At 39.8% G+C, this 144179-nt stretch overlaps 6 protein-coding genes across 9 annotated transcripts; all 6 read right to left on the bottom strand.

Moving 5' to 3' along the window:
* Positions 1-21491: 21491 nt before the first annotated feature.
* nudt12 (nudix (nucleoside diphosphate linked moiety X)-type motif 12) lies at positions 21492-35624 on the bottom strand. Of its 2 annotated transcripts, none has more exons than XM_059336236.1 (8): positions 35380-35624; positions 34251-34468; positions 33135-33438; positions 29647-29908; positions 29403-29570; positions 25513-25626; positions 24147-24346; positions 21492-22073 (listed from the first exon to the last, which is right to left on the bottom strand). In XM_059336236.1, exons 1-8 carry the CDS (start codon positions 35590-35592, stop codon positions 21966-21968), a joined length of 1587 nt encoding a protein of 528 aa, XP_059192219.1. In that variant the 5' UTR covers positions 35593-35624; the 3' UTR covers positions 21492-21965. The 2 variants fall into 2 exon arrangements, with proteins under 2 accessions (XP_059192219.1, XP_059192220.1); XM_059336237.1 differs by having other exon boundaries at positions 34251-34457; positions 35380-35417.
* Positions 35625-43378: 7754 nt separating this feature from the next.
* Positions 43379-49592, bottom strand: neff1 (neuronal intermediate filament family member 1). The gene is made up of 4 exons (XM_059337854.1): positions 48804-49592; positions 46629-46946; positions 46137-46261; positions 43379-45352 (listed from the first exon to the last, which is right to left on the bottom strand). The coding sequence occupies exons 1-4, from the start codon at positions 49536-49538 to the stop codon at positions 44989-44991; spliced, it is 1542 nt and encodes a 513-aa protein (XP_059193837.1). The 5' UTR covers positions 49539-49592; the 3' UTR covers positions 43379-44988.
* Positions 49593-61121: 11529 nt separating this feature from the next.
* mxd1 (MAX dimerization protein 1) lies at positions 61122-82676 on the bottom strand. Its single transcript, XM_059336887.1, has 6 exons — positions 81799-82676; positions 81044-81143; positions 71611-71640; positions 65169-65283; positions 64394-64553; positions 61122-62906 (listed from the first exon to the last, which is right to left on the bottom strand). Exons 1-6 carry the CDS (start codon positions 81863-81865, stop codon positions 62710-62712), a joined length of 669 nt encoding a protein of 222 aa, XP_059192870.1. The 5' UTR covers positions 81866-82676; the 3' UTR covers positions 61122-62709.
* An 845-nt stretch (positions 82677-83521) lies between these two features.
* snrnp27 (small nuclear ribonucleoprotein 27 (U4/U6.U5)) lies at positions 83522-90477 on the bottom strand. The gene is made up of 6 exons (XM_059338235.1): positions 90289-90477; positions 86031-86163; positions 85421-85509; positions 85225-85304; positions 84240-84304; positions 83522-83895 (listed from the first exon to the last, which is right to left on the bottom strand). The coding sequence occupies exons 1-6, from the start codon at positions 90323-90325 to the stop codon at positions 83841-83843; spliced, it is 459 nt and encodes a 152-aa protein (XP_059194218.1). The 5' UTR covers positions 90326-90477; the 3' UTR covers positions 83522-83840.
* A 1698-nt stretch (positions 90478-92175) lies between these two features.
* On the bottom strand, positions 92176-118537 carry add2 (adducin 2 (beta)). Of its 3 annotated transcripts, XM_059336768.1 has the most exons (15): positions 118327-118537; positions 109414-109607; positions 108483-108624; positions 107477-107628; positions 103741-103821; positions 103397-103546; positions 102914-103057; positions 102573-102671; positions 101357-101533; positions 99475-99723; positions 97905-98021; positions 97729-97815; positions 97490-97616; positions 95438-95521; positions 92176-93534 (listed from the first exon to the last, which is right to left on the bottom strand). In XM_059336768.1, exons 2-15 carry the CDS (start codon positions 109558-109560, stop codon positions 93278-93280), a joined length of 2013 nt encoding a protein of 670 aa, XP_059192751.1. In that variant the 5' UTR covers positions 109561-109607; positions 118327-118537; the 3' UTR covers positions 92176-93277. The 3 variants fall into 3 exon arrangements, with proteins under 3 accessions (XP_059192751.1, XP_059192749.1, XP_059192750.1); XM_059336766.1 differs by lacking the exon at positions 92176-93534 and having other exon boundaries at positions 94233-95521; XM_059336767.1 differs by lacking the exons at positions 92176-93534; positions 118327-118537 and adding an exon at positions 112942-113101 and having other exon boundaries at positions 94233-95521.
* Positions 118538-119871: 1334 nt separating this feature from the next.
* figla (folliculogenesis specific bHLH transcription factor) lies at positions 119872-143280 on the bottom strand. Its single transcript, XM_059336769.1, has 6 exons — positions 142956-143280; positions 141113-141259; positions 140907-140996; positions 138813-138965; positions 128928-128975; positions 119872-120058 (listed from the first exon to the last, which is right to left on the bottom strand). Exons 1-5 carry the CDS (start codon positions 143139-143141, stop codon positions 128961-128963), a joined length of 591 nt encoding a protein of 196 aa, XP_059192752.1. The 5' UTR covers positions 143142-143280; the 3' UTR covers positions 119872-120058; positions 128928-128960.
* Between the last annotated feature and the right edge of the window lie 899 nt (positions 143281-144179).

Here is a 144179-nt window from a genome sequence, read left to right as displayed (position 1 = left end):
ATTTATTGATTCATCATCATTAGTTTGAATGATTGACTTGAATTGTTCTTCTCTCGCCGAAATAAGGCTGTTTTTGCCAGAAGCAGTCATGTTTTATCACTGTAAGACCCAAATATCATTTTCACTCTTTTCTTGTGATTTCATCTAAGTTCAAGCAGGAAACATGCATTTTGAATGATATTCAATCCCTGTAGTGATTTATTGATTCATCATCATTAGGATGAATGATTGGCTTGAATTGTTCTTCTCTCTCCGAAATAAGGCTGTTTTTGCCACAAGCAGTCATGTTTTAACACTGTAAGACCCAAATATCATTTTCACTCTTTTCTTGTGATTTCAACTCATTAAAAGCAGGAAACATGCATTTTGACTGATATTCAATCCCTGTAGTGATTTATTGATTCATCATCATTAGTTTGAATGATTGACTTGAATTGTTCTTCTCTCGTCGAAATAAGGCTGTTTTTGCCAGAAGCAGTCATGTTTTAACACTGTAAGACCCAAATATCATTTTCACTCTTTTCTTGTGATTTCATCTAAGTTCAAGCAGGAAACATGCATTTTGAATGATATTCAATCCCTGTAGTGATTTATTGATTCATCATCATTAGTTTGAATGATTGACTTGAATTGTTCTTCTCTCGCCGAAATAAGGCTGTTTTTGCCAGAAGCAGTCATGTTTTAACACTGTAAGACCCAAATATCATTTTGACTCTTTTCTTGTGATTTCAACTCATCAAAAGCAGGAAACATGCATTTTGACTGATATTCAATCCCTGTAGTGATTTATTGATTCATCATCATTAGTTTGAATGATTGACTTGAATTGTTCTTCTCTCGCCGAAATGAGCCTGTTTTTGCCAGAAGCAGTCATGTTTTAACACTGTAAGACCCAAATATCATTTTCACTCTTTTCTTGTAATTTCAACTCATTAAAAGCAGGAAACATGCATTTTGACTGATATTCAATCCCTTTAGTGATTTATTGATTCATCATCATTAGTTTGAATGATTGACTTGAATTTCTCTTCTCTCGCCGAAATAAGGCTGTTTTTGCCAGAAGCAGTCATGTTTTAATACTGTAAGACCCAAATATCATTTTCACTCTTTTCTTGTGATTTCATCTAAGTTCAAGCAGGAAACATGCATTTTGAATGATATTCAATCCCTGTAGTGATTTATTGATTCATCATCATTAGTTTGAATGATTGACTTGAATTGTTCTTCTCTCGCCGAATAAGGCTGTTTTTGCCAGAAGCAGTCATGTTTTAACACTGTAAGACCCAAATATCATTTTCACTCTTTTCTTGTGATTTCATCTAGTTTCAAGCAGGAAACATGGATTTTGACTGATATTCAATCCCTGTAGTGATTTATTGATTCATCATCATTAGTATGAATGATTGGCTTGAATTGTTCTTCTCTCGCCGAAATAAGGCTGTTTTTGCCACAAGCAGTCATGTTTTAACACTGTAAGACCCAAATATCATTTTCACTCTTTTCTTGTGATTTCATCTAAGTTCAAGCAGGAAACATGCATTTTGAATGATATTCAATCCCTGTAGTGATTTATTGATTCATCATCATTAGTTTGAATGATTGACTTGAATTGTTCTTCTCTCGCCGAAATAAGGCTGTTTTTGCCAGAAGCAGTCATGTTTTAATACTGTAAGACCCAAATATCATTTTCACTCTTTTCTTGTGATTTCAACTCATTAAAAGCAGGAAACATGCATTTTGACTGATATTCAATCCCTGTAGTGATTTATTGATTCATCATCATTAGTTTGAATGATTGACTTGAATTGTTCTTCTCTCGCCGAAATAAGGCTGTTTTTGCCAGAAGCAGTCATGTTTTATCACTGTAAGACCCAAATATCATTTTCACTCTTTTCTTGTGATTTCATCTAGTTTCAAGCAGGAAACATGGATTTTGACTGATATTCAATTCCTGTAGTGATTTATTGATTCATCATCATTAGTATGAATGATTGGCTTGAATTGTTCTTCTCTCTCCGAAATAAGGCTGTTTTTGCCACAAGCAGTCATGTTTTAACACTGTAAGACCCAAATATCATTTTCACTCTTTTCTTGTGATTTCAACTCATTAAAAGCAGGAAACATGCATTTTGACTGATATTCAATCCCTGTAGTGATTTATTGATTCATCATCATTAGTTTGAATGATTGACTTGAATTGTTCTTCTCTCGTCGAAATAAGGCTGTTTTTGCCAGAAGCAGTCATGTTTTAACACTGTAAGACCCAAATATCATTTTCACTCTTTTCTTGTGATTTCATCTAAGTTCAAGCAGGAAACATGCATTTTGAATGATATTCAATCCCTGTAGTGATTTATTGATTCATCATCATTAGTTTGAATGATTGACTTGAATTGTTCTTCTCTCGCCGAAATAAGGCTGTTTTTGCCAGAAGCAGTCATGTTTTAACACTGTAAGACCCAAATATCATTTTCACTCTTTTCTTGTGATTTCAACTCATTAAAAGCAGGAAACATGCATTTTGAATGATATTCAATCCCTGTAGTGATTTATTGATTCATCATCATTAGTATGAATGATTGGCTTGAATTGTTCTTCTCTCGCCGAAATAAGGCTGTTTTTGCCACAAGCAGTCATGTTTTAACACTGTAAGACCCAAATATCATTTTGACTCTTTTCTTGTGATTTCAACTCATTAAAAGTAGGAAACATGCATTTTGACTGATATTCAATCCCTGTAGTGATTTATTGATTCATCATCATTAGTTTGAATGATTGACTTGAATTGTTCTTCTCTCGTCGAAATAAGGCTGTTTTTGCCAGAAGCAGTCATGTTTTAACACTGTAAGACCCAAATATCATTTTCACTCTTTTCTTGTGATTTCATCTAAGTTCAAGCAGGAAACATGCATTTTGAATGATATTCAATCCCTGTAGTGATTTATTGATTCATCATCATTAGTTTGAATGATTGACTTGAATTGTTCTTCTCTCGCCGAAATAAGGCTGTTTTTGCCAGAAGCAGTCATGTTTTAACACTGTAAGACCCAAATATCATTTTCACTCTTTTCTTGTGATTTCAACTCATTAAAAGCAGGAAACATGCATTTTGACTGATATTCAATCCCTGTAGTGATTTATTGATTCATCATCATTAGTATGAATGATTGACTTGAATTTCTCTTCTCTCGCCGAAATAAGGCTGTTTTTGTCAGAAGCAGTCATGTTTTAATACTGTAAGACCCAAATATCATTTTCACTCTTTTCTTGTGATTTCAACTCATTAAAAGCAGGAAACATGCATTTTGACTGATATTCAATCCCTGTAGTGATTTATTGATTCATCATCATTAGTATGAATGATTGGCTTGAATTGTTCTTCTCTCGCCGAAATAAGGCTGTTTTTGCCACAAGTAGTCATGTTTTAACACTGTAAGACCCAAATATCATTTTGACTTTTTCTTGTGATTTCAACTCATTAAAATCAGGAAACATGCATTTTGACTGATATTCAATCCCTGTAGTGATTTATTGATTCATCATCATTAGTTTGAATGATTGACTTGAATTGTTCTTCTCTCGTCGAAATAAGGCTGTTTTTGCCAGAAGCAGTCATGTTTTAACACTGTAAGACCCAAATATCATTTTCACTCCTTTCTTGTGATTTCAACTCATTAAAAGCAGGAAACATGCATTTTGACTGATATTCAATCCCTGTAGTGATTTATTGATTCATCATCATTAGTTTGAATGATTGACTTGAATTGTTCTTCTCTCGTCGAAATAAGGCTGTTTTTGCCAGAAGCAGTCATGTTTTAACACTGTAAGACCCAAATATCATTTTCCCTCTTTTCTTGTGATTTCATCTAAGTTCAAGCAGGAAACATGCATTTTGAATGATATTCAATCCCTGTAGTGATTTATTGATTCATCATCATTAGTTTGAATGTTTGACTTGAATTGTTCTTCTCTCGCCGAAATAAGGCTGTTTTTGCCAGAAGCAGTCATGTTTTAATACTGTAAGACCCAAATATCATTTTCACTCTTTTCTTGTGATTTCAACTCATTAAAAGCAGGAAACATGCATTTTGACTGATATTCAATCCCTGTAGTGATTTATTGATTCATCATCATTAGTTTGAATGATTGACTTGAATTGTTCTTCTCTCGCTGAAATAAGGCTGTTTTTGCCAGAAGCAGTCATGTTTTATCACTTTAAGACCCAAATATCATTTTCACTCTTTTCTTGTGATTTCATCTAAGTTCAAGCAGGAAACATGCATTTTGAATGATATTCAATCCCTGTAGTGATTTATTGATTCATCATCATTAGTTTGAATGATTGACTTGAATTGTTCTTCTCTCGCCGAAATAAGGCTGTTTTTGCCAGAAGCAGTCATGTTTTAACACTGTAAGACCCAAATATCATTTTGTCTCTTTTCTTGTGATTTCATCTAGTTTCAAGCAGGAAACATGGATTTTGACTGATATTCAATTCCTGTAGTGATTTATTGATTCATCATCATTAGTATGAATGATTGGCTTGAATTGTTCTTCTCTCTCCGAAATAAGGCTGTTTTTGCCACAAGCAGTCATTTTTAACACTGTAAGACCCAAATATCATTTTCACTCTTTTCTTGTGATTTCAACTCATTAAAAGCAGGAAACATGCATTTTGACTGATATTCAATCCCTGTAGTGATTTATTGATTCATCATCATTAGTTTGAATGATTGACTTGAATTTTTCTTCTCTCGTCGAAATAAGGCTGTTTTTGCCAGAAGCAGTCATGTTTTAACACTGTAAGACCCAAATATCATTTTCACTCTTTTCTTGTGATTTCATCTAAGTTCAAGCAGGAAACATGCATTTTGAATGATATTCAATCCCTGTAGTGATTTATTGATTCATCATCATTAGTTTGAATGATTGACTTGAATTGTTCTTCTCTCGCCGAAATAAGGCTGTTTTTGCCAGAAGCAGTCATGTTTTAACACTGTAAGACCCAAATATCATTTTCACTCTTTTCTTGTGATTTCAACTCATTAAAAGCAGGAAACATGCATTTTGACTGATATTCAATCCCTGTAGTGATTTATTGATTCATCATCATTAGTATGAATGATTGGCTTGAATTGTTCTTCTCTCGCCGAAATAAGGCTGTTTTTGCCAGAAGCAGTCATGTTTTAACACTGTAAGACCCAAATATCATTTTCACTCTTTTCTTGTGATTTCATCTAGTTTCAAGCAGGAAACATGGATTTTGACTGATATTCAATCCCTGTAGTGATTTATTGATTCATCATCATTAGTATGAATGATTGGCTTGAATTATTCTTCTCTCGCCGAAATAAGGCTGTTTTTGCCACAAGCAGTCATGTTTTAACACTGTAAGACCCAAATATCATTTTCACTCTTTTCTTGTGATTTCAACTCATTAAAAGCAGGAAACATGCATTTTGACTGATATTCAATCCCTTTAGTGATTTATTGATTCATCATCATTAGTTTGAATGATTGACTTGAATTTCTCTTCTCTCGCCGAAATAAGGCTGTTTTTGCCAGAAGCAGTCATGTTTTAATACTGTAAGACCCAAATATCATTTTCACTCTTTTCTTGTGATTTCAACTCATTAAAAGCAGGAAACATGCATTTTGACTGATATTCAATCCCTTTAGTGATTTATTGATTCATCATCATTAGTTTGAATGATTGACTTGAATTGTTCTTCTCTCGCCGAAATAAGGCTGTTTTTGCCAGAAGCAGTCATGTTTTATCACTGTAAGACCCAAATATCATTTTCACTCTTTTCTTGTGATTTCATCTAAGTTCAAGCAGGAAACATGCATTTTGAATGATATTCAATCCCTGTAGTGATTTATTGATTCATCATCATTAGTATGAATGATTGGCTTGAATTGTTCTTCTCTCTCCGAAATAAGGCTTTTTTTGCCACAAGCAGTCATGTTTTAACACTGTAAGACCCAAATATCATTTTGACTCTTTTCTTGTGATTTCAACTCATTAAAAGCAGGAAACATGGATTTTGACTGATATTCAATCCCTGTAGTGATTTATTGATTCATCATCATTAGTTTGAATGATTGACTTGAATTGTTCTTCTCTCGTCGAAATAAAGCTGTTTTTGCCAGAAGCAGTCATGTTTTAACACTGTAAGACCCAAATATCATTTTCACTCTTTTCTTGTGATTTCATCTAAGTTCAAGCAGGAAACATGGATTTTGAATGATATTCAATCCCTGTAGTGATTTATTGATTCATCATCATTAGTTTGAATGATTGACTTGAATTGTTCTTCTCTCGCCGAAATAAGGCTGTTTTTGCCACAAGCAGTCATGTTTTAACACTGTGAGACCCAAATATCATTTTGACTCTTTTCTTGTGATTTCAACTCATCAAAAGCAGGAAACTTGCATTTTGACTGATATTCAATCCCTGTAGTGATTTATTGATACATCATCATTAGTTTGAATGATTGACTTGAATTGTTCTTCTCTCGCCGAAATAAGGCTGTTTTTGCCAGAAGCAGTCATGTTTTAAAACTGTAAGACCCAAATATCATTTTCACTCTTTTCTTGTGATCTCATCTAAGTTCAAGCAGGAAACATGCATTTTGAATGATATTCAATCCCTGTAGTGATTTATTGATTCATCATCATTAGTTTGAATGACTGACTTGAATTGTTCTTCTCTCGCCGAAATAAGGCTGTTTTTGCCAGAAGCAGTCATGTTTTAACACTGTAAGACCCAAATATCATTTTCACTCTTTTCTTGTGATTTCAACTCATTAAAAGCAGGAAACATGCATTTTGACTGATATTCAATCCCTGTAGTGATTTATTGATTCATCATCATTAGTTTGAATGATTGACTTGAATTGTTCTTCTCTCGTCGAAATAAGGCTGTTTTTGCCAGAAGCAGTCATGTTTTAACACTGTAAGACCCAAATATCATTTTCACTCTTTTCTTGTGATTTCAACTCATTAAAAGCAGGAAACATGCATTTTGACTGATATTCAATCCCTGTAGTGATTTATTGATTCATCATCATTAGTTTGAATGATTGACTTGAATTTCTCTTCTCTCGCCGAAATAAGGCTGTTTTTGCCAGAAGCAGTCATGTTTTAACACTGTAAGACCCAAATATCATTTTCACTCTTTTCTTGTGATTTCAACTCATTAAAAGCAGGAAACATGCATTTTGACTGATATTCAATCCCTGTAGTGATGTATTGATTCATCATCATTAGTATGAATGATTGGCTTGAATTGTTCTTCTCTCGCCGAAATAAGGCTGTTTTTGCCACAAGCAGTCATGTTTTAACACTGTAAGACCCAAATATCATTTTGACTCTTTTCTTGTGATTTCAACTCATTAAAAGCAGGAAACATGCATTTTGACTGATATTCAATCCCTGTAGTGATTTATTGATTCATCATCATTAGTTTGAATGATTGACTTGAATTGTTCTTCTCTTGCCGAAATAAGGCTGTTTTTGCCAGAAGCAGTCATGTTTTAATACTGTAAGACCCAAATATCATTTTCACTCTTTTCTTGTGATTTCAACTCATTAAAAGCAGGAAACATGCATTTTGACTGATATTCAATCCCTGTAGTGATTTATTGATACATCATCATTAGTTTGAATGATTGACTTGAATTGTTCTTCTCTCGCCGAAATAAGGCTGTTTTTGCCAGAAGCAGTCATGTTTTATCACTGTAAGACCCAAATATCATTTTCACTCTTTTCTTGTGATTTCATCTAAGTTCAAGCAGGAAACATGCATTTTGAATGATATTCAATCCCTGTATTGATTTATTGATTCATCATCATTAGTTTGAATGATTGACTTGAATTGTTCTTCTCTCGCCGAAATAAGGCTGTTTTTGCCAGAAGCAGTCATGTTTTATCACTGTAAGACCCAAATATCATTTTCACTCTTTTCTTGTGATTTCATCTAAGTTCAAGCAGGAAACATGCATTTTGACTGATATTCAATCCCTGTAGTGATTTATTGATTCATCATCATTAGTTTGAATGATTGACTTGAATTGTTCTTCTCTCGCCGAAATAAGGCTGTTTTTGCCAGAAGCAGTCATGTTTTAATACTGTAAGACCCAAATATCATTTTCACTCTTTTCTTGTGATTTCAACTCATTAAAAGCAGGAAACATGCATTTTGACTGATATTCAATCCCTGTAGTGATTTATTGATTCATCATCATTAGTTTGAATGATTGACTTGAATTGTTCTTCTCTCGCCGAAATAAGGCTGTTTTTGCCAGAAGCAGTCATGTTTTATCACTGTAAGACCCAAATATCATTTTCACTCTTTTCTTGTGATTTCATCTAAGTTCAAGCAGGAAACATGCATTTTGAATGATATTCAATCCCTGTAGTGATTTATTGATTCATCATCATTAGTTTGAATGATTGACTTGAATTGTTCTTCTCTCGTCGAAATAAGGCTGTTTTTGCCAGAAACAGTCATGTTTTAACACTGTAAGACCCAAATATCATTTTCACTCTTTTCTTGTGATTTCAACTCATTAAAAGCAGGAAACATGCATTTTGACTGATATTCAATCCCTGTAGTGATTTATTGATTCATCATCATTAGTTTGAATGATTGACTTGAATTGTTCTTCTCTCGCCGAAATAAGGCTGTTTTTGCCAGAAGCAGTCATGTTTTAACACTGTAAGACCCAAATATCATTTTCACTCTTTTCTTGTGATTTCATCTAATTTCAAGCAGGAAACATGCATTTTGACTGATATTCAATCCCTGTAGTGATTTATTGATTCATCATCATTAGTTTGAATGATTGACTTGAATTTCTCTTCTCTCGCCGAAATAAGGCTGTTTTTGCCAGAAGCAGTCATGTTTTAATACTGTAAGACCCAAATATCATTTTGACTCTTTTCTTGTGATTTCATCTAGTTTCAAGCAGGAAACATGGATTTTGACTGATATTCAATTCCTGTAGTGATTTATTGATTCATCATCATTAGTATGAATGATTGGCTTGAATTGTTCTTCTCTCTCCGAAAAAAGGCTGTTTTTGCCACAAGCAGTCATTTTTTAACACTGTAAGACCCAAATATCATTTTCACTCTTTTCTTGTGATTTCAACTCATTAAAAGCAGGAAACATGCATTTTGACTGATATTCAATCCCTGTAGTGATTTATTGATTCATCATCATTAGTTTGAATGATTGACTTGAATTGTTCTTCTCTCGTCGAAATAAGGCTGTTTTTGCCAGAAGCAGTCATGTTTTAACACTGTAAGACCCAAATATCATTTTCACTCTTTTCTTGTAATTTCATCTAAGTTCAAGCAGGAAACATGCATTTTGAATGATATTCAATCCCTGTAGTGATTTATTGATTCATCATCATTAGTTTGAATGATTGACTTGAATTGTTCTTCTCTCGCCGAAATAAGGCTGTTTTTGCCAGAAGCAGTCATGTTTTAACACTGTAAGACCCAAATATCATTTTCACTCTTTTCTTGTGATTTCAACTCATTAAAAGCAGGAAACATGCATTTTGACTGATATTCAATCCCTGTAGTGATTTATTGATTCATCATCATTAGTATGAATGATTGGCTTGAATTGTTCTTCTCTCGCCGAAATAAGGCTGTTTTTGCCAGAAGCAGTCATGTTTTAACACTGTAAGACCCAAATATCATTTTCACTCTTTTCTTGTGATTTCAACTCATTAAAAGCAGGAAACATGCATTTTGAATGATATTCAATCCCTGTAGTGATTTATTGATTCATCATCATTAGTTTGAATGATTGACTTGAATTGTTCTTCTCTCGTCGAAATAAGGCTGTTTTTGCCAGAAACAGTCATGTTTTAACACTGTAAGACCCAAATATCATTTTCACTCTTTTCTTGTGATTTCAACTCATTAAAAGCAGGAAACATGCATTTTGACTGATATTCAATCCCTGTAGTGATTTATTGATTCATCATCATTAGTTTGAATGATTGACTTGAATTGTTCTTCTCTCGCCGAAATAAGGCTGTTTTTGCCAGAAGCAGTCATGTTTTAACACTGTAAGACCCAAATATCATTTTCACTCTTTTCTTGTGATTTCATCTAATTTCAAGCAGGAAACATGCATTTTGACTGATATTCAATCCCTGTAGTGATTTATTGATTCATCATCATTAGTTTGAATGATTGACTTGAATTTCTCTTCTCTCGCCGAAATAAGGCTGTTTTTGCCAGAAGCAGTCATGTTTTAATACTGTAAGACCCAAATATCATTTTGACTCTTTTCTTGTGATTTCATCTAGTTTCAAGCAGGAAACATGGATTTTGACTGATATTCAATTCCTGTAGTGATTTATTGATTCATCATCATTAGTATGAATGATTGGCTTGAATTGTTCTTCTCTCTCCGAAAAAAGGCTGTTTTTGCCACAAGCAGTCATTTTTTAACACTGTAAGACCCAAATATCATTTTCACTCTTTTCTTGTGATTTCAACTCATTAAAAGCAGGAAACATGCATTTTGACTGATATTCAATCCCTGTAGTGATTTATTGATTCATCATCATTAGTTTGAATGATTGACTTGAATTGTTCTTCTCTCGTCGAAATAAGGCTGTTTTTGCCAGAAGCAGTCATGTTTTAACACTGTAAGACCCAAATATCATTTTCACTCTTTTCTTGTGATTTCATCTAAGTTCAAGCAGGAAACATGCATTTTGAATGATATTCAATCCCTGTAGTGATTTATTGATTCATCATCATTAGTATGAATGATTGGCTTGAATTGTTCTTCTCTCGCCGAAATAAGGCTGTTTTTGCCAGAAGCAGTCATGTTTTAACACTGTAAGACCCAAATATCATTTTCACTCTTTTCTTGTGATTTCATCTAAGTTCAAGCAGGAAACATGCATTTTGAATGATATTCAATCCCTGTAGTGATTTATTGATTCATCATCATTATAATGAATGATTGGCTTGAATTGTTCTTCTCTCTCCAAAATAAGGCTGTTTTTGCCACAAGCAGTCATGTTTTAACACTGTAAGACCCAAATATCATTTTGACTCTTTTCTTGTGATTTCAACTCATCAAAAGCAGGAAACTTGCATTTTGACTGATATTCAATCCCTGTAGTGATTTATTGATACATCATCATTAGTTTGAATGATTGACTTGAATTGTTCTTCTCTCGCCGAAATAAGGCTGTTTTTGCCAGAAGCAGTCATGTTTTAACACTGTGAGACCCAAATATCATTTTGACTCTTTTCTTGTGATTTCAACTCATCAAAAGCAGGAAACTTGCATTTTGACTGATATTCAATCCCTGTAGTGATTTATTGATACATCATCATTAGTTTGAATGATTGACTTGAATTGTTCTTCTCTCGCCGAAATAAGGCTGTTTTTGCCAGAAGCAGTCATGTTTTAAAACTGTAAGACCCAAATATCATTTTCACTCTTTTCTTGTGATCTCATCTAAGTTCAAGCAGGAAACATGCATTTTGAATGATATTCAATCCCTGTAGTGATTTATTGATTCATCATCATTAGTTTGAATGACTGACTTGAATTGTTCTTCTCTCGCCGAAATAAGGCTGTTTTTGCCAGAAGCAGTCATGTTTTAACACTGTAAGACCCAAATATCATTTTCACTCTTTTCTTGTGATTTCAACTCATTAAAAGCAGGAAACATGCATTTTGACTGATATTCAATCCCTGTAGTGATTTATTGATTCATCATCATTAGTTTGAATGATTGACTTGAATTGTTCTTCTCTCGTCGAAATAAGGCTGTTTTTGCCAGAAGCAGTCATGTTTTAACACTGTAAGACCCAAATATCATTTTCACTCTTTTCTTGTGATTTCAACTCATTAAAAGCAGGAAACATGCATTTTGACTGATATTCAATCCCTGTAGTGATTTATTGATTCATCATCATTAGTTTGAATGATTGACTTGAATTTCTCTTCTCTCGCCGAAATAAGGCTGTTTTTGCCAGAAGCAGTCATGTTTTAACACTGTAAGACCCAAATATCATTTTCACTCTTTTCTTGTGATTTCAACTCATTAAAAGCAGGAAACATGCATTTTGACTGATATTCAATCCCTGTAGTGATGTATTGATTCATCATCATTAGTATGAATGATTGGCTTGAATTGTTCTTCTCTCGCCGAAATAAGGCTGTTTTTGCCACAAGCAGTCATGTTTTAACACTGTAAGACCCAAATATAATTTTGACTCTTTTCTTGTGATTTCAACTCATTAAAAGCAGGAAACATGCATTTTGACTGATATTCAATCCCTGTAGTGATTTATTGATTCATCATCATTAGTTTGAATGATTGACTTGAATTGTTCTTCTCTCGCCGAAATAAGGCTGTTTTTGCCAGAAGCAGTCATGTTTTAATACTGTAAGACCCAAATATCATTTTCACTCTTTTCTTGTGATTTCAACTCATTAAAAGCAGGAAACATGCATTTTGACTGATATTCAATCCCTGTAGTGATTTATTGATACATCATCATTAGTTTGAATGATTGACTTGAATTGTTCTTCTCTCGCCGAAATAAGGCTGTTTTTGCCACAAGCAGTCATGTTTTATCACTGTAAGACCCAAATATCATTTTCACTCTTTTCTTGTGATTTCATCTAAGTTCAAGCAGGAAACATGCATTTTGAATGATATTCAATCCCTGTATTGATTTATTGATTCATCATCATTAGTTTGAATGATTGACTTGAATTGTTCTTCTCTCGCCGAAATAAGGCTGTTTTTGCCAGAAGCAGTCATGTTTTATCACTGTAAGACCCAAATATCATTTTCACTCTTTTCTTGTGATTTCATCTAAGTTCAAGCAGGAAACATGCATTTTGAATGATATTCAATCCCTGTAGTGATTTATTGATTCATCATCATTAGTTTGAATGATTGACTTGAATTGTTCTTCTCTCGCCGAAATAAGGCTGTTTTTGCCAGAAGCAGTCATGTTTTAATACTGTAAGACCCAAATATCATTTTCACTCTTTTCTTGTGATTTCAACTCATTAAAAGCAGGAAACATGCATTTTGACTGATATTCAATCCCTGTAGTGATTTATTGATACATCATCATTAGTTTGAATGACTGACTTGAATTGTTCTTCTCTCGCCGAAATAAGGCTGTTTTTGCCAGAAGCAGTCATGTTTTATCACTGTAAGACCCAAATATCATTTTCACTCTTTTCTTGTGATTTCATCTAAGTTCAAGCAGGAAACATGCATTTTGAATGATATTCAATCCCTGTAGTGATTTATTGATTCATCATCATTAGTTTGAATGATTGACTTGAATTGTTCTTCTCTCGTCGAAATAAGGCTGTTTTTGCCAGAAGCAGTCATGTTTTAACACTGTAAGACCCAAATATCATTTTCACTCTTTTCTTGTGATTTCAACTCATTAAAAGCAGGAAACATGCATTTTGACTGATATTCAATCCCTGTAGTGATTTATTGATTCATCATCATTAGTTTGAATGATTGACTTGAATTGTTCTTCTCTCGCCGAAATAAGGCTGTTTTTGCCAGAAGCAGTCATGTTTTATCACTGTAAGACCCAAATATCATTTTCACTCTTTTCTTGTGATTTCATCTAATTTCAAGCAGGAAACATGCATTTTGACTGATATTCAATCCCTGTAGTGATTTATTGATTCATCATCATTAGTTTGAATGATTGACTTGAATTGTTCTTCTCTCGCCGAAATAAGGCTGTTTTTGCCAGAAGCAGTCATGTTTTAACACTGTAAGACCCAAATATCATTTTCACTCTTTTCTTGTGATTTCAACTCATTAAAAGCAGGAAACATGCATTTTGACTGATATTCAATCCCTGTAGTGATTTATTGATTCATCATCATTAGTTTGAATGATTGACTTGAATTGTTCTTCTCTCGCCGAAATAAGGCTGTTTTTGCCAGAAGCAGTCATGTTTTAACACTGTAAGACCCAAATATCATTTTCACTCTTTTCTTGTGATTTCAACTCATTAAAAGCAGGAAACATGCATTTTGACTGATATTCAATCCCTTTAGTGATTTATTGATTCATCATCATTAGTTTGAATGATTGACTTGAATTTCTCTTCTCTCACCGAAATAAGGCTGTTTTTGCCACAAGCAGTCATGTTTTAACACTGTAAGACCCAAATATCATTTTGACTCTTTTCTTGTGATTTCATCTAGTTTCAAGCAGGAAACATGGATTTTGACTGATATTCAATCCCTGTAGTGATTTATTGATTCATCATCATTAGTATGAATGATTGGCTTGAATTGTTCTTCTCTCGCCGAAATAAGGCTGTTTTTGCCAGAAGCAGTCATGTTTTAATACTGTAAGACCCAAATATCATTTTCACTCTTTTCTTGTGATTTCAACTCATTAAAAGCAGGAAACATGCATTTTGACTGATATTCAATCCCTTTAGTGATTTATTGATTCATCATCATTAGTTTGAATGATTGACTTGAATTTCTCTTCTCTCGCCGAAATAAGGCTGTTTTTGCCAGAAGCAGTCATGTTTTAACACTGTAAGACCCAAATATCATTTTCACTCTTTTCTTGTGATTTCAACTCATTAAAAGCAGGAAACATGCATTTTGACTGATATTCAATCCCTTTAGTGATTTATTGATTCATCATCATTAGTTTGAATGATTGACTTGAATTTCTCTTCTCTCGCCGAAATAAGGCTGTTTTTGCCAGAAGCAGTCATGTTTTAACACTGTAAGACCCAAATATCATTTTGACTCTTTTCTTGTGATTTCAACTCATTAAAAGCAGGAAACATGCATTTTGACTGATATTCAATCCCTGTAGTGATTTATTGATTCATCATCATTAGTTAGAATGATTGACTTGAATTGTTCTTCTCTCGCCGAAATAAGGCTGTTTTTGCCACAAGCAGTCATGTTTTAACACTGTGAGACCCAAATATCATTTTGACTCTTATCTTGTGATTTCATCTAATTTCAAGCAGGAAACATGCATTTTGACTGATATTCAATCCCTGTAGTGATTTATTGATTCATCATCATTAGTATGAATGATTCGCTTGAATTGGTCTTCTCTCACCGAAATAAGGCTGTTTTTGCCACAAGCAGTCATGTTTTAACACTGTAAGACCCAAATATCATTTTGACTCTTTTCTTGTGATTTCATCTAATTTCAAGCAGGAAACATGCATTTTGACTGATATTCAATTCCTGTAGTGATTTATTGATTCATCATCATTAGTTTGAATGATTGACTTGAATTGTTCTTCCCTCGCCGAAATAAGGCTGTTTTTGCCAGAAGCAGTCATGTTTTAACACTGTAAGACCCAAATATCATTTTGACTCTTTTCTTTTGATTTCAACTCATTAAAAGCAGGAAACATGCATTTTGACTGATATTCAATCCCTGTAGTGATTTATTGATTCATCATCATTAGTATGAAGGATTGGCTTGAATTGTTCCTCTCTCGCCGAAATAAGGCTGTTTTTGCCACAAGCAGTCATGTTTTAACACTGTAAGACCCAAATATCATTTTGACTCTTTTCTTGTGATTTCAACTCATTAAAAGCAGGAAACATGCATTTTGACTGATATTCAATCCCTGTAGTGATTTATTGATTCATCATCATTAGTATGAATGATTGGCTTGAATTGTTCTTCTCTCGCCGAAATAAGGCTGTTTTTGCCACAAGCAGTCATGTTTTAACACTGTAAGACCCAAATATCATTTTCACTCTTTTCTTGTGATTTCAACTCATTAAAAGCAGGAAACATGCATTTTGACTGATATTCAATCCCTGTAGTGATTTATTGATTCATCATCATTAGTATGAATGATTGGCTTGAATTGTTCTTCTCTCGCCGAAATAAGGCTGTTTTTGCCACAAGCAGTCATGTTTTAACACTGTAAGACCCAAATATCATTTTGACTCTTTTCTTGTGATTTCAACTCATTAAAAGCAGGAAACATGCATTTTGACTGATATTCAATCCCTGTAGTGATTTATTGATTCATCATCATTAGTATGAATGATTGGCTTGAATTGTTCTTCTCTCGCCGAAATAAGGCTGTTTTTGCCACAAGCAGTCATGTTTTAACACTGTAAGACCCAAATATCATTTTGACTCTTTTCTTGTGATTTCAACTCATTAAAAGCAGGAAACATGCATTTTGACTGATATTCAATCCCTGTAGTGATTTATTGATTCATCATCATTAGTATGAATGATTGGCTTGAATTGGTCTTCTCTCGCCGAAATAAGGCTGTTTTTGCCACAAGCAGTCATGTTTTAACACTGTAAGACCCAAATATCATTTTGACTCTTTTCTTGTGATTTCATCTAATTTCAAGCAGGAAACATGCATTTTGACTGATATTCAATCCCTGTAGTGATTTATTGATTCATCATCATTAGTATGAATGATTGGCTTGAATTGTTCTTCTCTCGCCGAAATAAGGCTGTTTTTGCCAGAAGCAGTCATGTTTTAACACTGTAAGACCCAAATATTATTTTGACTCTTTTCTTTTTATTTCAACTCATTAAAAGCAGGAAACATGTATTTTGACTGATATTCAATCCCTGTAGTGATTTATTGATTCATCATCATTAGTATGAATGATTGACTTGAATTGTTCTTCTCTCGCCGAAATAAGGCTGTTTACCTTTACACTACAGACTGCGCTCATTCACCCTTTCACACACACATTCATACTGGTGGCAGAGGCTACCCTAAACGGTCCCACCTGCCACTTCATTCATACGCCGATGAACACAGCATCGGGAGCAATTTGGGGTTCAGTATCTTGCTCAAGGATACTTCGACATGACTGGACAAAACTGGAGAAGGCGTTTGGTGTTGTAGGGGCTGTTAGAAAAATTGCACAAGAAAAACTTGAAAATTGAATAATCTGACACCAACAGGAAAATATCTCACCAATTATTTCCGCGCAGTCTTTGATGGGGAAATGATGAGCTGGAGACGTCCGAGTTCTCAGTTTAACATAGTTTTATTACAATACGTCAAGAAATGTGAATTACAGAGCTCTGGGATTCACTTTAGGAATCAGATACACACAGACAGGTTTCAGGTCATGAAGTCTGAAAACCTCGTCTCTCCCCCTGCAAAAAACCCCAGTTCCACACTAACATTGTTTAATTATATCATGAAGGTAGATTTCTTCCAGGAAGTCCCACCTTCCCCCTCCGCTGATTCGCCAGTCTTCTTTCATACCGTCACACGTCAGGCCACCTGGGCAACACAATCAATGCTGCCCAGGACAAGATCATGTGATCTGCTAACAAACTTGTTATGACAAACATACTGCCTTGTTATGTTCTACAGAAATATAACAAGAGCCCAACTATTTTTCAATGTCTACATGTTCTTTTAAAGTTTAAAAAATATAAGACAGACAATACTATTTTTTGTGATTATTGAATCTTAATTAGTTTAAGCAAATGGAATATATGTAATCAAACTAATCATAGTTTTCTACATCAACATTAACACACAAACACAATCATTGTATCAAAATCATATTGCCTGATTAATATAAATGCATAGAGATAGACATTATCAAGGTTTAGTGAATTACGCATGCATAGTGACCTGTGATGACTGTTGGAGAAAAATCACAAAGAGAAACGAGTGGAGCCGTCGGGGGAGGCGATGTCAGCGGAGGCCACGTCGGGCGCGGCGCTGTAGGCTCAGTCCCTATGTGTACCAAATAGTGTGTCTTCTACCACTGTGGCCAGGGCAGGTGTAAAACATGTTACTTGCTGTTGCCAGCAGGGGGCGCTATGACTGTGTGTCACTATTGACACGTGGGTGTGTCCCGGGCTGGACCCTCATCACGTGTGTGACATTTGGGACAGATTGGACAATCCATTGTCAAGTTATGCAGTCTTGTGTTAGATGGCGAGACGCCATATTTTGCTGCCATGCCACGCCCAAATGGTGTGAGCGGCGGTGAAGCTTTCAATAACTTTTGATCCCAAAGGCCTTCTGATGCTACTGACCAAGTGTGAAGTCAATGGGGTGAAATCTGTAGGAGGAGTTCGTTAAAGTATGCAGCATGGAAATGGGTAAAAACAAGGAATTGTGCAATATTCAAACCAAGATGGCGGACTTCCTGTTGGGTTTGAGGTATGGGTCCAAGAGGCTTTTTGGTGCGTCTTAACATGATTCATGTGTGTGCCAAATTTTGTGTCTCTACGTGAAGCCTACTGCTAGGGCAAAGTATAAAACATGTGACTTCCTGTTGCCAGCGGGGGGCGCTATGACTGTATGTCAATATTGACTTGTGGGTGTGTTCACAGCTGGACCCTCATCACTTGCAAGCAGTGTGGGACAGATGAGACAATGTATGGTGGAGTTATATAGGCTCGTGTTTTCATATTTTGCCGCCATGCCACACCCATATAGTGTGACGGGCAGTAAAGCTTTTGAGTACATTCCATCCCAAAGGCCTCATGATGACACTGACCAAGTAAGAAGTGGATAGGGTTTAATCAGTAGGAGTAATGCGTTCACGGCAGAAAAGTTTGTAGGGGGCGCTGGTGAGCCATTGTGCCACGCCCATCTCCGGGACCACTAGAATATGTAAATTTCACGAGAGATGTATGTATATTCCAAATATCAGGAGTTTTTGAATATGAGAAAGGCCCCAAAAAGGCGATTAGAAAATCACAAGAAGAAGAATAATAATAAACGGACCAATTACAATAGGGTCCTCGCACCTTCGGTGCTCGGTCCCTAAAAAGAGAGGAAGACAGTAACATTTCATTTTAAACAACGTATAATATTCAAATTATTCTAACAGGGCCAATTTGACGTTTATGCAGGAGCACACCATTGTTAGATATTGCTGCACACGTGGTGATGTTGGCTCCTCTCTGGCTTGGCACAGCAACCGTGACTCTTTTACCAATGATGTTTCTGCCCCACCTACGTTTTTTAGCCAAGTTGAAGTTGAAGCCAGCCTCATCAATGTATATTATGTCATGTGGGACTTGATTGGTCTCCAACTCCATGACTCTCTGTATGTAAATGATACTTTACGTATATAGGGTCATAGTAGTTTACTGCAAAACACACAATTAGTACAGTGTATTTTGTATTTAGAGTAATAACCTTACCTGGACATATTGGTGACGGAGTTCCTTGATGCGAACACTGTTCTTTTCAAAAGGGACTTTATAAAGTTGCTTCATCAGGACTCTGTTTAGCCAGAGTCCGAGAAATAGATGTAAGACTGATTGCTCTGATGTTTTCAAAGACAAGGTTGTCTTGTAAAATATTGGCCTGAATTTCTTTCAGTTTTATTTCATTATTAGCAATCACCATGTTGACAATGGCAAGCTCCTGTTCTTCATTTAGAAGCCTGCCCCTGCCCCCTGAAGGACGTAAACGTTGAACCCTTAGAGGAACAAAGTTATATATTACTATAGGGGCCAGAAGAATACAGTTACTGTTATTCATGTTACACTGTTCAGTAGGAAAGGCCCTTATACAATACAGTGAATACTGTAATCTCTTCAGTTAGTCCAAAATGCTGCGGCTCGTGTACTAACAAGAACCAAGAAAAGAGATCATATTTCTCCTGTTCTAGCTTCGCTGCACTGGCTCCCTGTAAAATCCAGAATTGAGTTCAAAATCCTTCTTCTTACTTACAAAGCTCTAAATGGTCAGGCACCATCATATCTTAAAGACCTCATAATGCCATATTACCCTTCTAGAGCACTACGCTCCCAAAATTCTATGTTACTTGTGGTTCCTAAAGTCCTTAAAACTAGATTGGGAGCCAGAGCCTTCAGTTATCAAGCTCCTCTCTTGTGGAATCATCTCCCAGTGTCAGTTCGAGAGGCAGACACCCTCTCTTTATTCAAGAGTAAACTTAAAACTTTCCTCTTTGACAAAGCCTATAGTTAGGGCTGGCCGAGGCCTGCCTTGGACCAGCCCCTAGTTATGCCGCTATAGGCCCAATGTGTCGGGGGACACGATACACCGGGGCCCTCTTTCTCTCTGTCCCAATAATACATGACACAAGCTTTTATTTTCCCAGAATACTCGCACTTTTCTCTGCTCTCTCTTCACAGGGTGTGGAGCTGTGGTCCTGTTCCATCACTCCTGCTGGTGTCACTGCTGTGGATCTGGTCCGGCCCCAGATGGGAATGTTCCTCTCCTGGTCCACTCACCATCACTACTGGCCAATGGTGGCGCATCATCACCTGCTGCTGTGCCCCCCAACCCCCCCCCCGCCCAAGAACTCCTGCTCCTCTCTCTCTCTCTCTCTCTCTCTCTCTCCCTCTCTCTCTCTATTGCCCCCCCCCCCCCCCAACCTCTATCTACTCTACTCTGTTGACCTGCCCTGTACAACGACATCTATTGCACGTCTGTCCGTCCTGGGAGATGGATCCCTCCTCTGTCGCTCTCCCTGAGGTTTCTTCTTATTTTTTCCCCTGCTAAAAGGGTTTTTTAAAGGAGTTTTTCCCTGGCCGATGTGAGGGTCTAAGGACAGAGGGTGTCGTACCATGTACAGTCTGTGAAGCCCTTTGAGGCAAATCTGTGATTTGTGATTTTGGGCTATATAAATAAAATTGATTTGATTTGATTTGATTTAATCTACAGTTGCCCGAGAAATCCCGCTGAGATTAGGCTGCACACGTTCTCCAGCCTCTCTATGTGACAACCCATGGTTGATGACATGGTTGATGATGGTAGCTTGTATTTCATCCGTCAATCTATCTCTGGCCCTTCTTTGAGTCCCACCACACATTCTAACTCTCCCTCTACCTCTACCTCTAGGCATTTTGTTCTGTACAAAATCCGCCTATAAATATAGGTGATGTGATTGGTGATGTGAGTGAAAAAAGCCCAGCACTCAGCTGTGATCAATGTAATCTTCAATCCATTGGTTTTGAACATGAGGTTTTCTGTTTTGACAAACTATTAACATCTACTGTTTTGGTCTTGATTGAGCTTGTGTGTAAAAGAGCTAAAACTAATTTTAAACCTGTAAAATGTCAATCTGTCAATATGTGCTGTGTGTGAGTCTGAGTGTGTGTTTGTGTGCATGCGTGTCTATGTGTGTGTATACAAACAGATGTGTATGTGGGGGTGGGAGGGGTGGGTTTTGTCATTTTTATTGTCTGTTTTTATTCTTATTTTTGTAAAGCACTTTGTGTTACATTTCTATGTATGAAAAGTGCTATATAAATAAAGTTTGATGATGATGATGATGTATTTTGTGTCAAAAGAAGAATTGTGTTAATTATATAGCCCACACAGGCTGATGTTGTGGTAACTGTGTGAAGAGTTTTGAAAAAGTGTTAAAAGTATTGAACAACAGGTCATAGCGGTTGTAACAAACTGTAAAAACAGAAACATGTTTTACAAAATGTTGCCACAGACAATGAATATTTGTTATGTTCAGCAGTTTATTTACATTTTTAGAAATGTATTGTGCATCATGTATCAGAATTAGATTGCGTTACAGTCGTGGTAGTTTAATATCAGAGCAAAACTGTTTGTGTCTAACTTCGCACATTGTACATTTTCTGCATTTCTTCCTGATGTTTGCACCTTTTCACTTGATCCATTGTCACAGTGCAGGTGAGGGTTCAAACCTGAGATCTGGAGTGGCTGTTTCAAGTCAGAGAGAATACAGGTGTGTCTCTGTCTTTACCTGCAGGCTGCACCACTCCACTTCATTTGAATGATTTGAATTGAACCATAGAGACAATCCACAGTGAAGCACCGTGTCCTGAGCAATCTGATAATCTGGAAACTCTGTGGAACTGGCAGCTGGTTTGTCGAAACAAAACAGCAACTGTTTAGACGGCTGCTGGTTTTCCGTCGGTTTGACGACACTGGCTGGGAGGTTCTGTCGGAGGTTAGAGGTTCGAGTTCATGCCGATCCAGTGTCTGATCAGCTGGTGGGCGATAGTCTGTCTGGGAGGGAAGGTGAAGGCTGGACGGGTTCCTCTGAACGAATCAATCACCTGAAGAACAAAAAACGGAAACGTCAGATTTAAGATCTCTGCTCACACTTATTGTTCTCTATTGGTTAGAAAACAGCAAAACTCATTAACAGGATCAACATAATTCCAGCCTTGTTCTGGATGGACAGTCCACAATTTTATTTGAAATTACCATGACTTCTTATCAATGAATTCTGTGCTTGTGGGACATTTACTATATGTATATGTGTATATATGTATAAATACATTTAATGTAACTTTATACTTTTTATTCCACTACATTTAGCTGCCGGCTTTAGTTACTTTTCAAATCGAGAATAAACATAAAAAACATGATCAACTTAAAGTGATTACACTTTTTTTTTTAAATCTCATATATGAAGTGTTTTTGCTTACACAAATGACCAATAAATATAATCCAATAATATATTAAAAATATTCACAACAATCTGAGTGAGTCAATTCTGCATATAGAGTACATTTAATTTGATACTTTAAGTACATTTTCTAATACTTTTGTACTTTTACTTCAGTAAGTTTTGAATGCAGGACTTTTACTTGTAGTGGAGTAATATTACAGTGTGGTGTTAGTACTTTTACTAAAGTAAGGTACCGGAATACTTCTTCCACCACTGAGCGTATGTAATAATAATTGTTGAAATATTAACGTAAAAACAAAAGTCAACATTGACTTATTTGAACTTTGTGTGTATAATTTACTTACTTTAACCAGTTAAGTAACAAGTGTACTTTCCCAATGATATTTGTCTCAGCCTAAACAATTAGTATTGGCTGCTGACCGAAACAAACTTATTCTGATTTCGAACAATAACCACACATTTAAAACTGCAACTGTAATGCCTGAGATCACAGCTTTGTTGTCAGAAATGGGTTTTTGGGGGGGTTTTTTGAGGCAGAATGGTTTCAGATAAACATTTTTTCAATCTTCATACATTTGGCAGTGCTTGATTTATTATTTGATTTCTTTATATCATTGCAGTCATTATTAATTGTTTTGATTATATCATAGTTTTAGCTTTCAATTTGCCTGACACATTATTTTTGTATTTAACAGTATCATTATGAGTTATATTTTTAATTTTGCATTTAAAATAATACAATATACTATATTATGTATTACACCAAAATCTATATGAGCTTATATTATTGTAGTATATTTACTTGATAGAATATTATAGACATAAATACAGTTTTACATATCCTGTAAATGCAATCATATCTATTTTTGATTCAGTGACAATAATTTTATTTTTTTATATTTTCACTTTTTAGCATTATTACCATTATTATCTAGCCTGGCTAACACCAGACCAAATCTCATTGGAGATTAGGTCTGGACACCTTCAATGCTTTTCTCCGTAGAGGAGGTGTGGTTTACGATCCTCCGGAGCCGTTTATTGGGAGCTTAGAATGTCTATCAAAAGCGTCTGTAGGTAGCTCTTAGCCAATCAGATCAGTTATACCAGATGACGTAGTAGAGCAACTGAGATGGATGTTTGTTGTGTGTGTGTCTGTGAGAGAGTGTTGTTTGCTGCTTTGCTCCTCCAGTTCTCGCTTTCTGCAAGATTATTTATTTTCACGCTTTATTCCCCCTCATGTCATTCTGCCACACACATCCACTGATTTTATGGGCAACAAACAAGTTGTTGCGGGTCTCTCGGCAGCTCCGCTGTCCCCTGGCTCGGAGCCAGATCACCTGCTCGGCGCAACGAGCCACCGAGACCGCAGGTGCGGCGCTAATAGCCCCGCTACCGGTGATCTGGCTACCAGCCGGGGGACAGCGGAGCCGCCGAGAGACCTTTCGCCTTCCAACTTTCGCTCTAAACTATTTAAAACACCGTCTTCAGCTAAAGAGAGTTTTGCGTCTGCAGCAGCCATGTTGGATCCGGAAAGCTTCCAAGTGCCGAGTAGTACGCGTCATCATCTTGCCGTCCCTCCCCGCTCTGTGATTGGATCCCTAAAACAGGGCTAAGATCTCCCTCTAGTTTCCAGACCCCCTGGCAGTTCGAAATTAAATTCGAGCGCGCAAGGCAGTCTGGGTATACCCAGGCTAATTATTATCACTAATTGTACCTGTTGCCGTGAGAACCACCGAGCTTCCTCAATCTCGTTTTCATCCACTTTAATGTCGGTGGAAATGGCGACTGCGACGCAGCCGATCATGAGGTTGGAGGGCATCGGCCACGGCTGGCAGGAGACGTACTGAACGGGTCCGACCTTCACGCCGCTCTCCTCCTCCGTCTCCCTCCTCACCGCCTCCTCCATTGTCTCTCCTGAAGGGGAGCAGGTCAACAGAAGTCAATGTGAGTCAAAGATTTGCATGTGTGTGTGTGTGTGTGTATGTGTGTGTGTGTGTGTGTGTGTGTCTATGGCATGTGTGTCCAGCATGGCTAACTGTGCACAATGTCAGCCGCTGATCATAAACAAACCAGTATGGCTAATTATGCACAGAGTAGCTGCTGATCATAAACAAACCAGCATGGCTAATTATGCACAGGGTCGCCGCTGATCATAAACAAACAGGCATGCTTACTGTACACAAAGTGACCGCGGCATCCCTAACTGTGCAGAGTGTTCAGTGCTTGATGTAAACAGAGGTCGAAGTGAACACCTCCTGCAGCAGCAGCACATACACACTGTACTGCTACAGAGCTAAGTGTTAGCCTATTAGCACTGTGCTAATGTGCATCTCGTTCCGTCATGCCGGACTGCACTATGAAAAGACAGAATATCACTTTGCCTTCACGCATCACTATGAACACCCTAAGATGAAGAGCGGGCACAGATTTGCGGGACCACACTATGAAAGGGGCTTATGTTTATTGTCGCTTGTGACTACTTGCTACTTCTCCGGCTTTTACAAATGGCGCCTGTTGTTGTGCCGTTGAGTACTACGTCACATCCTGCCTAGCGTTCTATCCAATCAGCAACCAGGCTTTTTTCAGGGGAGAAAAACGGCCCTGTCGAAAAAAGTCTGGGCAAAAGACCGCTCAGGACGGCTCATATTCAAATTAGGGGCGTTTCGGCGAGTGAGACCCGCCTCATTTCGGGTATTCGACTGTAAAAGAATCACAACCTATGTGCGTGTGTACATGTGTCTATGTGCATGCGTATCTATGTATGTGCATATGTGTGTGTGTGTGTGTGTGTGTCTATGTGCATGTGTGTCTATGTATGTAGGTGTATGTGTCTATGTGTGCATGTGTCTATGTATGTCTGTCTATGTATGTCTGTATGTGTGTGTGTGTGTGTGTGTGTGTGTGTGTGTGTGTATGTGCATGTGTGTGTGTGTGTGTGTGTGTGTGTGTGTGTGTGTCTACATTTGTGTTTGTGTGTATGTGTGTGCATGTGTCTATGCGCCTATGTACATGTGTGTGTTTCTATGTGCATGTGTGTCTATGTTTGTGCATGTGTGTGTATGTGCATGTGTGTTAATTACCAGGCTCTATGAATCCAGCCAGACAGGAGAACATGCGAGCTGGAAAGATTTTCTTTCTTCCCAGTAAACACTGGTTTCCATCAGGGTGGATCACCAGCATGATGACCACTGGGTCTAAAAACACATAAAACAAAACAGAGGAGCTGTATCTACATCCCATAATATGTTAAGTTTAGTCTGTTCTAGCAATAGTCAAATTTGAACCATTTATATTTGAATCATATCTAACTCTCTGAACCCCAAGAAGCTGTTTCAGGGTGTTTTTTTAGTCTTTTTACATTACACAATCAGCATAATAATGGCTAGAAGTGGGAACAACTCAAACATGTCTTTGTGTAGAATAACACAGTTAGAATGACAGAAATCAGAAAAAAAATAAATTAAAATTAAACTTCTTTAAACAAAATTGAAATAAAATGGAATTCATATATAAACACAAACAAAGTGCCATATTTCATGAATATTGGCTGAAAAAAATCAACATATTATACATATTGAAGTATTGTCATGTTTCCAACCTCTCCTGTCCTCTCCTCTCTGCTCTGTGTTAACAGCCTCTCCTGTCCTCTCCTCTCTGCTGTGTAAACAGCCTCTCCTGTCCTCTCCTCTCTGCTCTGTGTAAACAACCTCTCCTGTTCTCTCCTCTCTGCTCTGTGTAAACAGCCTCTCCTGTATGGAAGAATTATCCTATCTTTATTCAAGAGCGTAGATTTTCAGTTTGAGAGCATAATTTGTCTTTCTCATGCTCAGATTTGTTCTCCTCATGCTCACATTTTGCGCTCGCACTCAGATTTCTGCTGCTTTCTTTCAAAATGTGTGCGTGCACTTAAAAATCACATGCTTGTGCTCACATTTCTTCTTCTTGGACACAAACATTTTGCTCACACTCAAATATGTCCTGTGCGCACTCAAATCTAAAGTCTACGCGCTCAGATCTCAACTCTGTGCTCTCAAAACTTTTGTGCTCGCACCCAGAACACGCACGTCCTCTCAGGTTGAGGTGTCTGCTCAGACTGAACGTGATCCCGCCCTGCGCTTAAACTAGTGTGTTTCACCAGCCAATAGGGAGACAGCTAGATTGTGGGCCGATCTTAGGTGCGTTCCCTCGCCTTTTTGAGCGCTCCGGAGGGGCGGGTATATGGTCTGTTTGTAAAACTGCTTCTCTCTTAAAATACACCAATTTACCATATTAGCCAGCTATTTGAATCGTCACCTATTTAAAACGCAGCATATTTATGTAGAATTAATCTTAAGTAGTCCTAAAAAGATTTATGGTAGTTTAGATTATATATATTTTTTTTTTTCTATTATTATTTATATATATATATATATATTTTTTTTTTCATTTGCACAGTGGTGTCATGATAGTCCAGTGGTGAAGTACACCACCATCTGTTGCATTTTAAACCATGGGACGCCGGTTCGCATCCCATCCGCCGCACTCTTGCTGCATGTCTTATTATGATTTAAAATTTTAATTGATAAATTAATGTAACAGTAATACAATCCGTGTAACCAGCTGATTCTCTTATTGCAACGTGTATCACCGTCCTATTTACGCGGTCAAAGCCAGGGGGCGCATAATTAGGCTAATGTTGGTAATACTTTCACTTTCACAAGAAGAAGACTTTGAGCAGGATTCGGAGCGCGGCAGCGAATGAATGGGAGACAGATGGATGGCCAAAGACCTCAAGTAAGTTCATTGCTAAATGTTGCTACAACTCAAAACACATCGATCATATACAGTAGTTTCAATAACAGTACAGTAATCATTTTGACACTCGTACTTATCAACATATATAGCGGGCCTTCATTGTAACATGTACAACGAAAGTACAATAATTGGCAACGTATGATCGTACCAGCGGCAGGTAGGCATACATAATGATGCGCGAGCTGAAGGGAATCCCCGCTGACGTCACTTCATTCATAATGAGTTTCTGTCCCTAGTGCCGACAAAGGCCCGCTATATATGTTGATAAGTACAAGTGTTTTGAGTTGTAGCAGCATTTAGCAATGAACTTACTTGAGGTCTTTGGCCATCCATCTGTCTCCCATTCATTCGCTGCCGCGCTCCAAATCCTGCTCAAAGTCTTCTTCTTGTGAAAGTGAAAGTATTACCAACATTAGCCTAATTATGCGCCCCCTGGCTTTGACCGTGTAAATAGGACGGTGATACACGTTGCAATAAGAGAATCAGCTGGTTACACGGATTGTATTACTGTTACATTAATTTATCAATTAAAATTTTAAATCATAATAAGACATGCAGCAAGAGTGCGGCGGACGGGATGCAAACCGGCGTCCCATGGTTTAAAATGCAACAGTTGGTAGCGTACTTCACCACTGGACTATCATGACACCACTGTACAGATGAAAAAAAAAAAAAAATATATATATATACAAATAATAATAGAAAAAAAATATTTAAACTACCATAACTCTTTTTAGAACTACTTAAGATTAATTCTACATAAATATGCTGCGTTTTAAATAGGTGACGATTCAAATAGCTGGCTAATATGGTAAATTGGTGTATTTTAAGAGAGAAGCAGTTTTACAAACAGACCATATACCCGCCCCTCCGGAGCGCTCAAAAAGGCGAGGGAACGCACCTAAGATCGGCCCACAATCTAGCTGTCTCCCTATTGGCTGGTGAAACACACTATTTTAAGCGCAGGGCGGGACATCGTTCAGTCTGAGCAGACACCTCAACCTGAGAGGACGTGCGTGTTCTGGGTGCGAGCACAAAAGTTTTGAGAGCACAGAGTTGAGATCTGAGCGCGTAGACTTTAGATTTGAGTGCGCACAGGACATATTTGAGTGCGAGCAAAATGTTTGTGTCCAAGAAGAAGAAATGTGAGCACAAGCATGTGATTTTTAAGTGCACGCACACATTTTGAAAGAAAGCAGCAGAAATGTGAGTGTGAGCGCAAAATGTGAGCATGAGGAGAACAAATCTGAGCACGAGAAAGACAAATTATGCTCTCAAACTGAAAATCTACGCTCTTGAATAAAGATAGGATAATTCTTCCATACTCCTGTCCTCTCCTCTCTGCTCTGTGTAAACAGTCTCCCCTGTCCTCTCCTCTCTGCTCTGTGTAAACAGTCTCCCCTGTCCTCTCCTCTCTGCTCTGTGTAAGCAGCCTCTCCTGTCCTCTCCTCTCTGCTCTGTGTAAGCAACCTCTCCTGTCCTGTCCTCTCTGCTCTGTGCAAACAGCCTCTCCTGTCCTGTCCTGTCCTCTCTGCTCTGTGTAAACAGCCTCTCCTGTCCTCTCCTCTCTGCACTGTGTAAACAGATTTTCAGTGAATATTTGTCATGTGACCATTGGTCTCAGCAGAATCAATCATGTCTTCACAGTGTCTCCGAGGAGCAGAATTTAATGTTTTTAACAGGATCTGGTTAGTACAAACGCTTTATTTTAAATGACACATGTAGAATAAAGAGATTCTGACACAAATATCAACATTTTAAGACAACTTTTGGTCACTTTTTACTACTGCAAGCACTGGTGTCAGGAGATTATGCTGCTTATAGTCCTACTTCATTTAACAGTGAGCGATAATTTGAACTGCGTTGTTTGCACTATTGCACTTGTGTTTAAGCTGTACTTGTATTTTATGTCTTTTGTCTTATACTACTGTATGTAAATCAAATTGCCCCTCAGGGACATTAAAGTTTTACCTGACCTAACCTTACTGAAACTTTTGTAAACCTATGATCTGTTCAAGGACTGTCGGAAAGTTAAAATTCGAACAATGATGCCTGTTTGTTTTGTTTTTTTAACAGTTTCTGCGCAAGTGAAGTGCAGATTATGGCATAATCAGTGGCCACAGGGCATTTTTGTGCATGTGCCCTTCAGTAATGACAGAATGGATCAGCTCCGTACCGACTCGTGGGTAGCAGGTGTTGTGAACCCCCTTCAGGCTCCTGCAGTCAGAGTTCAGGCAGCTCCTCTTGTATCCTCCCTCCTCCAGCTTGGTCCTGCTGCCACACGTCGGACAGAAGCTGTAGCGGCTGTGCCAGGCCAACACCGACCGGCCCTGAGCCACAACTCCTGCAGGAACAAAGATTATTCAGTAGGAATATTGAATCAAACGTGTTTTAATCAAGACCGGACACAGATTCCTCACCAGCCTCCTCCTCGCTGAGTTTCAGCAGGTCTCTGTTGGGACTCTTTACGAAGCTACAGTTCTTTTCTCCGCAGCGTTTAAGAAGTTTGGCAGCGTCTTCATCTGCGTTGATGGCGAACCAAGCAGGAGGCTCCTGGACACCATCCACTGTCTGAGAGGGTTGTTTCCTCTTCTCTACTCCCAGAAAGACAAGCACAGTCTCAGGCTTCTGCAGAAGGTCTTTAAGCGCCTCATATCTGAACCGACACAGCCTGGTCTCACCCTGTGAAGAGTAAGAATCACAATCATAAAATAACAACTTAAATCTTAAATCTTAAAATTAAGGTTTTGAATTTGGACTAATCCAGACATCTCAAAGCACCTGAGCCAATGGATTTGACCGTTTTGTTTCTAAATGACATTTCCTCATTAACAATGACTACAAAGATACTCCTTTACGCAGATGATGTGGCATTTTAGTTTCAATGAATAGAGAACAATCTCTATTCATTGAAACTATCTCTCCACTCTGTTACATGTTTCGTATGTACGGGGTAGCTGGAGAGATAGTCTCTTCACTCAGAGAACCAAGGTTACAACATTACCATAAATTCTCTCTCGTCTATTCACTCAGAGAACCAAGGTTACAACGTAACCATAAATTCTCTATCGTCTCTGCTGAGTTGGGTTTGGCTGGTGAAAAATTTGACCATTACACTGCATTTTATCCACCAGAAGCTCCTGAGTGGAACATAATGGACTGATCCCATGATTGAGTGTAGTGACTCCTCACTTCTTTTTTTTACTTCAAATTCAAATGTTTTAATTTATTTCCTTTCATCACTCCCAAAAAGTCATTGGCCGCGTTTCCCAGATTCGCTCGTTCTTAAGGACTTAAGAAGGCTCTTAAGAAGGGTTCGGCTAAGAAGGAGCGCAAAGATAGGGGTGTTTCACAGATGCGTTCTTAACTGCCTTCTTAAGATCCCGCCAAAGAAGCTTCTTAAGAAGCTCTTAGTGGGAGCTGTCCACCGCCATGGTGCTGAAATATAAATCAATCGATGCCAGGCAAATCGATCACCCACCACTTTATCAGCGCTTAAGTCACCCCACACACCTGTGCAATAAGGCTACGTGTGTGTGTGTGTGTGTGTGTGTGATCACAGCTAACAGGTGTATCCGAGTAGTAATCAAGCCATTAACGCATATATACCCCACTGGCGGACCTCGTCCCGCGTGGTGGGCATCCTGATGTGTCTCCGGGCATGGCGCAGGAGGATCGGTGTCACGGCTGCCACACTCCGTGAAACCGGTGCCTTGCTGAGGCCGGTGCCGTCCCCCACCACCTCCAGGAAGCTCCCCACTGCGTAAAAACGCAGCGCGGCCAGGAGTTGCACCTCCGGGGTGAGGGCAAAATTGCAGCGGGTTGCCCTCTGGATGTGTGGTGACACGAGCGTGACGAGGCGGTGGATCTCCTCACGAGGAAGCCGGTACTTGGACTGGACAGCCCGGTCCGACAGCACGTCGAGTGGGGAGAAGTGCTGACGCACATAAGCGTTTATATAAACCGTCTGGCTTCGCGCACGGCGACGCTGTTGGTTCGCAGCGAGAATATGCTGTATTGCAGCCATGGTGTCTCACACGCGTGGACTTCGGCAACGCCTTTATATAGACTTGCAGGTGGAGACCCTCTTGATGAGGTTCCAGCTGAGTTCAATTACACCTGTCAGTTTCCCTCATATCTGTGAAATACCACAGGGTTGTTGATGTTTTTATAGCTACTGTAAACTCATATGCAGATGCCGGATGTGTGTGAAAACGTAAAGAGTGATAGTAATGATGATTTATTTTATTTATGTAGCTACAGGAACACATGGGCAATTCTTTATTTTTATATCGTTATTTTTCTTCTTATGCTATTATTTTTCTTGCGTCAGTGTTCTGCAGCTATGAGCGCACATTCATCATTACGCAGGGTTTTAGTATTCCTTTGTGTCCGATATAACTTTCCCTGATGCGGCTGCACTGAGCGTTTGGTCGCTAAGAAGGCTGTTAAGAGTGGGTCAGGGCGATCTTACACTTCCTTCTTAGTGAAAGATCTTCTTAAGCTAAGAACGACTCTGGGAAACACTTCCTTCTTTCACAGCGCTCTTAAGAGCGTCCCTAAGACGCTCCTAGCGCTTAAGAGCTTCTTAAGCGCTAAGAGCGAATCTGGGAAACGCGGCCATTAACTTTCCACACATTTTCCTTCCTCCTCCCATGTTGCCAGTGTTCGGTTCGGTGTTTAGTCTGTCACACCCTCGTGGCTCCATTAGTCTTTTAATAAACAAACATATTGTGCTAAACATGTTATATTGATTTTTTTTTTTTTTTTAAACTAGAGGTCTTCTGCAGAGCGTGTGTGATGGAGCGAGGGATGGCATCATTCTGTCGGACTGATAAAGATAAAAGCTGCTGTAAAGTCTCTGTGTTATGCAACACAACCAGGGCTGCAACTAACTATAATTTTCATTATCATTCATGTTTATTTCTATAAAATGTCAGAAAAAAGGGACGAATGTCAACCCCCCTCTCAAATGTTTAACAGATTATCCAAATAGGTGTCGATTATTTTTCTGTGAATCGAGGAATTGATTGATTGCTGCAGCTTCAAATGCAAGAAGGATTTATTCCTGCAATGGTTGTGGCACAGGTTGCTGATTATGGTCACTTTTCAATTCATCAGAACGTCACGATGACAATGCACATTGTAAAAAAAAACAAAATATTTAAAAAAAATGGTAAAAGTTGCCAAACACTTACTGTAACACTAACAGTAAACAGTAAAGTTTTTTTACAGGCAATTTATTTGAAAAGAAGGAAAATATACAGTAAATATCTGTTTTTAAGAAATATATATATCTCCACAATAACTCGATTTTTTTGTGTTTGACAACTTTTACTGCAAGACTTTTTACAGTTTTTTACTGATTTCTATTGATATTTTTTTTATATATATATACAATTTGTTTAAAAAAAAAGTTGCCTTAATTTTACATTCAGCCATATGATGTGTGTTTGTTGTATATTTTACATTACATAGAATTCACTGTAATTTAACATTCAAGAACATTAAGCTATAATACTAAGTATATTTTCTAGTAAAAAATACTGTGAAAAAATCCATAAAATCCCAATATATTAATTCACAGATTTCAACGTCCATTTAGTGGTTAATATTTGTAATTAAAGTAATTAATTTTTTATGCGATTTGCACTTAATTTAGAAGAAACCCTTAATATTAAGGAGTACATTTTTATATATATTTTTTTTTCAGTGCAGTTTTGCCAGTTGAAGTTCGTACAGCAGACTGGAAATGGACCCAACCTCATAACTAAGAGTCAACTTTACTGTGGATAATCTTCTGTGCTGCAGACACTTGAAGCTTAACGACAAACTAAATGTTTTCAGATGCGAGCAGCTGAAATCTGAACTAATATAGAAAGGTAGATTTACTGTAGCAGCCACGCACCCCTGCGCAGTTGTCCTCCGGGGCGCCGCTGACCATGGGGCAGATGTTGGAGAACAGCAGGTAGACGGTTCGTGGCTCAGCCTGTTTCTGCTGCAACCACGCCTCGTCCGTCCTCTTGGTGCTCAGCCGGTCCAGCATCTCTCTGCTGAAGTAGTTCTCGGGCTGCTGGAGGTCGAGGCCTGGCAGCACGCGCTGGCAGCCACCGCCCGGCTGGCCCAGCAGGTCCCAGATGTGTCTGTGGCCCCAGAACTTGGCGACGTCGAGGGCGGTCTGAGACGAGCTGTTCACCGAGAACTTATCACAGCTGAAAGATCAGAAACAGATCAGAGAGTTTAGGAGACGCAACGAGTCTGAAACCGCTATTTATTTAAATATATTTAGATTAATATGGAAAATTCTAAATATAAATATGTACATATATATGTATATATATATATATATATATATATATATATATATATATATATAATTTTTTTGTTATTTAATTATTACATGATTATTCTTATTATTTTATTTTTTATTATTTAAATACATTTATGTGGACCTGGCAAAAAAAAAAATTTTTAATGTATTATTCCATTATTTACTATTAAGAGTCAAGTAAAGTCAATTTTATTTATGTAGCCCAAAATCAAAAATCAAATAAATCATATTTAAATTAAATTATATGAGCCTGGTAAATAAAATGTTATGATTATTTTTTTCTTAGTTTTTAGTTTCTATTTATTGGGGTTTTAATTATTTAAATATTTTCATATTAACCTGGCAAAAAGTAAACATAAATAAGAACACACTACTAGTTATAAAGATTTAGACACACTTTAAAAACAGAAAAAGAGGAAGAAGAAAGCAACCCTAACCTTAAAAATATAATGTATGTATGTATGTGTAATAAATTACATATAATAAATACATTATATCATAAATCTAACAATAAAAATATATAGTAAAAAATATAAAAATGTAATGAATTTGAAAACTGCCATCTAGAGGCCAGAAATCTATTAAAGCAGCTCTGAAGTGATAAATCTGTTTTTCTTTTTTCTGTTTTTTGAAACACTTTGGCTCCTCTGACAGTTCGTGTTTCATCCCCTGAGCCTTTAAGCCTCTCTGTACCCGTGTGCCAGCAGCGTCTCCACCACGCCGTAGTGTCCGTTGCGAGCGGCGAGCATCAGCGCCGTCCAGCCGCTGTACCCCGTCCGGTTGATGAGTGAGGGGACGTTGGACAGCAGCGTGGACACCTGGGACACGTCTCCTCTGGCTGCAGCGTCCAGAAACCTCTCCACCACCTCGTCCTCCGCGCCCAGCTGCAGGCTCGTCATCCTGCAACAAGACTTAATGCAAATATGGACAAACGAGCATTTTTATAGGATAAGATATTCCAGATTATGGGTGTTATATATGGACAGTACCCGCCAAAATAAAATATAAATACATTCATTAATAAATGACTTAATAGATAAATTAGGATGATATTAAATGCACCAAAAATATATCAAAATCAAATGTAGGCATCAATGAATTGATAAAATGCAACATTAAGAAAAAATGTATAAAGAAAATAATACATAGATAAATAAATTGAGGGAAATTAATAGGGAGGAAAAATCTAAACAAAATAATATATATGTATATATTTTTCTTTTTGTTTTGAATGCAGAACCGTTAATAACTAAGTAACAGACTATTTCTTACTTCAGTGCAATCTCTGAGGAATAATATCAATTTATCAATTAAGTTATGATGACATTTATTTTGATTATTATTTTGGTACGTTAATTAGCCATGATTTATTTATCCAGTTATACATTCATTTTTTTTTTTTTTATTATTTTATTTATTTATGTTCTTTGCAGCTCACATCCTGCTTATTATTGGAGCAAACAGCTGTCAATCATTCGATGGGTTACGCCCCTCACATTACACTGTTACAAAACGCAGAATACATGTAACAGTCTGTAAAACGCGTGTAAAAATGACACAATGATTATCAAGTGTTATAATAAATAAATATGGTGAATGTGTTCACTGTGACTGTGAGTTCTGTAAATAAAGCCGGTGGACTGCTGTTTTATTCTGTATGGATCAGAAACAGCTGGATGTTATAATTGATCTGGAAGTTAAAGAGGCTGATCTCGCTCTCCGGCTCCGTCTACTTCCTGGAGACTTCAGTGTTTATTCGTAAACAAAGCGGAACATTTCAAGTCTAAATAACAATAAAAACCATATAAAAGTGTCGCTTTACCTTTAGCTCGGAGCTCTTCTCTCCCGTCAGGAAGCAGTTGGTCTGTTGTGTTGAATAAATATGTGACAAGTTGCGTTCAAAAACAGCAGCGACGACCTCTGCTGCTGTGATGCCTTCAGGTGCAACGTAAACTGTCGTATTTCTGAATTTTACAGCGACATAATGCAACTTTTTCTGTAATTTGTGGCAAAAATGCAAATCTGTCAGCTCCATGCGTGAATATTGTTATTTTAATAGAAACAAAAGTAAAATAACACTTAGTTGGAATATTTTACACCAAATGCAACAAAAGCTTGGATTTTAAAAAATGTTTTTTTTCCCCCAGAAAGCATATTTAATCAAAAACAAAAGCTCATGCTGTAACTGTGAAATAAAGCTGGAATTAAATCATGCAGAAGAATTGCATAAAAATGTATAAAGGAAATAATACATGAATAAATAAGTTTGGGGAAATACATAGGTAGATAAAAGCAAAGCGTAATAATATTTAAATAAGTTAAAACTGAAAAATGAATACATAAATGGGAAAATAATATAAGAAATTTAATAATTAGGTTAATATATTCAAAGCTAAATAAATAAAACAAAATGCATGAATAAAACAATTTAAAAAGGTTACAGATAAATACAAAATTAAATGAATAAATAAAAAGAGGGAAAAATATAGGAAAATAATTGACGTAATATATAGAAAGGTTAATAAATGAAACAAAATGTATAAATAAATAAATACATGAATAAAAACTACAGATTAATTAATTAATTAATTATTAAAAGGGAAAATAATATAACAAATTAAATAATTAGGGTAATATATTGAAAGGTAAATTAACTAACCAAAATTTATAAATTGATATATTTCTGAAAAATACAAATACAAAATAATTATTAAAAGGGAAAATAATATACGAGGTGAAATATATATATATATATATATAATATATATAATATTATATATATATATATATATATATATATATATATATATATATATATATATATATATATATATATATATATATATATATATATATATATATATATGTGGTGGATTTCCCGAGGAGCCATGAACGCAGCACATTCTACACTTTGCACCGGTTTTGCCAGGTGTGGGCTACATTCAAGAAAAATACTGTGGAATGTGTTTGGAGTGTTCATTTTAGATAATCAAACCCTCTTTACAACATTATGCTAGCTATAACTATCTGTAGCTTATTTCTTCGTTAACAGTTACTTGGACCTATAGTACATTTACTCACTCACTCACTCAGTCAGTCACTCACAGTAAATATGAAGATGCCAGTGTATACCAGTGCCCATTTCACTTTTCCATTAACTTCACCAACTACAATACAAGTTACACTTTTTACATCTTCAAACAACAAAAATATTCTCTCCTCTCCAGGGCATTAAAAATATAGTCTGTGTCCTTTCAGTAAAAAAAGGAAATTGCATTTAAATATCTAAGGGGTCCATTATTAGACAAGCCCATGGCATCACCAATTCAATGTAGGTCAATATCTGCTAATCAGGACTCTTTAAAGACTGGATTGTTGTGGCACTGGATAATTGAGGCGCTCTCGCTTGTAAAAAAATATTACAATAATATATTATTACTACAGATATATATATATATATATATATATATATATTATATATATATATATATATATATATATATATATATATATATATATATATATATATATATATATATATATCTGTAGTTTGCACCTTGAACACCAAGTGGCAGCAAAAGCTCACTATAATTGTGTGTGTGTGTGTCAGCTTTGTGGCCTGACAGTAGCCAGCAGTTATAAATACTTAATGCCCTACCGCTGTTGCAGCAGAAGTGAAAGGGGGTGAGCATTGCAGCCCAAATACAACAGTTCAATAAGACCTGACATCATACTGTGATGGTGTTAACTGTTTCTACACAGCCAGTGATGAATGGTATTATCAGGGCTGGATCCCTGGAACAAGCACCAATACAAAATATGTTTATTTACGGACTACAAGCTACAAAATCTGAGACCTGGCTCAGGGTTACATTTTCAGGTTAAAGAAATATTTTTATTACACTGCACCACTGTCTGACTTTCTGTTTTCCTGAATATTTTTCCCCCAAAATGCATTGCCAATTATACTGGTGCAGACTGACTCATGACTCAGCAGGTCTTAAGAGCATATTGGAGAAGACATTCAAAACTACAGAACTACTAACACGACAGAGTAAATAGAGGTGTCGTCACACTTCCTTGATATATCCCTATCTTGTTTTAATCTGCTGTTTTAGTTTAATCTTTTCAAATCATATAAAATGTATTTTTATATTGTCTTTTTTTCTCTCCATTTTTATGCCTTATGTGTCAGTGTAAAGCACTTTGAATTTCAGTATTTTCCATGCCATTCCTATCTTTAATGTAAAGTTGAAAGTCACATTTCACTACAGAGAATATGACATTATTGTTGTTAGAAATAATGTTTCACTTAAACCTTTTAACCTCTATTTTTCCTACGTTGAGCCTGTAATTTGAGTGCTTTTTTTCTTATAAATTACCAGAAAACATGAAAGAATGTTTGTCAGTTTTTTGTCAGAATATTGTTTCAGGTAATTAATTAATACTGAAGCTTGATGTTTATGTCTAAAAGGCTCTCATGTTTTTTTCCTCCAATTCAATCAGGATTATATTCTTTAATAACTAGCTTTGGTCTAATTGTGCTACAGCACCAACTATATTATTAAGTTATCAGCTCCTGTCTGACGTCTGAATGATTTATTAAAATCACTTTCCCTTACATAATAAATAGATAAAAACATGTGTACTGGAATAAACAATGAGTATGATTAATGCTGATATTGAAGGTGTGTTTATTCTCCATCCAACCTTAGCATTTAATTAGAAAATAGAGCCATTACTCAGCATAAAACATGGGAAAATTGTTCAGAAACATTAACATGACAACAAGGATACACTCACATACCCACCCACCCAAAGATTATGACTGCAGTGCTTTTGGCTCGATTCTGTGGGGGCACTTCATCCTTGCTGCAGTGTGATGCCGCGGACGTTGCAACACAGCACGCAGCACATGTACGGTGCTACTGTGTCGAGTCCTGTCATGCTGGAAGTGTCCCATCCTGTGGTGCACAGTTATTCTGCTCGTCTGGGCTGTGTGTGTGTGTGTGTGTGTGTGTGTGTGTGTGTGTGTGTGTGTCAGGCAGCCCAAATTTTGGCTGGGACTCCTCAGCAGCTCCTCCAGAACTGCAGGGCTCTGGGACATCTGCAATGCAGAAGTCTATATATAGCCATGGAGTTACAGGGAGAGAGAGAGGGAGAGAGAGGGAGACAGAGAGACATAGACAGACAGAAGGATGAAGGGAGACAGAGAGGAAGGACAAGACAGAGACAGACAATGAATGAAATGAGTGATCCTTGAACTGAAAACAAGCTGTAGACTCATATAGGGCAGACAGAACACAATGCTGAATGCAAACTTTCACTTATGCAAAGTAAATTTCCAGTTTGTGCATATTGAAAGCTGTAAAACATTAATTTTATAGAAAACCTGAGGTTGACCAAGTGTCCACTCATGATGTCAGCACTTACAAGGTCACAGTTAAGAGAGTTTGCCAGTATTTCTGTTTAACTCACTTAAAAGAGGAAATGTAATTACACGCGTATATACTCCCAGCAACAGGAACATGGCTAGGGTGGTATTAAATGCTGAGGTTGAGTATTTATTGCTTTATCTCTAAGGGTCTCGGGAGGGCAGTGGAGAAGGAGACCGGTTCAATTATGTATGCACCTCCACAACAACAGAATCTGCTGACAGCAGAGCTCAGCACGCACACAGCAGCAGCACGGCCAAATCAAGGACGAGTCCACGGTCCAGCCAGTGGTGGGCCATGGGCCGCAGAGCGGTGGGATTGATTGGACTTTTGAATTTTCAATAAATCTGCCCTCTGACACACTCCCTGTCTGACTCTCCATCTCAGAGGTCCATGCCAAGTCATAACTCCACTTGTGTCACGGCCGAAGGATAGAGCATCAATCATAGAGTCCAGCAGGCAAAGAGGAAGCTCCAGCACTAGGGACTTTTACACAGGATACTTTCAAGCAACATTTAATGTATTGATTTACAATTATGGATAAATTATGAGTACTTTAAAGAGGCATATTATGTCTAATTCAGGTTCATACTTGTGGTTTCTACTAGAACATGTTTAATTATTTAATATTAAAAAAAAAACACTATTTTTCTTATACAGTCTGCTCTGATTGGCTTGCAAGAAAATATGGTGCACCTTTGCAAAGGTGGGTCTCACACTGTGTTTGGGTTATGGCTAGTAACAATCCATCTTATGTAAGTTTGATATCACTTGTGGTATGACCCAGCCTACTCTATGGTTGGCAGTGTATTATCATGAGCCTGTATGACAGTATAGGAAGAGGAGGCAAAATTGTATGGCTTTTTGAATCCCATGTTTTTCTCTTGGCAGAACACTAAAAACTATGCAGGAGCATTGAAAAAGTAAGTAATTTATGACATGTCCCCTTTAAGATCATAGTAAAAGTTGAAAATTTCAGTGGAAAGTTTGGCATTAAGGAAATACATATAAATATGAAGCTAGTGCCAGTTAGGTTAGCTTAGCTAAGCGCAAAGACTGGAAACAGGGAGATATAGCACCTTCTCTGTCCTTAGGTAACAAAATCCACGTACAGGCCATGAAGTATGTCTTGTTTGTTTAATCCATTCAAAAAGCAAAATGTGAAAATTACATGTTTTGGTGTTACAGGTTGTTACATGCTGGACTATTTCTTGTTCAGCTAAAACTTGCTTGGAAACCTAAAGGTGACGATGGTTAAATGTTTTGTATTACTCTTGAAAAATGCCAGACTCCCTCTTCTGCTGGCTGCAGCTTCATATCTAACAAACAGATAAGATAAAAGAGTAGCATAAATCTGCAAAGTTTCAGCAAGATCTGATCTGATCGTTAGATACTAAAATATGCAGATCCGCAGTAAACAATAGCAATACTCAGACAGTACATATCCATATCCTTATCTCTAACGCAATATTATAGTCAGTCACAAATAGCATCTGATTTCTTATTGATTGTCCCAAGCATGTCAAAAAATGTATTCCTTTTTTTTCCCTGAAACTCAAGTGTGTTCCTTTTCATCTAATACTTTTGTTAAAGATGTCCTTGCTACTTCCCCTGCTTCCCTGACATTTTATTGATTGACTGTTAGTGCTGATAATGTTTTTGCCACTGTGCTAATTCTCCCTCCCACGTGCGCGCGCGCACACACACACACACACACACACACACACACACACACACACACACACACACATGCAGCACTACAGTGTGTGATCAAGGAAACAAACAGTCTCAGGCAGTGATAAACTTCTTGCTGTTGACAGCTGTGCTGGTGGGCTGCATGGCGTTGGCAACTGCCATCCATCTTAACCGGCCTCATCTTTCACCTCTGGGTGCAGGCAGGCAGAAGCTGAGACACACATTATAGCGCTCCGCCCATTAACGAAAAGATATCTGCTTCAGCCTGAAGGCTAAGAAGGCAGGCAGGCTTGTGAATGAAAGTAGACAGGTTGTATTACTTCTGTGTGAGTAAAAGTAAATAAACTAACACTTCTGCCAATAATTAATGTTTTAAGACAAGCACATAACTTTTCCAGACCGTACGTTGGTGGGAATTGATACATCAGTAGGCATTTTCCACAGAAGCCATTTGAGGTGTCATGGTTAAAAGTAACAGGTGCAAATTATAAAAGTAACAAAGGGCGAATTTCATTTAGCCTTTTCAGTTTCAGGGTATTGTGCATGCTTTGAACAGATGATAAGACTTTCGTCGTGACTGGCAGACGCAACCAAAGGCGCCTATGAATTACTCTTCAGTAGTCTTACTAGCTCAACGCATAAAACAACCGTCTTTCATAAATGAGAAAATCGTACCATAGAAAAAAGAAAAACTCAAACTTATTCATTTAAACGTGTTACATAAGTTTTGACATATATAACAAAAAAAATAAAATCATATACAACACACAAAATTGTTAGCTAGGAGGAACACTCTTTTTGTATGGCAGCAACCTCGAATAGTCATAATTATGATGCAAGGAAAAGCAGGAAGTGAGGAAGTTAGGCGATGTAGTATAACAACCGATAAAGTCTGTCATGGGTGGGTGGGCCAAAGGACCACAGGATTTTACCCCAGCTGGCCAGTGTTTGTGTCCCCTGTGAAACTAAAAATCAACATAGTTATTTAGAGTTAACCTGCAAATTAAAGGCGACTATTTGCTTTGTAAAGATATAGTGGAGTAATCCATCCTGACCAGAGAATGTCGAGTCACTGTCCAATTTAAAAGTGATAGGGTCATGACCAAGTGATGAGTCGAGAACTATGGTCGAGAATGAGAACGAGAGCTGTGTAGAGAAAGAAAGACTTCTGGACCATCGAGATGCTCAGAATGTTGTGTATACATCAGCATTTATGTCACCTTCATAACTCTAGTTACATACAGAAGAAGTTATTTTAACCCAAACCTTGTATTTTTTCCTGACCTTAACCAAGTGCCTTTGTTACTTAAAACTTTGCAAGTTGTTATGTTTCAACATTTCAAGTTTTCGTAAAATATCATAAGAATCGTTCATGAGAATATTTTGAACTTCAATCCAAAATTTTACGTTAAATAAATAGATACATTTCATAAAATTCATCCAGTTAATGTTTCGAAAATCACATTGAAGAAGATTTTTTGTTGTTGTTTTAGGTGACCATGACCTTATGTACCTTAACCGAGGTATTGTTGGAAGGGGTAGGTCTTCAGTGTGAAAATTTGGGAAGATTGAAGACCAACCGAGCAGCTGCATTCTGGATGAGTTGCAGAGGTCGGATGGTTTTGGCAGGCAGACCTGCCATGAGGGAGTTACAAACGGACGGATTCTTCTGATGTTATGCAGCAAGAATCTGCAGGATCTGGTGGTAGCAGTAATGTTTGCATTGAGGGACAGTTGGTTGTCGAGAGACAACCACTGTGTTCTGGACAGTGATGTGGAGCTCAGTGGTGGGGGAGCCCTTCCCTGGTAGCTCAGTCTTTCCCAGGTTGAGTTTGAGGTGAGGACATCCCCTGGGAGATGTCGGCCAGACATGCAGAGATACGTGCTGCTGCCTGTGTTTCGGACTGGGGAAATGAGACGATTAGCTTGGTGTCATCGGCATAGCATAGCAAAGGCATGCATCATGTTGTTTTGCAAGTAGCCTTGTCATGTCACTATTTTTCTAAAGACCGATGTTATCATATTTCATCATATTTTCATCCGCTAGCTGAAATTTTGTTGTAACTATTATCATAACTTCTGTATTGCACCGAAACAACTATGGAGCAAATTCCTTAAACATATAATGATCTTGAACATTGATATTCGCTGGAAACTATTCTAATATTACTGGAAAATCAAACCTTGTAGCACACTTTAAAACTCCGAAAGATAGGTAGGCTAAATAGACTTACAGATGAGATGAGTCAGGCGTGGAAATCAAGAGCAAATTGGGTCACTGACCAGATGTAGGCCTATTACACAATGGGGCGGAGCTCCCCTAAGAGGCATCCGATCGGAAACAGTGCAATGCCGCAACATCCTAAGAAAATAATGATATTTTGAAAAAGGAACTCAAAAAACTTCAAAATCGAGGATGCACACCTTCCTGCCATGCGCAAGCCACATACGAAATCTTAGGTGCCCTAGACACACACACACAAAACGATTCTTGCTTTTATAGATAGATTGACACATTGAAAACTTGAGAATTTGAATTTGGAATATGAACATCTCTCTTGCGTGTTTCTTTAAACATAATGTACATTGTAGCAGTGGCAGAAAATTACCATATATATTTATTATCTATTTTTTCCTTTATACATTTGAGCCCTATTTTATGACATTAAAGACGCAGAGATGTAGTGAATGTTTGGTTAATAAATGTCTTTATTTGGCTTTGAGAGGAATATCACTGCATGAGATAGCAGCACGTACAGTCACAGTTGTATAGCAGAGGTCGGGAAAGTGTCAGCACTCCTCAGCCACCCCGGAAACAAGTGAGACAGGGGTGAAAACATGTTTTTTTTTTTTTTTACTTTCAGTCATGGTTAAGGCAAGTTTTCTTAATTGAACACACAACAAGCATAAATCTATCCCATCCAGCAGATATTCAAGCTTGAAGAGTCAGGCCATGCACTCATGCCCGTTGGTTGATTCATTTGTCAAAAAAACAATCTCAGAAGATGACCTGATAAACACACATCAAAGAAATGTAATAGTTCAAAGTGATAGAAGCGGTTATGGTGAAAATAGCCCTTATATGCGACTCTGTACCATACAGCCATGACCCCTTCGACATCTACCCCAACTGCCACTTGCAGTCTGAGCTGAGGGCTGTCAGTGTCATCATCAGCTGCCTGACACTGACAGCCATGCTTACCTTCACCTGCCTTTAGCATGCTAAATTAAACAAAAGCACCACTACATTAAGAGAAAGAAAAAGTGTTGGTTTCTAATAATGCAGGGAAGGAAATTAGGGAAGTAGACTTGCAGATAAATATTTAACTCAGACGGGTGAGATTGACAAATGAATCAATCAAAGAATCAAAAAATTATAGATAGCGACAATTTTAACTCTACATTATTCATTCCCAAGGATGCACGTCCTCAGGGAGAAGCTGCAGCACTTCTCCTTTCCAGCAACAGGAAATTACCACACACGCTCCCAACACGTTTCTATGTACAGTATTTCTGAGCTCCAAGTTGCCATTATTGCCGTGCTGTGACACCGAAGTGAATTAAGGAGAGTGAAAAAAGGTCTTGAATGGAAAATGGTACATTTTTGTTTGTCGTGGTGGGATGAGACTAGAGGGGAATGGAAAGAGATGCAAGAGGGGAGTGAAAAGCATTCACCTGCTGTGGGAAATGTGGGTTTTTCTTCGTCCTGTGTAACAAGCCAACATTCAGGAATGAGCTGGTATCGGTCTATGAGTAAAATCTTTTACTTACTTAAAGTACTCCCCAACTTTTATATGTAATAATCAAATAGCACCGTAAAAGTTGGACTGGCTGTTACTCTGTGCGTTTATCTTAAAGTCTGTGTGCTGAAAAAATTGTTACTTTCGGTTTTGATTGCTCTTTTTGTAAATATTGATCATTAATGGCACATTTACTGTTGCTCCTATAAGGAAAAATCATCCTGTTTTAAACTTAAGAGATATCATGCTAGCTTTCTGCATGTCTTCTGCGCTTATGTGATGTAATATGTCAACCTCTGCAGAGTATGTAAATGACTTCAACTCTTTTGGAATTGTTATACATCTATTTCCTTCTAAAGCTCCTTCTCCATCTAATAAACTTTATACTAATCACTTCTGAATGACAGAGCAAACAGAGACAGACTGTGTGAGGCATCTGGACTGTGCAGAAGTGTGTGTGACTGAGATGATGTGAACAGAGACCAGATTTCCTTAAGTGATTGGTGAGGTGAGGAATGTGTTATTGATAATGATGAAGATGATGATGTTGACAGCAACAGTTTAGCTCTTGCTGTTCTTGCCAGTAGGGCTCTCCTTCTTCTTCTCCTTCTCCTCTTTCTGTTTTGGCTTCTCCTCCTCCTCCTCTTCCTCCTCTTCTCCCTCACCCTCGCCCTCCTCCTGCTCATCTCCCTCTTCTCCCTCCTCTCCCTCTTCTCCCTCCTCTCCCTCCTCGTCGTTCTCCTCTCCCTCCTCCTCCTCCTCTTCTTCGCCCTCTTCTTCTTCATCCTCAGGCTTGGCTTCAGACTTCCTGTAGGCTCCAAGGGTGTAGGTGCGGGCTGACATGTAGGAGAAGCCCGGGTAACCAGACTGCACCATGGCTCCACCAACGGAGCTGAGGCGGCATTCCTCACCTTCCAGCAGCTTCCTGCAGACAGGGAGAGACAGACGGGGGACACGAGAGACGTCACCTCTAGTCTGGTTTTGTTACTATAATTATCTCAGTGTATCTCTCTCCTGAGGGATCTAATGTCACTGCCTGAGATCAGTGCAAACACCTCTGCTTTGGTGTATTTTCCCTGAACATTATCACAGTAGCTGGGTTTAGACTATTGTAAGGTTTCACTTTGTATCACTTCTATTCATCTCTTATCATTTAAATACAAGCATTTTGAACCAAACTTTGAAAATGGAAAAAGGTTCATTAATATCAATATACCCTATATATATATATATATATATATATATATATATATATATATATGCAACAATGGTCTTACAGTTATAAACTTTGTGCCTTATGCAGCAGAAGAGTTTAATTCTAAAAACACTTCAGTAACCTCGGAGGCTGAAAATAAAGCCAATGAAGAAGTGCCAAAAACTGCAGTTCCTCAACTGTCCACTCGAGGCTGGCTGCAAATGTAAGTCTTACTAAATAACTAATCCTCATTGATCACCATGTTAAAATTCCCAACAGTACAGCAGAAAAACTGCTTTTGCCTGGTGCATTCGAAGGAGGAGAATGGTTTTGATCTCTATAGTAACTTTTCTTCTTCGTGACAGCTGAGGGGCAAACATTTTTATATAACTCACTTGTTTCATGATTCATGGAAAGGATTAAAGTTTTGCTAAATTAACGGCATAAAATCCTGATTAGTTTAATCTCCTTTACTTGCTTCCTTACCTGCTCTATTGTTCGAAATGTTACCCACCTGTAGGCTGCGATCTCAATGTCCAGCGCCATCTTGACGTTCAGCAGGTCCTGGTATTCACGCAGGTGACGGGACATTTCCCCTTTGGTGCTGCGCAGGGCAGCCTCCAGCTGCTGAATGGTATCCTACACACACACACACACACACACACACACACACAAAAAAAACCTATCATGAACTACTAATAATCAATGTTCTTGTAGATTGTTGTTAATGTTCTTTAAGTGATTCATAAAACAGTCTTGTAATTATATACACCAGGTCGTGTCCTTTATCTGTGTCCATAGTGTCCTTGAGACTAGTAATGAGTCTGATATCACTGGCAGAATTCAGTGATTGTTAATGGCCCCATTGTTAATTGTTTGATCAATTATTTTTCCTGTTATTTCCCTACATTTTATCCTGACCAAGTCTCCATTTGCTGTTTAAATGAACAGTAATCAAATCACCAAACACAATGAAACATCTCACTACCCTCTGTCATTCACGTACCTGCATCTCTCCCATTTCATTATTATGATGATCCTCCATCTCCGCAATCTGTCTCTCCAGGGCCTCGTTGTGGCCCCTGAGGGCCTCGATCTCCAGGGTGCGGGCCTGCACCTGCCTGCGGTACTCGCTCAGCTCCTCCTTCGAATGCTTGACAGCATCCTGGTTGCGGGCAGCAGCCTCAGTCACGCTAGCAAACTTGGATCGGTACCACTCTTCTGCCTGGGACTGGTTCCTGGCAGACAGGTTCTCATACTGGACCCGGATGTCCTTCAGGGCGGCAGTCAGGTCCGGTTTGGCCATGTCCATCTCCACTGACACCTGGAAGTAGGGGAGGGTGACACAGACTGCTCACTAATAGTAGGTTTAAAACATAGGTGTGTGTTACTTTAAAACTTTATTTACCAGTCATCCTGATATTATCAATGAATATGCATTATGCTGTATGTGAGTATAAGTTTAGAAAACTGCAAGATTCTTCACATTCTAGTCGTTTATACTTTATTTTACTGTTGCATTGCATATACATTTTGTTTAGTTGCCTTTACTCTAATAAAATAAACTGAACAGTTGACTTTGTGTTTATTTTTTGAACAGCAGTGACTCTAATTTGATACTGTTTTTCTCAACTTATTGAATTTCATTATGACAAAATAGTATTTCAAGCCACCTGTATATAATGAACTGACCAGCCTGATTTAAAAAAAAAAAAAGTGATAATGTTGTACTATCATTTCGTTATGGACATTTTATACTATGCAAACTCAGAAATAAACTTAAATTCCAACTGTATTAAAAATGTAATGTAATGTAAATGTTCTTTGTTGCTCACAGCTACTATGCATACTCCCTGCACTATAGATGGCCTGTATGACATCTACATATATGTATAAGGGGAGCAGTGTGTTGCTGCAGGACTGATGAATCAACTGCTGACTCTGCTTCTCTGCTGGAGGAAGCTGTGCTGTCAGTAGCTTACATGGCAATAACATCCCCCTCCAGGGAAGAGGAGAAACCCTGGAGAAATCTACCCAGCAACCATCACTTTACAGCATGATTTACTTAATCCTGCACATTCAATGTATTGATTACTGCTCAAAGTTGCAGTGAGAGTTGCACCTGCCCCCTCAGTCACATCAGTGTGGTTGATTTTCTCCTTTTTCGTTTGCTGCACCTGCAACAAGATGAGCTTCAATACTGTTCCATAATTCAAATAGAGCTTGTATACTGTACACGAAACGATAGTGTTGATTATGTCAACTCTACTGTACTGCTGTCCGCTCAATGAAAGACATACCGAAACTTTTTTTGGTCAAACAGTGACTGTGTTTTCACTGTTGTGAAAAAGCAGTTGAGCTTGAAATGTACAACACCTCTCAGGTTGTATTGCTTGCTGCCCCTTGGGAGGACCACACCCCTGGATTATGCGCTATTTCCCTACATTTTTCTCCCTCCCTCCCCTTCTGTCCCCCTTTCCTCGCCCCTTTTATACTCACACATAATATTCCGAATACTGTTTCCATAGGACATAATTAGTGGCAAAGAGCATCGACGACCGGTGCCTACTTCGGGAGGGGGGGGGTCTTCCTTTTAGCCTGAACATGTTTCAGTTAAGTTTGCACGGGGCGTGACGGAGCGCCCGGGACGCTGCAGGACGCTTGAGCCTTCAGATATGAGAGGAGGAGGAGGGACAGTGGTGGTGCTGAAACGGAACTGCAGTGCCATCAATTATCCAGTGCGCAATGTTCAACGTGTGGAGGACGCAGTATGTCGTGTGCACAGAAAAACGATTCAAGATTCATGTTTTCATATCATAACCCTCGCTGGTCATTGCATTCAGGGAGTACTGCGGAAAACTTGCTCATATATCAGCAGCTGTAGGGAACCTGCGTATTACGCTATTATTAACGGTGTATAGATCATTTCTAGCAAATCTATAACTGAATCTGGTGATTCTATTTTATGTTTTACGGTATTATATGGACATAATAGTCTAGTGAAGCCATTATGGAATAATCTCCCATTAAATTTGATAAAGTTAAACTTAAGGCCATGAGGATTGTGGAGTATTAGAGTGTTTGTGAAAGTTAGACATTGAAACTAGTGTGACAAGTGGCCCAAAGTACCACGTGTCAGTGTGTGGACCCACAGGAGATGAGAACTCAGTGGGATGTGTACCTGAGTGGCCTGCAGAGACGTCTGCAGCTCCTGCAGCTCCTCCTCATGAACTTTCCTGAGGAAGGCGATCTCGTCCAGCAGCGACTCAACTTTCTTCTCCAGCTCCAGGCGCGCCAGGGTGGCGTCGTCCACGTCCTTCCGGTAGCCCTTCAGGGTGCTCTCCGCCTCCTCGCGCAGCTTGGTCTCCTCGTCCAGCTTCTCCCTCACGCGCTCCAGCGTGTCGTTCATCTGCACGCAGTCCAGGTGCATCTGGCTCCGCTCGTGGGTCAGCTCTTCCACGCGCGCCCGCAGCTCGCGGATCTCCTGCTCGTAGAGCTCGTGCAGGCGCGAGGGCTCGTTGTTGCGCTGGCGCAGCATGGTGACCTCCGCCTCCAGGACTTTGTTCTGCTGCTCCAGGTTGTGCACTTTCTCAATGAAGGACACGAAGCGGTCGTTGAGGCCCTGCAGCTGCTCCTTCTCATTGGTGCGGATGATCTTGAGCTCGTTGGTGACCGCGGTGGACTGGGTTAGGTCCATGGCGGAGTCCGGCATGGAGGAGAAGACGCGGCCGGGAGCCGATGTCCTGCGGTAGGAGGTGGCGGACATCACGGAGCGATGGCCGCCGCTGCGGTAACCCGCAGAGTGAATGCGGGACGGGCTGCTGCTGCTGCCCATACCCATGCGGCCGGACCGGGGGGCATCTCCGAAGATCTTCCGATAGGAGCTGCTGCTATAAATGTCGCTGGAGTAACTCATGTTTGCCTGGTGGTGTCCGGGGCCGCTGCTCTGTACGAGAGAGAGAGAGAGAGAGAGAGAGAGAGAGAGTGTGCGTGGAGTTTAGGAGTGTGAGGGTGAGTGTGTGAGCGAGAGAGAAAGTGAGATGCGAGTGATGACTGGCCCGGACAGGTGCTTTTATAGTGAAGGCGCCGGCGCATCATTTGACGCAGGGACAACAGAAGATGAGGGGAAACCTGCAAGCTTTTGCAGAAAGCCTCCACCCTCTGGGGAGACACGAATTCACTCATGCAGCTCCTCTTTTCTGCCCTGTGGCTCAGGCATCAACACTTAACAACTTGACATGGAGAATACATTTTGTAGCTATAGGGGCTTTATTGTAGCCTGTTTGACCTGAGCGCTTATACATCTATTAAACTTTCATTAAGTTATTCACCCACGACCTCCTTCCGTGTTCTGACTTAACTACAAGTGAACTCACATCATAATGAAATAATGTGTACATGTATTATCCCATTGGACTGTCTCATGTTACCTTAGTCCATACTGTCCACTGTCATTGCAGTTTTTCTTTGCTGTCCCAGCAGAATGGCAGATGGGATCGATGCGTAAAGCTGTGCGCCACAGTGTGTTTTGGTGCTGCAGTCGGCTTCCAGCAGCCCTCATCCACCCCGACCTCCGCAATATCGGAATACGAGATGAGACTCATTATAGTGGCCTGGTTCTTGCACTCCCACATCATTGCAGTCTCATCTACAGCACTAGAACGTGGAAACATCAGTGATGGATTGGAAAATAGTAAGTTATGGCTCTGATCGCCTGTCAGTTATCGTCATATTGCAAAACAAACACACAAAAACATGTAATTATATAAATGAGAACAATACTCAGTTATGAACGCATGACATTGCAGTCTTCCAATAGCCTATATTTTAGTTTTTTTGCTCCCATATAAACTCTAAATAACTTATATCACTTGATCAGTAAGTATAAATGGTCCCTTAAAATAAACCAAAAGGTGGATAGAAGTTGATCCTTTTACATGATATTCAAATGTATAAGATGCAAACACAGAGTGAGCTATAGGAAGTATTCAGTGTTCAGTAAAAAGTCCTGTGTGGCCTGAGTGCTGCGCAGTGTCGCTGGCCTTGGTGCTGATCCAGGCAAGAGGAAGGAGAAGGACCACGCCCCTGCAAAGGAAAGCACCCCCACTCACAGGACTGCAGCCTCACCACCTCCACGCGCCACACAAGGCGCCTCGAGTGCTCCTGTTCACACTGGCAGTCTGGAAAACAGCCCAAATGTGCAACACAGCCACTGCCAAGTCATTCTAAATCTCCTCTCATCACCACTGCTGATGATACGACTTTTATGGGGACTGAAGAAAGAGCAAATAAAAGCCAAACAATCTAAGGCCTTTTTTAGTGAAAAGGTGCAAATAAGTTAAGTTTTCTAAATACAAGAGTAGTCACCTACTTTATTTGCTCTTAGGTCAACACATATTGTTATGAGGAGGAAGCATTGTGCAGAAACAACATACCCATCACTACATCAGGATTGAATTCTTAAATTCATTATCAATTAAGCTTGTTGTCATTTTAAGGCGATTCAATGTCTAGATTGTTGTTAAATTCAAGACAATGATGTTTATTCTAATGTAATAATGTACTATTTTTTCTTGGGGAAATTTGTTTTTTAATTCTTCAAGGAGAACATGCATCAAAGTGGAAAGATGTCAGAATGATGGGTCGCCACAGCACAGTACCCAGAGCAGTTAGGGGTTGGGTGCCTTGCTCAAGAGCACCTTTGCAATCTCCAGCTATTATTCTAAACTCCATACTGGGTCTGTGCAGAGACTTGAACCGACAGCCCTCCAGCTCCCAACCACAGTCCCTGCGGACTGAGTTATTACCACCACTTATCAGAAAACTGGAATTATGTCAATATGTTTATCATTTGTTTATCTTTTCTGTCTTTTATTTGTTGTAGAGGTCAGTAAGCGATGTAAACAATGTCAGTATGGCAGATGACATTGGAAGGAGTCCTCTGATTTTTACTTACACATGTTTACCACTAGGGGATGCTAAAACATCAGTGGTACTTCTCATGTGCAGCAGAACTGAGCTGATGCATTTGTAAGCAAAGTCACATCCTCACTCTCATTATAGTGCCACTTTGATGTCATTGACTCAACACCCAGTTTATGAGGTACAACCAAAAAAACCCAGAATGTAGTCTAATGCATCAGTGCAATAGATAACAAAGCTTCTAATGTTCATTCTGCTGATTGAACTGTTTGATCATTTTAGAGTTTATGGGGCTGTACTGCTGATAGGTGTTTCTAATATTTTGTCCAGGTCGTTCATATCACTGAGAGTAGGCTAAATTAAATCACTTCTCTGGGTTTATACTTATGAATATGATGTGAACATGTTGTTTAATTATGCACTTAAACCCACCAGACTGCAGGCTTCAGGTCAATAACAGAAGACTGTGAGGTGTTGGTCAGCCTCCAAGGTCACTCTGCTAATCAGGTGCCAGGATGTAAAGCTGCAGGGTATCACTGAGATATACAAACACTCCACAGAATGACAACTAACTCATCACACCTCACGCCTCAGCTTCACAGTGAGAAAATTGAGACAGGATTACAGTTCAGTTCATGAAGACAAGAGAAATCATATTATATATATTCTGTGTGTGTGTGTGTGTGTGCGTGTGTGTGTGAGAGAGAGAAATATATATATATATATATATAGAGAGAGAGAGAGAGAGAGAGAGAGAGAGAGAGAGAGAGAAGAGAGATACCTTGACCGCCCAGCCATTTGAGCAGCCTTTGGTAACAAAGGGGCCTATTGAAGAGGAAGGGGGGCCGGTGATTCAGCAGGAAATGACAGGTAGCCTGAACTGCCTGATTTCTATCATTCTGTGTGTTGCTCAGTCTGCCTGTCCTGCTTTATAGTTACTGAACAGCACAATGAGAGGACAGACACCTTTATTTAATCTTTTCTACTGAAAGCATCATATCACTCACTAAAGTGATACATTCACTCATTTAACTCATGTATCCCATCAGCTTTAATATAAAACTGCTGGGTTTACTGCAGTGTCGCACATTAAACTGACTTTCAGTTCGGTGTCCAGTGTTTCTGCATTAATGAACAACTACCACATTGATACTGAGGCAACAGTGTGATGACTGTAAACAAACAAGACTGCAGTTGGCAGCATTAAGCATTGCTTTTTGCATGCAGACAGTGCCACTGGTTGGATTTCACAAGAAATGCTGTGGTGTTTTCCAACAAAGAACCGACAGACGACGCTGTTCTTTCAGCTGATACAAAAAGGAAGCTTTCAGGGTTTGTGACGATGGCAAACGTTTGAACTGGTGAAAGAAAAACATCACCTAACATACTGTATATCCTATTCAATGTAAAGAGAAGAGACATGCAGAGCAATACAATATAATAAACCTTTCTACCAGCAGATTTTTTGACATAGCAATTAAGGAAAACAAAGGGCTACCTTCCATTTATTTCAGTCAGATTTAAGGCTCTTTTACTGTGTATACTGGTTCACTGGCATGGCTAAAACAGAGCCATCATTTAACAGAACTTTGGTATTTTTTAATTTTTTAAGTTGGTCCAGTATTGATGGAGGGCGCTGCAGCTGAGCCCGGCACATCATCAGTCTTTCCTATGTCCAATTAAAATGTTTTTTTTCAGGCTCAGATTGTTGTTATAATTGTCTCTGACAACATTATGTAAAGATGGAGACGTCTCCTTCTGAAATCTTGCAATTGTTGACTTGCTGCTGGGAGACAACAGTGGAAATGTCAGTGAGATTTTTCTTGGAGTGCAGAAAGCATAGCTTAGTGTTATCTAAAAGGTTTTCCATTACTGTGCTAAAAAAAAGGTCCTGCAACACTTTGTGCAGCTTTCATAGACTACCTTTGTTGGATACTTACAGGTTTAAATTTGGGCTAGTTGTGCTACAATTTGGTCCTAACACTCTGGTCCATACACTGTACTTTGCTACCCTTGGGCCATTTTGACCAGGATGACTACTGCCAGATGAAGAGGAGAAGAAATCCTACACCAAAGCAGTTTGTCTCAATAAATGCTGTTAAAGAGTGGAGAGTCCTGCTGCAGTCAGAGTGGAGGTAATGTTATTATCTGAAGATATCGTCTCAACCTGGAACTTAGTACACACAAAAGTATGGCAGGATAATGACAAAAACATTCAATAGGTCAATAGTCCAGCCAAGACTGATTATAAAATATCTATAACTGCTCTGGAGGATAACTTGTTTTGTGGCTACCAGCTACAGCACTCTTGCTCAATATTGGACCATTTTAAAAACTGTTGTCCCCATTAGACACACAAAACATGAGAGTATAGGCTCCACATTGAAGTTCCCCTTTAATTTTTTTTACTTCACAAAGTCCTAAAGGTATATAAGCAAAATATCTGCATTGTTATTGGAAATGAGAAAAAACTGTTTTAAAAACTACCATTTTTGAAATGTTGAAGTAAAAGGATCATTTGAAATGAAATGTTTGAGTTTTGTTTTTTTGCCATGAGTAGGGAAAATTAATTCCACTCTCATTTCTATCCATTGAATATGAAGCTACAAGCAGCAGCCGTCAACTGAAACATTTAATCTGGCTCTGGGAGAGGTAACCAACTCCAAACTCTTGGTGCAGTAATGTCTGGAGTTTAGTCATTGTGGGGTAGTCAGACAACCAGTGGAGAAATATTGAAGTGCATTACCTTGTATAACCACAACTATTTACACTTTGAGCTTCATACAGGTTAATTAGAACAGATATACGAGGTTAATAAGTGAGCTTTAAATGTGCTTTGGAAAGAGTGACCAACGTTTTCCCCCAGTATCAAGTCTTTATGCTAAACTACACAGTTGCTGGCTGTACAAAGTTGTATCGATCTTTTCATCTATTTTTTGGCAAGAAATTGGTCGACCATACTTCCAAAACATGTCTTTAATAGTCTACAAATAGCTATTGGTAGGGGTTGAGACATACAGAGTCTGTCACTCTTCATGCCGTAATACCATAAGAGTGTGGACAGAATATTATTTATCTACCCAGCCTGCTACTCTAACCTTTCTTCTTCTGCTGTACCAACCACTACTGCTGCCAGCACAGCCACACTATCCTCACTGTGGTTTCATCTAATAGCCTTGTAAACACTGCTCCATATGACAGCTAGTACACTTCAGATGTTTAACTGCAGCACAACAACCAGAATGAGTCTAAAGTAGTTTTAAACTACATATAACTAGTGCAGTGCCCGTAGGAAGTATCTTTCCGTCTGTATTATGCTTAGCTGTCAATTAATAAAGTTTTGTTTTTACTGTTTTAAATGGATTAAACTGATGCAGAAGAAAGGGCTTAAATCTCCGCTTAGCATGCTAATTGTGAAATAGCACATTACGCACTATGCTGCACTAAAAGTACATCAACATGAACCCAATTAGCTGATATACTATATTGCATATACTATATACATATATATTGCACATACGAAATCTTAGGTCAGTCTGACTAACGGCCCTAGACACACACACACACACACACACAAACACACACACATAGATAGATATCACTGAATAGCAGTCAGTGTGGTCCAACTCTGTCCACGTAGTTTGATTGATTATGTATTTATTGCATTCAGTACTACAAGACAAACATTGTCTTGAGTGACATTATTTGCTTTGCATATCTAATGGAATCTAATAACTCCCAGAAATTCCCAGATCTCCATGGAGGCCCCGATACCAAACACTCTCTAGCAGCCTTTGAAATTCGTTTCCCTTTTGTGCTTTGATATGCCAGGTGTTACTCACTAAGCGAGGGTTTCTGTGAAGAGCTTTACTATGTGTCACGTACAGGCCACTCAGCTTCCTTCGCCTTTGTTCTATTTGGATGCACTGATCTTGTCTGATGTGCACTCTTCACTCCAGTCCCACGGGATCACTCTTTCCTGCATGCAGACGATCTCCTCCATCTGTTTGCATAAACACACACACATGCAAAATGCTCAAATACACACACTCGAATGTCTATCTCTTGATCTGAGCTGTCAGCTGTGATGGAGGATGATCATGTAAGGGACTTCCTGCAACACTGTATCTGACTACTGCGTGATTTCTATTAAGGTGATGAAATCCAGTGAGGCTCAGATTAATTTATCCAAATTTGGATCTGAATGCGGAAATGTACATGTGCCATCTACTACTCACTGATCTTTGAAAAATCAGTTTTAAGAGCAACTGTGGTCTACTATTAAATCATGGATGATACAGTTTGATTACTAATTTATTGTATTATACATTACAGCAACACATTAGACAAATAATATAATATAATTTAATATAATATTAGGTTAAATTCCACTAATTTTGAGGTTGTTTTTCCCTATAATCCAAAACAAGAGGATTAAAAAGGTGTAATTCAGACTGATACAACTTTTATCAGGTGATGGTCTGGAGCTATAGGAACCATTTACACCTTTTTCCACAGCAGACATTTTGACTATTCTGTTACAGGTATAACTAATAACAACAACAATTGTTGCGTTGCAAAGCAGGATTGCATTGAATAAAGCAGCATTCATTGATGTTCTGGTCACTGGGGGGCAGCAGAACAACCTTTAAAAACAACACCAACATTCAAAAAACACAGAACAACACTGACATTAATTCAGTGACATATTTCTAACCAACATAAGTCTACTATTCACTCTCCTTTTTGCTAAAATTACACCGTCTGACCCATCTGACTTAGGGTGGAAATTCTCTGTGCATTCACCCCTATGAGCAGTCCTGTCAATAAATATAGTCATGTAATCATTAATATAAAATTAAGGATTAGTTCTGTTTTAAGTGCTATTCAGATGTGTGCAAAAAAAGAGTGATTTCACTGTAATGCCATGTTAATAGTAACTTTTTACACTCAATTGGAGGACTTTTGTCTTCAATTATCTAAAACTATTCCAAGCCAATGAGAAAAACTAAACTGTGCATTTGTGTAAATACATATTGAGTATCAAATAGCATCCAGTGATAACCAATACTACTAAATACCAGAGACTTAGAGAGTCAGGTGGAGGAGGCAGTCATTATGTGCTTTCCATTGATGACTTGATGAATGGCTGTGTACTAACTCAGTTGTTCCCTTGGGCTTAGTGTTGTGTGTTTCCACGGCACGCTGTTTTCCTGTGTGATTTTCAGGATTCAGTCTGTGTGTCATGCGGGTGTGTCCCTTGCATCAGGTGCCTAAATTCACGTTTGCATCTGTGTGTGTTTATTTGTGTGTGACTGTGTATGATTGGTCGGGACAGTCCCAGATAAACTGCTGGATTTGACTAATCTGACAAGCGAGGATGTGGAGAGGTGGGTCAATAGGCCTGTGACCCTGACACTAACAAACACACGCCTGCAGGTAGGTCAATACACTCAGCTGGAACGTGTTGTGCTTGGCTAAGGCTAAGCTGCATCGCGGTGTCTGTCTTGTGTTTCATGTGCAGATTAACATAAAGTTTGTCTTTTGCTGGACGCCTTTTTTGATAGATAGATAGATAGATAGATAGATAGATAGATAGATAGATAGATAGATAGATAGATAGATAGATAGATAGATAGATAGATAGATAGATAGATAGATAGATAGATAGATAGATAGATAGATAGATAGATAGATAGATAGATAGATAGATAGATAAGTGGTATTAGTTCCTTTGTATGATGAGTCACTGTGGCCTTGAATGTCAAAGGAGGGGGAAAGGACATCAGGTCACCACAACAATATAAATCATCTCAATAGGGATCACTACTACATTCAGGCCTACAGGGACTGCTCCATTGTGCTGAGCCTGTCTCAAGGATTTCCTTGACAGCCCTGACCCTGCTCTACCTCCCCCACCGCATAGCAGACTCATTCTCATAACCTCGCCACTGTACTTTCTACAGAAGTACAGCAGGGACACACTGCTCTGCTCTCTGCGATCTGCTCCCTTGAAAATGAAGCAAGGTCTAATTGCAACCTGTTTGCATACAGTTTGTTTGTTATGAGTTATGAGCAAGTCAGGGCCATAACCATAAAGTCAACATTGGGGTGACCAAATCTCAGAAAAAATGTCTTGCCAATCTAGAGTATTTAACAATTTTGGCTGAAGTGAAGTGTTATATCATTGGCATATCAATATGGTTTCCCATCTACAGTTGATATTAAGTTTACGAACTATCAAATGGAATATGCTCAGATGGTGGCTTGTTAGCGAATTCCCAAAATGTTATGCTAGATTGCGAGATACCGATTAAAAAAATATATTTGGTAACACTACAAAAACTAAAATTTGACAGTGATATAACTTCTGTAACACTCATATAACATTCTTCTTTTCCACTTTTTAATATATTTGAAAGTAATGAGTTCAAGACAGTAAACTGTTGAACATCGACCCCAAGCCCCCAGGAAGAACGCTGGGCTTTGATGTCAATTTTGGAATGACGATGGAATTAGAACGATTAGGTAGAAAGTCAATGCAAAGATGTGAAATTTCTGTAACTCGAGTTAGAAAGCATTAGCAGTTAGCATTAGCAGTTCTCATAGACTGTATAGTGTATATGTCCCTAGATATTTAGGACCATCATAACCATTGTTATACTATAGGTACTGATGTGACTGACTTCATGTTTATATAGTCGCATGGCTTTTTATTAGCCTGGGAATACCCATACTGCCTTGCATGCTCGATTTCATTTCGAACCTACAGGCGGTCTGGCAACTAAGGCCATTCCTTAGCCTTGTTTTAGGGATCCAATCACAGAACGGGGAGGGACGGCAAGATGCAGCAACCTAGTAAAGAAAATGTGATAATATCCAGTAATTCACAAGGAAAGAAGTGCTCATTTTTAATTGTAGGCCTTGACCTCTAGGTTTGGACAGACGAGTAGTGCTGCTCAACATGAAAACAAAAATTATTAAGTGGCTGTCTGCCTGATTGGGATTTTCCGATTGTATTTTCTTACCTCATAATAAAACCATAGATTCCACTCTGGTAGGGCATAGATGCAAATGGTGGAGAAGACGCCCTACAGGCGCAGGCTTACATGTGAGTATTTCTACATTCCATCTATTGGAGCACAGTCCTCGGACTAGATTATCAGTCCAAGACTGGAAATAGACTGAAGTGGTATTGAAGCTAACAATGAACTACAGGGCTCCCATGATGGAGACGAAAGCCTTTTTCCTTTAACTCCCCTCCCCCTCCGCAGCTACACAGCTCCAGAAGGGATGCGGGATGCTTTTCAAGATGCTCATCCCCCTCTTTCTTCTCCTTCCCTGTGTGTGTGTGTTGGTTATTGAACAGCAGTCAGATGGCTGTGATCATACAAACCTGGGATTTGGCCAACAGATTACTCTAAAAAACACTGGATGGTTGTCGGGGATCGAGCCCCCCGTGGAGGCTGTCTTTTATCTGCTGTGCAAAAGCCTCCTCATTAATGTCTATTCAACCCCTACATGAAGATTATTCATTGTATGAGAAACTGGTGGGTTGGGTTCCTTCATTTGCTCTGAGAATATGATTACTGCAGGCTTTTGTGATCACAAATAAAGACAAGACAATGTGATAGGTAGGTAAACAAGGGTTTCAAATGTTTTATTCCTTTAATATCAATGGCAAATATAAATTGCTGCTTCACTTTTTATTTTCAAAGTTTTTTCCCTCCACATTTGAAGTGATTTGTTTTAAAGACAGTGTCCAGATTATCCAATTCTTAAAAAGGAAGTGCACAAAACGCCCTCCATTAAGTTATTGTTCAAGAAACAGACATTTGACCTTTCTGAGGGGAAAGGTGCCAGGCGACAACGATGTTCATGGAGCTATGGCGTGGTGTGTCTGTGTGTTGGTGTGTGTACTGTGTAATGCATGAAAGCACCACGCCTGAGACTGTCATAATGAAAAGGAATGGCCCTTGTGATACATGTCGATATATCATATACACTCATACATATCATATATTTCTGTTAGGTCGTGTCGGTTTTAAGGCATTATCAGCCGCTTTGTATGCAGGGACAAAAATGTGCAAAAAATTAAACACACATGAACATGAGTTTCCCCTGATGCTGAAACCTGTAGCTTAAACAACTGGTCTGACTGAAGTCTTGTTCTTTGAGAGATTCCACACCTGCTTCTTAAGGCAGATGCTGAGAGCACCAGGGTCTTTTTGAGGGTAGGACGGGTGGAGGTGGTGAGTAATAGTTGCATGTGATCATTCCCCCACACACACACCTGTCTTGCCTGCACCATGGATGCCAATGCAGCATGTGGAGGAGGGAGTCACGCTCGCACTAGCATACATGTGCATACACATGCACGCATACAGGAAACACACACACGTAGATTGGCGTAAGACAGACAACAGGCAATGGATGAAACAAAGGAGTAAACCGGAGACTCCCATAGACAGACATTAATGCTTAGGTTAATACATGAAGTCTTTGTCAAGTGGACTTTTTTTTTTGCATTTTTCTAGTAAACGAATGAACAGAAAACCACAACAAAAACTTACAATTTTGTATTTTTAAACCACCCACCCTCTACCACCCCCAAATATTTCTCTCTGAAGACGGTGACGAAATAATCACACACACACACACACACACACACACACACACACACACACACACACACACACACACACACACACACACACACACACACACACACACACACACACACACACACACACACACACACACACACACACACACACACACACACACACACGGCATTTCAGTGAACACAACTGCCCACATGCACCTAATTTTCCATTACATTCCCCCCTTTAGTTATAACGTGGCTACACAGTTCCTCTCCGATTGAAAAGGTTTGACAAAAAAAAGCAGCATTCCACACTCAAAACACCAAACAATCCTATATCTATTTTTCTGATTCATCTTCATGCTTTTAACTGAGATTTGTGGTGGACACAGGTGCGCTGTGCTGCTATGTTGCATGTCGAGGACATCTACATTCAAAAAGCTGCAATCCTCTCCCTGCCCGTGGTGATTTGGAACCAAACAAAGCTCTAAACTCTCATGAGGCGGAGCAGCCATTTTGTTTGAGGTTCCCAGGCACGGAGATGGACGGACAGGCAGCACAGCTCTGCCAGAGGAATCATCACCACCCTAAACCTGGCCACCAGCTCCTCTCACTTTTATACTTTTTTACTCCAATTTTTAGAAATTATTCTAATTTTTTTGTCATTTTATTCCCTTGTTAAAGGGCAAGATGGCTTTGAAAAAACCCAACTTAAAAGTATAATCAACCACAAAGAAAACATTTCATTTTCAAGGAGCACCGTGCCAAATTCTGAACGGATACAAAGCCTTGAGGCACAAGAGACATTTCTAAATACTCTATGGACTGACTAGGCTGTGCAAACAAACTACACATAGCAAAACTCCCAATAAACCTCACAAGAAGAACATAGGCTATGACTAATTAAATATATTTCTATATATTCATCTATATATTTAGTATATCTAATAAATACATTTGTTGATAGACATAGATATCTTTCTGTAACTATTTACATTTTGCAGAAACAATAAATAGCTATGAAGGCAAGGCAAAGGAGAGAAGATCTGTGGTTTTTAACATTTTGGTGCTTTTCTCAATGTGAACACAGAGACACTCAGTGTGTTCCCAACGAAAAGTCAAAGCCAGTCGTTTGGACTCAGGGTGACTCGGCTCGTCTCAAACTGAACTCTCTCTTCATAAATAATTGGCAGGAACATCCACTTTGCAAAAAATAATGTTCTCAATCGTACCTGCCTGTCCTCTCTACATAATGGAATGTGCTCCAGTTTTTTCAACTTCTCTCAGTAGATAGGCTCTTCCCTTCCTATTAATACCTGGTGAACGGGGCAGTGATTAAGTAGTGTACAAAAATGTACCAGCACCTGCCAAGATATACCAGCATTTGGCCTGGTGGCTGGTGTTAAATGTTTCCAAACCTGCTAGTGACCCCTTGTTGTCTCCAGGCTCAGACGTGACATACACACATTTATGATAAAAGGATGCTGTAAAAACGGCACAGTCATCAGAGAGAGGCAGAAAACATCAAACCCACCCACAAAACCCTCCCACAATCCCCGGCCCCTTCACAATCTCATGCTGCACAATTTTTTTTGTCGTTTTTGTGTTTTCCTCTGAATGGCAGGTGTGGCCAGAAAATTGCAGGGTAGTTACAAGCTTGCCGATGCCTGGGTACTAAGGGATATATTGCTGTCGGCCCAAACAGTTTCAACACCACACACAATCATTTTAGTGTCCCCAAACTCTGCTGCGCTCCACAGGACAGGGAGACAACTGGCATGTTTTTTAAACTCACATCATCTTGTAACAACAGCTGTAGTGGGGGTCCTTAAGTTTTTAAGAGACAGCATTTGAAAAAAGATGAAAGTTTTGTTTACAAAAGCAATAGTAAGTGCAAAATACCATGCACAGATGGTTGACTAGTGAGCAGGGCAGAAAAAAAGCCCCACATCATGTCAGTGTCGCACCTTTGGGAGGACTCTGTGTCACTGGACAACTAGGAGCAATGGAGTGGTATGTATAGGTATGTGTGAAGTTAGGGTGAAATCTCATAAGTGCTTCCCATGGCTCTTGAGGCATAGAAAAAGAGGCAGTGGGATATTGTGTGGTAACATTCTCTGGCTGAAAGTTGTGTTTCTGACGGATGGACGGATAGGCGGAGGGGTGGAGTGTCTTTAAAATCCCACTCATTTGATTGGTGCAGAGCAGAGCGGGTGACTGAGACTGACCGCTGATGATGGAGTGGCTGTGGGCGGGTGTCTTGAAGGTTGTTGCAGTCTGGATGGAAGTTGTTGTGGGGACAGACAGTGACTGCAGAGGCCAGGCTGGAGAGAGAGGCCTTGGACTTGGTCAGTCCTGGAAGGAAGGAAGGAAGGAAGCAAAGGGAAAAGAAGGGAAGGGAAGGGAAGGGAAGGGAAGGGAAGGGAAGGGAAGGGAAGGGAAGGGAAGGGAAGGGAAGGGAATGAGGTCTGAGCGGGATAAGGGAATGGTGAGGCAATCTTGGGATGGGATTAGCTGAGGGGAGGTGCTGGGAGTTGGGTCAGTGACCAGTGCCGTCTGTCTATAGGCTGCAGCCCAGCTGCTTGGCCATCTCCTGAGTGTCCTGCAGGCGCAGCAGGCTGGCGCTGGAGTAGCCCTCGTCGCTGCAGCTGCTGCGCAGGCTGCCTCGCTCATCCCCTGAGTCACTCACACTGCTGGTGCTCCACTCCAGGTCACCCATTAGGTAGTCCGTTCCCTCCACATCCACATCCAAGTCCTCTGTTGGAGCACAGCCCAAAGACAACAGTCAGTACGTTTACATGACAGTTGAAAAAACAAATTATTGCCTTGATCTGACTATAACTGGACAACTGAAGTGCATGTAAACGTGTCAGTCTGACTGATGTCGGAGTTCTCCAACTCCGATTAGGACACCAAGATAATGCGATTGGAATAGGATTTTCGCCGGCATGTATGACAAGACAACGCATAAGCACATGCTCCATCCCCCCCGCTGGTCTATGACCCTGGAACGAAAACACCCAAGAAAGCCGGTCACACACTAGCCGGTCACATTAGTCAATCACACACTAGCCGGTCACATTAGTCAGTCGCACACTAGCCGGTCACATTAGTCAGTCGCACACTAGCCGGTCACATTAGTCAGTCGCACACTAGCCGGTCACATTAGTCAGTCGCAAACTAGCCGGTCACATTAGTCAGTCGCACACTAGCCGGTCACATTAGTCAGTCGCACACTAGCCGGTCACATTAGCCGGTTGCACACTAGCCGGTCACATTAGTCAGTCGCACACTAGCCGGTCACATTAGTCAGCCGCACACTAGCCGCTCACATTAGTCAGCCGCACACTAGCCGCTCACATTAGTCAGTCGCACACTAGCCGGTTGCACACTAGCCGGTCACATTAGTCAGTGGCACACTAGCCGGTCACATTAGCCGGTCGTACACTAGCCGGTCACATTAGTCAGTGGCACACTAGCCGGTCACATTAGCCGGTCGTACACTAGCCGGTCACATTAGTCAGTCGCACACTAGCCGGTCACATTAGTCAGTCGCACACTAGCCGGTCACATTAGTCAGTCGCACACTAGCCGGTCACATTAGCCGGTTGCACACTAGCCGGTCACATTAGTCAGTCGCACACTAGCCGGTCACATTAGTCAGCCGCACACTAGCCGCTCACATTAGTCAGTCGCACACTAGCCGGTCACATTAGCCGGTTGCACACTAGCCGGTCACATTAGTCAGTGGCACACTAGCCGGTCACATTAGCCGGTCGTACACTAGCCAGTCACATTAGTCAGTCGCACACTAGCCGGTCACATTAGTCAGTCGCACACTAGCCGGTCACATTAGTCAGTCGCACACTAGTCGGTCACATTAGCCGGTTACATTAGTCAGTGGCCCACTAGCCAGTCACATTAGCCGGTCGCACACTAGCCGGTCACATTAGTCAGTCGCACACTAGCCGGTCACATTAGTCAGTGGCACACTAGTCGGTCATATTAGCCGGTCGCACACTAGCCGGTCACATTAGTCAGTGGCACACTAGCCGGTCACACTAGCCGGTCGCACACTAGCCGGTCAGTAGCGACTGCACAAAGTGTCGAACTGAGGTTAACTGGAAAGGGGGCCGTATTAACCTGCTGAAATGATGCAGATCACCACATAGTGTTAAGGAGGAGGACACGTTTCACTTGTGTTATAATACAATAATAACAACGTAATACTTGTGTTTGTGTACCTTGGTCAGAGTCTGACTTGTCGGAGGACTCAGTGGAGCCAGTGCTGTCCATGCGGGTTCTTTCTACCCCGAGCTGCTCCAGACGCCTCCTCAAGTGTCTCCGCTCCCGTTGTAGCTGCTCCATTGTGTGCTGAGCTTTTCTATCGCTCTCCTCCAACCTCTGCAAGGTAGGAAGACAATAACACAACACTTAAGGAGAAGTTGACAAAAATATTGCTCTGTGTCTGTCTGTGTGGTTGTGTTCCCTCAGTGGCTTATGTGAGACATTACAGTCACTCAAACAAACATTACTAACAGTTTCCCACCACAACTGAGTCTCAAACTTTAGGTTCCTCTTGACTCCCTTTCTTTAGTGTAAAAAAAAAAAGCAGTCAGAAATCTTGGAGTTATAAAACTCATGCATTTATCTCAAGTAGGTTGGGAATACTGAAAAGATCTTTTCTTAGGTCTTTCCAAGAAAGCACTAAAGTAGCTTCAGCTCAGTCAGAACACCACTGCTGGAGTTCTCACAAGGACTAAGAAAGTTAAACACACTCCTCAGTTCTTAGGTTTTTAAACTTTTATACCCATTTACTTAAGTTTCTGTTTTAACATCTTTAAGTAGAAGTCAAAGAAGACTTATGCACTTATTTATCTTACCTGTCTTTCTAACATCATTATGTAAAGCAACTATGTAAGCCCCTGTGCATAAAATGTGCTTTATAAATTTGCTTTCCTTGCATTGCCTCTTCATACTGATTAAGTGGGAACCAAACATACACAGAAATACACACACCTTGATATGTTCTTTGGCCTTCATCAGCAGGCTGAGGGTGGTGTGCCTGTTAGCATCTGGTCCTAGGGGAACAAGGGATTTCAAGCGCTCTAAACACAGCCGTAGATGTGCCCGTCTGAAGACAGAAAACAAGAAACAGAGAGAGAAGCTATCAAACATGATTAGTTTTTTAACGTCAGATGCACACAACAACTATGGGATTTATTGAAGTGTGAAAGTTTATTATTGGCCTTGGAAATAGTAGTTTGACAGTGAATAAATATCTCAAGGTCCACTTCCTAACTTATTTTCTGGAGCTTTCAATCACATCTCATGGTGTTCATTACTGGAGGGAGTTTACTCAGTTCTAACAGTCATGCTAGTGGCTGGGCTCAAAGGATCGGTCAACCACTCTAGTCCAGACTGATATACCTGAATCTTAACAACTATTGGAAGGTTAGCTCTTAATTTCCAATTTCCCTTATTGAGGATTGCTACTTACTACAACGCGGTTGGTAATGTCTTGACAGCTACAAACGGACTAACTATAAAATTTCCTCTGGGGAAATACTGAAAGGGCCACGGGGGCTACTTCCGGTGTGTGTACACTATGATGAGATTCTTCAGAGATTTCAAACAATTAATACTAGTAATGAGCAAAAAAAAAAAAAGTCTTTATTTATACAGCAACCTATGCCCTTTAACCTAAAAATGTGTGTGAAACATTTGTATCTGGAGGAGTGTGCACACACACACACACACACACACACACACACACAGACACACACACACACACACACACACACACACACACACACACACACACACACACACACACACACACACACACACACACACACACTTTGAGGTTAAAGGGCATAGTTTGAAATCTCGGAAGAATCTCATCATTTGCCATTAAAATTTAGTGCAAATATTTATATCTCCCTTAGCATTCTTTCTAATTTGGTTCAACTTTCATGAGTTTGTAACATTTCATTCAGAGCCATTTTCATGTAAAAATTTCAGTTTGTCCAATACTTTGGTCTGTGACAAAATTCCCCATATTCACACAAAAGCTTTTTTGCTCTTACGTCATGCTAGGGTGGGAAGAATATTGGAAAATATAGTCAGTCAGCTCGTTATGGTCCAAACATTTGACTTGTGTACCACAGCTAAATGTTGAAACAATAAAAACATGGACAGATAAGTCTGTAAAGATCCTCACAAGAATCCAAACAAAGGGATACATCAAATGGATTTGAGGTGACATCACAATGTAAATGGAAAGACCACCGGCACCCAATGTCTTATAATATGACATTAGCAACGCAAACAAACTGCTAACTTACTTGTTAAAATTGTCATCATGAATCAGTACCTTAGCTTACATTGTCATTTTTTCAAAGAAGACATGACAGGTTTGTAGTAGTTTATTAGTAATATGACTGCCGAGCAAAGTTCTTTAACATTTTACCTTCACTGTTTTGGTTGTATTGTGTCCGTAAGCATGAGGTAGTTTTTGCAAGGGAACACCCCAACGTGTATTGTATTATACTTGGCAACAACAGCTAATATTAGCTAACAGTAACTTGTTACTGTGTTAACTTGATATACCAATAATATACAAGCAAAGTGTTACTTTTTACCAAGCATTAGCTAATGTTAGCTAACATTAACAAAGCAATTAGAGGGAGTGATTTCTTACAACTAGTTTAGCTAGTAAGTTAGCTATTCACTTAGCTAATGTCAAATAGTAACATGCTGGGTGCCGGTGGCGATTCCTTCAACATTGTGTAAAGTTAAGTAAACTCAAATCAACTTTGTGTCACTTTTGATTCATTTGAGGGTCTTTACGACTGCTAAAATTTTTGGACTGCTACACCATAGCTGGTGACTATAGTTTTCGTGAGATTCCTTCCCGCTCCTAAACATGACGTAAGAGCAATATGGCCACCATTGCACTACACTCCCATCAGCCTTAGCTGAACTTTGATTTTGGTGCTAATAAAATTTAGTATGCCAATGCTAAAAACTAAGTTTAGAGAACATTGTTAACACAGTCATTGTCCGCATGATAGCATTCTGATGTTAGAAGTTTTTTTTTAAAAATGTTAATAAGGCATTTGTAATTTCTTTATGAACCACTGTACATGTGTTGTGGTCCCGCTGCTTTTTGATACAAATGCTAGTTACCATTCATACAAGAGGTAATGAGTAAAAGGTTGGCACATGTAAAGTTCTACCTTAAGTGGTTAGACTGTATTGTGTTTCTTCAACATTGTGACATTATTACAAAATGTTGCTACATATTTCAGGAAGTGTACAACTCCCCCATTGACAAGAAGGAAACATGCTGAAATCCAAAGATCCTCTGTGACATATGTTCAGATCTGAGCTCATTATTAATGTCACCTGTCCTATAACACAGTTCACATTTACATTTCTCATCTACACTGCATTTCCTCCTGTCGCTGCTTTAAGCTGGCAGCTTTGTCAGTTGCTAAGGTCTGGTGGGTGTTTGCGACCACTTGACCCTGCTGTTACACAACACACACACCTCCAGCTCCAGCCTTGGCAGAGTGTGTACGTGTCTGTATGCTTGTGTGAGTCCAGGCGAGTGGGCGTGTGTACGTCAGACTCCTCCTGAGAGTGAGTGTAAAAATGCTTTTTTGGCAGCTGCAGGCCGGCTGGATGAACTGTTCATTTATTGTCTGCTGCAGGTAATCCTGGTTTGAGCGTCACTACCGGAAAGAGTTTATCAGAAATGGACACATGGAGAGAGGGTAAGAGGGATTTAACTGTGGGCAGAGTACACACACAAAAAAATTCTCACCACTTGCCAGGGACAGGCAGGGAATGAAAAATGACTGGCCCACCAACCAGTTGAATGTTTGAACAAATCCACAAAAGGTTAGGTAAAAAGAAAAAGGTAAATAGCCACCTAGACAAACCCAACCCTGCTTATCTTATCCCTACCATCTTCAGTCTCACCAATTTAGCTGCAAACAGTTAAACTGGTATCACTGGGCTTACTGGTCCGTGTTCTCTGCTGCCAGTGCATTTAGATTCACTAGGCTGGGATCATTGACTGATAAAAGCACTAGGGCTGTGACAATTTTAATTCAAAATCCATCTAAATCAGTTTTCAATTTCAATTAAAAAACAGGATTGAAGATATAGTAAATTTGACCATATGGCAGTTATATCATACTTGATACCATTTAGCCTGTTTATAAAAGGGGAACTTGATAACCTGTATGACAGCTCTCCTATTATAAAACTAAAGATCAGTTGATCCATACAAGACTCAATTTTTTTTTTCTCCTTTTGTTTTTTGTTTTGTTGATCTTGCACCACCACTAATTCTCAAAGCAGAGAGGGGAAAAGGGCAGGGTAGTTCCAATCTGAACCAAAAGTAATTAGCTGGAACAGATAGGCTGACAGATGCCCACTGGGCCAGTCGCCCACCTGGCTGAGCCAGTCACAGTGTTACTATTTACAAATATGTATAGTGTGCATTGCATTGGCCCCAATTGTGATGTGGCCCACTGGGAAAAGTCCTGGTGCTCCAGATGACAAGTCCGTCCGTCCATCCACACACGCACACGCGCACACACACACGATAAGTCAAGCCCACACAAGCACATACAAAGCAGTGTTAAGTTGCAGAAACCAAGTGCCTGTTTCTCAGCTGACTCAGTCCAAAGGGCATGAAGACTGCTATTACATAACATGTAAATGCCCTCAGCTGTGCTGGTCTGACATAATCAGCATGGCTAACTAATGTTTGTTAAACAACACTGACGAGCAGCAGACTCCTGAAACAGCTCAGGTCACATGGTGTCTGAGTTAGAGAACAACACTCAGGGTGTGGCTTTGAAACACAGCACTACTTCAGCCACAGGTTATTCTGGTTCAGTGTGGATCCAGTTCTGTGTGTTAATAGGTGAGTATGTATGTGGAGCTATAGGGTTGTTTGTTCAGCTGAAGGCTAGAACAAATTATCTGCCCTAATTTAAGCTTGTATGCTTTTTAAACGCACACGACAGTACTGTGTGCTGGCCATTTCTGTTTGGTCTAAAATATTGAATTTGCTGAAAAAAAAAGTTGCAACCTTTGCAACTTTTAAAATGGTTTTCTTGAATACACCAAACCTGCATAAAACAAAAATAAAAACTAGGTCAGCCTGATGCACTTCACCCAACCAGCAGTAAATCCCCAGTGTGTCTCTCTCTCGCAGTGGCTCACTGGAGCTATTTACTATCTGCCTATGATGACTTTCTTTCATCAAGCTACTGGTGGACAAACTGGCTAAAGGCTATGAATGTTCCCAAGTGTAATACAACTGGCTGTAGTCGTAATTTTGTCCACACACATGCTCATGCACACACATGCCGAGAGCTAAATCCCAGACACAAGCCTCAGTGCCATATATATTATTCAGGCCGTCCACTGAGCTGCTGGTTTGGATCAACTAGCACAGGCAGGATGGAGGAGTGGGAGTGATGCGGACCAAAAAATGAATAAATGAATACAATTTTAATTTCTGACATAAAATGTCTGTCTGAGAAACTGCTGAAAAACAATAGCAGTTTGATTTTTGTTTGCATTCACTACACTTTCACAGCCTGGTATAATTGTGACATTAAATTTGACAAAAAGTATTTAGGAAAATATATCTTGGTCATTTCATAGTAGGATTAAACATCAAGAGCCATGTTAGCCATGTTAGCATTTGAGCTAAATGCTCACATCTGCATGTTAAAATGCTCACAATGTCAAAGCTAATATATTGACAATAAGCAGGTATAATGTTTACCATGTTCACCATCTTAGTTTAGCATGTTAGCATGCTAACATTTGCTGATTAGTAATAAACGCAACGTAATGGGAATGGCTCCCTGACATAAAACAAATATGTGACAAATTAAAATAATGCCAGATGTTAGTTTGGACCGAGTGGCATGGGTTTTGATCTCTATAGCTTATATATATTTAGTTGATGACAATTGCATGGAGGGAGAGGTTGTATACAACTCACCCTTTTAAATTATATCAAACCATAAAGTTTTGCATAATTACTGGAATAACCGATTTGAGTGACAGGTTGATGCCGTCACAGGTCGTTAACCAGCAACCGTGCTTCATTGAGCCCACCTCTGCTCACCCACACTGGACCACTATTTTGGGATTAGCCTCGAGTAAGGAGGAGTCAGGCACTGCCAAGATGGCGACAGCCAAAGCCTCCAACATTGAGCTTCTTTTTTGGCTCTTCAGAAACCTGTCAGGGAGACTACATCCTTATTTTATACAGTCTATGGTCTGGGCCAAAGTGTCAACCAATGTTGCCATCCCAAAAAAACATTCTACTAGCATGGCTAAAATCACATGTGCAAAGTAGGTTCCCTCAAGGTGTTGCAAAAACACATTTTCACTGTCTGTTTCATTGTATACATGATTTACACAATTAAATGAGGTAAATAGGAAAATTAATACTAGACTGATGGATTCACACAGCTCCATAAAGGTTTGTTGAGTCAGTCCAGTTGTAAGTAACTGAAACAAGGACATCAACTCTCAGGTTAGATACAACACTGACGCCTCAATTGTGTCATCGGTTTCAGAAAGGGAGAAAAACATAAGCTCTATTAAGATAAAGGTCTGTATCATAAATCATAAAACTGACCAGGTTTACTTATAACACAGTAAATTTAATGTTTATGCCCAATTCATGTCAAATCTGTCATTCAGCTTTAGTAAGTTATCTACACTTGTCTCAGTATATTGGGCAACATCGCTGAATGGAGTCTACTTTGACCCAAAACAAAAAAATGGAAAATCAACATTTTTTACATTTTACATTTTAATCGATATTTGAGAAATAATTATATGTGAAATACCTAATCTATATGGTTAAATGGAAATTCAAAAATGGAACATGAAATTAAAAACTTAGATTTTTTTAATTAAATTATATATACAATGCAAGGACAAACTGAATATAGAAAAGGGCAAACGCAAAAGGGAAAATAAAAAAAGATCACTTTCTTAATAATTCATTCATAATGAATAATTCATGTATAATTCATTTTCCTCTTTCAAATTTTCTTAGCCATTTTCATTTCCAATAATGCATTAAAAGCTTTAGAAATTCAGCCTTTATTTGCTGCATTTCGATTTAAATAGAATATTTTTAAGGGGATTTTTCAAGATTCAATTTATTTTTTATGGGTTTTTTGTGTTTGCAACATAATTATTCTAAGTACTAATATAAGAAGAATTTAATTAACTTTTTTTTTCATTTTAATTCTGGATAAAATCATCCTCCATACTTAACAATGATTCTTAATCTGACATACTAGAATGTTATAAATCTAAAACCCATAATTTTCAAACACAAAAATGCAGCAATTCAAAATTCAAAAATACGCTAACACACACAGATAAGGACTTTATTACATACCTGTTCTTTTCCATTTCATTGTGCGTAGACCTGTGGAAATAAAACACATATTAAAACCACACATAATAAAAGGGCCACTGCTTAACCCACTGACGCCGGGAAAGCATTACTGCATTTCCACCATTAAAACCGGGATCGCTGTTGCGTCACTCTACCATTAAGGCCGGGACAGCGGATATGTCATTTTGTAGTATTTGTATTTTTTTCCACCTATTTTCGGTCTCTTGGCCAATGAAATGCATCAGAATCATGATCAGAATACATGCGGGAGTGTCGCAATGCAACATCGGACTTTTCCAGAACTTATAAATCATGGAGGAAGACGACTATAGCGGAGGAGCTCAGAAGTAAGTGACGGAATCGATCTTGATGAAAACAGCGCCGATGATTTAATTGCTGATCCGGACTTTGAACCCTCGGAACCAATCGACCGGCATTTATGGATGAGGAATATGTTTTTAGACGACATATTTTCACCGAAGAACAGACAGATTTGTGGCCATCTGGAGATAATAATAATATTATTAATAATATATTAATATTAATAATAATAATTGATTGTGATGATGATATAAGAAATCATGAATGTTTATGTCTTATATTACTTTATGCGTCGTTGAGTACCCTGAAAAGTGCAATATATAAAATGTATTATTATTATTATTATTATTATTATTATGATAAAAAAATTTTTTATTACAGTAGGATAATGAGAACTATGTCTTGTTCTTCCAGTGGTCATATCATGTTTGCATCTTGCTAATGGGCATGTATTAGTATTATGCATAGGATTTTTATTCAGTCAAATGTAACATTTGCTGAGTTTGTTAATTTAAAAAAAAACTTTATTGAAGGTTTGGACAAATAAACTCAACTTCATATGAAAGCCACGGGTATAAGCTCTCAAATACTTTTAGAATTTCATTTTTATCTGCTACAGAGGCTGAAAAATCTATTATTTAGTAGGTGTTGAATTTCCAGAAAAACTTCAGGTTTTAGGGGGTCATTTGAAAATCGCCCATAGGTTTTCCAGGCATTTTTTTCCAGGTGCTTTAGGCCTTAATGGGTTAAACAGGGTACGGTTTCCTCTTTGTGTGCCATCAGTGCAATCCAAGGCCTTACTGCAGGGGAGTGAGAGAGAGAGAGAGAAAAGGCTGTGTGGGAGTTTATGAGCAGTCAGAACGGCTGACAAAATGAGATTCTAGGAAAAAAAAGAAGAAGTAGAAGAGGCTGGGTATTCTGTGCTTGAGGCTTGTTTTTACTGAGGATACTTGTGCTTTTTTAAGGACCACACTCACATATGTGACGAAGAGGCCAGGGGTAAACATAGTAACAGTAACTAGAAACAGAAGCCAGGGACTGTGCCCCTTCATACTGCCTGATTATCCACTGTGCATGTAATACTGAGAGAGGAGGGGGTGGGGGAAGACAGAGTGCTGAAGGTAAACTGAGAGATGGAGGTGTGCTAGTGGCCAGCTTGACTTCTGCATTGCAGTGTTGAAGCGGTGCACACATACGCTCTCACAGACACAGGCACAGACATAGGGACACACAAACAGACATAAACAGGGTTATATGTAGTTTTTAGAATGATTGGGCTGGGCTTACTGAGTGTGAAAACGAGTGAATGTTTGGTGGTTGTGAGAGGCCGAAGGCAAAGATCCACTCAGCATTCCTAAACTCTCATCTACCTCCACCTGACCTCCGAGTCCCCCCCACCCAGGTCCCAAAATAGCCCCTGCACCTTTAGCTCTGCTTTTCTCAACAAGGTCACCATGTCATGGCTAACATCCTCAGAGGACTCTCACTCACTCACACACAACTTAACTCACCTTTATGTTTGAAAACATGCTGTCAAGACTAAGCTGAGAGACACTATCTTCCACTATCCTGAGTCTTAACCTCTGAACCTCTGAACATTGGGTGGTGTGCCTGTGTGTGTGTGTGTGTGTGTGTGTGTGTGTGTGTGTGCGTGCGTGTGTGTGTGTGTGTGTGTGTGGTGCAGGGTATCATCTTGTTTCAGTTTTGGGTGCTCTCCATGTAACTTTGCCCCCTCCAGCCAGTGTGCATTCCTGTGCAGGGCAGACAGCCGCTGGTGACATAACAGTGCTAGCAGGGAAATGATCCCACTTCTTCAGGATAGATTCCAGGCACCTCCCACCTCCTGCCCTAGCCCCATAAACTTCTACCCCTCCACCTAACACACCCCTGACAGGTCAGGGTACAGCTGACATAAAGAAAAGGTAATACCGAGTATTGATGAGGTTTTGTATTGTGAGCAATGAGGAATAATGTATGGAATGTTCTGACTCTATATCAGCACACACCATCGGATCCCTGGTCTGCCAAACACGCACTGGGATCACATTGACTACATCACGTCATCTTTACATTGGCTTACATGATTACAGACTCACCGTACTACTATAATATTACATAAATCATATATATTCTGAATCTCTATCTCAGTAACAACATCCTCTCTACATGGCTGGAATGACTATTAAGTTCCTTGAATTTTTCTTTTTTTTCTCCCCCAACTACTTTGGATGAAATCACACGGACTTCTGTATGATGAAAACTTTGAAAGGTGCGTTCCCTTGGAAAAACAGTTTCTGAGATATATGGCAGCTACAGTGGCTTAGAAAATAGCAATATGGAGCCTAAAATAGGGTAACCAGCGCATAATGCCATCCGTCAGCCTCACTCCCCATTGCTAGGAGACTACTATGCGACTGAAGGAGAGTGGGCGACAGCTTCGGAGACTGACATTCAGTTATCAGCTGTAGCAACTTAAATTCATCCAGTGCAAGTTCCTCTGTACCAAGTGTCACAGCGGGTTATATACTGGAGACACTTTCTGTCACACTTAGTTGACATATCTGTATTTAAATGTGTTTTTACTTTTCAACCAACAGATATAAAGATACTCAAATAAGCCAATATATTGACATGAATGATTTATTTGTCTTGCTCCAATTCCAAACATTCATTGATATGAATGTGTTCATTCACCGTATTCCCATATTTAAGCAAGTAAATTGTTAGGTAGATAGTTATTATGAATCTTAGAACCCATTGGCTATCAGTCCGATTTAGCCTCCAGGGGAAAGTGCTAGTCTTTCTGGATTTCCAGTGTAGTCAGCAGATATCCAGGTAACATACATCTTGGCAAGACCAGACATTGTTTACAGTCTGATCAGCAACTAAAATCGTGAGAATGGAGTTGGAATTGAGAGGCAGGTCTATGACCAGATTATTTCTATGCATATGAATGCAAATAAATTGACTGAATTTCAGGGATATGTATTCTGCTCCTTTTGCTCTCCAAACAAACTTTTTAATTAAATTCAACTAAAGCCCACTAAAAGACAATTGGTCAATTCTGCTCGGACTACAAGTGGAAACCAGATCAGTGGCGGGCTCAGACTGTTTGAAGGGCAGGGGCGAAAAAATAAAAAGGGCACATTCTGCACAACATGGGGCCCCAGCAGCACTCAAAAAGCTCTGATGCATCATGTATGATGAAATAGACCTCATCCTTTATTACGATTAGCATTAAGTTAAAGGAGATCCAGATCAAAGTAATTAATGATATGGTACTGACGATTCAAACCATTGAACCAAACCATGAAGGGGGGTCCAGGGGCATGCCCCCCCTGGAGAAAATTTGTAAATTTTTAAGTAAAATGAATCAAATCTAATCCACTTTTTCAGCTAAATGAGAGCAAACACCTCACATAACATTTTTCACAGTTGGGTGATATTGTATTATAGAATCTTTATTGATATCGTAATCTGACATTTTTTTAATCACTGCAGATCATTTTCTTGACTGGGATTCTTTTTCTCTCTCTATTGCAATGGCACGTTATCATGTTTTTTTTAACTTGGCATCTAATTGCGCTTTTTTATTACGGGTACAGGCATACTATTAATCTGCTTTTTGCTTCGTCATGGCACCAGAAGGGCGGAAGGGCACTAAAAGGGCACTTATTAAGGCACATTATCAAGTTTTTTTGCTCTAGAGGGCACATAATCATAATGTTTTGTATGAAGGGGCACCCTAGAGGGCACCCAATCATTTTTCTGCATGTGTAAATTGCAGCCAATGAGGCGCTTCCTTTCGTTTTCACCACTCTAGGGGGCACTTTAGCACGCTTTTTCAACCATGGAGGCACGAGGGGGGGCTGTCGCCCCTCCTGCCCCCCCTCTGAGTCCGCCACTGAACCAGATCGTTTCCAATACCACAATATTATCCTGTTTTCTATAGATTTTGAATTTTTAAGCAGATAACTATTTAGGTCAAGGAAATATTAGTGACAGGAACAATGTCTAAAGCTACAAAAATAAGACCTGGCTGTGTGAAACCTGTATTTTCCTGTTAAGAGGAGTCCAACTTAGCTATGTCCCTGGTTTCTCTGAGTCCTTATAAGCCAAATAACAGAAGTAACAAATCTTAAATCATTGTGAAACAGCTCCTGGCAACCATTATCACAACTTCCCTGTCAACTGAAAGTGACAGTGATGAGTTGCGGCACTTGGTACTGACGAGTCAGGGCAATGTCAAGAAAATGGATGACTATTCTAATAATAGGTTTCAGTCTCGCAGCATAAAACGGTGCAGCCCTTTAATTATGTCTTCCCATTCAGATCCCTGTCTTACAACATAGGATCTATGGACTATGATCTCTTTTACCCCTTTTCGACAAAGACAGTTCCAAGCTTTTCAACTCCGAAAGAACCGTCTCTCAGCCAGAAAAACTGGTTCCAGAGCGGCACCAAGTCGTTGCTGGTCTTGAACCACAAACCGATTATGTCAGGGTCTGAGGGCAGGATTATCATGACCAACAAGATCAACTAAAATGTGTATCAGTCACTTAACTTTTTTTTGTTAAACTGCAATTCTAATGATATGGACTAGCGTCAGTGGGCTAGCGTCAGTGGGATAGCGTCAGCGGGCTAGCGTCAGCGGGCTAGCGTCAGCGGGCTAGCGTCAGCGGGATATCGTTACGTTCAGTGTTAATAAGAATGTAATCACCGTCCATAGCATTCAAGATGAGCAGAACAATTGTGTTGTACATGTCAAATGTTGCCAGGAGCAACATTTGTAAATAGATGATGTAGTGTGCCATTGTGGTTATTATAGTGGCAGAGAGCGGAGACATTTCTAGACGTACAAAGTGACGCAATGACGTTGCGCTCTAGCCTGTGGAAAAGCAAACAGCAACCAGCACCAGCTCAGCAAAATAAGGTTAGCATAGATTTGCATTCTTCATTGGGGAAAGTTTAAAATTATTAGATTGTACTGGATAAATAAATTGTAGAAAGATGGTTCACCAGTGCATCTTCTCTTCTGCTCCGTCTACAACAGGACTCTTTGACATGAATCTACCAGTAACCTGTATTGCTGTAGCCTCGCCCAAGACAGCCAGAACAACAACGCATGGAAAGACTCTATTTGTCTGCTCAACAAGGATGGTAAAATCACTGTATGATTTCCATAGTGCACTGTAGCTGCACAGTTTGCGTGTGTTCATCTGTAAGGTGGAACAGGACTCTCCATCTATGTAATGGAGGAGCTGTTGCTCTCCATTGCCTGCCAAGAGTGAGAGCTGGAAAGACACAGAAGGGTGGAGGAGGTGAGTAGAGAGAAAAGCAAGTGGGAGAGAGCGATGAGGGGGAGGGGGGAGTCACTACTACTGACACACATGCACACATACATGCCAGAAACACAGTGACTCCCCTCCCCCACTTTGCACACATCCACGCCATAGGGAAACATCAGAATCTGGAGAAGCTTCTATGTACTGGGTTGGGTGGATTCACATACATACATACATGGGCACCTGCCCTACATTTCACAAAGTCTTGACTATAACTAAATAACTCATCATGCCTGATCAATTAATGGTCTGCTTTTCTCAGGCTGAAATCCACCCTTCCCCCCCAAGAGGGAAATTCATTCAGTCATTCAGTGCTGGTCTGCCTATTAATGATCAAGAGCCAACATCACACCAGACCATATCAAATCATCTAGGCTGAGCAGAAACCCTTTTTAATAACAAGTGTGGCTGTGCTGCCCTGCAATAGTAATGGGTAATAGCTGATTAAGTGCTCATAGATGGCGAGGGAGTTGCTAAACATGACCTTGTAATTCAACAAATAAAATGATAAAAGAGCTGGTAAGTTAAGAGGTTTATGGCTGGATGACAGACCTACAGCAGCTCATAGTCTACTTGACATACAAAGCTTGTCCCACATTTTCTTCACCGGGCATGTCTTAAAATGTAGTAGGCATGTTCTAAGCTGGAAGCAGGTGTGTTCTTACAGCACTCTGCATCCTGCAGCTTTTAGTACATGGTGGCAATGGAAAAACACTACAATTTTTTCATTTACAATGTCATCAAGAAAAACTGACATAGTCCTGGCCAACAGGCTAAACCATGATTGAGTGACCATTGATTTATTGGAATTTAATCATTACAATGTACATTTTAATACTGTGCTTTTTATAATTTCAAAAAACATAATGGCTGATGCACCAACAGGCCAATCATGGCTTTTCCCCCCAAACAATAAAGTGCAACTTCAGATGGAAAAAATACCCATTTCCATTAAATTGTTTGTGCCTTCCAACAGAATGTGAAGTAGAAGTAAAAGCTTTGACATTGTCAAGGACAAGTATTGTGTTGCAGATATATTTACAGAAAAAGAACATGCTAATGGGGCTGGGCGATATCAACAAAATATATGGTAAACTCTATTTTTGTATTCTCCATATTAGCAAAGCAGCACCTCTATGGTTCCCTCCAGCTCTGATGCATTGTGCATGGATCAAATGCAAAATTGCCGCATTGCAGTTCACTACAGGTTTTTAGACATGGCAATAGAAACATAGCAAAAAGAAATATAGCAAAATATATACAATGAACATTTTGATGATATATATCATGATGTTGCCCAGTTCTAACCAGCTAGCATGGCTCGTCCTGTTTTGAAATGCCAATTGTGCCTCAAGAGGCAATACTGAGCCACTGCTTTCAGTCTGCCTCCTTCTTCTTCAGAGGATGAAGAAGTAGAGCTGCCCAGAGGCCTGGTCAACCAACCATTACAGGCAAAAAACATCAAATGTTGGCTATTTAGAAAATCGCACCTTTAGTGCAACTTTTGAGAACAAAAACCTCACTGAAAAAAATATATATTGTATTGTTTGGAAATACTGCTATAAGATAAGCACGATTGTAAGTTTGGAAAGTTCACTATACATATCTGAGGACATTGCAAGATTTATCATACATGTCTATGGGCACAATCTTGTTGGAATATTGCCCCGTTTGTTTGGAGCATGTGGCAGGGTATTACATATTGCACCTTTAACTGATATTGTATAAGAAGGTATGTTATGCTGGAATCTCTGTGTACAGCAGTCTTGTAACTTTAGATCTGTAGATAATATAGCTGGATATACATTGGGTTATGTGAGGTTACAGGCCAATACATAAACATATTTAGATGTTATGCTTCACATCGTGTGCTCTGTACACTGGATACTCAACGTGGCACGTAAACATCCAGGAGACACTTTAGGTCAAGGTGTTGGACAAGTTTCTACAGTGTTTCATTCAACGCCTACAGGCCTGCCATCATAGATAGGGGCGAGCCGTGACAGTTCACGTGGGGAAAACAGCGCACATTAATGGTGTTGCCATGGTAATTGTTTGTTGCACATACTAAAAGTAAAGAAAGAGAAGATTGCACACCTGCACGCTTTCTCACCTCTTTACACCTGACAAATCACTGCAGGAAGATGGCATTCATTTGAGATAGTGAGTTCCAGATGGTTACATAAATAGTTGCAGCTATAAGAGCTGGATATACACTGGGTTACTCAAGGTAAGAGGCCTATATATAAACCTATGGATATGCTTCACGTTATGTGCTCTGCACTCATATCAGTGGAAGCTTTATAATAGATAATGTGGATTAATGTGCCCGTACAGCAAACACACCTAATGTGGCTCAACCTTAACATCCCATTGAAATGTCTGATGAATGAATGTTTGGTTGGAGGGGGGCTGGAGTCAGTCCCAGCTGACATTGGGAGAGAGGCGGGGTACATCCTGGACAGGTCCCCAGACTATCACAAGGCTGACACATAAAGACAGACAACCATTCATGCTCTCATTCACTCCACGGGCAATTTAGAGTCACCAGTTAAAACTAAGCTGCATGTGTTTGCTGCGAGTGTGAAAGTGCTAACCGCTACACAAAATTTAAGGTTGTTAGCTGAATTCTCATCATTCAAGAACTTGAATTTTGCATCCTGCAAATTATTGGTAGATGGAGAAGGTGGAGTTCTCTGATTGTCTGACAATGCAACACTACACAAATCAATATTTGTCAAAATAATTGCTATTAGATATTTTCCAATCCATGTAGCCCTAGTTGCAGCAATATGCCAATGTAGTGTCTACTGATGGAGCAGGTCCCCCAATGTCACCGTTTATTTAAAAAAAAAATCTATTTCCATGACTTTTCAACCTCAACCAACCATCCAAATCTTTTTTTTTTTAGTCCTAAGCAGCTGTTTTTTTCCTCTGGTGTTTCCATTCAGTGTGTCTCATTTGCATTTGTGTATAAATATAGGTTGACTAAAACACACTCAGATGTTTACATATAGAAGATGATTCCACAAGTGCAGCCTTCAATCATAGAGATTTTTCAACCTCTCCACCCAAGCAATCAAATCACTTAGAAGCTTTATGTTCACAAACAAAATTTCACAACTGCACACATCCAAACTCCAAGTGCACACATTGATCTGTGGGGCGTGGAGGCAACATAAATCTGCCCCGATATGATTGATTTATGTAATTCTGTGTGTGTGCAATAGTGTCCATTGACTTAAGCTGTCAGGACGTGCTCCCTCACTGAAATGTCGTCTGCAGTCACCTTGACTGACCCAGTTTGCTTTACAGAGTGGCCATTCGCTTTAAGCCAGACTGATGTTTGCTGCTGTCAGTCACACGCTTTAAAGAAGGCAAGGGGAAGTCAAAACATGGCCTTAACCCAATCAGCTCACACATGCACACACAGCTACATACAGCTACACACAGCTTCTTGTTATATCAGAAGACCTTTTCTGAAGTGTCAGGCACAAATTAGCAGTGGGGGTGAGTTGAATATCTGCGAGTTGAATTACTGCAGCACCAAAGAAAAAGAAATAAAATTATGTTTAATGAGCTCACATATGATTCAGTGTGATTTGAAATACAAAAAAACAACAACAACCAATCCAGAAAACAATGGATTAATTATCTGCGCTCAGGGGGGACACACTTGAAGAGGGGATATTATGAGCGCCTTGTTGCAGAGCTGAAAAATGATACATTGCATATTTTCTGGGCACAAGGAGCCAAAATTACTTTACCTGCTACTTGTGTTTTTCTTGCTTTTGCTTTTTCTTTTCAAGCTTTCCCTCTCTTGGCTGCTGATGAAGGGTGGCATGGAGGCATAGCCGTGTTCAGCTTCTGCAAGCAAATAAACAACATAGTGGTCACATGTCCAGATATCTGGCAGTGCAAAATATAGCCACAGTGAAAAGGAGCCAAACTAAGAATAGAAACACTGCAAATGTGCCACATTTGATCGCAAGGCGTTTGGAATTCAGTAGCAATGTCTTGTGCTTAAATGCAGGCATGCAATGGATGGATTCCATGCAGTATCTTTATACAGAATTCTCCCCTACAGCCCGGACAATGATGTCATCTTGAACTGGAATAAACCCCACTAGCAAACCACAACAGAGGGAAAGGAGGGGCCTACATGAAAACAATGTCTCCCTGCACATCTGACTGCATCTACCACATATGCATTTATCATTTCATTAGTAAGGCAAATGCACGTGTGTTTATGCACATTTGTAGAATATCTCTTGAATGTATGAATATTAATATTTTTTAACACCGAGTTTGGGTAGGCGATGCATTCTGTTGTATTGTGCAAAATCCGATAACATTACTGTATTTAATGCATGGCCCGATTACTTCATATAAAAAATACAGAGCAGCAACACATTTTAAATAGCTTAAAAATTACAGGTCCTTACATTGGAGGGATTTATGGGGAGGGGTGTCATTGTAATTTTTCATAAATAACACAGACAGTAGAAAAAATACACTTTACCTCGTTCCCTGCGCTCAAGGAACTCGGCTGCTTCGATCAACATCTGCACCATTCCGATCGCCGCCATTTTCAACAATAACACTGATAATATAACAATCCGATGAGGGATTCCGTGGCTGTACACAACTTGCCTCGGGTCCTACCACTGGGCTCCTTCTCACACTCTAGTGGTTTGCTATTCTGTCAGTTGTTATATTAAAAAAAAGCCGAGAGGTAACGTTAAAGAGTTACTCCTAGAGTATACCAAACGTGCTATTTAAAAGTAAAATGCCCTGAATGCAGCACCAATCATTTAGCAGGTTAAAATGGTTCAGGTAAGGGTGAAGGTTTGCTGTTGGCTGGCTGCTCAAAGCTGACGCTAACACTTCTAACAGCTAAGGTCCTTTGCCCTCTTTAATAGGCAAACTGGTTGCTAAATGTCGTCGGTTTTCTATGTATGTATTCGCGAAAAGGCGACTTTTTGACAAAAACAAAACGGTGGGTTGCTTTCCATTTAAAAATAAGCCGAGTATTTTTCTGTTTGGCAAATCTAAAAACAAGCTGGCTAACGTTAGCGCTAGTGACAAGTTGCCAAATTGACGTTGAAAAGTTCTTGCTCTCTCGGTGATATGTTGCAAATATTCAGCCAATTAAAAATAAGACCATTGGCTGTTGAGTTGTCACAGACCTGCCTGGTGTGAAATGAAAAAAAACGAGCTAGTTGTCTTAAAAGTTCAACCGACGATATCATCCAACCTTTTCGGATCAGGGCTATGTGGCTGGCTAGTTTTGTGCTGGATTATCGCTGATCACGCGTGATACGTCTCGCTGGAATCGCAGATAGCAACTGACATCAACTGAAGAACAGTGAGTGTTTATCAAACTGCTTCCCAAAAGTGGCTTGTTGATCTGGACGACAGCTCCCCACTGTACTCCACCACAAGCTTGTGTGCTGCGATATGATTGGCTACTGCGCATCACAACTCAAGCTCCTATTGGCTGTTTGCGGCCTCAGTCATCAAGGGGCGGCACCGAGTGTAACTGAGGTCCTGGTTCGGCCATTTTGGTTCTAATTAACATCGGCGAAAGTACAGTAATCGGAGCCAGAATGGATGCAGTTTCTCCATTAAAAACGTGTGTCCTGTGATTGGCTGATCTTTGGTAAATGTGTTAGCTATTGGCCGCAGTGCCCACGAGCTAACCTGACAACGCCCGCTTCTGACAGAAGACACGCCCCTCTGCCATGCTGTTTCGCGGTGTATGGTGATGATAGGCTCCCGTCTTGTTGTTTGTCTTATTTCGTGTTCAGGTATTGGCCAGATTCACATGTTCGCTGATTATTGGGCTCTCGGTTCCCCTACCAAAACGCAAAGTATGCGCATGCGCAAGATCACTGCTTTCCGACATTCACCAGTAAAGGCTGATTGAAAATGAGACGGATGCCCATTTTTAAACAGGAAAAACACAAGGACTAAATTCAATTATTGAATGAGAAAAAAGTCCATGGTATACTCTTGTAGAGAACACTAAATTAGATTCAATTTGATGACACCTGCCAGAAAAACAAACAAGCAACCTACACGGGAATGTACACCCAAAAACCTCTATATAAAGTGTAGAATAAACTATGATTAAAAAGTGACCTGCACTAGACTCTACCCTGGACTGTGATATTATCACATTCACCAATACATGACGTGATAACACATTAATTACGTATTATATTCCTGCACATCATGGAAAAACAAGAGGAAAGATTGGCTTTATTTATTATAACCTTTGTCATAGTCAAGACTACATCCATATTTTTAAAATGCTTTTATTTAAAATGAAATCCCCACACACCTCAACAACACAAAGCTCTATGCATTGCATCTCCAATTAATATCCAGCCACAGTTGAGTATTGCTAGGAGACCAACTTCTCAAGGAAAAAAAAACTATATACAGAATTGTTGAGTAACATAAAACAGGTTTGTAATAACAAGAAAAAGCACTCATTCACTACTACGTGGGGAGAAGGGAGGTTGGCTTCTCGGGTATCACAGTGAGTTGTTGATACTTTCAAGCGATGAAGTCTAGCGGCCTGTTGAATCCACCTTTTCTGTTCATGTACTGCCTAAAAAAATAAATATATAAGAAAACATTACATCACTGTTACCCTCGCAACACTTGCAGATTACATCATTGTGCACCAATGGGAGAGCCGGGATCTCTGCATAGAAACACCTGCAGAGGCGATTGGCTACAATAACAGTGGTTGATGCTCAGAGTGCTCACTGTGGGACTGAAAAGTTGACACTTTAACTCTGCAGCCTTACCGGCAACCAGGGTTCAAACAATAACTTCAAAGCGATCACTATACAATAGAACAAGGGCTCATAGTTCCAAAATGGCCTGTGGCTGTGTGCAGCTTTATTGTGATGCTGCACGGCCAACAAACAGCTCTATGCATTGACATACCTGTATTTTCTCTTCATGGTGACATTGACAGCAAATGCATTGACTGATCCGTCAGTTTTCCTCCCCTGTTCGAAAACAATGTTACTGCCTCTTGCATACAAAACATACATACATCCATCACATATCACAGGTCAAGAAAAGAGTGACTAGTTATTGATAAACAAATGCAGTCTGCCTGACTTCCACTGCTGCTTATATACACATAGGATCTCATTTCTTGAGATCATTTGGAGTGTGAATTAGGGTGGTACAACACCATGCAATGTGTGTTATCTTGTTGGTAAATAAAACCAAGGTGGCAGTTTTCAAATTGCATCTGACAAATAAAACTTATAACAAAATTCTCAATATACATTATGCATCCCATAATACTGAGGTGTTTTGATCCACTAAAAAGAGTACGGGGAAATGCAGTCTGGCATTGCTATAAGCAAATGAGTTACATTTCAGTGGCATCATCATCGCATATTTGCAGCTGCTTCAAAATCACTTCCAGCTGCTCACAATCGGATGGAGAGCATGAAACAAGGGAAGTGGCTGGAAGGATTGTACTGTACAGCAGTTGCATATACAGTGTAATATGTGAGTTGGGTGTTAAATAAGCCACGAAGGGCTAGCTAGTTAAGCAGAATTTAAAAAAAAATATTAATACGTAGCCTATTTTTGTCAATAAAAGCTGAATATTGTAATACTGGCATGATCATTATCAGTAAAGCTTTGTAAAGGGGAATGTGACTAGTGACCACTACATAATCAGCAGCTACCAACACTGTGAATCTTGGCTACCCTGATTCTGTGGGCATTCACAGTGTGGAAATCCAGATCACAACTAGAAGAAAATTGGTTAAATGTGCAGGTCCACAAAGATAGATGTTAACTATCAGTATGCCTCTCTTCAGTTCAGCTGTGGAATTAAATAAATGTTATTTAAAAATAAACTGCACCCCCTTGTGGCTGCACAAAATCATAAACTTTGTGTTCTCACCTTGCTGGTGTCAAAGTTACTAAATCCCATCAGCTTCATCATCTCAATTTCCTCTTCGGTTTTGCCCTGCATGTCTTCCGCTGTCAAAACATGATGGTTTTTAATTTTGCCAAAAACAGAAATTTTGCACTGAAAAAGATTAATTTCCTTCCCAATTAATTAATATAGCAAAAATAATAAATTATGGATCTAATACCTGAGATCTGAATTGGCTTTGCTGACTTGTCCTTCGAGTCTTTATCCCGGTCAGAGGGAGAGGAGGAGCGGTGACGTCTGGGGGGAGACCTGGGGGCCGGGTCACAAATTTTCTCATTTTACAGTGAAACAGACACTACAATACGTGTCTGATTTGAGGCATGTAACAGGCAAAGCATTAACACAATCTTGATTCATATTTGATCAGTACTGCCTAGTTTGACCGCAGTTCACCTGCTGTCATTGACAGCTGCGCTAGACAGGGCTTGGCTCTAATTGGTTGATTATCTGTCTCATGTATTACTGTCACAATGTATGTATGTATATGTAAATACAAGTATACAAAACATATTTATGAAAGTCCCCATCTGAAGCTTTAAGCTCACAAAAGGTCAAAGAGTACCATAAACACACTGCAAACACTCTGAAAACAGTGATTTTCTATGACAATTCAGCAGACTGACTATTTGGTGACAATATACACACATTTAATGATTATCCTACATTTTTTTCAATGCCCAAAAATTTACTCACCCATTGCAAGCATAGAAAGTATTACCATGGCACACATTGATATAACAAAAAGGGAAATGCCATCCAGTGTTCCTCACCTTGAGCGTCTCCTATGAGGGGATCGTGAGCGACTTCTGCGCCTCTCTCTGTCCCGATCTCGAGAACGAGAGCGTTCCCTTTCCCTCCGCCTTCGCTCGCGATCCCGTGAAGCTGAGCGTGAACGTCTTCTCTCTGCAAGAAAGGAAGAAAAAAGATCATGTTAGCAGCAAACAGGGGTTAGGGTTAGAGTTAGGTTAACCATGCATATATTCTCGCACACACGCACGATGGGAGTAAATTGTGTGTGTGTGTGTGTGTGTAGAGCTTTCTTTTGCAAAGACATAATTCAAATGTATGCCACAAGAGTGGCAAAAATTAAATGTATTATTATTATTATTACAAGGCATCTGACATATCTCAGTGACTGATGGTATACATGTTACTGTTGATCTAATCACTTGGCCGAATGCAGTTATACAATAGAATACAGCTGTTATACATGAAATGTAAAGTTTGACAAGTGTTGCTGTTCAAGCTGAACACCTACTGCACTCACTACTGAAAAGCACTTGCATCCAAAAAGCACTTAAGTCCTAACAGCACTCAACTAAGTACATGTCACTTATTCTTGCTTATTCTTGCCATGTTTCTTGACTTCATTGTTGCTTGTGTTGTATTACCTCTCATATGTACGTCACTTTGGATAAAAGTTTCTGCTAAATGACTTTGTAGATAAATTATTTGATAAGAAAACATTTTTAAATGTAGACAGCCAGCATTAATGTCAGATTTAATCCTAAACTACGACCTCCCGTCTTTTAGGTCAGAAATAGGTCAGTATAGCACAGATAAGATCATATCAGAATTCCTGTTAACCACGTATATTGGCCTAAACAGAGAGATTTATTGACATTTGGAATGAGGGACAAAATTGATACAGCACACAGTTTCATGACATTTTGTGTGTCAATATTGGACCAATACAAGTATACTATGTATTGATATTTTATTATACAAGTTCTTGATATTGCAAATTACAAATGAAACATTTTTGTTAAAATAATAATAAATTGATTGCTTATTCAGTCAACTGGTTTGGAGTTGAAATGCTTAATTTCATCTTGATTTGAACTACATAGACTGTCAAATCAAAATCAAATCAAAATTACTTTATTTATCCCCGAGGGGAAATTCAGTTAGTCTGGTAGAATCTCTTGAAGAGATTCTACCAGACTAACTGAATTTCCCCATCAAGGTTTTGTGCCTCCAACATCTTGACAGTGCATCTCTCCATCACCTCCTCCAGTGTGTCCAACCTGGCTCCAACCAGAGAACCAGCTCTTTAGACCAGTCTGTCCAACTTCCTTATATATCTGTGTCTGATGCTGCCTCCCCAGCAGACTGCAGCATAAAACAGCACACTACCACCACAGACTGATAAAACATCTGCAGCATCTTACTACAGATGTCCAGAGATCTGAGCTTCCTTAAGAAAAACAGGCAGCTCTGCCCCTTTTTGTAGAGAGTGTCAGTGTTTAGGGACCAGTCCAACTTATTATCCAGGTACACACCTAGATACTTATAACTTTGCACCACCTCGATGTCCACCCCACTATGATCATTTCCTTAGCCTTTGAGGTGTTCAGTAGGAGATAGTTCTTGTGACTCCAGTCACTGGAGGCTTTTATCAGATCCCTATATTCAGATTCCTGTCCATTCCTGATAAACGCCACAATAGCAGTGTCGTCCGAGTACTTCTGGATGTGGCAGGACTCAGAGTTGTATTTGAAGTCCGCTGTGTACAGTGTGAACAGGAATGGAGCCAGAACAGTCCCTTGTGGAGCCCCTGTGCTGCTCATTAATGTCCCAGAAACACATTTCCCCAACCTGACATACTGTGGTCTTCCTGTCAGCTAATCTGTGATCCAGGAGATGAAGGAAAGATCCACTCCCATCTCTGTGAGCTTGTTTTTGAGTATGTTGGGTTGGATGGTATTGAATGCACTTGAAAAATCAAAGAACATGATTCTCACATAAGCACCAGTTTCCTCCAGATGAGCAAGGGCACAGTGAAGCATGTAGAGGACAGCATTGTTCACTCCGATGTGTTGTTTTGTTTGTTTGTCTTTGACTTCAACTCTTAGTAGGCGTAGAATCAGACGGTCCAAGGTCTTCATGATGCCAGATATCATACATACAGTTCATTTTATCAGGCACAGACAACATTGTTGACAAAGGGTGGCATGGTTTTGTAAACCAAAAATTGATCAAAATCGACTTTTCATTTCAATTTACAAAATTAAAACCACGGGTGGCAAAATCAAATATTTGACTATATGGCCTTAACATGGTATATTTCAGAAAAACATGGAAGTTAGCCTAGCTTTTTAGAGAAGATTTTGGAAATGTTGTAATCAGAGGTGTAGTGGAGGTTATGTGCAGTATACCACCATGCAACCAAATACCCATGGGAATACACTACAGGCCAAAAGTTTGAAAGCCTTTTAATTTACCTCTGGGTATACATTGATGTTACCAGACCATTGCTGAGTAAATACTGACAAAAGAAAATAAGTTTTACTCACAACAAAGTCACAACTTCAGTGCAAAAGTAAAAAAAAAAAAATCAGTTTGCAATTTTCACTTTAGCTCTTTGGCTTTTAAGAGATTGGATAAAAAACCCAATACATCTCAACTGTGCTCATATTTCTGACAAAAGTACAGATTTATACATTAAGGAAAGAAGGATACACAAAGTCTAAGCAATAAAAACCCAAACCCTAAGACCTAACGCAAAGATAATTATAGTAAAATGTGATCTAATAAGTGACTCTAGAGTAGAACCTCTTCCTCCTCAGTAAACCAGTGGTACACTCCCTTCTGATCAGCTACCACTAAACTCGGTAAACTGCTGAGTTTTACAAATCAAGACTGTAGTTTAAGGCCTTAAAGAGCCTTAAACCAGTGCTGAAAAATGTTCACATCGAAAATTTGATCGGACTTTGACTAAAAAATCAAAAGTCTAATTGAATCGTGCCCCTGGTTGAGACAGGTTTTTATGTGTGTTGGTCTGACTGTCTGCTTGAAAATCCCAGCTGCAAGAATAGTAACATGAACAAACCAATAAGTAATTATATCAGATAAAACAGATGTTGACAAAGTTTTCATTTGGGGAGAATGTGCAGTGGAAAAAAGGGTATTAAACCTGCAGTATATTGCAGCATGTGTAATCACCTATACAGTTTAGGGTTATCACAATACTACAATGTTTAATATCATCTCGATATCGTGATATCGTGGGACCTTCGGTGAATCCCACCACTAACTGACATTTCGTCACCGTGTCAAAATAATCGCCTAACTAATTTTACAAGTTTTGCAGGAAACACAAAAAACTTCACCAAAAGTGTAACATATGACATTTATTGATCATTTCACCCAAAAAGGATGTAACAAAGGGTGGCTATTGGCATAGTAATAACACTGCGTGTAAATTATGTAACTTAAGAGAAATAAATGACTTCCAATTTGAATTATGAATGTGTCTACATAAGAGTCACACAAGCCTGTCAGAAACATGACATGACAAGTATCATGAGCATTAAAGTTACTTCAAAGTGTCATTAATGTTCATGACACATCCCATGTCATGTTTATGACACACTCGTCACTCTTATGTAGACACCTTCAAAATAAAGTGTTAGCATATCTTGCTTAAGTCACAAAGGCATGTTAAAAAAATGCCTATGTCACATTTTATTTTGATTTAGGCATAATAAATCCACTTAAGTCACACACTTGACATAGGCCATTATCTTAAAGGGGTAAAATCACATGATCTGATCAACTGAGGATGTAGGTTTTACCATAGGTGGCCGGCGTCATGAGGAGATGATTTAGGCATAAAAAAACAATTTTGACAAAAAATTACGATTATTTTAACAGTGTGACGATATTCAAAAACAATTAACTACACGCCAACTATGAAAACAGTCAATTATCATTGACACACTTATAAAACTAATAGAATAAAACTTATAAAAACCAAGTCACTGGTAAATCATTATTTAACTAATAATCGTCTTAAATAACTATGGTAGCTTCAAATACTGCTAAATATCATCATTAAGGAGCATAGGAAGGCAGACATTACTTCTATACACAATTAGTCCGTTTCAAGGTGGATAGTCAGTGTTAATGTAATAAAATGAGCCCATTATCATCTTATTGTTCAGATCTGTGAAAACAGCGTTGCTCAAGCATCTCGTTGATCATACGTCGTGTTAACGTTAGCAGAGTTAACTTATTGTTTCTTACCTCGTCTGGGAGGAGATCGACTCCTGCTCCTGCCCATTTTCTCAATATATTAAATGTTACCCTCGCAGATCGATGTGGTACTAAATAGAAACCAATAAGAGGTGAGAAATAATAACTGTGAGTTGTTTGTTAAATGGCTGCTACTTCAAGGCAGGATCCTCTGTCGTCTCCAAAAAAAGGGAGCTTCCGGTGACATTTCTTCCATGCAGTGCCCTCTACAGACGTGGAGGAGAGTCAGCTTCTGTGTTTTACACCTGTTGACCGGCATTAGCACCACCTATAGGTCTATACAGTCCTATGGTACTATGGTAAAATATAATAAATAATAATAATCTATCTATAAAAGCAAGAAGTGTTTGTGTGTGTGTGTGTGTGTGTGTGTGTGTGTGTGTGTGTGTGTGTGTGTGTGTGTCTAGAGCAGGGATGGGCAACTGGAGAAAAAAATAAATCACAGTAACTGGTTATTTTTTATTTGCTTCAAACCTTTTTTTGTTTTCCTATTTATACTGTTATACATGCATTTGAGCATGAAACATTAAGTTACTGGACTGTAAACATATTTAAAATTGCAGTTTCATCATATCTGGTGAAGTGTCTCCTATATGTGGCCCTGTGGTAGTGTCGATGAAAAATTGTGGCCCCCTCCAGCATTTAAGTTGCCCATCCCTGGTCTAGGGCATATCTCACTGACTGTTAGTCAGACTGACCTAAGATTTCGTATGTGGCTTGCGCATGGCACGAAGGTGTGCATCCTCGATTTTGAAGATTTTTGAATTCATTTTTCAAAATATCCTTATTTATGTAGGACATTGCACTGTTTCCGATCGGACGCCTTTAGGGGAGCTCCGCCCCATTGTGTGATAGGCCTACACCTGGTCAGTAACCCAATTCACTCTGGATTTCCACGCCCGACTCATCTCATCTGTAAGACTATTTCGCCTACCTATCTTTCGGAGTTTTTAAAGTGCACTACAAGGTTTGGTTTTCCAATAATATTGAAATAGTTTCCAGCGAATATCAATATTCAATGTGTGTGTGCTGGATGGTGTGCGTACCTTATGAAAAGTAAATGTTTTATGGAATTGCAGATGTTGTCGTGGTCTGCATAGCCACAATATATGAAACACAATAGTTATCAATCTAGACATTCCACAACACACCTAATAACCCTTACTCACATTATTCACATCCATCTGTTTGTGCTGCATGTAAACTTATTCCCTCCTATATCTGTATCTGTGTATATGTCTAACCATGTTGAATGATTTTCTTTTTCTTAAATAACTATTTCTGTCTCTTTATATCTCAATGTACATCCATGCATTACCCAATATATGTATATTAACACTACGTTAGAGTATTACACCTCATTGTACATCCCACTTTCACAAACAACCTCATTTCGCCATAATTGAAAAATCTACTATATCTCCCACTATACGAATACATACTTCCTACAAGCACTGCACTAGTAACAATAATGGTAATAGTTGTATTAGTACTCTAGATTGATATAGTATTAAAAAACTATTTGTAAATACAGAAACTACTAGTGGCAGACTTTTCTAGAGCAGGGTATTTAAAAAAGGAAAATATAAAGGGGGCTCCAGCAAGTTTTCTAGCATGTAGGGCAGCCTGTGTAGCATTGTACTGCATTTCCTTAATTTGTAGGAAACCCTACACGGCACTTTGTCGCATTTTCTCCACTTGAAGGGCATGTTTTATCTACCATAAGTGTATTTAAGAGAGCAGTTTTGCGTTGTCTGTGTATATACCTGCACACTCCCAATATTTTTCAAATTAAAACAAATATTGTTTAATAGCCGTTAATAAGGACTTCAAAATGTGAATAAAGAAGAGAAATATATTGTTCTGTTTGGCTTGAAATCAAATTTGATCTTTAATGACTGATACATGGTAACCTTGCAACACTCACTTATACATTCTAATATAAAATAAATTAAAACCATGAGCAAACATCACACATCAGCATTTTGATAACAGCTACTGGTTAAAACAGAAAGTAATTACAACTGCTAAGAGGTATTTTGCACACACACATACATTAAAAAGAAAATGAGAAAAGTGGAATGTTTAGTACCTTCAGTATCTTCTATTACTGGGTTTCAAACTGCATTGGCAAGCAACAACTTCTTTATGCTTTATCTTGTTTTGGGGCGTAGAGGCATTTATAGCGACTTGTGTTTTGTTGCGAGCCAGCATTATTTTCCCTGCTTTCTTCCCTGCTGTAATAACGTCAATAGGCTGATAGTTTTACACAAAACCAGCATTCAGAAGAGCACAATCAGTAGCTATCAGTATATTTCTACATGTACTGCACCTGTGCTCACACAGTATACCTGCAACATCTATCTGATAATTAGAACCAAATCATGACTAGAAGATGCTTGTGATGATAAACAAATGCAACGTACTAGAATATCAATATACATATGTCAAGTGCCTATACATGGATAAGGGGTGCATAATTAAAGGGGACTTTTCCACCATGTCTTGCAAAGTAGTGGATTAAAAAAATGGTATGAAACAAATTCTGATCTAAGTGCACAAGATCAAACTCGTCATCCCAGTTTTAGAAAGGAACATGTTTGAATGTCTATACAGTGAAGTTAAGTAATGGTTTGGTAGCACAGCAGGTGAAAATAAGACGTGAGTAATACAGGGACTCTGTGTGTGTGACAAGAAGCGTCAAAATGTTGGGTCGTATCTGACCTGGGTCAAATAGTATGTGAAAATAATTATCAGTGTTTTTTTAACGTGCTGAAGATGAATCACCACTTCAATCAAATCAGTGAGTACCAGTGTTACGGTACAGTATTTGTAATCAATTTAACACACCGTGTCTGTGAATGACATATTAACTGAGTGTTTGAATAGATCTGATGTGGTTAACTCATCTGCTACTCCATCATACACTAAAAAGCGTTTCACAGTAATATTTCACCGAGGTCAGGTGTGTCTGAATGCTTCAGGTCTCTGCTTTCTCCTTCTGCTTCTTGCTCTTTTTCAGGAATGATGGCGGCTTGAACTTCTTTTTCTTCTTGGATGGCGACTTGGAAGGGGAGCCCTCTGGGGTACCGCCCTGTGGTTTGGGGGGTGGAGCAGCAGGTGTGGAGGAGGTGTCGTTGGTTGAAAGAGCCTTCATCCCTTTCTCAAGTTCCTCTGTTGTCTGCTTTTCCTCCTCGCCTCCATTCTGTATGGCTGGAGAGTCAGTCTTTGCCTCTTCTGCTCCAAAAAAAAAAGAAGAAAATAAAAATATTCAGCAACCGGACAGAGAGCCTTGAGTGGGGTGGAGTTGCAAAGCTACATGCTAGACATGTCACTGCAGATGAATATGCTTAATGAGAAGGTGATTGTCATTCTCTGTACTTACTAGTGAGACAAGACCAAAGCACCTGAAGTGTGCCCTATAAATCAGTGTGGAGTAACACAGAAAAGGACAGACAGACAGATACAGAGAGAGAGAGTACAACAGACACTGTAGGTACAGAGACAGACAGAGTGAAATGTAGTGAATGTACATCAAACACTAACAGATAAGACAACATAATTGAAGCAGACATTTTGACTTAAACAGGTGTAACTATTAGTAATAATGTCTGCATTTTGTTTACTTTTCAAGCTTTTCCAGGCCGATGCTGGCAGAGTACTAAATACATTTTTAATGCATTAAGGTCCTGTATATTCCTATTATGTCAAGTCAAAAGGCCTTTCTTGAGAAACATAAAATGCACACGCCAACAAAAACTGACACCCCATGTTACCCCTTTAATTATTTAACAGCTTCGCCACTGACGTTTCAGCAGTTACCCTATCCACAGCCAGTCAACAGTATTTTTAACTACTAAATCTTGTATGTGTGTGTGTGTGTGTGTGTGTGTGTTGTAATCTGAGCTTTTCTGTACTTGGTTTTGGTAGCCGGGCTCGCTGTATGTGCACGAGTCCCTCGTGAGAGAAACGATACACATAATTTTGTGGTGGTTACAGCTGATAACGACCTGTGTTCCTGACCCTTTGAAGAAGGACACCGTTGTCATGGAAGCCAGGTCCCCACATGGACTAAACTAAATACAGTATAAAGAAAAGATAGCTTATGTTCAAACTGGGAAACCAATCGATCCATCCATTTTTATTTGCTTATCCAGGGCTGGGTCGCAGGGGAAGCAGGCTAAGCAAACTATTTCAGACGTAACTCTCCCCAGCCAAAGAATGGGGCTGGGGGAGGGAAACTTCATTCTGCCTTCTGTATTAATTTATGTTTTAAACAGCATCCCAAACAAATCACGTTTGTGGAATGCCCCAGTCAGTGTGCACATTGTTAGCTTTGTTTGCACTGTTAGCATGGTTGATAATTTTGTCTCGACCTAGGGTGGGAGGACAGTGTCATAGCAGAAGCCAGTTCGCCCCGGTTAGTGTAAATTAATCCTCATTAACATTGTAAGTTCTGTCAGTAATGTCACAAATGTTGCAAATGTTAGTGCTGTTTGCACAGTTGTAAACTAAACAGTGCCACCTGCCACCATTGTGAATTAATTTGCACACCGATGAACGTAGCATCAGGAGCTATTCTGGGGTTCAACTGAGCTGCCCCATGTCAAAGGTGAGAGACGTGTGAGAGAATCCTGACCCAGACTCTGAATTATGTTCTGAAAGTCGTGTACAGCAATTTTAAATGGAGAGCCAATTCAGATCCAAATGTTGTAAAAAATATTTAAGTGAATTTTGTTTGAATTTGTTACCATACATCAGTTCTCTTTTTACTACTGACTGTATGAATCTGCACTTTTAAAGGTACCACCTATAATCATGGCAAGAATAGCTCCCTCTAATGTCCACTTTCCTGTATTGTGTATGGACTATATTACTATCTAGCACACTTCTAATTTACAAGGCAAATCCTTCCGTGTTAATATACAAAAAACTGGCAATAAATGTTTCTGAATTTGTCCCAACAGAGACTGTATCCATTGTATTTGAAGAGGTGTAACACAGTTGTCAGTTTGAAGCATGATAAGGCAGAAGCAGCACAGGATCACACGAGTCCATGTAAGACTTGGAGCAGGCTGCTGGTCAGATAAGCAGCGTGCAAAGAAAATGGCCGGACAGTCAGCACTCTGCCAAGTCTCACCTGAGAGAGGAGGGAGGCTGGGCGGAGGGCCCTTTGTGGGGGAGGTAGCAGGGGGAGACTCCTTGTCATTTGCCACCTCCTCCCCTACTTACACAAATACACACAAAGACACACACAGTGCAGGACAGTGAGGGCTCGGCTGTACAGGAAGTTAGAGCTGTGAACACAGTTTGCATGACATCACAAGTGAATTTTGCTTAAAGTTGCTGTGTAAAACATTTTAACCTCAAAAATAAGTAGCTGTACATTTTCAAACATTTTGTAGCATGCAGCAGGGATACAGCAGGGAATTTGCCGCATGTTTTATAGCACAAAATGGAGGAGGGCAAAAAGACAACACATTTGTGACAATACAATATGGTCGAATAAGTAAAACATCGTAGTGCACGTCTATAAAGGCATTGGTTACACTTAGCATCTTTAAAAAGGTTAGAAGAAAATGTGCCATACATTAACAGTGAAAGTGAGGGGTAGCATATTGATCTGCCTTTATACTATATTGCCAAAACTAGGTAGACACCCCTAAAAACAGGCAGTAAAGACAATAAAATGGGATTTCATCAGACTAATCAAGATAGGTTGAGCGGTGGCAGAGTAGCATTATGACAGCTAGCGTTAAAGGTAACATGGCAGTGATTTAGGTTTACATGTTTGAGCTTTTCAGACTCATATAAGGTGTCTATTGTACAACAAAATCATTCAAAGACTAGCAGTTGTATTGGAATGCTATGTGAGCTTAGCATATTATATTTGTTTATGTTGTTTGTTAGCTTGTTAACTTGAGAGGGGCAGTAGCTGACACAGTGTTAGTGGTTGTCAAACATACAACAATATCAAATCCTAGCCCTTGAATGTTAAGCAGGCCAAGTCATGCCAAGAAATTTTGCTAATGATGGAAAGCTCCATCCAAAAAGTTGATGGGATTGGTTCCCTCGGTATGTGACGTATGCAATCCTGGATATCTCAATCTGAGGTGGAAATCCTAAGGCATGGCATTGATACTTTAAGCTATATACTCTTCCCTAAACCTCCAGTTCCACTTAAGTGCTCAATACAGACCAGAGCAAAGAGACTGTAACCGTGTGACGAGCTAGCTTACCTCAAAACTTAGCTAGCTTGCAAACTAGCTAGCTAACATGTTGAGCACCAACCAAGCCAAAGCCCTTTTTAATCAAACTACAATCAGATTAATTGGAATGTCAACTCAAAGCCAGAATTTATCACCAGAACTCATTCGCCAATCTGATTAAGCTCTTGTGGCTGAGTTGGGGCAAATCCCTGCAGCAGGTTCAAAAATGTGGTGATAGGACTTCTCAGAAGAGTGGAGGCGCCAGGTATAGCAACAGATTAATGCCCATGGTTCAGGATTGACATATTTTACTACCACATATGACATCTGCCAATACACTTTTACCATAAAGGCATATGAAAAATATTTGTTAAAGGGGACATATCATGCTCATTATCAGGTTCATACTTGTATTTTGGGTTTCTACAGATTGACATGCTTTAATGTTCAAATGACACATTCTTTTTCTGAATTAACCTGTATTCACCCTCTGTCTGAAACACTCTGTTTAAGCACCTGTCTCTATAAGCCCCCTCATAAAAAAGCCCAGTCAGCCCTTATTGATCACTGTTCCCGGGTCTTCCACATCGGTGCTCTTGGCATCTTTGCCCCTTCATTGCAGCCGGGGAATGACTGCACTGAGGTTGCAACCGATGTATAATATAACTGTGACAACACAACCTTACGGAAGTTCTGGCAGCCCCTTTAAAGGCTGTGCATGTTTCTCCATGTATTGAACTTTTTTTTGAAACTTTAATGGTATTTATATAGCACCTAGATCTGCTTAAAAATGACATCGAAGTCTCACTTTTCACAAAATAACTCTACAATAACAACTATGTTCTAATACTGCTTTGAGGGTAATTTTGTGTTAGACCTAAGAATAAACAGATGCCTACTGTATAGACTGACTGCTATAGTCCTGTAACTGTTTGGCAAATAATCTAAATAGAGTTAATATAGTTGAGCTGAATAAATCATACCATTGGTCCCTCCATCCTGTTTCCTCTGCACCTCCTTGCGGTACTCCTCCAGCTCCTGATCTGTCAGCTGGTTGAAGGGGTTTGGAGGTTCTGGCTCTGGTGGGGCTTTAGGTGGGCTGACTGGAGACTAATTGACAAGCAGCGACACAAAAATCACAGCTCTTAATACTGCAGTTAAGGAGGAGGATTTAGAGAGTAGAAGAGACAGATGTTTGGCAAGCAGTGAGACTGCGGTTTACCGGAGGACCGTCGACTGTTATAACGCTGGCGAGGACTTGAGACTGTGGTCCTGCTGTCTTCATGTCCTGGCGATTCTGCTGTCGGATCTGAGGAGAGTTAATATTCTTGCATGACATTTTTAATTCTTGTGACAGTATACTGAAGGAAAAGATAGGACTTGTGGAGGAGAGGTTACCTTGTTTCGTGTCTCAATCACTTCTTGAGGATTGGTGAAAAGAGGCACAAACTGGTTTGGGTTCTCTATCTTGATGGCTGTGCTGCCAGCTTGTGTCATCTCTTCTGCCTTAAGCCACTAAAAAAACAAAAACAATATAAAAATCTCATAATCCACTTTATAAGTAAAAATAGCATAAGTTTATGACTCAATATGCCCAAAATGTATATGATTCTGTCTGTAATGTAGTCACTTCATTCCTTCCCAAAAATATTTTATCCCCTTGAAAAGTAAGGTTTTATCAAGCAACTTTGATCATGTGACTGTTTGTCCACCAGAGGGCAGACTCTGCACTGCAGTAGTCATCACAGGGCAGTGGGCTTTCCCCTGCAATGCAGAGAAGAGGAGAGAGAGCAGGGTGGGAGGGACTGAGAAGGAGAGAAAACAGAATGGGAGAGCCAGGCTCCTCCCACTGATGTAAGAGAACTTGTCTCATATTGTTTTTGTCTCCAAAGGACTCATGGCTGCAGCTCTGTTCCTTCTTTTCTCTAAGGTTCATAGATGGAAATACAAATGCTTCTCAGTGAAAATCAACATTAGAGTGAAAGGTGTTGATTTTCGATGCAGAAATAACCCTGAATGAATGCACATAAACAAATCGCCCATTTCTTTTCTAATCGTTAGAGAGATGGTGAGTTAATTACTGTTTCTGTGTCTGTCTCCTCCTTGCATCAGTCAACAGCTTAACCACCATCAAAACATATACATGTGTTGATGGTAATAAATAGATGGTAAAACAGGGCGGTCTAGCAACAACCTAACAGCATTATAATTAAAGTTATATTCAAAACAGAAATTCGATCTAGTACAAAAAGACAAATTTAACCCAATGAATCACTTTATTCCAATGAGGATTTATTTATTTTTTAGTACTTACGCCATAAACATCATGATCATGATGACCATAAATACCATCAGTGCATGCGCAGAACGTATTTGGCAGCCGTGAGGACACTCTCAGCTTAGGCTAGCTAGCAAGCTAGCTAGGTGCACCCGTAATTCAAAATGAACAGCCGACTGCTTGGAGTGTCTTTTAGCACGACCAAACAGTGAACAAGGGATTTAAAAGTGACCAAGAATGACCTTTTAATTACAAAGTACACTAAAGCAAACCCTGCTTTATAGTCTAATTTACTCTAAATGGGACCAAATTGAACATCATGCACAATTGAAACGATTGAGCCCATAACTCATTAGGAAACTGTTTGCTGAATATTTAAATCGAGTGAGAAGTATGCTCATTTCCTCATAGACTTCTACAGAATCAGACTTCTTATTGCAGACGCCGCCTGCTAGCCATTATAAAGAAAAAGCATGTTTCAGGCACTTCTGCATTGGCTTCACTTTTTAGACCTTGAAGTTACTGCCTGATAATGACAGGAGTGAAGGTTCATTTGGAAACCTCAATAGAAGCTTTGAATGTAATAAAAAATGACTTTAAGAACAGCCCTATTGCAATGAAGAATTAGACAAATCTTGAGCTCCTTCTATCTGTTCTCTAAATATAGAGTAATGATTCCTGAAGGCTCACAGTGGTGCGCTGGTGCCCCGGGCTGGCTTGCTCCTGGCTGACTTTTTGGTAGGTGTTGGGGGTGTTGAGCCATCGAGTCCTCTCCTGCTGCTGGCGCTGAGCAAACGGGTGCTGCCTCAGAGCTGGGTGGACTCCGTCGTCATCAAACTGGTGGAAAGCTGTTGCGGTTGCGGGCACCTCCACCTCTCTCCGCGTCCGCGATCGCTCCAGCAGGACAGGGAAACGGTAGGCATAGCCTGTACGGTAGCCCTGAACAACAACAGAAGGAAGAGTCATCCATTCAGCTTTGATGGTCAGAAAAGAAAGCTACTGTCCAATAGCCTGCTCACTTTCACTGGACCATGTCATGTCAATCTGTAATCAAGCTTAACAGCCCTGACTCACAACATGTTGGTACTGGTAGCAGATCCTAACCTTTATGGGCTGTTCCCTCAACTGAGCTGTGTCACTGCACTGAAAGGAAGAGTTAAACATTTTGGGAAATATTGGCTTTGTTGCAGGTATTAAAATCTGCTTACTGGCCCCAAGTGTAAAAACAAGTTATGGTTAAACGGGGTAATGTCCACCACTGTATCTTAGACAGGAGCTGTGATTTTTTTCTTACCATCAATGCGAGTTTGCCACCCCACCAGCAAAGACCCCGATAAAACAGTTTTGTTTTTGATTAAACAACTGTGATAGAAGATATAATTAGCTAATTTTAGAGGAGCTGGCAGGTAGATTTTGCGACTTACAGACAGAGTCAGAGCATGCTAGCTGTTTCCCCCTGTTTCGAGTCTTTATGCTAGGCTATGCTAACTCATAGTCAATGGATGGATATGAGATGGGTATGCACTTTAGTAGCCTGTATCATAAACTTTCTGTGTTCTGCAGCTGTATTATCTGCTTTTTAGTTACTGCTAATGCAAATTGAACATGCCATGCTGCTGCTTTACATTAAAAGCTTTCCATTTGCTAACCACAGGAAGGCTTTTATACTTTTGTTGTGGAGCAGCTACAGGAAATGGAGCAGTATTTTTTACAGCACTTACGCTGCATATACATGATATTCAATAGATGATGATGAATGGAATCTTTCCCATATCAACCGGACAAACCAAGGAGGTCTTAGGGTTGCAAATGCACTCATGAGAGGATTACAAGTACTGTGCTTTAATCACATAGCAATATATCCATTCAATTTTGGTTGAATTACCTTAAAGCACTTTAGCTGATGTGAGGTATACGGTACTTTTTCTTTTCAGCCACTTTCACATTATCAAGCACCTGCAGCTTAGATCTTTGCTTTCAGAAAAATAAGTTTCCCTATCATAGTTCTGATTTGGATGATAGAATAGATAGTATACAGTAACTGCGATATACAATGAACATAGCATCTAACTGCTAATGTTCAATAAAATTTGCTCTATTCGGCAAGATATGGACATTTCTGTGCTCTTTGTTAGTGGATCAGTTTGTAGTACTGCATAGAAGGAGTGGTTAGCTGGTTAGATGAAGGGCTGCAGCTGAATCATAAACCTCCCCCGCACATCAAGGTAAGTAAAACATTTTACCGTGTTACTCTTTCTATTCAAGCTATTTTAAAAAGTGCAACCTAAGCTCCAAAACATACCAAGCCAAGCTCCAAGGACATGGGATTGCCACCACATCTTTGATTAGGCATGTCTTAATGCATTTTAAACACGATCCATGCCATCGATGCCACTAATCATTTAAAAAAGACTTCAGGAGATATTACATCAAAGGTGTTCTTAGATGGTATATTGCAGTACTCATCATGACGAGTAAACTGTACTGCACTGGATATGTAAAATTGGTGATCTCTTAAAGATTCATAATTCCTCAGTTATGACCATACATGTTTCTGTTTACTGCTGCCTACCAAGTTATCCAGAGTTCTCATGAGGGCTTCGAATTCGTGCTCCCCGATGCGGCTCTTGTGCAAGGGTCCAAAGGTGGAGCCAGCCCAGCCCACGGTGCCGGCTACATTGGGTTTATGGATGGTCCGGTCCAGCAGAATCACGTTCTGTTCACCGCCGGAACAGCACAAAGCTGACACCTGGCAAGAAAAGAAAAAAACATTGAGAACAAGCTGCAGCTTTTCTAAGGACATTTTTTATTTAGGAAACGTTGCTGAACTCATCATCTCTTTTCTAGCAAGGGACAGGTACACACACAAACTCATGTACACACATGGGGCCCACACACTTACTTTTAAATTAGAGCCAGCATAGTGCCTTGTTCAAAAACATCATCGACCTCCATAGATCTGAAGGAACAATGGGCCGCATGCATGATTGTTTTCCAATTAGTTCATGCACAAAGCAGGGGAATGAGAATAAGAAAATCTTACATTGGATTTATGAACAACAGCCAATTCTGCCCTTACCGACCAGAGTATGTTGATGAATCACATTTCATCTTAAATTGGAGGTGCATGTCAGGCTATTAACAATGAGCACAGAGAATGGCCCACTAAACCCATATGAGGGCAGCAGATTAAAGTGCCGTGTGCAAACCACAAACCAACATGCCACTGACTTTTGACAGGCAACTTTAAATTCAGACAAAAGAAGAAATGAAAGAAAAAGAAAATGAAATGCCAAGTTAGCATAGCAGATTAATTAATTTATTTTTTTATACAGTATTGTGACATATATCACTATTAAGATATAAAATGACATTTATCAGGATGGCAGACTTTAGTCATATTGCACAGCCCTAATGCAACAAAAGTTTTAAATTGTTTAGATATAAAATTTAATATCAAATCTATGCATGAGACCCAATGACCTTACACTCACATTTCTTCTTCCCTACAGGCCTCTGTTGGTCCTGTAGGACTACTGCAGTGTGTCTTTGGCACGAGACACTGATAGAGTATTATACTGCAGTGCAGAGCTGCTGGCTCAAACACAGTGAAAGGGGACCAAGAGAAGGGCAACTGCTCAGGTGTAAAATTGGTGCATGTACATTACGTACACATGCCAGCTCACTCACCCACTCACACATACCCACATACTGTACATGCCGTGGCAGCACTTTCTGTACATCAGCTGTTAGTCACTAAAGTGTGTTTGTGTGTGTGTGTGGACTACCTGGATCTGGCAGGCAGCCTGGATGTGGTAGATGGTGTAGAAAGCCTCCTCCACAGACTCCCCCAGAGCCACAATGCCATGATTCCTCAGCACCAGAACCTGTACCATTAAATCAAAGTTTATACAAAAAACACCTCCATTATTTCTATTCTATAGCGGGAGGTTATTTAGAAGTGTCACTGTAGAATGAGAAGACACACTACAACCAACTCATAAGTAAAGTCTCCACACAGCAGCACCAGCTTCAATATTAATCCAGTGTGTGACCACATCACTTGATGTCTTTTCTTCATGATAAGCAAGTTTCAGATTTAAAGTCTTTCCTCTTGTGGTCTGCTCACCTTACAAGTTGGCCCCAGGCTCTTCTGCAGCTCCACTCTGTCCTCCTCCTGCTCCATGACTCCATTGTAGTCGTAATAAGCCACATCACCAACCAACAGAGCCTCATGGGACAGTGACATGAGGCCGCTCTTCATTGCTGAAACCTGGAGACAGTTGGCTGTCAGTCATGGCAGCAAAGGTCACCATATTCAAAGTGCTGACATCACAAAGTGCTTTACAAGCAAATCAATTCTGCACAATGATATAATGTTATTACCCTCAAACAGGAAAAACATGACTCTGTAACTGCTACAACTACCAGATAATATCCAACTCTTAATATATAGTTATGCTTCTATCTTAAGCGTATGAATGTGTTATTCTGTTTGTTCTGTGTGTAACTGGATGTGACCAGCAGAAATGTAAATGTCTCCTCTAAACAGAACAGGACAGAGCTGTGAGCTAATGCCACCCTCCCCTGGCATGGAGCCAGGCTGACTCACTGCAGCAGTGGCTGGTGTGTGGAGGTGAAGCAGACAGCGAACATCTGGCCGAGCCGAGTAGATTGCTGAGTGCAGGCTGAACTTCTCTGTGTCCAGGCCCAGGTTGGTGCTCCCCTTCTCCACCAGCTCACCCAGGATATTCACCTTCACCTGCAAACCACATAAAAGCAGTTTGAAAACATAAAATCCATAAAATAAGAAACACCTCTCAAAAAGTCCAGTACAACAGTACAATACCACCTTTAACCTTTAACACCACCTTTTTGTCAGTCGACAAAAAATTATGAAGTTAAATGTGGTATTTATGGCAGAGCTGTTGTATTGTGTGTGTGTTCAATACTCACCAGACTGGATCCAGTCACCTCACTGTAAGCCAGGCCATCTGGAAGCACCAAAAAGTGTTCCTGTTCTTTACTAACACGCAGCTGTCAGGAGGAAGAGGAGCATTAGTGAAGTCAGACACATGATAAAGTAAAGCTATGCTAATTCAACTCAACTCAACTCAACTTTATTTGTAAAGCACTTTAAAACAACAACACCCGCAACAAAGTGCTGTACATAAACAAACAGAACAAGAGACAATAAAATAAATAAAACAGGAAATAAACACTAAAATAAATAGATTTATTGCTTTTTAAAAGACAATTTAAAAAACAATAAATAAAAGCAAACCATAAAACACTAAAAACAAGAGCAGAGTCTCATGCGTGGTTAAAAGCCAAGGAACAAAAATAGGTTTTAAGATGACTTTTAAAAATGGACAGTGAGAATCTAAGTATGCACGCTATAATACGCTGTTATGAAAAAAGCCTGCCACTTAAATCAAACTGTGTTGAAATTCACACTTTAAATATATGAAAACAGAAGCATAGACACATTGAGTTGATTATGTTGATTTTCTTTAGAAATAAACGAACAGCTTCTTCTTTTTTAAATTACCCTTAATTCAAGAGAAGAATAGCCTTCTGCACCTCCTATTGGCTCTGATTTCAGGCTTTAGAAGGCTATATTGTGACAGGATCACAGGATATGTTAGAAAAAGAGAGTTACTATTGGCTGTTACAGAAATAGAGATGTCTACACCTTTAGATGGTAAAACCCTGATTCAATGACGGCAAATCCTACAAAAAAGCCAGCATTGGTAACAACTGCCTAAACTGCAAAGCAACCCCAAAAAAGGAAGATGGATTTAGCAAAAAAGTGTATGAAAGAGTCTGACAATAGACACAATACAACATGATTATCCTCGAAGCATTTCAGAGATGGAGAGAAAATGTTGTAATGTTGTAAAGTTTTGCCTTCTGCTATCCACAGCCGTGACCTCACAGCTTTGTACCTCTATTTCTCTAAAAGTGTAACCTTCTGCTAACTGTAGCCAAAGGCTAAGCCTAAACAGTTAACCTTTAGCTATGGTTAGCAGAAGGTTAAACTATCTGCAACATTTCCATCCATCTCTGTAATGCTTTGGACATATTAACATGTGTTTAATTAATAAACATGCTGGAGCCTCGAAGCATAGTAAATAACAGTATCAGGATCCTAATCACCACAGGCATGAAGCACGTGTATATTCCTGTCCTTGTGTGGTGGGAGGAGCTTAGAACAGAGAGAGGAGAGCAAGCGGCAACCTCTGCGTCTGAGCCAGGCGGCAATCTCCATGTCTGAGCATGGAGGCCAACCAGGAAGTGCCTTAAGCCTGCAATCTACCAAAAATTCCAGCAGGGGGTGCTAAGTTTGGCTGCAAAAAAATCTGCCCATTTATTTCAGTGCAAAATTTGAAAACTTCTGACTTGATTTATTACCTCAGAAATTTTTTTTCAACAATATGGTCTCAATCACTCGTAAAAAATCATCTTCAAGACAATTTGATGTCAATAGTTCTAATAATGGCCCCATTTTGAAGAAAATAGAAGATAAAGAATCGTATGATTTGGGGCGTGGCTACAGGTCACTGACAAGGCGAGCCATCACCAGGAGAGAAGCAGAGCAATGCGTATCCAAGGCAACGTGTCAATAAAGTTATATATAACGTTATATAGATAGAAAAGAGGACGTTTACCGATTTGGTCTCACAAACTTTGACCCTTTCACACTGTATTTTCACTTAATGACAGTGTGTAAAAATGTCTTGTTGAGTGTTTGGTTGGACTAACAGACTCCAAGGAGTCGCTGCTCAGTTTTCTGAGGTAAGAAAGGTACATTTTGTTTTTGTTTTTTTGCTAGCCAAAACTAACATCCCAGTTAATGCTCCAATTAATGCTAACATGAATTAGCAGCGGCTTCTCTCAGTCGGGTTGCCGGTGTAGAGAGGCATGTAGTCAGTGTCGTCAGATCCCTCTCGCTCCTCCACAGTCCAAATATGGTCTGCTCGGCGTATATGAAACAAGATGGCGACGCAAGATGGCGACGAGTATAACGCTGAACTCGAGGCTTCCAACGGGCAGTCCACAAACCAATGGGTGACGTCACGGTAACTACGTCCATTATTTATATACAGTCTATGGTCTGAGCAGGGAGGCAAACCAGGAAGTGCCTTAAGCTGCATTCTACCAAAAATTCAAGCAGGGGCCGCTGACGGTGACTGCAGAAGCATTTCGGTCCATTCATTTCAATACAAAATGAGAAAACTTCTCGCTTGATTTATTACCTCAAATTTTTTTTAGGACAACACTATAGTCTCAGTTGCGAGTAAAAAAATCTTCTTCAAGACAATTTGATGTTAATAGTTCAAATAAGGGCCCCATTTAGAAGAAAATAGAATTTAAAAAAAAATGGACGTTAACTGATTTCGTCTTATAACTTTCACCCTTTCACACTGTGTTTTCACTTAATGACTTAATTTTGTTCCTTTAAAAAGGTTCAGCATTTGGTTGTACTAATAGACACTCCAAGGAGTCGCTGTTCATTTTCTCAGGTAAGTAATGTACATTTTGTTTTTTGCTAGCCAACATTAAAATCCTAGTTAATGCTAGAGATAATGTTAAGATGAATTAGCGAGTGACTTTGCTCAGTCAGGTTGCCAGTGTAGAGGGCCGTCCTCGGTCGTCAGTCAGATGCACCTCTCGCTCCCCCAGTCCAAATATGGTCTGTTACCAGTTTCCGAAAAGAAGATGGCGACGAGTGTAACGCTAAACTCGATGCTTCAAACAGGCATTACACAAACCAAGAGTGACGTGACGTCACGGTCACTACGTCCATTATTTATATACAGTCTATGGAGGAGAGCTGCAGGAGGAGGGCTGAATTTTAAAATTTTGTCTTTTTTTTTTTTGCCTTTCCAGAGAAATGCACACCCCAACTTTTAGACCACCTCTCTCATCTTAAACCAAACCTGCCTGATCAACTCAGTCATTCCAGATCCACTGATCCACAGTCAGTGTACCACTAGTCTGACTTACTGGAAGTAGACTGTTGCTATAAGGCTGCCATTGTTCATACTGCTCACACAATTTTCCTCTTCTTTCGCTATCTCCTCTTACTACTTTGCACCATCACTGCATCCTGGGTTCAGCACCGCCAAAGACGATTCTGATCAGATTAAAGAAACATAGACAAGCCAGAACATTTCCTTCTTCTGTAGTGATAATAGTGGCAGCCAGACCTTTCTCCAGCGCTGACACAACACTGTGGAGATACATCTGGCTATGAAAGACTAGTGCATTTGCTATAGTAGATAGCCGTCAACATGCCCCCAGTTTGTCAAAAAATCTATGTCAGTTTAATACCGTATACTATATTTACATTATTTTCAGTGCTCATCTTGCTGTCATTTCTGACAGGAAACTGATGCTGCTGGAGAGTGGCAGATCAGCAACTCCTGTATTTTGTGAGGTAGAATTGCTGTTTTTGTCAAAAGAGTTTGGTGGCTTTTAAAAAAAGGGCTGCAATCAGGACAGCAAGGTAAACCTTTTAGCTTCTGTACAGCTACTCCTGTCTGCTTCTCCAAACTGGGGGAACGCTGACCACCATCTACTGTTAGTAATACACTGACTATGCATAAGTACCTTATGCAACCCCATTTCAAAAATATGAACTATCCCTTAAGTCAGAGATGTAATGTGAGAAGGTAGTGGAACTAACAGTGAGACAGGTGCGGGTGATCTGGGCCCAGCCGTACAGGTCAAACAGGCGATGGACACTGGCCAGCTTGCAGCGCATCAACCTCTCCCCCTTCACCATGCTGCCAGGCTCCCAGCTCTGCAGGTCATTGATGGGTGTCACCATCATCATGTCTGTGGAGGAAATACAGAGATGGAGAAAGAGCAGTGAAGATGATGAACTGTGGACATAAAGGGTTAAAATTCCCATATAAGAATGATGACATTGATAGTTATCCTATCAACAATCATTATTAGTACAAGGTTTTTGGTGACATATTATCCCCTCCATAGCTCTGCCAGACTGAAGCCTGTGCAGGGGTCTAATGAGCCAGAATAATTGAAAACACCTGTGTGGGTGTACAGGGCCTTTAATGCTAATGTAATGAAACAATTCCACAGATCCATTGTGATATTGTCAGTTAATTGCTTATCATCTTCACTCCTTTAAAGCAGATATTTTTCATTTATCATAATGTGCAAATTTGTGGACAGTTTGTCTGCATACTGCACTGGTTGCATTCAGAATCATAATTTAATAGTATCTTTAGTCACACTGAAAAAGATCTTTCTTGTAGAAGATGTTTCGGGAATGAAGTTTTATATAGAACAAATAAAATAAAGGCTATTAGCACATCATTCAGTTTGAACATACCAATTCACACTGCCTACACATCTTTCCCTGCCAGCAAACCCATGATGCCCTAAATAAGGGATTCACCACTTTTCTTCCTCGCCATGGTTTTTCGACCCTGAAGTGTGCCAGTGAACTGGTATGCACAATACCAGTTCCAACTACTACTACTGATTCATGTTATTAGTTACATTTGTGCAAGACTCAATCCAAACGTAACAGTGGAACACTTGGATTACAAGCTCCCAGGCTGAACAATAGAACAATTGTTTCTAAAATTGCATTGCTCAGGACAAGAGGACAAATAACAGAATATAGCTAGAAATAAAAAGTGTATGCAGTCTTGTGCACGTACTAGAAGGAGAGACGGGCAGGGCGGCCGGAGAGCCATGTGAGGCCATGAAATCAGCCAGCTGTCTCAGTGCCCATAGGTTGGACGAGCTGCCACCCTTCTTCATCTGTTCCTGGATCAGCACATCCAGCTCCTCCCTGAATGACTACACAGCACACAACACACAGATATCAATATGTTATCACACATACATGTTTTCACAAATTAAAAATTACAAAACAATTAATAATACTTCATAATACTCAATACTCTGAATCAAAAGTTGATCAAAATGAGCATTCAACTTTAATTATCGAAATCAAAATCAAGATGTGTTGAACATATGTCCCTAGTGTGGTACATTCCATAAAATATGGTTATATCACACTTGATAGTCTTTAAATGACAGTTGTCATGGCATCAAACCAATTACCTGTTGATGTTTTTAACAATCAAGGTTGATAGTCTGTTTAAAAAATATGCTTAAATCAAAGTTGAATCGAAACTTAAAAAATAACTCTAATCTTAATGAATGGTGGATTTAGAGAGAGTTTCTCATTTCTATCTTTGGCGCTACCTGAATTTAATTTAAACACATACAAATGGATGGGTGCTCTGAGCGCACTCCTAGTAAGTAAACATATTTAATTAGTCAGCCCCTCTCCATCAGCCCTGACACTCCATGATCACCCTTTCCACTTCACACAACTTCATGCAGCTTCACTGATGCTCTCCCATATGCACAGCACACATGCCCATGCACTCAGAATAGTGTCCAGCACTGACTGCAGCTCAAGCTGTTAAGAGGCATCCGAGAACAGATTTGTAGTAACGTGAGGAGATAACCACATCTAGAGAGGAGAGGAGACAGGGAAGGAGAAAGAGAGAGGAAAAAGACAAAAAAAAAATCTCACACACACACACACACACACACACACACACACAGTCATCTCACCGGACTCTGGAGGAGACTGGAGATGCGTTTCTTATGCTGGGGTCCAGAGCTGGGTGTGGAATGTTGAGGAGACTGGAAGCCTTCAGGGACCCCATCACTGGGGCTGCGCTGCACCGGGGTGCCTTTAGGGGTGGGGGACTTACTCATCTTCTACTGTTTTGCAGTGGTTGTCTTACAGGGGTGGGTGCGGATAACTGTAAGAACAAAGAAAGAGTGACAAATGAATTAACTCATTAATTTATCCTTAATCTCTTACTCAGATTGAGGGGGCAGGAGCTGATCCCAGCTGACATTGGGTAAGAGGCAGGGTACATCCCAGACAGGTCTCCAGACCATCACAGAGCTGACACATAGAGAAAGACAACCATTCACATTCTCATTCACTCCTAAGGGCAATTTAAAGTTGCATGTTTCTGGACTGTGGGAGGAAGCTGGAGAAGGAGGAGAGAACCCATGCTGAAATGGGGATGACATACAAACCTGTGAGGCGAGAGTGCTCCCTAAATGCTGCTAAATACTGCCGTTAAAGGCACCTGAATAACACTTTTCAGAGAACTGACATAAAAGATTGAGATATAAACTACAGTTCGGCTACTTTAATTTACACAAATGGCAGCAAGAGGTAACATACATTTTAATGGAATTGTTTGACATTTAAGAACATACGTTTTTTCGGTTTAGAGTTAGATGAGATGCATACCACCATACCAATCTATCAATGAAATTCATCTCCAGACTGATTAATATTTTGTATATCTTGTTTTCCCCACTTAATAAGGAAAATAAACAAAACCTAAAACTACACTGAAAATGAGCTGAAAGCATGCCTACTCTTTCTCCATCATTAGGAAATTCTGGGTCTGGCCTTGCCCCCCACCTACCACTGCTGCTTGCATTAAGGTGACCGGTCAAAGAGCAGCGCGCATTAAGGATGGCTTGCATTAGAGTAAACATCAGAGAGATTCTACAAAAAAGCAATAACATAATGTTGATGTATCATAAAGTGAAGTTTGCACCTTTATTGGTTTATGTTGCTTGTAACTGGCAGTGGCTGAAACAACGTTAATGGTTGTGAAACATACAATAATATCTGCCGTGTTGTTACAGTGCATTCACATTAGGGCTGCATGATTATGGCCAAAATGGTAATCACGATTATTTTGATCAATATTGTGATCACGATTATTAATCATGATTATTCATCAGGTTAGGGAAAACATCTGTATTTTTATTGCACTACTTTTAAACAAACAATAGGAACAGTTTTTAGTGTGTGCACAGAGTGTCCGGGGCTTGTTGTAAACAAACAGAGATAGCTAAGTGAACACCTCCTGCAGCAGCAGCACATACACACTGTACTGCTACAGAGCTAACTGTTAGCCTATTAGCAACTTGCAGACTGGATGCTAAGAGGTTAACATTCCCTCTGGCTCTGCAGCTGGGAGAGACTGCTGCAGGAGGACTGTGCTGCTTCGACTCGTTCTTACTTGCAGGGGCTGGCGGCTCGTCAAGAAGAGTAAGAAGAATCTCCAATAACACCAGAAAAAGTTGCTTTTTGAAAAATAGTTGCTAAGTGGGGCTGAAAAGTTGCTAAATATGGTGACAAAGTCGCTAAGTTGGCAACACTGCTTCGCCAGCTTTTACAAATGGCGCATGTTGTTGTGGCATCGAGTACTACGTCACATCCTGCTTAGCGTTCTATCCAATCAGCAACCAGGCTTTGTTCAGAGGAGAAAACTGCCCTGCTCTTCGACAGGGCCAAAAAAAGTCTCGTCAAAAGTCCGCTCCAGACGGCTCATATTCAAATTAGGGGCGTTTCGGCGAGTGAGGCCAGCCTCATTCTGGATATTGGGCTGTAGTGGAAACAGCCCTTTATGCTACAGTCCACGGAGTGACTTGAAGGTACCGCTGCAAGGTGAGCTCGCTCGTTATTTATTTAGGCAGCTGCATGAAACCTTAACTATGCATTCGCCCCCTGGTGGTTGGTGGACTACTGGTGTGGAAAGTGCTTGAATTGATATGCAGGAGAGCCCGCATTTTAAAATGAAAATATCGCCGATGATCAGGTTAATTTAATCATGGTGGCCAAAATCGTGATCACGGTTAAAATTCGATTAATTGTGCAGCCCTAATTCACATTGTTATAATGTAATTACAAACAATGTAATATATATATATATATATATATATATACACACACATATATGTGTGTATATATATAAACATATATACACATATATACATATATACACACACATATACATATTTATACATATATACACACACATATATACATATTTATACATATATACACATACATATTTATACATATATACACACACATATATATATATATATATATATATTCAAACGTCTCTGCTATCTTTTTGACTTTCCCACCCTAGGCCCTAGAATAGACTTTGACTATTCTAGCATTTGCAAGAGTCATGGTGAAAGCTAGGTGTGGCTGGGTAGGCCGGAAAAATTCACTACTTTGCTCAGACTCCCATTATTTTAGACATCTCCCTAATAAACTTTATAGCATCAAGTGACAACATGAACTACACTTCACCAAATGACATCCTTTGAGCAACAATGGCGGATAAATGTGGCCAGAGTGTGGATTCTGTTACTCTACAAGTTAGAGTAACAGATGAGATTCAGTTGAGATGTGATTGGTATGAAGGCACATCATGACACATCTTAAATCAGAAACACATTAGAAATCGCACACACCCACACTAATCTGAATATGCAATTCACAGCAACTGGACCAGCATTCCTTATAGCAGGTGCCTGAGAATGGTCAACAAACCTACTGATGATACTGACAGCACAAGTGATGAAATTTCTATTGCCAGAGTGATGCTAAATCAGGGATTGTTTTTGTTTCTTATACAAAGGACACAATTTGTATTTTTGAAAATATGTTTCAATCCATCACATCCTGTTCATACCTAATACAATATTAACCAATTGGGAGAATGAGTTGGAAGTACAGTAGAATGGGGATGGGTCACATATGATTTAAATATTAAAGACAAATAACCGGTTCAAAGACATTATGCAAAGCAAGTCTATAAAAATAAGCATTAAAAAAATGTAACTATTCTTACTATACTCGCCATGTGTTTCATAAGCAGCAGTATACTCCTGTTCGGATGAGAAAGTCAATGCTATTAAGGCTTATACTAAGAAATGTTAGTAAATGTGCAGATGGGAGAGGTGCAGGCAGCAGAATATTGTTTAATCTTCCTGAGCCTATGCTCCCAAGAGTCTGCAAAATCCCTGCGTCAGGATCCAGTGGTGCACATCAGCCCAAACTATGAAGAGATCCAGCAAAGATTATCAAAATTGGCAGGTCAATCAATTATGCTCACTTATGTTCATTTCAACTACAAGCAAATCCTTTTGTATCTTGAATAAACATGGAAACAGAGTTTCCTGTTGGCAAGTGTCGAAATAAACAGTATGTTAGCCTTGATTTCTTTGGAATTTTAAACAGCAGCATTAAGATGAAAAACCTACCCTCGCATTAAGGATGCTGTATCCCTCAGGTCACAGGCCGGTGGAAGAGCAGAGCTATAGAAAACGCAGCATTAGCAGAGCTCACATGCAGCTCACAAGCAGCGTCAGAACCACTAACAGGAAGTAAGCTGCTGATACGGCTCGGTAATTGGAGAAAGAGTAAAGAGTTACCGTAAGGATCTTCAGAGCAGAGCTGACCACTCCCAGACTGAAACCTACTCAATTCAATTCTCCCTCTCTCTCTCTCTCCCTCTCTCTCACAAACACACACACACACACACACACACACACAGCTGCACGGAGCAGATAAGGTCCCAGACACACCACGCCCTCTCTCCTGTGCTACATCTCACTAACTGACTGACTTACTTGATAAGTTGCATTACTGTACCACAACTGCATGTGCATCCCTGATCACATGCATCACCACTGCCCTCCCTCATGTCTCCAGGTTCAATGGAAAGCTTTTAAGATGCTTGCTCTACTAGCACAAGAGAAAGCTACATCAGATCCATGTGCATTACTAAATCTCACTGCACTGCACACAACAAACTCTGACAGATGCCTAAACCTTTAATGGAGTTTCTGGATAAACTGTGCACTTTAACCCTACAACATCAGGCTCGCTCTGCTCTAAAGCACTGACACATTACATCAGCTATCCAACAACACTGATGTTGAAGCATTGTGTTGTTTTGTTTTGATAATTAAGAACTTTTTTTAAGGTTTTCAAATAGATTGTGTTTCTCTTTTTATTTGATGCTCCTTTTTTTAACCAATCACAAACTGTGATATTTATATCTTTATTCAACTGTGTCCATATTGATGTTTTAACAAATCACAGAACAGCAGCTCTCTCTTCCTCTTACAACAGAGGCTGGTTCACAGTGTCTGTGATTCTCTATCTCTCTCTGGGGGTAGAGGGGGCTCAGCTGCTGACAGGCAGCAGACAGAAAGCCTCTCTCTCCAGGGAGGGTCCTAATGACTGAGGGGAGACATGGGGATCTGGCTGCTGGCCCACCATCGCTTCTTCCGCCTCTTATCCTTAGGCTCACTGTGATGGCTGATCATGCTGCATCATCACCTCACTGTTGCTTCAGAAAATCTAAGGAAGTGGGCAAGCTGCAAGTCTGTTCTACAGCTGCAACAGCAGAATTTCAGTATCACTTAAATCAGTTAATACTATTGAACTAAACTTATTTTCCGTAGTATCCTTCAGTAGTATTCCTTCACTATTTGTGCCATATATATATACATTTTTGTTTATTTGTGCACTTTTTCTTTAACTTATTGCTCAGCTCATTCTGTGTTTAACAGTTTGTTTTCTTCTATTCACGTAGCTTTGAGAGTATTGTAAAACCAGAGTCAAATTCCTTGTATGTTGCTCAAATACTTGGCCAATAGAGCAGATTCTAAAGTGGAGAATGGGAATAACAATTTCTGAACATCATCTCTTCCAGTACTGAGCGAAAGCGCTGCAGCCACGACCAACGAAAGCTGTAAAATCAATTGTGGCAACTTCATTCTACGTCCACTAAAACTGCTTGTTTTTGCCACTGACGAGCTCCGATTGTTATCATAGGAGTCAGACAACATTACAGTAAAAGGTAATAAAGTAATTTTCAATCTTTCACCTGATCCGGTCTGTTTGTTATTGCATCTAACCAGTTCTTGCTTAGCGAGAAGTCCAAAATCTCACACAGTGACTTGTTGCCAGAACACAATAGTGAAAACGTTATTTAGAGAGTTGCAGAGTTGGTATACAGAAAGCGTAGCTTAGTGTTATCTAAAAGATACAAAAGATAATTTGTGTTGTTTGTGTTTGATGATTTCAGAACTTTTGGTTAGACACAATAACAGACTGGACAAAAGGTAAAGAAAGGTAAATAAAAACATTTTATTTCTCTTTAGGGTCCTTTCCATAATGTTGTCAGACACTTACAATAACAATGTGAGCCTGTCAGTGGCAAAAACAAGCTTTTAATAGATGTACACTGATGTTGCAAAATTATACTGAAGGATTAGCTGTTTTGCAGCTGCAGTGCCCTCACTCCGTACTGGACCAATTTCAAAAACTGTTGTTTCTTTTAGTCACTTACACACAAAACATAAGAAAATAAAAGATATCAATATATACTGCTGATCTTTGGCCTATTCTGAACCTTAAAAAGAGGTACACTAAACCATCAGTTTGGATTTTGATTGAAGATTGATTGTACAATATCTCCACATATACATGTCTCTATTGACTGATGTAGATCTACCCACTTGCAGTGGTTTTAGGAGGTCTGTGTCTCAGCAGTGACACCCAGCAGTAGAGGCAGATAAGAGTATAATTACCTAAGTGGCTCTGGATTGATTTTCTTTGGCTTCACTTTCATTAGGTTTATGTCATAATAGCTGCGCAGTAGATCCCAACTAGTTATGGAACTAGTTTCTAACAAACCAGGATCTCTATAAAAGGTGACGAACTGTGATCATGTGCTATTAAAATGACTTACAATCAAGGAATGCCTAACCCTAACTCAGCAGGCAAAACAAAATAAGCCAACACTAAACTGAATTACTATCGTATGTTAGAAGACCACGTTGGCTGTACTCAACCCACCAATAAATGGCCTCATTAACTCTAAACATCTAACAGAGAGAGTGGTTTCCAAAAGCAAAGCATGCACAAGATGAAAATGCATCAGTAATGTAGGGGTAGAATACATTTTGTTGACTGTGCAGGATATTCTTTCCTCTAATGGGACATTTGGCTTCAACCTTAATGTAAATAAGCAATATCACAATATACAAAATACTCAGTAAAGGAGCAAATGGAAAATTAGCAGAAGACACATACAGGTGATGGGATCTATTACAGTCAAGGGAGTTTTAAAGGTTTTTTTTAATTAACTACAGATATTTGCATTATCATTTCTAATGTGACAGATTTTACAATTTTGATATCAAGGTGTTAAAGAAAACTTCTATGATTTGACAAGCTGTATTACAATGTATAATCACAGTATACACTCATCAGCTACTTCATTAGGTACACCTACTCAACTGCTCGCTAACACAAATATGTAATCAGCCAATCACATGGCAGCAACTCAATGCACTTAGGCATGGTGAAGTTCAAACTGAGCATCAGAATGTGAAAGAAATGTGATTTCAGTGACTTTGAACATAGCATGGTTGTTGGTGCCAGATGGGCTGGTCTGAGTATTTCACAAACTTTTGATCTAACAACCATCTCTAGGGTTTACAGAGAATGGTCGAAAAAAGGGAAAATATCCAGTGAGCCTTGATGCCTTGTTGATACCAGAGGTCAGAGGAGAATGGCCAGACTGGTTGGAGATGATAGAAAGGCAACAGTAACTTAAATAAGCACTCCAAAGGTACGAAGAAGACCGTCTCTGAAGACACAACACATCTAACTTTGAAGCAGATGAGCTACAGCAGCAGAAGACCGGGGGCCACTCCTGTCAGTTAAGAACAGGAAACTGAGCCTACAGTTTGCACAGGCTCACCAAAACTGGACAATAGAAGATTGGGAAAAGGTGCCTGGTCTCATGAGTCTCGATTTCTGCTGCAATTCACATTCAGATAGTAGGGTCAGAATTTGGCGTAAACACTATGAAAGCATGGATCCATTCTGCTCTGTAACAGGGTTCAGGCGGATGGTGGTGTAATGGTCTGGGGGATATTTTCTTGGTACACTTTAGGCCCCTTAGTATCAACTGAGCATCATTTAAACGCCACACCCTCCCTGACTATTGTTGCTGACCATGTTTATCCCTTTATGGCCACAGTGTCCCATCTTCTGAAGGATACTTCCGCAGGATAACACGCCATGTCACAAAGCTCAAATAATCTCTAACTGGTTTCTTGAACATCGCAATGAGTTCACTGTACTTCAATAACCTCCACAGTCACCTTATCTCAATCCAATAGAACACCTTTGGGGTGTGGTGGAAAAGGAGATTGGCATTATGGATGTGCAGCCAACAAATATAAATACAATATAATTTAAGTAAAAATAATAAAAGGCACTCATACCATAATGTGTTATAAGAACAATCATTACATGTTATAAAGCATTTTCTAATCATTTCTGGTCCCTTACTAACATTATTTTTGCAAGCCCATGTCTATAATTCATTATAATTACAATGCTTTATATGATTAGGAATAGCCTAACCCTAACACTATAATCACATTTTAATGCATTATGACAGTGATCGTAATGCATTATAAGAAAATATAATGTATTAGAACTATGAGAATTATAATAAACCATGGTCATTGCATAAAACAATGTAAGTAGACAACTACTATGAAGGATTATGAAGGATTTGACCTTATAAGTAATTATAAAATGCTTCAGTATGTTTTACGATTATTGCTTAAAGAACTATAATTTCTATGACGATGATTATACAGTGCTATAAGCAGATTATAATGCAATAAGTATGTTTATATTGTATTGCAAGCATGTGCGTCATAAAAAGTGTAACCATAAATTCCACGAATGCTGACCACAACACTAACTTCTACACTGCTGTGGCAGACATGAATCCAGCATGTCTGCCATTGTGCTGAGGCAGATTAAACTATCCTGTACCACATGGGGGGAGGAAGAGGAGGACAGGCTTATCGATCAGTCATGTGAGTGCAGGGCACCATATTGCATATCTACAGCTTCATATTTCAAAGCGAATACACAACAGTACAGCGTTTAATGGCTCTTTAGCATCCCCCGCTAGCGGCCCGCGCTCTGCTTGGCTGCCTAGCAACACTCGTGCGCGCTGCAGCATCAGCACCAGGCTGCTAATGGCCACCCGCAAAAATGCAGAGGCCAGCAGCGAAGGATCAACACTGCACGACTTTCCTCTGTGCAGAGCCGAGCAAATTCTCATTGTAAAACCCGAAAGACCTCCTCATGCCCCGCATATTAATCCTGACTCCGTCCGGAGCACACGTAGCCTGGGCGAAAATAACAAAAAACCATCGCTGGCACGCTAACGAGCGAGATTAGACAGCGCAACATCACTCTATGAACACACGACACAAACTGCATATTAGGGAGCATGCACTCAGCACAGGCCCTCATCTGCACAGCACAATGAAGAAAGGGAAACGCGTGCAACATGGATGAGTACTGTATCCCGACTAATTATGCTTTTTTTTTTTTTTTTATGTTGTACAAGCATATAACGTAATGTCGGGATGCTCCGCCAACAACATGGTAAACGTCAGGCAGTGAGGACTGAGACATCATCGGTGCACACACGGCTCATGCACGCGACAGGGAGGACCTTGCTACGCCCAGCTATTTAGCCATGATTGCCTTGTTCTATGGATCAAAAGAGAAATGTTAGCAGGCAGTATGCTCACCTCAGTGCATCCTCAGGAGCGTGTCTTCTGTGTGGGTGCGGCACACCCACGGCCCAGAGCTGTCCTCAAGTACAAGCAGATGTGATTTATTACAACAAATCGTGTCAGTATTGGGCTGCGACACTAGGATTTCTTTGTCACTCTATTTCGGGGCCTCAGCTGGTACCAAGTCAAAGGACCCTGATGTTTTTCATCGCTCCGTGCGCCTGGACCAGCCCACTGCCACGCCTGTCCACAGTCTGACACCCAAGGGCTCCCACCCATACAAACAAACCTTCAGTGGGAATAAAGCTTGCCATGCACGTAGTTGTAGTGTTTGTAAAGACTTCGTTCTAACAGCCCCACTGGATATCTAATGCTGTCTCCTTAAATGTTGTTTAGGTGGCGAGGCCATTTCTTGTCGGACAAAATATATCCCTTTAAACAGGCGCCACCTTCTGTCCTGATTGAGAACAGCCTGTAAACTGAAGGGGAAAGAAGACATTTAGGTGGTTTCATCACAGAAAAATTAAGATTGACACAAGTAACAGTATAGTACTGCAAGCAGAGCGTTGATTATTTGTATGTGCTTTACTTGACTCCTTACACTTCTACTTTACTACATTTCACTGGCAAATGTACAATAGTACTTCTAAGTATGTTTAATTTTAACACTTTAACCCTTTGATGCACAACATACATCAAAAATTACCTTATGCATAAGAAGCATAGTGATCCAAAAAAGGGTTTTTATTCCAAAAGTAAGAAATGAAAATGACCTTTTGCCTTAGGTAATTGGTAAGGCAAGGTATATTTGAAAGACGGCCATTTACCTTTAAGTGATCATTCTTATATAGTGGGAATGCTACTTTATGTTAACTTTTTCCACCTCTGCAAAACTGAAAATAAAATTGCTGAGTCCCTCTTAATCTTTAAGGAGACACAGAAAAGACTAAAGACCCAGCTCTGTCATGATCACTTTTACACATAATCTACACAGATGAAAGATGAAGAAAAAAGCACCATTTCCACTGTCCTCATGTACTGCCTGATAACATCTACCTGCTATAGGACTCAATCTTAACCCATGTTTCTTACTCATGTTTTCTCCCCTGACTTGATCTGTGCTTCTGTTATATAAACTCTCCAATGTACGTCACTTTGAATAAAAGCGCAAAGCGATAAATGAAATTGTAACATTGTAAAAAAAAAAAAAAAAAAAATCAATAATCTGGACTAACTAACACCGGTTACAATAAGTCATTACACACTTATATTTCCAGTTGTATTTTTAAAGAAGATTAGTACTTAGTAGTAATAAAATTAAAATTAAATCAGAAACTAAAGCTGAAATTCCAACGTTTAATTCAATGGAAAAATTAACATGAGAACCAGAAATGTAACAGAAGTTGACTGTCTTCTTGATACATTTTTTTCCTACAAATGAAATGATCAATTTACAATTAATGAAAGCTGATAATATTCAATTCATATTTATGACAGTAGTTTTGGTGATATATATATATATATATATTAAAAAAAAACTTCAGACAGAAATTCTAAAAATTTAAGCTTTCTTGCACATTTTATTTAAGGGGTGCCAAGAATACAGTTACATGAAATATAATACAGTAAAATGAAAATAAAAACACATTCATATTTACTTAAACAAAATGTTAATTTCCAAAGTTAAATTAAATAAAACAAATACAATTTCATTTTCTTCAAGAATAATCCTTTCTTCAACAGGCCCCTAAAAATAAAACAAGAATGACATTATCTAAAATAGTACAGTTCCTTGAATACAATTACTGCACTGAGTAACTTGTTCACAGAGGACTTATCTCCATATTTGTTTCCTCCTTCCCCTACCATATTGCATTGATGTAGGGGATTTTATTACACCCTGACATCACTGTAAGATCTGGCTACAGCGCAACAGAGCACACTGCCAATCGCTCTTAATGATTATTTTTCAGTATCTCTGATTTTGATTCTGATTCTGATGATGCTGTGTGGACAGCTGGCTTGATACTTTCAACCAGCAGAAGGCAGTGGAACAGTGCATTTCAGTCCTTGCCACTGTGCTTCACTGTCCTCAAAAAATAAAGCATGAAAAGGGGTAATTATTTCTATATGCAAGAGTTTGGCGATCTCAGCAAATTACCAGTCACACCTCATTTTAATTTGAGATTGAAAACATCTGTGTCAGGCCCTGTAAGCAGTGCCAGTCTAGTGGTGGAAGCAGGAAGATAATTGACTTAATGCTAAATCCTCAACATACAATTAACTAAACACTTACTTTGGTTGTAAATCTGAATCATCAAGCAATTGCTTTTTTTCACAGGAAAAGCATAGGTGTTACTAATAACATTAATGATAGCTCCGCCCGAGATGCAGCCATAACCCAGCTACGCTGGGTCACATGTTCTGGTCATGCAGGTCTCTGACCAGTTTTTGGACCAAAATTTTTGAAGCCATATCTCACATAAGGGGTGTCAATGTAGATCCTGATCCTATAATTGCTGTCTTTGGAACAGCACCCTCAGAAGAACAATTCACTATCTTACAGTTAAATGCCATAGCTTTTTTGACGCTCATGGCACAGAGGCTAATTCTTATGCAGTGGAAGTCAGTAAAACCACCCTCATTTAAACACTGGGTGAAGGAGGTGACAAAATCTGGATATGTGATGAATATTAAACTATGGAGTCTACCAGTTTTTCCCGTAAGGAAGGAATCAGTATTAGAGGTGGGAAGCAGAGGCCCCATGATACAAGTTTATCCCGATACGATATTATTGGAATTTTAAGCATTTTGCGATATGGTGAGTCTTGCGATGCAATATATTGCGATTTAACTGTTTAACTGCATTTTGTGTCCACAAAATTAAATTAAATCAAGAATTGTTTTGTCAAAGAAGAGAAAATTCTCAGTCCATTCATCTCACTACAGTCTTTTTATTTCTCCAGTGTCAAACCCACAGACTGACCAACAAAGTATGGTGCATATAGATTCCTTAGATTTATTTAGAAAAAATTTAGAGTTTTATATGATACCAGCATCTCCAGTATATTCCTAAAAGTGAGCCGGAGTGCTAAATTTCGATATTTGTTGACCACGGATCAATAAAATATTGCCATGCAAAATATTGCGATACTATGCTGCATCAACCCCCCCCCCCCTCCTCTAATCACTATAGTGAAAGATAGCGTAAGCAACAGGCAGTGTGCATTAATTGAATTGGTGGGCCAACTTGAATGTAGTATGGTCTAAAAATGAATCTGTAACATTATCTTCACTATACCAAGTGTGAACTACATTATCAGTGTAAAAAAAAAATCTGAAAGGCACCAACTCATACATGACATTATACCCTCACCGTAAATCATGTAAATACAAAAAAGATAAATAAATAAACACTACACTAAAGCTTTAATTTACATAAATTATGTTAACTGAGAATATCCAATAATTACTGATTCCTCCCGCTATTTTTTTGCACAAAGTAGGCTTGTTTTTTGCTATTGCTGTTGTTGTCTTTTGCTTTTATTGGATAGTACAGCTGAAGATAGACTGGATAAAAGGGGGAGGTGGAGAGTAGATGACATGCCGTGCCATGGGTCAAAATTTACTTTTTATATCTATATAGGCATGTACTTTTTCATGCAGTATGCACATAATAGAGACATACTACTTCATTATAGCATGGTCCCTTGAACATTGACCCACTAGCTCATACTATGCTGGACTGTGAGAGAGTTTCTGTCTTTATTACTGTTTTTCGCACTGTGGCAGCTGACAGCTGCTGGAATCAGTCAGGCTTTATGTGATGCTCTTCTCAATGGTTTATCTAAAACCCTGTAGGTCAACTTGTTCCCGACAAATTGGCTGCTGGTCTTGAATCCCTGATTTCCCTGGCTATATAAGATGATAAAAATAGAGCAAGAAAGAGAAAAGCCAACACTGCTGTCACTCAAGAGGCTCTCTGCACCCAGCTCAACCCCCAGGCTCCATCAGCAGCATTCCCCTTCAGCTGCTCCAGAGCCTCCCTCTGCTTCAGAGGAGCCAATGCAGCTATGTAGAACTATATTAACCCCTGAAGAGCAGCAGTGTCGCTTACGGCAGGGGTGAGCTGAACAGTCCTCTCTGCATGTCCCTGCCATTCTCTGCCACAAGTTACTCTCACCTGCTCTGATGCATTCTGGTGCAGATGCAAACTTAATGGACAATTACTTAAACAAGAAGATAGGGTTGGGTTTTTTTCCACTGGACCTGTCCCACTCCTCTGTATGGTAACCCATCACACTCAGCCATTGCAACTCACTCAAATTGACAACCGCTCAGAGACTGTTACTTTCGTTCACCCCAATTTCCTCCTTATTCTGGGGTTCCTGTAGCTGAAACAGCATAGCCCTCACCCTGACTGGTCCACTGGAAAAGTTGTCAATTGGGGGGAGAGATGTATTGATCTGGATTTGCCCAAGTCCTGTTTCTGCATTCCCTGTTGCAGCTAGCTGCAAATCTCCTGACTCCGATATAGGTAATTTCATATCTCAATAACGATATACATCACAATATAGTATGTTTTCGGGTTATTCCCTTAATACATTTTCTATATTAAATAACTACATGTTCGACCCCTCTGAAAGGTCTTTAACACCAATCTGCCCCCTCACCGTGCCTGTGATAGTGCCATTGACTTATTACCAGACACATCTCCCCCTACATGTTTGTTGTACTCATTGTCTGCCCCTGAAATGAAGTTCATGCAGGAGTATGTGAACATGTCACTAACTGGGCTAATTTGTCCCTCTGCTTCTTCTTCGTGAACAAGAAAGACAAGTTGGTCCATCCCTGCCAGGGACTAAACAACATAACTATCAAAAACAGGTATTCTCTTCCCTTTATCTCTTCTGCAAGGAGCTCAAATCTTCACTAAAGTGGATTTACGGATTGCCGATCACTTGCTCAGAATAAGGGAGGGGGATTGTGGAAAACAGCCTTTAAAACCCATTTTGAATGTCTTGTCATGCAGTTTGGGCTCAGCTGTGTTCCAGGTCATGATCAACGACGTCCTCCAAGACATTTTCATTTGTATTGCATTGTATTTGGTCATAAATATTGTAATATTTGATATTCTCCATAACGCCAAGCCATATGTGAGAGCTTGACACAAGGTCCCTGAAATTGAAGCAGCATATCGGCATTCAATAACATTCATTTTATAAATCACACCTATGCTTTTCCTCCTAGCCTGTGCTTGTTTTGTATCAGTTGTCAACTGGAAACAGTCATGAGAATGGCCATCTTTTAGACCAGATGGGAACATCTGTATACTATTGGACACATACAGGTGCTGGTCATATAATTAGAATATCATGAAAAAGTTGATTTATTTCAGTAATTCCATTCAAAAAGTGAAACTTGTATAATGTATACATTCATTCCACACGGACTGATATATTTCAAGTGTTTATTTCTTTTAATTTTGATGATTATAACTGACAACTAATGAAAATCCCAAAGTCAGTACCTCAGAAAATTAGAATTTTACTTAAGACCAATCCAAAAAAAGGATTTATAGAAATGTTGGCCTGAAAAGTATGAACATGAAAAGTATGAGCATGTACAGCACTCAATACTTAGTTGGGACTCCTTTTGCCTGAATTACTGCAGCAATGCGGCGTGGCATGGAGTCGATCAGTCTGTGGCACTGCTCAGGTGTTATGAGAGCCCAGGTTGGTCTGATACTGGCCTTCAGTTCTTCTGCATTGTTGGGTCTGGCGTATCGCATGTTCCTCTTCACAATACCCCATAGATTTTCTATGGGGTTAAGGTCTGGCAATTTGTTGGCCCATTAAGAACAGGGATACTATGGTCCTTTAACCAGGTACTGGTAGCTCTGGCACTGTGTGCAGGTGTCAAGTCCTGTTGGAAAGTAAAATCTGCATCTTCCTGATAGATGGCTGCGTTGACCTTGGACCTCAGAAAACACAGTGGACCAACACCAGCAGATGACATGGCATCCCAAACCATCACTGACTGGAAACTTTACACTGGACCTCAAGTAACATGGATTCTGTGCCTCTCCTTTCTTCCTCCAGACTCTGGGAAATTGATTTGCAAAGGAAATGCAAAATTTACTTTATCAGAGAACATAACTTTGGACAACTCAGCAGCAGTCCAGTCCTTTTTGTCTTTAGCCCAGGCGAGACGCTTCTGACGCTGTCTCTTGTTCAAGAGTGGCTTAACACAAGGGATGTGACAGGCGAAACCCATGTCTTGCATACGTCTGTGCGTGGTGGTTCTTGATTATATTACATTACATGTCATTTAGCAGACGTTTTTGTCCAAAGCGACTTACAATAAGTGCATTCAACCTGAAGGTACTAGACTTAGACCACAGGAAGCAAGTGAGTACAGAACTTTAAGAGCCAACTGTCATCGCTAAAGGAGTGCTATATGTTAAAGAAGAGAAGAGAAGAGATTTTTTATATATATATATATATATACATACACACACACATATATATATATACATATACATATATATATATATATATATATATACATATACATATACACATATATATATATATGTTAGGTGACCATGACTTAACCGAGGTATTGTTGGAAGAGATAGGTCTTCAGCCTGCGGCGGAAGATGTACAGGCTGTCTGAGGTCCTGATGTCGGTGGGGAGCTCGTTCCACCATTTGGGTGCCAAGACAGAGAAAAGTCTGGAAGTGGTTTTGAGGCGAGTTGACCCACGCAGGGTGGAAGTTGCCAGCTGTTTGGCTGATGCAGAGCGGAGAGGACGGGCAGGGGTGTAGAGTTTGACAAGGTCCTGGATGTAAGTAGGACCTGAACCATTAGCAGCGGAGTATGCCAGAACTAGAGTCTTGAAGCGCATCCGCGCAGCCACAGGTAGCCAGTGGAGGGAGCGAAGGAGGGGTGTTGTGTGTGAAAATTTGGGAAGATTGAAGACCAGTCGAGCAGCTGCATTCTGGATGAGTTGCAGAGGTCAGATGGCTTTGGCAGTCAGACCTGCCATGAGGGAGTTGCAGTAGTCCAGGCGTCAGATGACCAGCGCCTGGACCAGGACTTGAGCTGCCTTCTGAGTGAGAAACGGGCGGATTCTCCTGATGTTATGCAGCAGGAATCTGCAGGATCTGGTGGTGGCGGTGATGTTTGTGGAGAGGGACAGTTGGTTGTCAAGAGTCACGCCAAGGTTTTTGGTGGTTTCTGTGGAGACAACCACTGTGTTCTGGACAGTGATGTGGAGGTCAGTGGTGGGGGAGCCCTTCCCTGGGAGGTAAAGTAGCTCAGTCTTTCCCAGGTTGAGTTTGAGGTGGTGCGAGGACATCCACTGGGAGATGTCGGCCAGACATGCAGAGATACGTGCTGCTGCCTGTGTTTCAGACTGGGGAAATGAGAAGATTAGCTGGGTGTCATCGGCATAGCATAGGCATGCATCATGTTTTTGTTTTGCAAGTAGCCTTGTCATGTCACTATTTTTCTAAAGACCAATGTTATCATATTTCATCATCCACTAGCTGAAATTTTGTTGTAACTATTATCATAACTTCTGTCTTGCACAGAAACAAGCTATATCTATCTCTATATATCTATATATATATAGCTATGATAGGAGAAGCCATGTGAGTGGATGAGGGAGCCGAGGGAGTTGGTGTATACCGAGAAAAGGAACGGGAGGAGATCCGGAGCAATAGACTGAAACATGTGGGAAGGAATAGGATCCAGCTGACAAGTGGTAGGACGGGCAGAGGTTACAAGGCTGAGCACTTGAGGAAGAGACAGTGGAGTGAATGCTGAGAGGGTGGGAGATGATGACGAGGAAGGAGGAGAGGCAGGTTGTAAGACTGGATGGGTAAATGAGGAGTGTATGTCCTCAATCTTTTTCAGGAAGTGGTTGACAAAGTGGGTCGGTAGGAGGGAGGAGGTAGGAGGGGGGGTTGGAGGGACCAGGAGGTTTGTGAAGATGGAGTAGAGCTTCTTCTGGTTGGAGAATGAGGATTGGATTTTGGTCTGATAGAAAGAGCTTTTTTCAGCTGAGATCAAAGATGAGAAGGCAGCAAGAAGAGATTGGTAGTTGCGTAGGTCTTCAGGGTGTTTAGTTTTCTGCCATTTCCGTTCTGATGCCCGTAGGGGAGCTCTGGTGGCATGCACAGAGTCCGACAGCCAAGGGGCAGGGGAGGACTTGCGTATTTTCTGAGGAGTGAGAGGACAGAGCGAGTCAAGAGAGGAGGAGAGGGTGGCAAGGAGAGTGTCGGTTGCAGAGTTGGGCTGCAGAAGTGAGAATGAGTCCGATGAAGGGAGGGAAGAGAGAACAGTTGAGGCCAGAGCAGGAGGAGAGAGAGAGCGAATGTTGCGGCGGACCAGTACAGTATCTGTCGGTGGGGGCAGACAGTCCGATCGGGAGAGTGGGAGGGAGAAATTGATGAAGTAGTGATCAGAGACATGAAATGGGATAACAGAGAGATTGGTGGTAGAGCAACTCCTGGTGAAAATGAGATCAAGGAGGTTGCCAGCTTTGTGAGTAGGTGGTGAGGGAGTGAGCAGAAGAGCAAAGGAGGAGAGAAGAAGCAGTAAGTCTGCTGACTTCTCGAGTTGGATGTTGAAGTCACCGAGAAGGACAAGTCTTCAGGGAAGTTTGAAAGTAGGATGTCGAGCTCCTCCAGAAATTCTCCCAAAGGACCAGGTAGGCGGTAAAGAACAACAATGGTTACTGCTGAGGGAGAAGTTATGGTGACAGCATAGTATTCGAAGAACCGTGGGGAAAACTGTGGCAGCGGATGGAGGGAGAAATTCCAATCGCGGTTGATGAGAAGACCTGTTCCTCCACCCCTACCAGTGGGTCTAGGGGTGTGAGTGAAGGAGAAGGCAGCAGAAAGAGCTGCAGGAGTGGAAGAGTTGGTTGGTGTTAACCACATCTCAGTGAGGGCAAGGAAGTCCAGTGATTGCTGAGCAGCAAAGCAAAAGATGAACTCAGACTTACGGCATGCAGACTGGCAGTTCCAGAGTCCACCCTTGACGAGGCGCTGAGTGTATTTTGAGCGAGGGGGCTGTACAAGGTTGCAATAGGTACGATGGGCTGAGCGAGGTCTGAAGAATCTACGAGTTGAAACTCGAACTGGGATTGAGTAAACTAAGTAACTTGAAAACCATAACATTTAGCAGAAAACCACAGTAAACAGAAAAGCAAATTTAAAGAAAAGTACTATAAATACTTTTAAGAGGTCAATTTCAGCTAAGTGAGCCAGGCCAAAAAACAACTAACTTGAAAACTATAAAATTTAGCAGAAAACCATAAATATAGCAGAAAACCACAGCAAACAGAAAAGCAAATTTAAAGAAAAGTACTATACCAGAAACCAGAAGCCAGGTAGTCCTCTAAATTAAAATGCACTGAATTTTTTTCAGCTAAAAGCAGAAATTATAAAGGCACTAAAACCACACCCCATAGAAACCAGAGACAAAAGCCTTTTAAGAGGTCAATTTCAGCTAAGTGAGCCAGGCCAAAAAACAACTAACTTGAAAACTATAAAATTTAGCAGAAACCCATAAATATAGCAGAAAACCACAGCAAACAGAAAAGCAAATTTAAAGAAATGTACTATACCAGAAACCAGGTAGTCCTCTAAATTAAAATGCACTGAATTTTTTTCAGCTAAAAGCAGAAATTATAAAGGCACTAAAACAACACCCCATAGAAACAAGAGACAAAAGCCTTTTAAGAGGTCAATTTCAGCTAAGTGAGCCAGGCCAAAAAACAACTAACTTTAAAACTATAAAATTTAGCAGAAAACCACAGCAAACAGAAAAGCAAATTTAAAAAAAAGTACTAAACCAGAAACCAGAAGCCAGGTAGTCCTCTAAATTGAAGCACTGACTCCAGCTGCAGTCCACTCTTTGTGAATCTCCCCCACATTTTTGAATGGATTTTGTTTCTTTTGCTCTGTGAACAGCCAGCCTCTTTAGCAATGACCTTTTATGTCTTGCCCTCCTTGTGCAAGGTGTCAATGATCGTCTTTTGGACAACTGTCAAGTCAGCAGTCTTCCCCATGATTGTGTAGCCTACAGAACTAGACTGGAAGACCATTTGAAGGCCTTTGCAGGTGTTTTGAGTTAATTAGCTGATTAGAGTGTGGCACCAGGTGTCCTCAATATTGAACCTTTTCACAATATTCTAATTTTCTAAGATACTGAATTTGGGCTTTTCATTAGTTGTCATCATCAAAATGGAAAGAAATAAACACTTGAAATATATCAGTCTGTGTGAAATGAATGTATACATTATAGAAGTTTCACTTTTTGAATGGAATTACTAAAATAAATCAACTTTTTCATGATATTCTAATTATATGACCAGCACCTGTATTTGGCTCTCGTATCATATTATTACAACAACTTACTAATATTCATTATAATATTCCTATTATATATTAACTTGATATAACCTTCCTGATATCTGCAGTATTCTGACACACACATTTTAACATTCAGTGTTAGACTTTTAAAAGTCTTATGCAATCTGCACTTTTACTGAAAATGCACTTGCTGATAACATATTTGATATATTAATTAAACAGATCCAACCTGGGTTTCCAAAACTGGTCCAAGCCATCTGTTCTAGGGTTGAGACATCTGTTAAAAAAGAAGAAGATGATAACGTCTTACACTGATATTACATTTTCTCCAGCATGACAAAGCACTACATTTGTCATTGATAAAACATTTTCAGTTACTTGAATTCAATCCTCAATCTTTTCACTTTAGCCATATTCCCTCGTCTGAGCTAAGCCTTGAGTACATTGCTCATACTCAAACAGCTATTCTGACACACAGTAACCTGAGCATGTCTCTTCACCTTGAATCATCCAATCAGACAACATACTTGTGTGATTGGCTTAGGTATGAGGGCGACACTGAAGATAGTCAAAAGCTTTGCGTTGATTGTGATTGCAGCACATTCATGTCCAATTATTTCAGAAACATGCATTTGTCTGATTTCCTATTGTTTGAAGAGTCTGTGTACAGTATGAAGACTGTGTGATCAAAAGGTTACACCATCTATTAATTGATTAATTTAAAAAAGCATTGTTTGGCTTTCCAAGGTTCTAGGCTGAAGGTGCTTTTGAATGTTGCATAGCAGCAAAACATTTAACATCTTATGCCGAAGCTGCATCCTTCTATTGTAAAATAAAATAATTTACAATAGGGCCATGGCTGTCCTCTTTATCCTCGAGAAGGCTAACAATTACAGAATCATCCACAAATTTAATAATATGTCTGTTTACATGGTGGCTACGACAATCATCTGTATACAAGATGTACAAGAGAGGGGAGAGGACGCAGCCCTGGGGCGAGCCGGTGGATGTGGTCAGCTCCTCTGACAGAGTTGTGTTTACCCTCACTTTCTGAGTTCTGTTTGTGAGAAAATCAAGCACCCATCCTACAAGGCCTAAATCTAAATTAAAGCTGTCAATTCATTTTTCAACCAACATATGTGGCTGGATGGTATTGAAAGCCGAGGAGAAATCAACAAATAGCAGCCTAGCATGAGTCTTATTGTTTTCAAGGTGTTTCAATACATAATTCAATAAAGTGAGTGATGCATCTTGAACACCCCTCTTGGCCCTATAGGCAAACTGAAGAGGATCTAAAAGATGCTCTGTCCTAGTCAGGAGCTCCCTTTTAATCAATGTCTCGAAAGACTTCATAACTAAAGAAGTTAAGGCCACGGCCCTGAAGTCATTTAAAGCCTTGGGATGAGGACCTTTGGCCACAGGCACCACAGTGGACTGTTTCCATAATAATGGAACCTTCTGCTGGATAAGAGACAACTGAAAAATATAGTAAAAAATAGGGCCTAATTGTTCTGCACAAACAGTAAGCAGACGGCTACAAATTCTATCTGGGCCTGGACTCTTTCTTGGTTTGCAGCTTTTAAAGCACTTAACCACACTGCCCTCATCAAAGGAGGGGGTAAAGGAAGGTGCAGATATGAGTCTTTTTCTGAGCTCAACATGTTTATCATAAAATAATTGTGTGTCAAACCTGTCAAGTGAGTTGAGATCTCTGCTTGCCTAAATACCAACAAAAGATGGTATGAGACTGTGAAAACACGAGGCTTTGGTTTAGCACTTTCCTAACATGATGTAGTACACAAATGCACTATGAAACTTGTTGATTCTGAGATGTTATGTGATGATCAAAATACATAAATGACTGTAATGACCAAAGTCAGTAATGATTTTTATTATGTGTAATGATATATTACCAAGTTGATGGGATTGAGTGATTTAACTGTTGAGTTAAACTACAATAATGATCAGTGGAAGAGTACGTGCGGTACGTGTGGTACGTGTGGTAACTGAAGTGATCATTTTTATTAAATGTGATGACTATGATATTAATTCTGATGACTGTGTTGAACAGAAGGGACAGTTAGAGCGAAGTCAGTTAGAAAAAAGGGGAATTGAAAGGAGAGCATAGTAGAGCCGACACATGTTGTAACTTGGTGTACGTGCAAAACTGAACGAAGTTGTGAAGTTGGGAGGAACGGACTAAAGGAAATCTGGCCAGCAACAGAAGAATCAGAGTTAGAAAGAGAATTAAACCAATGAGATGACTAGTGAGGAGTGGCAGTAAGAAAGTTCGAGAACTAAGGAGTGGCAAGAGTATAAAAGTTGCAGCGCAAGGAAAGATCGATGTTATCCTTCGTGAGGAGCTGCAAGACTCTTCGACTCTCTCTGGATCTAAGGACTATCAAATCGGTGGTAGGACTTGGATTTTTGCAACTAAAGAAGAAGACGGTTTTTAGGACGTTTCCATCAAGAAAGAAGATTTCCAATTTTGACGAGTGAGGACGAGAGATGAGTTTTGAAGGGTAACCATTTTCCAACACTTGTCAAGATGGATTGATGGATTTTTCTTTCTTTGTTCTTGCTGTTTTTGGATTGCGGTTTCGGTCAAGGACCTTTCTGACTTTGGACAAAGTGGATTGCCTCGGTTGAAGACCGTTTTTCGGACAGTGCGTTTCAAGTTGCTTGGCCAGGCAACTTTTCCCGTTTTCCTCTCCAAATTGGATGGATCACAATTCCCAGCTACAGCTTTAATTAACATAGGAAAGTCAGGTTTAGGGTAAGACAAATCAAACAATAATCATTTTATTATTATAAACTTTTGAATTTGATCTGTAATCAACTTTATAAATATTATATGCTGTATGCTTGCACCTTGCTATATTATCAATAAATCCTCAATTGCATTTAAAGTGAAGTAGTGGACATTAGATTTTTAAATCCTTTGTTATTACAAGGTTGTGTGTTTAAACAAGGTTCTAACAGGTTGCTCTAGCCAAACAAATTAAACTTGTCCTTGGAGCTTATTTTCCCAGCTACTAAAATTAACCTAGCAATTCAACAAGTGCACAGATCGTTTAGAGGAGAGCTGCCGTTAAACGGGCGCGGCCAGCGTGGTATCTGTGGTTTATGGGTTATCCCACAGGTGCTATTCCGGCTTAAGCAGGGCAGGTGCTCGGATGAGGCAGTTAGCGCTAGGCGAGTCTCTTCGCCACCAGCTTATAAAGTTCCTGTACCACTTATTGTGATAAAATCCATAGTGTAGAAAACGAAACCCCTTATTGGAGAGCTGGTCCAGAAGTCCCTATTTTCAGGGCATTCTCGGGGATCAAACATAATAAAATGTATTTAGTTCCTGAGCCAACTGCAGGTCTGAAGGGTAGCCATTTAACTGTGTATGCTTCACCTTATCATCTTTGAGACCTACAATGGTCTTCATGCTCTCCCAGACAGAGCCCAGGTTATTCATTTTGAGCTGAGCCTCAATCTTAGCTTTATACCTCATTTTACCAGACCTGACTTCCCGTTTGATGTCTTTTTGCAAGCTGCGAAGTACCTCTGTATTCCCTTCCCTAAATGCCCTGTTCTTTTGATGTAGTAGCATTTTAAGGGACTTGGACACCCAAGGCTTGTTGTTAGGATATATTTTCACAGTCTTTTCAGGGATTACATGATCTTTACAGTAAACAACCCAGCTATTAACCACATCGGTCAGTTCATTAATATCAGAGCAAGACTCTGTAAACATGTCCCAGTCAGTGCTTTCAATACATCCCTGGAGAGTTAAGCAGGCTTCTTCTGACCAGTCTTTAACTTGAATATGCTGTACCTTGCCCCTCTTCAAGGCAGAGCAGTAAGCAGGAATTAAGTGTACACAGTTGTGATCTGACAGACCAAGGGGCGGGAGGGGGATAGATTTATATGCCCCTTTAATTTTCCATAACATAGATAATAATAATAATAATAATAATAATAATAATAAATTTTATTTGTAAAGCACTTTTCATACAGAAATCTCAAAGTGCTACAGAAACCAGAAACAAGAAAGAAAAAAAAACTCATTAAAATCAGCAGTAGATAAAAGAGACACGGGTAATAAAGTACATTATGCAGAGACAAAATAAAAACATCTAGGGACAACCTAAAAATGCCTCCCTGAACAAAAAAGTTTTAAGCCCTTTTTTAAAGGTGTCCACAGGCTGGGGTTGACGTAGATGTTCAGGGAGGGAGTTCCAGATGTGGGGGGCAGCGGAGCAGAAGGCTCGGTCTCCCATGGTGCGGAGACGTGTGCGTGGCTGATGGAGGAGGTTTATGCTTTGGGAGCGGAGGTTGCGGGTGGATGAGTGAGGGGTGAGAAGGTCTTTGAGGTATTGTGGGGCGTTGCTGTAGATGCAAAGGTGGGTGATGAGGGCGATCTTGTATTTAATTCTTGAGGTTATGGGAAGCCAGTGTAGGTTCTGTAGAATGGGGGTGATGTGGTCGTATTTGTGTTGTATTTTCATCAGAGTACGGGCAGCACAGTTCTGAATGAATTGGAGTTTCTGGAGGTGTTTGTTGGGTAAACCGATGAGCAGGCTGTTGCAGTAGTCAAGCCTAGAGGAGATAAGGGCGTGGACGAGTTTTTCTGCGTCAGGGAAAGTGAGGAAGGGGCGGAGTTTGGAGATGTTCTTTATATGGAAAAAGCAGGTTTTGTACAGTTGTTTGATGTGGTTCATGAAGGTAAGTTGTGGGTCCAGCTTCACACCAAGGTTGGTAACTGAGGTAGAGAGGGGTATGGCTTGACCGGAGAAGGAGATGGTGGTTATGGGTGATGACTGGACCTGATGAGGGGTGCCGATTTGTATGGCTTCGGTTTTGGAGCTGTTTAACTGAAGGAAGTTGTGACTCATCCACGCCCTAATCTCCTCCAGGCAGTTGGAGAGAGCTTGAGTAGGTGATGATGAGATGACCGAGGTAGAACGCTGGTTGGGGTTAGTACGAAGGTATAACTGTGTGTCATCGGCATAGCAGTGAAATGAGATTCCGTGTTGGCTGATGACACGACCCAGTGGCAGCATGTACAGTATGAAGAGGATGGGTCCTAGGACAGATCCTTGGGGGACACCACAGGTAACAGGGGCTGTTTGGGACTTGGCAGATCCCAGGCTGACGTACTCCGTCCTGTCACTGAGGTAAGAAGTGAACCAGTCCAGTGTTGAGTGATGGAGACCAATGTCGGTGGGGAGGCGGCTTAGGAGGATGTGGTGGTCGACAGTGTCAAAAGCCGCTGAAAGGTCGAGGAGGATGAGCAGGGAGGGGGATCCAGAATCGGCAGAGATGAGAAGGTCATTGGTTACCCTCAACAATGCTGTCTCTGTACTGTGGGCAGTGCGAAAACCAGATTGAAATATTTCAAAGAGTGAATGACGTTGTAGATGTTCCTGTAGCTGTGCGGCAACAGCTTTTTCAAGCACTTTGGATAGGAATGGAAGATGGGAAATGGGCCGGTAGTTGGAGAGAGATTCTGGGTCGAGGCTGGGTTTCTTTAGAAGAGGCTTGATAATGGCAGTTTTGAGTGAGGGCGGGACATGGCCGGAGTTTAACGAATGGTTTATGATTTGTGTGATAAGAGGGCTTATGACAGACAGGTTTGATTTGATGAGTGTTGTAGGGATGGGGTCCAGGGGGGAGGTGGAAGGCTTCATTTTTTTGATGAAACCCTCAACTTCGGACTGAGTGACTGTGGCAAAGGTACTGAAAGGTGCAGGTTGAGGGCAGGCAGATGGCAGAGATGGAGCAGGGGAGCCTGAGAGCTGAGACCGGATGGAATTTATCTTTTCTTTGAAAAATGCAAGAAACCTGTTGCAGTGTTCTGCTGTGGGTTCTGAATGGGTTTGGTTTTTGGGATTAAGGAGATGGTTTATGGTGGAAAAGAGCTGTTTTGAATTTCCTGGACTGTTATTGATGATGTTGGAGTAATAGATGGACCGGGCTTCTTTAAGGGCTGCTGCATAGGCTTTCTGGTGAGTTTTGTAGGCCAGCTTGTGTACCACCAGGCCAGATGATTTGATACGCCTCTCAATGGCACGACCAGCAGCCTTCATCTTGCGCAGTTCATTGGTGAACCAGGGGGCAGTGCGGGAAAAAGACACAGTTCTTGTTTTGAGAGGGGCATGTATATCCATGAGGGAGAGAAGAGAATGGTTGTAGTGTTCGATCAATTTGTTGACTGATGGAAGGTTGACTGAGGCCAGCAGTTGGAGGTCAGAGTGCAAGATGGCAGGGTTGATGTTTTTTATATTGCGAAAATGAATATCGCGTTTAGGCTGGGGGAGGTGAGATGGGCAGGAAATGTTCATGGAAATGATGCTGTGATCAGAGACACCCAGGTCATACACTGACAGATTTTTGATGGAAGGAGAGTCCGAGATGACCAGGTCTAAAGTGTGCCCTCTGGTGTGTGTAGGTGCATCAACATGCTGTGTGAGGTTGAGACAGTCCAGTACATGAAAGAAATCAGCTGCCAGGGGGGAGGAGGGATTGTCAATGTGAATGTTCATATCGCCAAGTATGATGTTATTGGAGGATAGAGAGCAGAGGGAGGTGAGAAGGTCGTGAAACTCTGTGATGAAGGATGGGTGTGGTTTGGGCGGCCGGTAGATCAGTACTGCATTGATCTTGGAAGAGGGTTTAGATTTGAAGGCCAGATATTCAAAAGAAGACACATCAGGCAGAGACAGAGGTGAGAGCTTGAGAGAGTTGCGGTAAATTACCGCCAGACCACCATCTCGGCCAGTGCAGCGAGCTCTCTGCAGGTAACTGTATCCAGGGGGACAGGCTTCATTTAATGAGGAAAAAACTCCCGGTTGGTGCCAGGTCTCAGTGAGGCACATCAGGTCAATATCTTTCTCCAGAATGTGATCATGGACCAAGCTTGATTTATTAGACAAGGACTGTGCATTAAAAAGTTCAGTTTTAATGTGGGACAGATCTGTAGACCTCTGGATGGGACAGAGCAGGCTGGGATCTACACCTCTCCTTCCATCACACACAGCATGGCAAAGTCTCGCGATGTTCCCGGCGATATTCCTTACTGCGGGGGCGGCGGTCTGATGACGTGTCTGCGATGCGACAGGTAGAGCGGCAGACCAGGTGGGTGAGATGGAGCCGACGTCGGGAGGCTGGATGTAAATAAACTTTCTCCGCGAGCTTTCAGCTTTAAACTGTGCCAGTGTAGCGGGTCCGTTGACCGGAGTAATCAGCGGCTCTGGCTCCGGGAAAACAGGGCGGATCCATCGGCTGCATACGAACCGGGCAGGGAGAGAAGATCCGAGGTGGAACCCAGCCGAGGAAAAGACTCTCAGGTGAGCTTTGAGACGGGCAATCACACCGGCGCGTCTCCCACGTCTTCTTGAGCGCTTTCTCCGGGGGAGAGGGCATGACAGGCGGCCTCGGTGTTCGGAGCCGCAGGGTCGGCTGGAACGGGACTTTTGGTCGCGATCCCTCCGGGGAGAGACAGTAGGCAGGCGGCGCAGGTGATCGGGAATGTCCGCCAGAACCGGTGTTTGCTGATCGAAAAGATGGTGATCAGATGGCAACAGCGAGTCTGACCAAGCCCTGAGGTCGAGGAGGGTTTGGCGATCATATGCCAGCAGAGCAGATACAAAACGGAAGGCAAAAAGCAGTAGGAACAGGAAAACAGACGTAGCAGCAAAGGAGCGAGGCGGACGGCTTGCCATCACGGGCGCCATCTCCTATCTAAGATCTATTATCTTATCTTGTCTGGTGGGGCATGTCACATACTGATAAAAATCTCTCAGTGTTTTGGACAAAGTACAATGGTTCATGTCGCCCATAATAAAGTTAGGAGCTTCAGGAGAAATCATTTGAAGCCTCTGCATCACTTGATGAATAAGTTCACATGCGTTTCCTTCATTCGCCTTCGGATGAATGTAAACCAGTGTGACGAAAACTTGAGGAAATTCCCTGGGCAAGTAACGAGGGCGCAGAGAGATCGAAAGCAGTTCCAGGTCAGCTGTGCAGAGCCGCTCCCTAATGTTGACAGATTTTACGTCACAGTAGCGCTCATTAAGGAAAAGGCATAATCCCCCACCGGCAGATTTGCCAGTGGCCACAGCGTCCCTATTCAGTCGGATCGGTCCCCGAATCCATCAATTGTCAATTCTTTGTCCAAATCTTTATGTGACAACCACGTCTCGGACAGTGCCAGAATACAGGCGTCTCTGAATTCATGCCTGTAGCGGGCCTGGGCCTGCAGCTCCTCAGTTTTATTCCGTAATCCATGGTGAAATCAGCGCTACTGCATACTTTAATAGTGAAACTGTGGGACACTAAACCTTAAAATTGGCCAATGTTGATTTAAAAAATAGATAAAACAGACTAAATACACAGCATAGTTAAAAACAAACAGACGGAGCCTACACCTGCTGCCGGTCGCTGCATGAGCAAGCGCCCTCTCATCAAGGAGAGAGGAGAGGGTGCAACAATGATCAAGGAGGAGACAATAACATCCTCCTAGACAATTCTCAACACTGGCACCTTACCCAACCCTTGCTCCCTGCGGACCCGCACAACACTTGCTCAACAGTCCGTTGTCTGTTGTCATATTTTGCGCTTCATAAATTGCCTGACATTTTCAATGAGACAGGTCTAAGCTGCAGGCAGGCATAAGCAGGGACATGCCTGGAAAAAATGTTGTCTGGATGGCAGCATATGTTGCTCCAAACTACTTTTAGCATTAATGGTGGCTTCTCAGATCACCCTTCACCCATGATTCCATGGGCACTAACACACCCCCATACCATCACAGATGCTGGCTTTTGAACTCTGCCACTGAAATATGTCCTGCTTTTCTGTCACATCATATCAAATTGAATATCTTTGTGTTTTGGACAGACACAACAAGACATTTGAAGAAATCATCTTATACTTTTAAGAAACTTCAATACATTTATAACTTCCGACATTTTTCACACATTTTATAACGATGAATCGATTAATCAGGGAAAATAATTTTCAGATTAAATGATAATGAAAATAATAATTTTTTGCAGCCCTAGTACAGTTGAACCTCAGAATAAGGCCTTAAAGTTGCCAGGCTAAAAGAAACTCCTCTTCCTCCCATTCAAAGAAATTCTAGATCTGGCCACCGCCTCGCCCACCATCGCTGCTTTCGCCAGGTTAAAGAGCAGTGCGAGTTGGCCAAGGAGTGACATTGCTCATGGTCTGCAGACTGCAGCTGGAGTGTCGTCTGGACTATTTTCTCCATTAGAGGAAACATCGGTGAGCCTCCAGACCAAGATGAGGAGTCTGTTGTGTATCAAAATTGGTTTTTGAAGTAGTGACGTACCTAATCTAGCTTGCTTAGTGTATGTTTGCATCTCAGATTGTAGGAAAGTGCACAGACATCTCCCCCTTCAGCAGAGGAATGTGAAAACACCTCTGTACTGACTACCTTTGCACAAATCCAAATCAGTATAGTCAACATCAGACACATTACGGGACATAAGCATAAGGCAGCACATTTTTTAATATGGAGGGAGACTCATTTCTTGTTAACAATGTGTCACATCCCCTTTCTGACAGGCAGCTGTATCTTTATATAATTAGTGTGTAACAATATTCATGTCGACCTAATCAAATGCACAAATTAAATGAAGAACCCTAAATGTAGAGCCATAATACATGAGGGGGCGGCTGTGGCTCAGTTGGTAGAGTTGGTTGGCCCCCAACCGAAGGGTTGGCGGTTTGATCCCTGACCGTCGCGGCCTACATGTCGAAGTATGTTCGACATCGGTGTGTGAATGAATTCCCAATGGTGGCAGGTGGGGCCGTTTAGGGTAGCTGCCCCCAGTATGAATGTGTGTGTGAAAGGGTGAATGTCTGTAGCACAGTCTGTAGTGTAAAGCGCTTTGAGTGGTCGCAAAGCGACTAGAAAAGCGCTATATAAGTGGGTCCATTTACCATTTACCATGAGGTTTTCCCCTTGACAGAGTTACTGGGATTCCAAACCAACAGCCCATCTTCATAATTGCTGCACTACAACAACAACTACAACCGTAGCTGACAAACACCAAGCATACAATTAGGCCCAATATAAAAAAGTGAAATAAGTTACCAAGGTCTGGTCAGGTGCTACTTGGATGATGAACTGGTATGCAGGCATCACACAATGTTGCAACACCAGTCTGGTCATATCTCCTTCCTCTGTTGCCGGCTCTGGGGGCATGGCAAATCCATCTTCCATGTGCTCCTCTGACATGTTCAGCAACTGTCAGGAAAAAGCACACAAGTAAAATGATGTCAAGATATATTATCAAATGCTTACCCTGCTTTAGGCTTGAAAAGTGAACCAGTGGCAACTGCAATCAAATCAAGAAAAGAAATTGTCACTGTGCAACGCGAATAGGTTTTTACAGCGGTAAAAAAGCATGAGAAACTCCATATTGGGAACTGAAAGTTTCATCAAAATATGGCTGAAATATTGCTTCTGTTTTCATATTAAGTGAAAAGCACCAACATCTTATCGTTACTGGAATCACTTTACACAAACAAAAAAATTTGATTCATCTGTTTAAATTCAATTATTAAACATTTATTTGGAACAGAGAAATTCAATAGCACATTTTTGAAAAGTTGAAAATAGAGAACTTTTAATACAATTTTGAGACTGTAGTGTAGTTATGTATACCCATAATTCAAGAGTTTTAAATTAAAATATGAATAATTACAAAAAATAAACTCAATTTAATTATATTGAAGGATCTTCTCTGGGTCATCAATCGTTGCAGGCAATGTGAAATAATATATTTAGAAAGTTACAGATAGGAGGACAGGTGACAGGTTCACTATATTAAACCAGTTACCTTGCAGTGAAATAATAGAGAAAACAAAGCTAATAAAAACAAAATCATCTTTCAACAACCCTTATTCCAAAAATTTTGCAACACTGTAAAGCATAAATTAAAGGAGAACGCATCAGATTCAAAATAAGTATACATATACAAAAAAACACAAACCTTTCCCATTAAACATTAGATAGTAGAGGTGTGAATCAGCAGAGGCCCCACGATACGATTTTATCTCAATACTTGAGCCACGATACGATATTGTGATTTTAAGCATTTTACGATATGGTAAGGATTGCGATTCAATATATTGCGATTTAACTGTATAAACTGCGTTTTGTGTCCATAAAATGAAATTCAATCAAGTATTGTTTTGTCCAATAAGAGAAAATTCTCAGTCTAATCATCTCACTTCAGTCTTTTTATTTCTCCACAATGAGAGTCAAACACACAGACTGACCAACAAAGTATTCAGTCAAACTGAACTGAACTGACATCAAACATGTGTGGAAGAAAAAAACTGCAGCATTTTATCAAACTTTCAACTTTAAGCTTCACTGTTCTGAATTTTTTTTTTAATGACACAATAAGCCAAACTTTGCAGCATTAGATGCCTATAGATTCCTTAGATCTTCTGGTTTCATATGATACCAGTATAACCAGTATATTCCTAAAAGTGAGCCCGCTATGGCCTCCAAAAAAAAAAAAAAAAGGTGAAAATACTGAAGGCCCGCCAGCAGTCAGAACGCTAAATAATGATACTTGGCAACCATGAATCGATATATTGCCATGAAAAATATTGCGATACTATCACGGATTTGCAAATCATTGCATTTGTTTTTATTACCTTTTTTCACACTGTCCAAACTTCTTGAAATCAGGGTTGTAGATAAGTTAGGGGCATTCCCACTTTCTAATTATCCATGAAGTGTAGAATTAAAAAATGTTGGATTTTGGTCCGGATGCTATGCAGCCCTGTTCTAGAAGGTACGTGACTGAAGTTCGCTCTTGTTTTGTCTTAAATTGAATGTCCAAAATTACAAGGAAAAACATAAAAACCACAATGTATGTTATCAGAACATTTTCATTGTAGTTATGGCATTTAGCAGATAATTTTTCTTCCTTGGGGCTGCTGCTCAGTGTTTACTATCACAGGTACACAAAGGCAGGTGGACAGCAAACAACAACTGAAAAACTGAGCATAAGTTGCTTCTGTGCTGCCCACATAATACTTAGATCCACACTGAGAAGTGCATCAGCTCCTTTCATTGAGAATTGTAATGACTGCTCACCATTTCAATTCTGGTTCATTCTAAACAGTCTCAAATCAATTATTATATCTACACAATGGAAACAATGCTTACATCATCCACCCTCCATAGGTCATTGCCCAAGCTGTCATTCTGACCATAAGTGATTGCATTCTTTAGGAAATCAGTCCCACTGCCGTCATCCTGAGAAATAGAAAATAACATCAATTGTTGTGTCACAATAAGTGCTGTCCTTGGAAAACCACATAAAGCCATTATAATAGCCCATTGGATGGAGTCCTCATGATTGCAGCACTTACACTGTCAGCATCTTGCAAAACAGCAACCAGCAATCGAATGTATTCCGTTGCAGCTTTGAGCGTATCTACTTTACTGGGCTTTCGGTCTGGTCGCATAAGTGGCACCATGCGCTTCAAACGAGAGAACATTGAGTTCAAGTTCCTGATCTGCAGAGAAAAGAGGTTGAATAATAATAATACTTATAAAAAACTATTTTTATAGCAAGTGAAGTTGGTTTCTATGTACAAGGACCACTGTCTTGTGTGGAATGCGAGACCTTTTAGTGTACACATAGTATCGGACCTGAACTCCGACACCAGAGCTCAGAAAGTAAGCTACTAGCTTTGCATCCACTACACTACTGGCAAGTATTTAATACAACTTAATGTCCAAAATACCAAACTATCCCTTTAAATAGTATAACTTAATAGTTCTTCAGATGTTATTCTGGAGACAGCCTTTGGAGGGTTTCCTATCAAACCTGAGTAGGCCATCGATTTTCTCCATTTATAATTTTGTCTTGAAAAAAAGTCCAGTCCAGTCACAACCAAGGTGATGTCTTAAAATGTTGTGTGGCTGTTCAGAACAGAAAGAAATGTAGTTTAATATGATATAAAACAAATAAAAGAAGAAACTATATTAGAGAGGCTGAAAACAGTATTTTATTCAAATATACTTGAACAAAAACTCAATTATCAAATGCTTTGTGATCATGTTTCTGTTGATCAACCAATCGATTGGTCGACTAATCGTTGCAGCTCTACAAATTATTATGGTCACAAATCTATAATTTGACCAAATAGCCTATTATTCCAGACACCAGGCTCTTTTATTTATCTTTTTTTTTAACATCATAACCCTTTTATATCCATTAATTCATTTTACAAACATAAGTGTTTTATGATAATTTAGTTTCCTTATTTTGTGTCAAACAGCATTTACAAATTCTTGCTTTCTGCCAAATACAGAACGACAAAAACAACTTTTAGGCCTGCATTTTTACATGATATTGTGCATTGGCAAATTCAAGGTGTTAATTAATAATCCCGTTGCAATCATGTTATTTAAAAGCAGTGGTGGAATGTTACTAAGTACATTTACTCGAGTACTGTACTTAAGTACACTTTTGAGGTACTTGTACTTTGAGTATTTCCACATATGTCATTTTATCATTCTACTTAACTACATTTTAGAGGCAAATATTGTACTTTTTACTCACTACATTTAGCTGACGGATTTAGTTACTTTTCAGGTAGAGATTGAACATAAAAAAATGATCAATTAAAAAATTATTAATCCTTTTTTTAATCAATTAAACCGCATAAAAGTATATTTTTTCAAAATTAGCCCTACCTTGAAATCAGTCTAAATGCATCAACATCAATAATACAATAATATATTTGAATAATCTGAGTGCAATCTGCATAACGAGTACTTTTACTTTTTATACCTTAAGTACATTTTGATGCTGAAACTTTTGAACTTTTGCTTAAATAAGTTCTGAATGCAGGACTTTTACTTGTAATGGAGTAATAATTCAATGTGGTATTAGTACTTTTACTTAAGTAGGTTCTGAATACTTCTTCCACCACTGTTTAAAAGTAGGCTACTAACATAAACCAGGCTAACTGATTGTGGAGGCCTACTGAGTCCAAAATAAATTAGCTGGGCAGTTGTGGGTTAATTTACGCGCTAACAAATGTTAGCTAAGGTGACTGAGATGGATATGAGTTTCTTTCTTTATATACAGTCTATGGTTTCTTTACTAGGGGGACCTGGACCTTAGCTAGTGGAGTGCTCTCCTGTCAAACATTAAACTATCAAACATTTATCCGCGGTTCATACTGTGTATTAGACACTTACTCTCATTCGTTCCTTGGCGTTGACCAATTCTCTTTTTTTCACAGTTTCAGTGAAGTCCTCGGCGACAAAGTATAAGCCGTCCTTTCCTCGTTTGAACTTTTCGATGTTGCTGTATGCAGGGAGAGCAGACTCGCCGGTTAATCGCTTCAAAATATCGCTCATTAGTTCTTCCTCTGGCACCTTCATTTTAACGAGTAGCGTCTGTTAGATTTGACAGTATGTTGCTTCTGTTTATTATTATTTTTTACAGTCATGTAGATGTAGTCTCCTGCTGTAGATATAAAACGGCAGCGGGAGGGAGGGAGAGCGGGGAATCACACCTGTGCTACGTGTTTAATTAGGCAGGAACAAGCTGCTTTTCTATGGAAAGCCCTTTGAGCATTTATTCCATATCCTTCACATCAAACGTCACTTCCCTCGTTCAGTCTTTGTCAGCACTTGTTGGACATTTGGTCCCTCAAGTTTGGCATTTTGTCTTACTAGTTCAGGGGTCAGCAACCTTTTCCAAAGAGACATTTTTGTCCAAAAAACTGAAAGAAAAATCCCTCTGGAGCCGCATTTTTGCGCCTTATAATGAAAGTAATTTGCAAATTTCTCGCTGCAAATCAAGCAAATCACTCAGGGTGAAGCACTAGCAGTTAATGTAAACAAATCTGTATTTTCTGTTCTAGTTAGTTTTGGCAAAAATTTATAGGGCGAAGAGCCAGATGGTCATAGGCTATGATGCACATTTCAGTCATATATATATATAGTATATATATTATTCAGTCATATATATATATAGTCGACTATATATATATATATATATATATATATATATATATATATATATATATTCCTGTCTATAGGGTACATATTTTTACAATTGGATGATGTAATAATTACTACAATGATGGGGATTAAATTGTAGACAAATTCAATATCATTTTCTTGTCAAAGCAACAGCGAGCCACTGGAGATGGCCTGAAGAGCTACATGTGGCTCTGGAGCCTCAGGTTGTCGACCCTTGTACTAGTTGAACAAAAACTCATAGTAGTCAATCTTTTTCAGCAAGTAGTTAGCTAGTGAGGTTCAAAATGTCCACTAGCACTAGTTGGAGAGACATTTGTTTAACATGTTGGACATTTTGTCGCACTAGTTGATATTTTTGCCACACGGGTTGACGTTTCCATCCTACTAGTCTTATATTATAAAAAAAAGTCTTCAGTGTAGCTCTGTGTCTTT

Source organism: Centropristis striata, chromosome 7 (assembly GCF_030273125.1).
Source record: "Centropristis striata isolate RG_2023a ecotype Rhode Island chromosome 7, C.striata_1.0, whole genome shotgun sequence".
Classification (NCBI taxonomy): Eukaryota; Metazoa; Chordata; class Actinopteri; order Perciformes; family Serranidae; genus Centropristis; species Centropristis striata.
The sequence above is the reverse complement of the archived record's forward strand: the minus strand, read 5'-3'. Positions and strand labels throughout refer to the sequence as shown.

What these genes read in the sequence shown, in the direction of transcription:
- mxd1 (XM_059336887.1), bottom strand. Translation starts at nt 81,865, where the DNA reads ATGGCGGCGATCGGAATGGTGCAGATGTTGATCGAAGCAGCCGAGTTC. An exon ending in AATGAAATGGAAAAGAACAG is followed by an intron (nt 65,284 to 71,610) that starts GTATGTAATAAA and finishes TTCTGTCTTCAG; the next exon opens with ACGGGCACATCTACGGCTGT. An exon ending in CAAGTCAGACTCTGACCAAG is followed by an intron (nt 62,907 to 64,393) that starts GTACACAAACAC and finishes GTGCTCCAACAG; the next exon opens with AGGACTTGGATGTGGATGTG.
- add2 (XM_059336766.1), bottom strand. Translation starts at nt 109,560, where the DNA reads ATGAGTAAGTCCCCCACCCCTAAAGGCACCCCGGTGCAGCGCAGCCCC. An exon ending in GCCTGGGGCCAACTTGTAAG is followed by an intron (nt 102,672 to 102,913) that starts GTGAGCAGACCA and finishes TTAATGGTACAG; the next exon opens with GTTCTGGTGCTGAGGAATCA. An exon ending in TAACAGTCGACGGTCCTCCG is followed by an intron (nt 97,617 to 97,728) that starts GTAAACCGCAGT and finishes CTTGTCAATTAG; the next exon opens with TCTCCAGTCAGCCCACCTAA.
- nudt12 (XM_059336236.1), bottom strand. Translation starts at nt 35,592, where the DNA reads ATGGAGCTGACAGATTTGCATTTTTGCCACAAATTACAGAAAAAGTTG. An exon ending in GAGACGCTGCTGGCACACGG is followed by an intron (nt 33,439 to 34,250) that starts GTACAGAGAGGC and finishes CTGATCTTTCAG; the next exon opens with CTGTGATAAGTTCTCGGTGA. An exon ending in CGGAGGACAACTGCGCAGGG is followed by an intron (nt 29,909 to 33,134) that starts GTGCGTGGCTGC and finishes TACTCTTCACAG; the next exon opens with GGTGAGACCAGGCTGTGTCG.
- neff1 (XM_059337854.1), bottom strand. Translation starts at nt 49,538, where the DNA reads ATGAGTTACTCCAGCGACATTTATAGCAGCAGCTCCTATCGGAAGATC. An exon ending in CGTCTCTGCAGGCCACTCAG is followed by an intron (nt 46,947 to 48,803) that starts GTACACATCCCA and finishes CCCTACTTCCAG; the next exon opens with GTGTCAGTGGAGATGGACAT. An exon ending in ATTGAGATCGCAGCCTACAG is followed by an intron (nt 45,353 to 46,136) that starts GTGGGTAACATT and finishes CCCTGTCTGCAG; the next exon opens with GAAGCTGCTGGAAGGTGAGG.
- figla (XM_059336769.1), bottom strand. Translation starts at nt 143,141, where the DNA reads ATGAAGGTGCCAGAGGAAGAACTAATGAGCGATATTTTGAAGCGATTA. An exon ending in ACGCCAAGGAACGAATGAGA is followed by an intron (nt 141,260 to 142,955) that starts GTAAGTGTCTAA and finishes TTTTCTCTGCAG; the next exon opens with ATCAGGAACTTGAACTCAAT. An exon ending in TTTTGCAAGATGCTGACAGT is followed by an intron (nt 140,997 to 141,112) that starts GTAAGTGCTGCA and finishes TCTATTTCTCAG; the next exon opens with GATGACGGCAGTGGGACTGA.
- snrnp27 (XM_059338235.1), bottom strand. Translation starts at nt 90,325, where the DNA reads ATGGGCAGGAGCAGGAGTCGATCTCCTCCCAGACGAG. An exon ending in CCTCATAGGAGACGCTCAAG is followed by an intron (nt 85,510 to 86,030) that starts GTGAGGAACACT and finishes CCCGGCCCCCAG; the next exon opens with GTCTCCCCCCAGACGTCACC. An exon ending in GTAACTTTGACACCAGCAAG is followed by an intron (nt 84,305 to 85,224) that starts GTGAGAACACAA and finishes GTTTTCGAACAG; the next exon opens with GGGAGGAAAACTGACGGATC.